Genomic DNA, 122686 nt, shown 5'->3' with positions numbered 1-122686 from the left:
TTTCTTGCTGTCTAAGTGTGGATTCTTTCAGTCTTCCTTCCTCTTAGGCTATATCTACGCTACTGTTTTACTGTGGTGTAATTACCCGTGTCCCAGTCCTGGTGCTGAGGCCACACCTTCACTTCCCTTAGCCTTAGTGACATACAGCAGTGTTAATTAAACTGTGTTCTGCACAACACTGGTGTTTTGTGAACAACATGCCGGTGTGCTGGAAACGTTTGGAAAAATACACTGATGATGTGTATTTTCTGTTAAAATCAGATACGACGTTACATCTTAATTGTTATGATACTTGATTAAATTACTTCATTCTTCATTTTGTTTTTGCTGCATATGTTGCTGGCTGTTTGAAGAGAATTTTCATAGGCGTTCTGTGGTCTCTCAAAGTCTGAGACACTGATGTAGAGGAGTTCTAACAGTCACTCCTTGTTAACATGGATTAGCATTTCCTAATCTTCCTCCACTAGGCTTTTCTTATAGGCCCCTGAAACTCTTCAGTAACCATGCCTTTATTGGCTTGCCACAGGTAGAGCCTTGCAAGTCAGCAGGTTTCGCCCAATTATATACAATTCAGAGTACCTTTCAATAGATCACGGCCTCCAGTCTCATCAATTTTCTATCTCTTTCCCTTTTGGAGGCCATGTGTCTCATCTGTCACTCAGGCCAGGTACGCAAAAGGATGTAAATGCCTTAAGTATCTCAGTAGTTAATTGTGTGGGGACCTAAACACTACCTAAATTCTGGTTGAACTGCCTATGTTTCTGCCTCGGGGAATGAGCGCTGGTGCCTCATACCAGACAGCCAGATGTTTATGTCCTGGTGTAATCCACAAAGCAGGGGAGGATAAACCTTCGTCTGTAAGATTCACTTCAGTAGGCATGCTCAGGCCACGTAGCAGTTTAGGGCCCATTCCAACTCTGGGAAGAGGTGTTTGTCAGCCCAGTAGTTAGTTTACTCCTGTAGGCTTATATAGCTCCAGGTTCAATTTCCCATGCTACCTGATTGGTCAGGAATGGGGGGAAAGGAGGATTTCAACAGGCATCTCAAACCTCTCTAGAAAGCATGCAAAAATTTGGGCTGTTCTGATGTAGGACTTCCTCATTCATTTTTGTTCAAATTGTCCACTCTGGGAATAATTTGTATTTTCCTGTTGGATCTGTCCTAGAGATTTAGTAAAGAGTAGGTTAAACAAATCTGTCATGGATGATACAGATGGGGCTTGGTTCTGGTGTGATTGCAGGGGCCTGGACTTAATGACCTTTTCAGGTCCTTTCCTGTTTTAGTTCTAGATGTTTCCTGGAAATACTTGTCTATGGCCCAATTACTAGAGTAAATGACTGGTGGTTAGGTCACTCAGCTGAGCCACCCTAGGTTTATTTACACAGTGGAATGAATGGTTGAACTGAACAACATGAAGCCAGAGTACTTCATTGTCCAGTGGCTAGGGTACTTGGTTAGGAAGTAGAAGATCAAAATTCTAATCCCTTCTCTATAATGCACAGAGGGGAGGAGACTGAACATGAGATTGAAGGAGGGGTAGGTACTTAATTCCCATAAAGGGGCCTGGTTCTGAATATCAGGTGGAAGAAGGTTCCCTATAGCCAAGACTTATGCTCCTAAATACCTTTGAGTGGTGGGTTTTCTGATATACCATTCCCCTTGGCACATCCTAGTGCTTGCTTAGGCAGCTCCTTGCTCAACAAGCTGAATTCCATTCTTGGCGGCCTGGCTGTCCCCATACATTGTGTAAAGTGCATGTGTACTAGAGATGAGATTGGTGCCAGGATGCTAAGTTCTAGCTAAGTGCAAGAATCTTTCATAATAGTTCCCCTTTTGTGGCTCCAGTGTTCAGTTTGTCTTAATACAACTTCTATCCATTCCCTCCCCACTCAATTTAAGTTGCTAAGCCCCAGTAGAACTGCTTTTTCCCCCCAGCTCTAAAAGGAGTGTAGTCTTCTGCCCACTTATAGCCAGAAATAGACCCAAAAACCACCTTGTTTCCAAACTTTCCACTGGGCTAATTCAATGTCTCACAATTCATTGAACTGCAACCCCCTTCTGACACAAAGCTCATTATATGACCATGGGAGCTAAGGAACATGTCAAGCCATGTGCCCCAGAAGTGAGGGGCGGGGAGGCCAGGCCATATCCAAAGACTTCAAACCTGAGAGAAGGTGGAGGGCTGTAATCTGACTCCTCCCGAAGGCCTGGAACCCAATAACTCTAATGCTGGGCCTGGCAAGCCCATTAAAATGTGGTTGTGATCACTGTGGGGTACTAACCTGCTGAGCTAACCCACACCAGCTCCAATTTCCCCTAACCTATGGAAAATTTGAATGAAGAGCCAAATGCTAAGTCTTAAGATGAGTTCCACAGTGAGGCTGTGTCTACACTCACCCAAAACTTCGAAATAGCCATATTCAGTGCCTCATTAGAATGCCGGCAGCCACGGCACTTTGAAATTGACACGGCTTGCAGTGGCGCGGCTTGTCCTGGCGGGGTTTCTTTTCAAAAGGATCCCGGCAACTTCGAAATCCCCCTATCCCTATCAGCAGTTTTGGGTGAGTGTAGATATAGCCTGAATGTCCTTCATTTGAACACTCATGCTTAAGAACTCTTGGCTTGGACTGTCACGCTTGTGGAAAGAAGTAAAGCAGGAGATATAAGTCCAGGCTTTGTTAGGTTCTACTCAAACAAAAACCTGTTTGACCATTGGGCAAGTGACTCCTTCTGTTTCACTCCTTCCTCAGCTGTAGATGGGTGTGTTGTAAAACAGCACCTTACCTTTGATTGCAACATAACCATGAGTTATGGTTCAGAAGTGCTGGAGACTCATAGCTTCCTTTGAAACCACAGTTCAGCCTTCTATTGAAGTGGAAGTATAGGTTTAAGTACTCAAAATTGAAGTAAGCCAAACTTTTAGGCTGGGATTTTCAATTGTAGCCCTGGGTTAACAGAAACTAAACATAAATCAACTGTTTTGTTTGCAGAGAAGAGAGGCTGGGAGTTAAGTGTTGACCACCTCAGGTGTGTCTTTGTGAATTACTAGTGCAAAATGTTCAAATGCCCTACTAGTATCACAAGAGTTTACTAAATTGATAATGGAAATGATTTGACAACTTGACTTTCAAGGGCCATGAATAGTCAGAGGGCAAGAGCTTGTTACCTAACAACTAAAATAGTCTAAAGTGCTACAGGGCTGCTTGCTTTTTTTTTTTTTTTTTTTTTTTTTTAAAAGGGCTATGAAATCAGTAAGGTTTGTAACATGGTCCCTGCCTTTAGATACTGTTTCTGTAAGCCAACGTAACATGAAGGCAATTTCTAATCTCTTACAAATAACTTCCTCTGCCTCTCCAAGTGTTGGTTTCTAGTGTATTTCCCTGAGGATGATTAATAAGTAGTACGTAGCTAGGAGGAAAGTGCACGGAAGATGACGGCAATATGGAACAGAGAACTGCTCTGAATGAGGATGCTTATTTCAGAATCACAGGGCGAAGGTGGGGAAATTTTTTGGGTTGTGGGGGGCTGTGAACTCACAGCAAACTACATGCAAGAAGCAAAACACCCCCAAACATGTTGTGGCCTGCACCTCACTGGTGCAACTCTAGGTACCAGGGATCCACTGGCACTCCACCCCTGTAGCTTCACACAGGGCCAGATTAACTTTTCTGGGTGTCTGGGCCTAGTAGATATTGTGGGGGCCCCCCTGGCTCTGGGGTGGGGCCCAATATGAGGGTTTCAGTGTCTAGGGAGGGCTGCTAGGGAGCAGGGTGGAGGTGCAGGAGCAGAAAAATTGTGGGAGGGGTCAGGGAAAGGGGGGCACTTATCAGGGGGAGCACATGGTTCTTGCCCACTTCCATTCTCAGTGGCTGTGACACACTACCAATGTGAGCAAAGTCTGCAGGCCCCTGTGCTAGCTTCCCTGAACTGCCTTTCCCCCTGGCAGCAGAGGAGGGGAGAAAAGGCAGTACACAGAACCCCCTCCACCAGGCAGAGCCAGCCATGCAGGGGCTTTAGCACTGGCTCTCTGCTGCTTCCCCCACTGCAGCTGGGGGAATGGGTGGGAGGCAGGAGCAGAGCCTTATAGGCCAGATCAAGGGCGGCTGCTGTCTGGATCCAGCCCATGGAGCCTAGATTCCCCACCCCCAACACTAGAGCATAATAGGCATGTACTGAACTGCACGGGGCTGCCTCAGGTGTATTAGGGACAGTGTGAAACCCAGCAGTACTTGATATGCGTGCTCGTGTAGAATGGGCACACGTCCCACTAGCTGATAGAGTACAGTGCACTGAGGCCCACTGTGAGATTCTCTGGATAGAGCTGGCCTGTTCCATTCTTTCTGATATGGCAACATATAATCTTGGCAACTTCAAGAAGAGCTTCTTCTTTGGTCTTTCAGGGCCTACAGACAGCAGTGTGAAGCTGCCAGTCCTCATCCAATGCATGTTGTTTAGAAGAGAATGTTGGCAAATGGCTGGGTGAGTTGAGGTGGAAGCAAGAAACCCCATCTGGTAGCCACTGGCGTGGAAGCAAGGAGAAACTTCATTCTTAAGAAACATGCTGTAAGGGAGATTTTCCAACATGGCTCCCAGTTCACCAAGTCCTCTTTCAGAGGTGATAGGCACCAGGAGAATGACTTTCATGGAAATGAGGAGGAGGAGCTGGAGGCCAGGGGTTCAAAGGGCAAGTTCATTAATGACACAATGTATACATTGGCAGATCTCTAATTGTGGGTCAGGACTCCACAGCAGGTCACAAACCCATTTGCCTAGGGTCTCCAGGGCTACTGTTTGGCTTCAGTCCTAAGCCACAGCAAGTCTAAGCAGGAGCCCCATAGCCCTGAACTGAAGCCTTCAGGGCTTAGTTAGCCTGACCTGAGGCTGTGAGTTTGAGGCTTCCATCCTCCTTTCCAGGGTCATGTAACTTTTGTTGTCAGAAGGTAGGTATGAGGCAATAAAGTTTGAGAAACTCTAACCTAGACTGAGCTCTCACTCAGGAGCAACAAGTTGACTGGGCAGATATTTATGTACAAGGCCCTTCCAGAACTGGACTGTCAAAGGGTAAGTAAAAACCAAATGTCCCTCCACAGGAGGGAGGGAGGAAGGAGAGCACCAATAGCCACAATGTGTATCCTGATGCGACAGCAAGTTCAGACGTCTCCAGCTACAGGAATAGTCCAAGCACACAAGGAAGTCCACATTAGGACCAAGAAATGAACCACCCATTTAGCTTGGTAGGATCACCTTAGAGAGTCCTGCTCAGGGCCAGAAAGCACATCTTCCTGATAAACTTAGTCATGCCAGTGGAGCTGTCCATCCCCAAAACAAGCTGTTGAGTGGAGAGTCTGTGTGGTGGGTGTCCGTCTGCTCTTGCCTTGGGAGAGCAGTTCTGGAAACATCAGCAGTGGGAGATTTTTCCAACTTGGAGAGAAGTCAGTGAGCACCACATCAACCACTTCAGCAATACACTTGAGGTTGGTGTGAGACGCAGAGAAATTCCTCACTGGAGTTCTCCATTGCTCAATACTATCCACAATTACAGCCTCAGAGAGTTTCCATTCCTCCGGTAAATTGGTTTTATTCTACATAGAAGTTTTACAAACAGACAGCTCCATTTCTTCTCTAGCATTGAAAGAGGTATGTGTCTGTTTTACTGGGAGCAGGGCAATTACTTAAAGTGTGTTAGATACTTAAATCCTACTTTTGATAATAAGTGGTTGCAAGTGATAAAGTTACTAATCTAAAATAAAACCTGCCTGCTAATCCTAATATGGATTAGGAAATTGTTACAAACCATTATTTCTCACCTTCATCCTTATTTCAGGTAGAGGTCTGAACCTGATGTGGGCCCAGCAGTCTCTCCTCTCTTCTAATGGGGAACAGAGGGAGAATTCTTGGTTTGCAAGTCTGTGTGTCCTTTTGCAAGGGGGAGCAGTCTGTGAAGCCAGGTGAAGGCTGTCCTTGTTTGCTTCCCATCCCCTTAAATAGAATTTCCTCAGGACAGGAACTCTATTCAACACTACCTGCCTCTGGGTACAAAATTCAAGATGGATTCCAGCACCACCTGACATGGCCACCTGCCCTTGTAGGATCAATTACAATCCAGGCTTACAGGAAAAAAGACAGCTTCACAGAACATTGCTTTGAGCATCAGGCCACTCAGTTCCTTAAGTGCCACTAATGGGTTTCACTCAAAGACCTAGATTAATAAGCAGGCTTACACTTTATATTGCTAATTTCACATACAAGAAAGATGCATGCACACAAATAGAACACACACATTCAGGGGATTACAAGCTTTTGAAAAAGAAGCGACTTGCCCTGTTTTGCATAAAACATTCATGTTTGATTATTCAAACATATTTCAATAAATATATGGCGTTCAGTGTCACATCTGCGTGGAAATCATATTTTTACATTCTCCACCTTCAAAGAGCCTCAAAACAGACTTTTTTCTTTTGGAATAGGGAGCTGACCTCAGAGATGACACAGACCAAGGCAAATGGTCAACAGCAGAGGCTCCATACTAACATTGTAACTCAGACCAGTTTGGTATGCTTGTCAATAATTCTCTCAGATCATACAGAGCTGCTCTGTCAGGGTAGTACTTAACATGTTATTACATCAACTGAGAGACAGGAGCAAGATCCCAGACCTTATGCCCAGAATTACTAATGCTGTGGAACTGACGTATTTTTTTCATCAGATAAGAACCTCAACAGTCTATCTCCCAGGCAGAGCTGTCCCATTCACAGAAAAGACCAGGGCAACTTGGGTGGTCCAGGGCAGCCAGGGTCTAGGGGGCTGGCCCTAGCCTGCCCGGCTCCTAATGTAGCTTAGGAGAAACCCAGACAGTGGCAGGGCAAGGGGCAGGAACTTAGCGTAATGGGAGCAGAACAGGGGCAGGAAGAAGTGGGACATGGAACCAAGGGGCGGTGTCCTGGGTCCCACACACCCCCTAGGCACTGTTCTGCTCACAGGCCTCTTCAGCAGGAACTTTCTTCAGGACTACAGATGGGAGCACAATGCTTCTGTATTTCATAGCACCTGCCAGACTTGAGGTCTCTCAACAGCAAACCTCTTTGCTGCTCTAATCAATTCAAGGTGTTGCCTTTTCTGTTCCAAGGGAGGAAATGCCCCAACACCACAATGGACACACATCCTACTGTCAGTGATGGGGAAATTTTGTGGTCTGATGGCCACATCTGGGTATTGAAATTATACAGAGGACCATGAATGACAACGTTACCAGCTCAGGAGGAGTGGGAATCTACAGGGGAGTTCCAGTCAGTAACTCCCAAGCAGCAGTAACAAGCACCACCACAGGTGGATGCTCTCAAATGTGGCCCCTCAGTGGTTTTGAGGTTCCATCTCCAGGGCTGGGCCATAGGAAGGTTGATAAGCCAAATGGGAGGACTGCTAACTTAGTATTCTAGACCTACCATGAACTGGAGGAAGACAGACCATAGTGAGGTGTACAGGCCTGTGGTGCCTGGGCTCCACCAATTGCGGGGCTGGGGTTCTCGTATGGTCCCACCTGCCTGCCTCATCTCAGAGACCTGACCTGCATCCTGCCCTTCCTGCAACAAGCAGCTCTGCTACAAGTGCTGCAGCCTGGCTTCAGGGAACAGCACCAGCAGAGTCTTCACCCCCTCCACCCCACAGCAAGGCAACTATCTGCGGGAGGGACCACGAAAAATTACACAAACCTGCCACCTCTGTCTGTGGCACTCAAAGATAGGAACCTGGACCTATATGTCCTGAACATCAAGGGCAGTATAACAATGGTATCAGAGCGTCAGCCGTGGCACCTGGTACCTCTGCACTAGCTGCAGCAACAATGGCATGCTAAGTCCCACTGGGAAGGGCTGGTCTGTTGCCATCTGGGAACCCTGGATAGAAGCAGGGCTGGTGTATGACAGACTGCTACACACTGACAGGGATCCCATGTAGGTGAATCAAAATTGGTGTTGGGCTTGTGATCTTGAGTCTGGAACACTTGCAGCCAGCGGATCTGCAATGGCCGGTGACCTATGCCATGCACTGCACGAGCGGTGCCAAAGCAGGGTGGAGCAGGAGCTGTGCCCATACATACCCACAGTGTGAGGAATAAGGGACCGGCAACAGAGGGGGGTTTAAGTCTGCAAAACCAGCACCAAACTCTTGCAAGTCTGTGGTAATGAGCTTTGGGAGTATGTAAATGGCAAGCCATTGGCAATCCCAAGCAGCTCACTGTGCATAGCTCTGCACTGTGTAGACACAGCCGGTGAGTTTAAGAAAAATTTAACACTGGAGAATTTGAAGGAAATACAGATGACACCAAGTTGTTCAGGACAGTCAAAACCAAAACAGATTGTGAAGAACTACAAAAAGATCTCAGCAAACTGAGTGATTGGGCAGCAAAATGGCAAATGAAATTTAATGTGGGTAAGTGTCAGGTAATGCATGTTGGAAAAAATAACCCAAATTACACGTACTACATGATGGGGTCAAATTTAGCTACGACAGATCAGGAAAGGGATCTTGGAGTTATAGTGGATAGTTCTCTGAAGACATCCACGCAGTGTGCAGCGGCAGGTAGTAAAGCAAATAGGATGTTAGGAATTATTAAAAAAGGGATAGATAATAAGACAAAAGATATCATACTTCCCCTATATAAAACTATGGTACGCCCACATCTTGAGTACTGCGTGCAGATGTGGTCTCCTCACCTCAAAAAAGATATATTGGCATTAGAAAAGGTTCAGAAAAGGGCGACTAAGATGATTAGGGGCTTGGAACGGGTCCCATATGGGGAAAGGCTAGAGAGACTGGGACTTTTCAGTTTGGAAAAGAGGCGATTGAGGGGCGATATGATAGAGGTATATAAAATCATGAATGGTGTGGAGAAAGTGAATATAGAAAAATTATTTACCTTTTCCCATAATACAAGAACTAGGGGACACCAAATGAAATTGATGGGTAGTAGGTTCAAAACTAATAAAAGGAAATTTTTCTTCACACAGCGCACAGTCAACCTGTGGAACTCCTTGCCTGAGGAGGCTGTGAAGGCCAGGACTCTATTAGGGTTTAAAAAAGAGCTTGATAAATTTTTGCAGGTTAGGTCCATAAAGAAAGGTTACTCACCGTAGTAACGGTGGTTCTTCGAGATGTGTCCCCGTGGGTGCTCCACATTAGGTGTCGGGCTCGCCCGGCGCCGCAGATCGGATCTTCCAAGCAGTTTCTGCCGGACCGCGCATGCGCCGGTGCGCGCCACTCCCCCGCGCGCTCCCGGCCACGAGCGCGATCCGGTCCCCGCCAGTTCCTTGACCAACCGCCTCGGATGCTCCTGCAAAACACTAAACAGAGATCCGGAGCTGGGAGGATGGGCGGGTAGTGGAGCACCCACGGGGACACATCTCGAAGAACCACCGTTACTACGGTGAGTAACCTTTCTTTCTTCTTCGAGTGTCCCCGTGGGTGCTCCACATTAGGTGACTACCCAGCAGTAACCCAAGATAGGAGGTGGGTAATCGGATTATGTGCAGCTTGTCCCCGAGAGGACCACTGTCGAAGACGGGTATCCTCTTGGAATACCCTGTGAAGGGCGTAATGTTTGGCGAAGGTGTCACAGGATGACCAGGTCGCCACTCTGCAAATGTCTTTTAGCGCAACGCCCTTGAAAAAGGGCTGTTGATGCTGCCACCGCCCTAGTGGAATGAGCCCTGGGCATGGCCATGAAAGGAGTCTTTTTGAGTTTGTAGCACATTTTTATGCAAGATACGATGTGCTTCGAGATTCTCTGCGAAGAGAGACATTCTCCTTTTGATTTGGGAGCGATAGAGACTAGGAGTCTATCCGTTCTCTGGAAGGACTTGGTCCTGTCTATATAGAAAGCTAGCGCCTCCTCACGTCCAGGTGGTGTAGGCGCGCCTCTTTGTTAGAGTTATGAGGCTTTGGATAAAACGAGGGTAAATAATAGGTTCGTTAGTATGAAACTCAGAAAGAAACTTTAGGAACAAAGGCTGGATGCAGCCGTATGGTTACCACCTCCTTGGAAAAAACAGCGCAGGGTGGCATTGCCATAACTGCCGCAAGGTCGCTCACCCTGCGAACTGACGTGATTGCGAGAAGAAAGATCGTCTTTATCATAAGGAGGCAGAGGGAAACCGTGGCCAAAGGCTCGAACGGTGGTCCCCTTTTCGCATTAAGCACCAGGTCCAAGTTCCACGAAAGTGGAAGCGGTTTCCGAGGGGGGTATAGGTTTACCAGCCCTTTAAGGAACCTGACAACCATGGGATGGGCGAACACCATGTGCCCTGTCTCTCCGTGTCTGAATGCCAAAAAGGCGGCAAGGTGGACCTTAACAAGGATAGCGAGAGTCCTCCTCTCTTGAGGTCCAGTAAATACTCTAATATCACAGCCATAGGCACTGAAAAGGGGGGCTAGCTGTTTGGTAGAACACCACGCCGTAAAGCGAGTCCACTTCTGCTTGTAGGTCTTCCTGGTGGAAGTCCTCCTGCTACTTTCTAGGGCATGCTGCACTTCCTCCGTACATGTGCTCTCTAGGGAGCTGAGCCATGGATCAACCACGTTTGTAGTCGCAGGCCTTGGGGGTGCGGATGCACTATGGACCCCTGGGCTTGCGTGAGCAGATCCGGCGCCACCGGAAGGGGCATCGGTGGCCAGTCCGACATGCGCAGGAGTAGGGGGAACCATTGCTGTCGATCCCATGTTGGGACTATCGGGATCATTCAGGCTCCTTCCCTCCTGGCTTTCTGCAACACTGTGTGGATGAGCACTGTGGGAGGGAAAGCATAAAGCAGGGGGCCCCTCCATGAGATCGCGAAGGCGTCCCTCAGGGACCCCCATCCCAGTCCTGCCCTGGAGCAGAATAGTGGGCACTTCTTGTTGTGCTGAGTAGCAAACAGGTCTATCTGGGGAAAAAAACCCATGCATGAAAAAATCGGTTGCAGCAGATCGGGACGGATCTGCCACTCGTGCGTGAGTGCGAAACGCGTGCTAAGCTGGTCTGCCTTCACATTGTGAGCGCCTGGGAAGTACGAGGCTTTCAAGGTTATATTGTTGGCGATGCAGCAGTTTCACGACCGGACTGCTTCTGCACATAAGGCACGGGACCGAGCTCCTCCTTGCCGATTTATATAAAACATGGTGGAGGTATTGTCTATACTGATCCCGACTACATTGCCTTTTATATGGTCTCGAAAGTGTCTGCAGGCGTTGAACACTGCTCTGAGCTCCAGTATATTTGTGTGCAGTGACTGCTCCGTGGAGGACCACAGCCCTTGCGTCACCTCTTCGCCCATGTGTGCTCCCCACCCTATGAGGGAGGCGTCTGTAGTAAGAAAAAACCAGTATGTGTGGTTGGTGGAAGGGTACCCCTGTTAGCAGGTTTTCGGGGTTTACCCACCATTGCAGGGATTTGCGCACCTCTGTTGTGGGCGACGCCACCCTGTGAACAGTGTGTGCTGCTGGGTTGTATACGCTCGCCAGCCAGTGCTGCATGCTGAGCATGTGTAACCTGGCGTTCTGTTGTACGAACGCCGCTGCTGCCATGTGGCCCAGCAGCTGTAAGCACGTTAGAACCAGCACCGTAGGGCTGAAGGTGAAGACTTGCACGAGGGAGCCGACGGCCCAAAAGGGAGTCTCTGGTAGATACGCCCGCGCTGTAATAGAATTTATGTGTGCCCCTACGAACTCTATGTCCTGCGTGGGGTCTATCTTTGATTTTGTCAGATTGATAACCAGGCCGAGCGAGAGAACGTGCCTGTTGTGACGCATATTATGCGTAGTACCTCCTTCGAGGCCCCTTTGAGTAGGCAGTCATCCGGATACTGGAATATAAATACCCCCTGTCTGTGCAGGTAGGCTGACACCACTGCCAAGGTCTTGGTGAAGACTCTGGGGGCCGAGGAGAGTCCAAACGGTAGGACCTTGTATTGAAAATGTTCTTTGCCTACCATGAGAAACCAGAGGAATCGTAGGTGAGCCGGATGAATAGTTATGTGAAAATACGCGTCTTATAAGTTGAGGGCTGCGAACCAATCTCCATCGTCTAGTGCCGTAAGGATGGAGGCGATTGTGATCATCCGAAAGCGTTGCTTGCGCAGGTACCGGTTGAGGCCTCGAAAATCTAAGATGGACCTCCCGCCTCCTGTCTTTTCCCCGTGAGGAAGTACCTGGAGTAGAACCCTCTCCCTTGCAGTTGCTCCGGCATTCTTTTCACTGCTCCTATGAGCATGAGATGGTCTACCTCCTGCTTGAGCCTCGCCACGTGGGAGGCCTCCTGGAGGTGGGGCCTGGGTGGAGGTCATGGCGGTGGGAGCGACTGGAAGGGGATGGCGTACCCCGTGGCTATGATCTCCAGCACCCATTTGTCTGTGGTGATCCTTCGCCACTGGTTATAGAATGGTCGGAGGCGATGGTGGAATAACCGCTTCGGATGACCTTGCAACGGTAGTGATGGCGCAGCCCTGGATCTGTGTGTCAAACTTGTGGCCTTTGGCCCTGCCCCGAGGACGCACGGCTGTGTTGGGAACGACGCCTGGGAGTTCTGTACTGCTGGTGCTGTTGATGTCGCCCTTGCTCGTAACCCCTGTGGTACTGGGGACGCTGTTGCTGAGTCCGCAACATCCAGGGCGATCTGAACTCCCGTCCTTGAGGCCGCATAGCCTTCTCGCATGATGGCGTTGAGCACTGGTTTCTTGCCCTCTGGAAGCGAGTCCATGAGGGAGGCTAACCTAATGTGGTTATCGAAATTATGGTTCGCTAGATGCGCTGCGTAATTTGCCATTCGCAACAGTAGAGTGGAGGAGGAGTAGACCTTTCTGCCCAACAGCTCTAGCTTTTTGGCATGTTTGTCTGTTCCCCCACATTGCGACTACTCCACCACCAAGGAATTTGGTTGTGGGTGGCTGAACAGGAACTCCGTGCCCTTTGTCGGCACGAAGTTTTTTGTTTTTTTTTTTTGCTCTCTTGTGGACAGGCGGAATAGTCGCAGGAGTCTGCCATATCGTAGTGGCAGACTCCAAAATTGCGTCATTAAGCAGTATTGCTATTTTGGAGGAGTCCGGAGGTCTCAGATTTTTGAGGAGCTTATGGTGTTTCTCTTGCACCTTAGCTGTCTGGATGCCTTGCGTGAAGGCCACCCTCGTAAAACAGCTCTTGGAACTGTTTGAGATTGTCCGGAGGATGGACGTCCCCTGGGGCCGTAGCCTCATCCGGGGAGGAGAGCGAGGAACCACTGGGATACGTCTCTGTGGACCCTTCCGGTTCCTGCTGGTGACGGTACACCCTGTCACTAGAGGTTTGCGAGGGAAAATCTCGGGGTTCCATAACCAGTCCCCCCTGAGATGCTTGAGTCTCTGTCCCCGGTCGCAATTGCCCTCGGGGGTACGAGATCGTTTGTGGGGATCTTTCCCTGGTAGATAGCCGATGGTGTCTATGCCCCGCGTGGTAGGGGCGACCATGGCAATATAGGCACTGTTCTTGGGAAGGTGACCTAGACCACTCCCTTGGTGCATACCCTCTGCGTCTGGGGGAGGGCTGGAGAGAGCGATTTCGCATAATAGTCCAGCGGTTCAAACCCCAGGAAGGGTGAAGGTGTTCCCAGCCAGGGTGAGGCTGGTTGCAAAAAATGGAGAAGGGGGCTCCGGGTAGGCTAGGGGGGGACCCCTGCCTTCTGGTTGGAGTCTGTAACATAAGCGGAGGGCTGTGAGAAAGCAGCTCCACAGCCCTGTCCGGAGAGGGGCTGCAACGCCTCCTCTTGTGTGCAGCCTTCCCCCTCCCTTGAGGAGGTAACTCCGCCCCCTGACTTACAGGGGATCCCGGCCCCGTGCGCACCGAGCTCAGCACCCTTGAGGGCGGTGCCGCAGGTGCGGTGTGCTCCGGTGCCTGCAGGCGACGTGCCTGCGCGCTCTGCACCGCCGGTTCCCCAGGGGTCGGTGCCGCTGCCTGCGGTGCCGCCGGTACCGGCGCTTGTTTAGCCGCCGCCCTGCCTGCGGTGCGGGTCGGCTGGCTGATTATCGGAGGCTGAGCCGCTTCCACGTGGCTTTCCATGCCGCCGCCGATCAGCTGTTGCTGCGGCTGGGGGCTGCTCGCTCCTCCCGTCCCACTCGCTATTGTTGCCGGCAGGGATCGGGCTGGGGAGACTTTCCTCCGTTTTTGGCAGCTTTCCTTTTATGGGCCCCGCAGGGTCCCTCCTGCTGCGGCCGCTCCGGCACGTCTGGCTGGAGGGCCTTATGAAAAAGCAGTTTTAAGCCGCTGCCCTGCCTGCGGTGCGGGGCGGCTGGCTGATCATCGGAGGCTGAGCCGCTTCCACGTGGCTCTCCCTGCCGCCGCCGATCAGCTGTTGCTGCGGCTGGGGGCTGTGCGCTCCTCCCGTCCCGCTCGCTGTTGCTGCCGGCAGGGATCGGGTTGGGGAGACTTTCCTCCGTTTCTGCCTGATGGAGTGAGGGAGGCAGCTTTCCTTTTATGGGCCCCGGAGGGTCCCTCCTGCTGCGGCCGCTCCGGCACGTCTGGCTGGAGGGCCTTATCCAAAGCAGCATTTTAAGCCGCATCTCCCTGTCTCTCCTTAATCGCCTCTGGGCAGGACTCACATTTTTCAAAGCCTGAAGAGGACATTGTTGGTGAGTCTTTCAGTTGTTAAGCGGGTACTTAGCACCTTCCCTGTGCTGTTTTCCCCGTCCGACGGCCTGCCCCAGCAGGAGGGCTGATGGCCCGATGCTCCTGGCCTCCGGTGCTTGTTACTGGGACTGGATTGAAGCTGTCCCGCTTGTAGTTTGTTTGTTGCTTTTTTTTTTTTTTTTTGCAAAAATAACAACCGGCTAACTTGCAGTAGCCTAAGTACTTGAAAAACTTTAAAGCAAAGCAGTTAAAGCCATTGAATACGCTACTTGGCCTTAGCCTAGTTCAGATTCCATCTGCAGCCGACGGCGGTTAAGAGGAACTGGCGGGGACCGGATCGCGCACGTGGCTGGGAGCGCGCGGGGGAGTGGCGCGCACCGGCGCATGCGCGGTCCAGCAGAAACTGCTTGGAAGATCCGATCTGCGGCGCCGGGCGAGCCCGACACCTAATGTGGAGCACCCACGGGGACACTCGAAGAAGAAATGGCTATTAGCCAGGGATAAAGTATGGTGCCCTAGCCTTCAGAACAAGGGCAGGAGATAAATCACTTGATCATTGTCTTCTGTTCTCCTTCTCTGGGGCACCTGGCATTGGTCACCGTCGGCAGATGGGATGCTGGGCTGGATGGACCTTTGGTCTGACCCAGTATGGCCGTTCTTACAAGCCACTTTTAACTCAGAGGAAGACAAATGCATAAATCATGATCAATTTTAAGTGACCTCTAATCCTGACTGAAGGCAAAAGTTGTGGAAGTCAGTAAGTGACAATTTGCAGGACAAACAATTTAAAATCTATATAATGGGGTTAAAATAAAGTTTCACAATGGAAGTTAATTGCAAGGTTAGCTACTTCTGCATCATAACACTCAGTTACATAACAAATATTCCAGAGCATAATGTGAAAAGTTACTTTTTATTCATCAAAAGATAAAAGCAACAAGCACATATTAAAATGAGTATGGTAAAGCCCTTACAAATGGCTTTACACTGAAGCTCTCTCCCAAAAATGGCTGTTGCAACAAACTGTAAACAAAATTAATGAACAGTCTTTTACAGAAATAACACAGGAAATACAAATGAACTAAAAGAAAGCACCAGTTTCTCTTCAACTCTATAACAATTGTGCTTACTGTACTTAAAATAATGTAAAACAAACTACAAAAATGGAATGTTCGAAGTTTAAAATTAGTCCTTAAATTTTGTCCTTAAAAACATTTGTCCTTTTCACATCAAAAACCCATAATGGGTAATGTTTCAGTAGAGGGAGAAATAAGTAAACAATGCACTTTTTTTTTAATCAAAAACAAATTTGGTCACTTAGCTTTGTGCATAGTTTAAGGCATCTGTAGCAATTTGTTACAGTTTTCCCCCAATGTAGCTGTTAATTACACTGTCACATTCTAAAAGAATAAATAAAAAATGTTGCAGTTGAAACCCTTCCCACTCCCTCCCCACATTACCCCAAAACACACACACACACACACACGCATACGCACACACACACGCACGCACGCACAGCCACACTGCAGCGAAAGGGGCATTTGTACCCTTGTTCTGAAGGACACAGTTCCCATCCAATTTGATTTCAGACTGGCAAATACCCTGAGTTGATTATGGTGTTTACAGATATTCTACCTTTTTCTTGCATATGCAGTTCAAATGTACAATAGTGAAAACAACATGCAACATTTTCACTGCAGAATTGCAACACAATTAGGGACAATGTCTTTCCCTCCCCGCCCTTCCCCCCCACCCACTCTGCAAATTCAGAAGCATTTTTAAAAATTGCATTCCCATACAGCACTGGAGTAAAGCTTGGCTGTGCTCTATGATGAATGCTCAGTTCCCAGTGCACAAACAAATAATGGCAAACGGAGGAGTCTTTCTGGCATCCAAATGAAAAAAAGCTGCAGTCTTGCATTTGATCTTTTCTTTTTTAAAAAGAAAACCTAAAGTGAGTGGTTCTCTCACAGCCATGCGTAAAGATAAGTCTAGAACAATAGTTTCAGAGTACATTTGTAAACATCAAGTCTTGCCAGAGGCAGCAGAGGATGGGCACTTCACATTTCCATATTTTAAACAAAGACTGAGTGGAAGGTATGCTTTGACCATGTTTATATAAGACGTGCTGAATCCCGAGAAAATGGACTAGTTCATATCAAGTCTTGGTTTTGAAGATCTGACTTCAAACTGTTTTTAAAAACCCATGTGGCACCATGATGAAACTTCTTGTATTGTTCCTTCAATATTCAGTCACTGCTGTGCTTTGCATATTCAAGGTTCTGAATGAAAGCCAACTGAGGCATATGCATATTGCTCTATGTTCCAATCTTGTAATTAAAAAATGGGGGGTTCAAGTGATCTGTAACAGAAAACTTAGAAACAAATGATGCTGGCATCATTTACACTGAACCTTGAGTGGTCATAACAAGTTTCTCTTCGAACTCCTTTGTGCAGACACCTACAGAGGAGTCAATTTTGTCATGCAGATTCTGAGAGTTCAGGACAATCGAGTTTCCTGAGGTGATACGTCTGACTCCATTTCCTCAAATGCAGGATCAGTGTCATCACCACTGCTTGACTGTTCTCTTTGCAATCCCTTCCAACTAGCTTTATTCAGTCCCAGATGACCAAGCATTGTCTGTGATAACCTGGTATTTGAAAACCGGGCCCACTCTGAAAATAATGGCTCCACTAAGTAGGTCATAAAACCTTTAAAGAAGAAAGGTTTAGTTTAAAAACAGGAAACAGTATGCATTTTTAAGTTAAAACTTTTAAAGAATTTAGGAAGCGATAGAAAAGACTAACAATGCATTAACCATTCTTCTCCAGTTTTCACCCAAATATGATTATTTTCAATATTTCTAACATTATGGGATTTTATTAAAATACAGAAGTGAAATCTATAGATATGATGACAGTCAAAAGAATAGCTTTATATTATATTATATTATAATTAAAAAGTGGCCAATTTCATTTGGTCCCTGTTAGGGCAGTAGAGAAATAAAGGGGAAAAAACTACTGGAGAGGAGAAATAGGAGGAAACCAATCATCAGATTTGAACTAAGTCACATAAACTAGACTAAAAATCTCACACAAACTAGCTCATATACAATAAATGACCCCCACAGACAAGCTGAACTGTATTACATAGGAATGCACACTCAAATTCCCTCAGCATCACTAGAACAGTGAGGTGTACTGCAGTAGGCAAACTTATGTCTCCTTCAAGGCAAAGATCACTTACAGTCTCTACAAATTCAAGGGCTCCCTGTGTTGTGCAACAAATAAGACAGCTTGAAATAGGCAAGTACCCTACATTACACATACACACACACATCAGTATTTTGTCTGTCGGAGATTTTTAAAGATATTCAGGTGCCTAACTACTATCAATTTCAATGTCTGTGAGATGCCTAGCTATGTTTAAAAACATGGTTCTATATATGCAAACAAAAATTGAAGGATAACATTGCCGGAACTGAACTTTTGTATTAACTGAAAAATCAGTTTATTTTAAGCAAATAAAAATTATGGTCAGCTATTCAGCGATCTGACTGGTTATAACTGCAGTAATTTAGTATAATTTGTGAGACCCAAAGCCACAATTTTTTACATTTCCAATTTTATGTGAAATAAAATATTTCAAATTATGTTTGAAGTTAAAATTTATTAATCTGCATAATATAGTAGACCATATTTTTTTATTCAATCTCATTCAATCTGTACAAAAGGAAAACTTTAAAAAAGTTAATGGTACCATCCTTTCACTTCTGCCCCTGGTATAAATCCAGCCCAGGATGGCAGTGATCAAAAATAATCTAACAGCTGTTTATTGGCCTACATGAAATTTCTCAAGGAATAGGTGCGCACATTCCAGAAGGCAACATCAACTTCACTAGAGGCACCAAGGACTGCATGGGTGTGGTGAACAACATATCCTCTAATTCTGAAGTTTGTCATTCCAGGTTAGGATAAAGACACTGGAGAAGTAGCGTGGGAAAAGCTGCACACTGCTGCTGTCCATGCTGTACCTGTTCTATGGATACAGGATTTCAGTCTCCAGGACAATCAGAGCACCTTTCAGGAGTACTAAATTCAAACGAGAAATTTTAACACAAAGAAAAAAATTGTTCCTGATGAAGGAGTGTTGCCAAATGAGTGCCCACGCCCACATCCACACCCACAAAATACAAATAAAGTGCAAAATATATAAGATTTATAGGCAAAAATGGCTTTTCTTCCCCTACAATTTGTTGTTATAGTGAACCACTGAAAGTTTTTAAAATGTTCATCATATTATATATTTGTAGTTACCAATCTGGATGTTGGCAATGGTTTCCGACTGTCGATCACAAAGTGGACTCACACCCAAGTGATACTTTTTTTCAACATCTCCTAAAGAGACAACAATTACTTAGACAAATACATTTTTAAATGTTAGCATTCTGAAGTTGCTAATTCACATTATACACGGCTAAGTCTGTCTTAGGCAACCAGTTAAGGCAGGCAAATCACTTTGAGAGAACAATATCTATGCATTATAAGTGAATGCTTATATTTATAATGCATTCTGTGAAAATATAACTCAAGACCAAATATAATTACGCAAATGTATATATTAATTTAAAATAATCCTTCATTTGAAATATCTTTAATAGTGAAAACACACACTTCAGCTAGGGTCTGAATCAGAAACTTTGGACATACTGAGTTAAAGCACATTCTTCATCAGCTGTTAGAAGCAGCCTCTTTCAAGAATGTAGCTAATAGAAGAAAAAGACTATTTTAAGTCTCCCTTTGTTCTAAACTCATAGCCATCATCTCACAAAGTCACTTTGATACTCAGATATTCATCTTATGATACATTTACACATTCACTAGTACCAGAGTAGATTGTATCTATTATTTTACTTGCCTTGATGGAAGAATTCTTCTGTTACTTTTTCACTCCACTGCTTGCTCAATTCCCAGGTCCGGCATGGATTACAAATATCAGCACACTTCAAAGCCATCTAGTAAATTATATATACTGGGTTACAATACTTTTTTCCTATATGCAAAGACAGGAATACAAAAAAACACCCTACTACAGATTGAACCACTCTAATCTGGCAGCCTCTGGGTCCAGCAACATCCACGGTCTGGCAGGATTTTCGTTAACCGGATGTCCATTTACCACTGGTGGGGCCAAACTTCCTGTGGTGTCATAAAGTTTGTTTACAGTCACCAGTCCTGGCTCTCAGTGTTGTTTGCTGTTACTCAGCTCCAGTTTACCCCTCCATGTCTTCTAAGAGCCCAGGAAGCAGTGGAAGTACTGGTAAAATTACTAGACAATACTGACCTCCTGTGGTTCATCAAAGTCTCTGGTTCAGCACCTGTCAGGTCCCAAGGGTGCCAGATTAGAGAGGTTTAACCTGTAAAGTAGCTACTACTGCATAACACTTCATGCCTTTTTAACTCAGTGCAACAAAGACAACCACTTGAATTTCACTCAATATTATATATCACATCACAGAACAAAACACTATTTGAAGAATTATAAAACGTCATAAACAGATCTAAGTAAAACTGAAGGCAAACTAATTTCTATCCTGGCAAATGTGAAAGAGTTAAATACAAAGTACCTCTCAAGGGCACTGTATGCAGTACATTCAATGTAATGGCATTTAGATAGAAAATAAAAAATACAAAACACAAATTAATTAAATCTACCCCCCCCAAGAAATTAGCTGTTAGAACACTATTTTAAACCCATTTAACATCCCTGCTCCCTATTTTGTAGCTACAATAAGACATTTTAAGGAACTGATTGGTTGCAGAGTTTCAGTGTGAGAGATCTGGGCAGGAAAGAATTAGTATAGTCCAGGTTACTTCCTTTCATTACTTATTTTTGAAAAATAAAGCACAAGGCCTCACTCGGCTCAGTTCGGATAGTTCAAACCTGAGTTCTTACTGTTCATTGACTTTTTATACACATAATGACCAATGTGAAAATCACAGGACTTCTGCACTCTTTAAGATGATCCTCCCTTCATTTTATTGCCCCTCTGTCTCAAAGGGTGTGTCTATACAGCAAAGTTATTTCAGAACAACAGCTGCCATTCCAAAATAACTTTGTGGGCGTCTACACAGCAAAACCACTATGTTGAAATAATTTTGAAATAGCTGATGGCTTATTTTGAATTATGTAAACTTCATTCTATGAGAAATAGTGCCCATTCCAAAATATTTATATATTTAAATAATATATACTTAGGAATAGGGGCTGTATAGACAGGAAAGAGAAGTAACTCTCTTGTGTAGTAATGGTTCTTCGAGATGTGCCCCCGTGGGTGCTCCATAGTAGGTGTCGGGCTCACCCCAGCGCTGCATATCAGAGATTTCCAAGATGTATCTCGTTGGATCACACGTGTAGAAACGCGCTGGCCCTTCGTGTGCTTTTGGTCACGTGCGCAATCCAGTCTGTGCCGTTCCTCTAAACAACTGCCCCAGATGCGGGTGGGGATACCCTGCAGGGGTATCCTTGTAGCTGATGCGATTGTCCAATGTCAGGTGAAGGCGGCCTGAACCAGGGAGTGGGGGGGCCGCAGAAATGGAGACAGTGGCCCAAGGAAAGGCGATGGTGGTGTCAAGGGTCTTCCCAGTATGTATAATTCTGGGGGAGAGCTCCCAGACAGACGGGATGGTATAATGAAGAGGTCTGGGGAGGGGCTTTGGTGCCGTGTCTTCGAACATGCTTTCCCCGGTGCCGATATGGATGGTGCCATGCCCAGTGACGAAGGCTTCGGCGCAGGTATCGGTGCCGCCAGTGCCATAGCCTGTGGTTCTGCATGACCAGAGGTCTTTGGCACCGCAAGTCCCTGTTCCGGGGTCTCCGGTTTCAATGCTCTCGGTACCAGGGTTATTCGTCTTGGTGCGGTAGTCTCTGGCACCTGCTGCTTAGATGCCTGTGGGATCTTCAGTGCTGCATCTTTGGAAGTCTGAGACCCGGGCAATGTCTTTTGTTCCCTGGGCCTAGCATTTCCTTTAGATATAGATGCGTCCCGGCTTTGTGTCTCACTTGTCCTGCTCGTGGATAGTACAGGCAAGGAACAAGTAGAGATGTTTCCTTTCTCTTATGACCCGTGGAGGTCAGAGAAGTCGCCTTTTGCTTTTGAAGTGCTGATGGGCCTTCCAAGGGAGTCAGCTCGGTTGTTTCAAGCTGAAGAGCCTTATCAAATAAAATCACCTTCAGCCTCATTTCTCTGTCCTTCCTTGCTCTAGCAGTGAGTTTAAAGCAATGAGAACACTTTTGAGGCACATAGGCCTCGCCCAGACAGTGAATATATCTGCTGTGGCCATCAGAGGCTTGCATAGCCTCACGGCATGACTCGCACTTCTTGAAGCCTGTCAGAGACTTTTTTTTTTTTTGAATAACTTAATGTAGCTTAACTTGAAGGAGGGTGCTTAACAGGTACAAAGAACAACAAAACAGTCTGTAGATAAGTAACAGAGAAGGAGCCCTGTTAGTCTATATAGTATCAAAACAAAAAAGCAGTGCTACTTGACTGCTTTTTTGTTTTGAGTCTGTAGATAAGTGTTTACCAGGCCTATGCTAAAGATAAGAAAACTCTAGTGGCAGAGCTTTCCCCCCTGCTTTCTTTCTTCTTCTCTCTCTTTTTTTCTTAAAGTAAAAACTATATACAGTAAAAGTTTTAAGGAACAGTTCTTAAAAACTAGCAACTGGTAAAACAAATAAAGGGTTTTATCTTTTCAGATGTTGGAGCCAAAGTGAAGTCCATCTGCAGCCGTTGGTGGTTGAGAGGAACTGGCATGGACTGGATCACGCATGTGACCAAAAGCGCACAAAGGACCAGTGTGTTTCTTCACATGCGCAATCTGACGAGATACAGCTTGGAAATCTCTGATCTGCGGCGCCAGGGTGAGACTGACACCTACTCTGGAGCATGCAGGGGACCACTCGAAGAAGGAATAGGAGCTATTTCAAACTAATCTTTAGTGGTTCCAGGGGCTCTAATCCAAAATATGCTCTATTGTGTGTGGACATTATTTTGAAACAGCTGAGCACTATTTTGATACACATTTCATGTTCGGACATGCTATTTAGAAATAAGTTATTCCAGACAATCTCTTCCGAAATAGCTTATTCTGAAATAACACTGCTGTGTAGACATAGCCAAAGTGATTTAGCCTTCTGTATACCTCCTTCTCATATCAAGATTTCATAACAGCACAACACTATCCCCATGATATACCACGAGACCCCGAACTAACTCTAGAACAGCCTTGACTAGTCTCTTCCGGATTTTCTTAAGAGGAAGGAACAAAATGCTTGCACCTCAATGAAAGATCCCTGTTTGTGGCTGCTGGGATTCATGACAGACTGAAAACTTTTACCTCCATTTCTAATTCCGCCTCCTCTGCTTTTGACTCATTTGCTACTTCCCTCTGCTTCACTGAGTAAGCGCCACTGTAATGTGTGGGCAGAAAGGGCTGGGTTTGCCTTCTACAGAGAGGAGCTTATGGAGCTACAGAAAGACTTGCTGCTACCCTCTCTCATTGTGTAAGCAAGTCTTGTACATACTAAGCACAAATTATGTCAAGTCACTGCTAGCAAAGAGGCAGTACTTCTTCATTTTTGTCTTCAAAATTCTTAGTGGCTCCTGGATCCTCTGTAAGCCTGCGGTAAAAACTCACAAAAAATGGCAACCAGAAAGCAGTTGCCAAGTCTGCCTTCTTGTTTAGAGACAGAAAGTCTAGATTCTGACTGGCTGTCATTCAGAGTGAATGGCAGTGAAAAAGGCACTACCATGGGTGTGCTAAACCATCAAAGGTTTTTAAATTATCCTTGAAAATAAGCTGCTTCCAATACATTGATAGAATGAGGTCAATAACTTTCTGTTCCATCAAAAGAACATTTTCTACTCTGAACATTAACATTTCAGTTAGTTTATTCTTGGCAGCATCTCTGCAGAGAGAGAGACTTGAAGACAATGCATCAAGACAAATACCCTCTTGACCCTAAAGGTGGTCTCTCCAGAAAAAAAGTGATATACAATGGCAAACCAGCATAGGGAAAGAAATGCCATCAACGCTATATCTTTTCTGTAAACAAACATGAGAACTCCATTTCCAGTGCTGTCAACCTAACAGTTTACGAGATCTAAACCAATATAGAACAAACACATCCCCTCTTCACTGGTCACCTATGCCAGCTGAAGACCATTTTCCTTGGGGAGTGGGGGGAAGGAAAAGGAGAATATTTGAAGCAATTTAGTTCTGAAATAGTATGGAACTTTCAAAACAGTCACCTGTAAAATGAAGTGGCGAAGATCTGCCTCCTCTAAACATAGGTCTCCTCTGTCCAAATGGGTTCTAAACAGGGATAGGTACTCATTTTGCCTACTTATGTCTGTGGCAAGAATCAGAGCACCTAACTGGCTTTCCATCAGTTGCCTAAAATTAGTGATATAAAACATCCAAAGGCAAAAAATAAGGAAAAAGAAATCAGAGTATCATAGTCACACACTTAAGATGAATGTAGCAACTTTATATGAATGCATATGTAAATTGCAAGCCATGACTGCTGCAAGTACATTATTTTCAAATATCTATTTCTCTATATCTATTTCGATTTATAGACATACAGATAGATATATAAATAAAAATACTCTGGCATTTTGTAGGTAGCTGTCAGGAAGAGAGAAACTTACTGTAAATATTTTTATGTTACATTATTCTAACTATCCTTAAAGAAGATGAGAAGAGCTACAATTTAAAAATACAGAACATGAGTTACTGTTGGGTCACAGTTACCTTTTTACCAGTAAGTCAATAATATTTTCTTTCTTTCTAGTGAAATGTTTGTGTAATGAACATGCTTCCCTCACAGTGTTCACAATAAATATGAGTTTCAAAGTTGTATGCTGAATAACTAAGTGTTCTTGCAAAACTCATAATACCCCTTAAATCTTAAAATTGGTCTGAATAGTCAGCTAGTATTAATTGCTGTGTAATATTTTAACAGAACATTTGTTTACAAAGTTGTCTTATGCTATTGATAATGCATTGTATATAACATCACAATGTAGACTACTTAAAAAATCCACATACCTATTTTCTGATGACATATGTGCAAATAAACCCGACTCTCTCAACAGCCCTACTGCTGATCTCCAGTGGTGGTTTTCTAATACTGAGGTATTCTACAGACACAAAATTACTTACATTAGTCACTAGGTCATTTCTTTAAAAATTTTTAATACTCTTAAACTACAGTCTATGCCTCTTGAAAAGGCTCATGATTTTGGAACTTTTTCAATAGTTATATTAAGTTAATAGCTTGTATTCCTTGTTTCCACTTATGGGAAAAACATCCTGGATTCAAATCCACTAGTGAGTGAGTTCAGTAGCAATTTCACTGTTAGCATAATTCCTCTATACCAAGAAGTACTGATTAGTATGGTATTGCCGCTTACCTTATATAAAGTTGCTAAGTAATGGTTTGTTTTAATAAGGAAAGGCTGATTAACACCTGGATGATCCAAATCATGTGTGGCAGCTGCAATTAAACTGAGCAGAACATCCCATGGAGTTAGAGATTTGGAAAGCTGTAATAAATGTAACAGTATTATTCCTAGGAACATTCACATGTGAAACAATTGTGATTGGCTTTTGTTTCCCAGGGACTGAATGCTAGCTAAGTTCCCAAAACTGACCGTTCAGCTTTCACACAATGCTTTGAAAGAAGAGCACCGTCACAGGAAGGTGAGTTCAGTGCAGGAGGTGAAAGTACCAGAATAACTTTTTTTTTTCCTTTTTAAGTTTAATAACAATCATGGTATAGGACAAATCCAAGGGTAATTAGCTTACATGAGTTAAAGGCTGAAGATATTCATGTGACCATGTCAATAGCTAGATAAATGCAATAATTATTCAAACATTTATGGTAGCTAGAACTATCCCTCAAATAGTTAGCTACTCCATTACTAATCAGAGTGTATTTCAAAATTACCGTTTAAATTAAAAATCCTTGAAAGAGGTTATTTCTTCAAGTTAGTTGTCCATCTCATCTTCCAAGCCAATCGCAACGCATACATTGTCAGTGAAAGGTCCTGCTATTAGTCAACCTACTTTAATGCAGGCAATATCATTTCAAATAAAGGTGTTTGTTTACTTTGTACTTGAGCAAGCCAAGGAGTCTACATGCCCCAACTAGTGTCTAAACTATTCACTGGGTAACTTCCATCCTGTGTCACAATCCCATTTCTTACCCAATTGGGAAAAATGTGGAAAAGGGAAGGGAGACATATTATGATACCCAAAAAGCTCTCACATTTTCACAGCACTAAAAACAATGAGCTTTCCACAGGGAAAATAAAAAAAGCAATAGTGTAGAGAAGAGATTGGGGGAAAAAGCAGAACAGTGCACATGTGGACAGATTAATGATAACTACCAATGTACTCTGATATAAAGTTATTTAAATTCAAACAATCGTTAGTGGTAGAACATCACTTGAAAATCATGCATTAATAATACTTATTTACAATTATATCAAAAGGAAAAATCTACGACAAACCATCTGACTGCTGGAAGGCCAATAAAAAATTCAGATGCTAGTTTACTCAACAGCTCAAGAATCTGTTATACCATCAGTGACAGTTAACTAAGATTTGTGGTTTGAATTTACCTCAGGAATCGAGGGTTTGGGTAAGGAACAATTTTTATGGGCATGGCAATGAAATTTTTCACAGAACACCCATGATGGCCTGGAAATTTCTGGGATAGGATTTTTTTTTCCATGTTGCTAAATGACAGCTATACTTCCATACTAAACACAATTTGTTCTTTTTACCAGTGACAAACAGCATGAAGGCGAGTGAAAAGCCGTAACAATGTTGACATTATCAAAGATTTTCTTTTGCTCAATGTTTATGACACATGTCCAATATTTCATGACGAGGTATTTCACAGCAGTGATCTGCTAGAAAAATCCTGCCCTTCAAGAAATAACCATGTAATTGTTGAATCAGGAGCTGGCAGTAATGACTCATTAACACCCTCTTCTCTCCATGCTCCACACAATCCTATAGAAGTTGTATGAATACTTCACAGCCCTATTAAGGGTCACCACAAAAAGTCTTCCAGTTTTATTTTGAAAATATGGTCGCCTACAAAACATAACACCTAACTCCTTACTGAAATAAAATTTGTTACCTCTAGAAAACACCTAGCTGCAAATAGCTAGACCTATAACTGCACTTCTTATTTTTTAATTTTCACTGCCCTCATCTCCCCACTTTTGGTAATCACTCATCTGTTGCATCTTGTCTCATATGAGTCCCCAGTCCACCATGGAGATCAATCAACCATAATGCAATGTTACAGACAGCATACAGGAAAACAACTGACAATTTGAAGTATCAGATAGTTTAGCTAATCAGGGTGGGTACTACTTCTTACTATGTGTTCATACAGCACCCTACCATGACTGGGTCCCACCCTTAAATGACAAAAATACAAATAAAATACCTACCTCATGGAGCATTATAAACTTTAATTAATTAATATCTGTAAAAGCTTTGAGATCTTAGACAAGACATTAAGCAAGAGTAATGTTGACCACTGTTATTCTTAAATAATAAACCAAATAAAATTAAGTGTTTAACTAGGTAGCTAGTTTCCAACTGGCTACTGTACATAATACTACTTCTCTAACCTAATCAGCAAGTCACATTTATATTGAAGTTTCTTGTCTAGCGTGACCTATACCAGAGTACCAACAATTCAAGTCATCTTTATTCAGCTCCTTAGATATCACTCTTTCTAACAAATCTCTCCCTTTCATAATGTCCATTCTAAAGAACAGATAACGCTTGTGCATTGCTACAGCCCGCATCTGGCAGAGGAGTTTTGCTCATTAGTATCTAAGGCAAACTAAGCATAAGCGATATATCACCTTTTGAAAGACTGAGTTATTTGAGCCTCTACCACCAGTTTCTAACTCAAAGACATGGATATTTCTCAGTAGTTTAAATGTGTTATGGTTTCACAGAACATTAAGAAAAATACTAACATTTTATTTGTACCTTTACACAGGGCATAAAACAAATTGTCATATCCTACCTTAGGTTCTTTTAAATAACAGTGCATGGCCTGAGTCACATCAGCAGCATGAACTGCATTATGATAAGGGTTTTGACTGTGATAATCTTCTTGAACCATAACTATATAAAGAAAATCATCTGGGTTTAATTCAAATGGTAAGTTCTAAAAAAGCAATATAAATATCACAAACTGACAGTTCTGATAATATGCACATAAAGTCCACATACAGTATTTGTTTAAGAAGAACCATCTTCAGTGCGCACACACACACACAGGTTTTATGTGGTCATACAATATCTTAAGCTCATGCAAGATTTAGCATAAAGTCATCCTGGACTTCAAATTACTCAGCTGTGACCAAAATTTTATGATTTAGAGACTAAGGCTACATTTTAATCAGGGGTATTTTTAGTAAATCATAAACAGGTCACGGGCAGTAAACAAAAATTCACGATCCCTACCCTGTCCATGAGTTTTAATATATACTCGGGTGGAGGTGAAAGAAAAAAAAAAGGGTGGGGGGCAGGGGAAATGAAGCCCAGGTGCTTTGGCAAGGTGGGGCAGGGCTGATGTGGCTCCCTCCCTGGTTCCACATGGCTCCCCAGAAGCTGCAACAAGTTTCTCCCTCAGCTCCTAGAAGACTGAGGCATAGCAAGGGAGCTCCATGTGCTGCCTCCATGGGTACTGAGCCCATGACGGGGAAACACAGAGCCGAGGCCATTGATGGACATGTAGTAGGTAGACTGACAACCCAGAACCCTGAGGGAGAGGCATGAAATCAGCTTAGCATGGCAAAGCGAGGAACAAGAAGGACAACCTGAGATAAATATCCATCAGAAAATCAGCAAGATGATAAATCACTATATAAAACGAGGACTGCTTTTCAATAAGGGCTGGCCTCCATCCTGCCACTGAAGCCTGGAGCTTTGGACTGCATCAAGATAGAATACTGCTCCAGTTGTACTTAGCCTGCTTGGCTGACATGCTAACGTGAGCAAAAGACTGGTAACTATAAATATCAACTGGGAGGACATGTGTTTTGGGGCCAATCTATCTATCTAAGCATATGCTATGTGCTTTTCTACTGCATTCTTAATAAACGTGGCATACTGTGCTTCCTATAAGCATAACAGACCAGGTTTTGGCCAGTCATCAGTGATTGCTAGTAAGAACTGGAGACACATGAATGGACAATGGCCGGAGCAGGAATTTGTGGCTCTACACCACCTTGCTGAGAGATGCTGAGTAGTGCTGATAACTGAGCCACGCAACAGAACGTTCTGCTCATGATGAGTCTCAGTATGAGACACCAGTAACTGGTGGCAATCAGTGAATTGGTGACAGTAAGCCACAATCTATGCATCATGCAGTCCAAACAGCACCAGGCTGTGGAATGAGACCGGGAACTGGAATTCACCAGCATCCATATGAATCCATTGCCTGGGAAGGATGTCACAGTGACCATAACCCATAGAAGATTGAACAGCAGCTAGGGTCCCTGGAATGGCCTTCTGATCTACACTGAGGTGAGATGAAGGATTAGCACTGCTCCTCCTGGTGGGTGTGTGCCTCCACAGGTCTGTGCCAAAACACTGGTGAACTGTGCTCTGACTTGCACTGTCAGAACCCTGAGCCCAGGGACCAGAGCAGATTCCTGAAGACCTGCCTCCCCACCTGAAAGACACATCAGCTCCGCATGGGTGAATGCTAAAGGGCTATTCTCTGGGACAGAGAACAGTGCCACAGAGTAGGGGACGTAAGTATAGGCCCCAAAGCAGGTTCTTCCTTAGACTGGGGAAATTGCTAAAGCCGCTGTGGATAGCACTGTAACTCCTAAATATCCTGGGCTGCCTGCAGTGACCTGCACTTCAACGGGGCTGCTACACAGTGAAGGCCCTCAGTTCCTGATGTTGCAGGCCTGTCTGGGACAGGCTAGACTAGTCTATTTGCACTAGTGCCCCAACTCCCTGACGAAGGAGATGAACTGTCCAATGTAGGCTGTGGCTCTCCTCTGGCCCTTCTCTTTCTCTTATGAGAGGTGGGAGATCTTCCCCCCACACAAGCTTTTAGTCTTCTTGGAGTGAGACAGGAAGGGAGACCAATGCCAGCCGCAAGTCAGTGACAATGGGGTGTTCTGCACCAAAGCTATGGTGCGGGGGGCCACGTCAGATCTTTGCTCTGGTGCCAGAGTTAACATCAACTCCATCAGGAGTACATGAAGATGAGTATTGTGCTCCCTTTTTGTTTTGGGGTTAAACTACTCACAAATATGACACCTAACACTAATGTGTCCTTCTGCCAGACAATACAGATAGCTGGTCTGAGGATCGCTAATAGACATGGGATGCCTAAAGCAGTTACACTGATTAAAGTCTAGGGATCAGGGTACACCCTGCCCCAAGATAAAGTCCTGTTCAGGACCTACTACTATGACTAAACTAATAAGGAATAACTAATAACTATGAACTATAGCTTTTTAAATGAGAAAACACGCCATTAGGCAGAATGACTGACTAGGTTAGAACGTAGCAGCAGAATGTTCCAACTCTGTCAATGGTGGCAAGAAGGAATTAAGGGTTGGGGCGGGTGGGTGCACATCACACCATGGAGGCGCCACTCCAGTAGCTGCCAGAGCCACTCTTATACACATATGCTGAGGGAAGCATTTCCAGAAACGATGCGTGTGGTGAGCGCGCACGCGCGCACACACACACACAATGTTATGGATAACTAGAAGACACATAAATAGTTCTAAACTATTTGTAAAAATGAATAAACCCCCCTCTCTAACTGAATCTTACATAACCAAGGATGACCAAGGAGATGAGACAAATAGGCCAAGAGGGACAAACTGAACAGCCTAAAATGAATACTCCTTTCCCTTTCTAGCTGATCTGTTTGTTTGGACCAGAGGCTCTGAATCCACTTTGGTTGACATCACTTTTTAGGAAAAACTAGTAGGGAACTTGTAAAACAGATACTGCATTTGAACAGATTGGTGAAAAGGTAAAGTCGTCTTCTGCCTGACAAGGAAAAGAGAAATCCTGAATTCCATTTATCCTTTGCTCCTTCAAATTCATAACCACAAAAACGTGCTTTGTATCAAACAGACTGAACCTTCTGAGAAACCTGCCAAAGAGGAGAGCAAAGCTGCTTTTCATGGCTCATCAAGAATTAGCCTTCCCTTCAGATTGAGCTAGAGGTTATAGGGGAAACAGGCAATGCGAGGGATGAGTCTTTGGCTTCATTGCAACAAGTCATGGAAAAAGGCATCCCTTGACATCACTGACAAATAAGTTGTTGCATCGCATGGCGACTTGCATGAAAACAAGGAGCCATACATCATTCCAGGGCCTGTGCCAATGACATTAAAGCCGTGTCTACATGTGCACGCTACTTCGAAGTAGCAGCACTAACTTCGAAATAGCGCCCGTCACGGCTACACGCGTCGGGCGCTATTTCGAAGTTAACTTCGACGTTAGGCGGCAAGACGTCGAAGTCGCTATCCTCATCAGGAGATGGGGATAGCGCCCTACTTCGACGTTCAACGTCGAAGTAGGGACCGTGTAGTCATTGCGCGTCCTGCAACTTCGAAATAGCGGGGTCCGCCATGGTGGCCATCAGCTGAGGGATTGAGAGACGCTTTCTCTCCAGCCCCTGCGGGGCTCTATGGTCACCGTGGACAGCAGCCCGTAGCCCACGGCTTCTGGCTGCTGCTGCGGCAGCTGGGGATCCATGCTGCAGGCACAGGGTCTGCAACCAGTTGTCGGCTCTGTGTATCTTGTGTTGTTTAGTGCAACTGTGTCTGGGAGGGGCCCTTTAAGGGAGCAGCTTGCTGTTGAGTCCACCCTGTGACCCTGTCTGCAGCTGTGCCTGGCACCCTTATTTCGATGTGTGCTACTTTGGCGTGTAGACGTTCCCTCGCAGCGCCTATTTCGATGTGGTGCTGCGCAACGTTGAAGATGAACATCGACGTTGCCAGCCCTGGAGGACGTGTAGATGTTACTCATCGAAATAGCCTATTTCGATGTCGCCACATCGAAATAGGCTACTTCGATGTAGGGTTCACGTGTAGACGTAGCCTAAGACACACAAATTTAAGTCCATAAACGGCACTGCTTTCCCACTGTCAAATAAAAGTAACATTAATTTACACTTTTCTCCAAGGATACACACACCAACATCTCCTCATGAATGTCTAACACATTCCTGTACAGCTTTAAGAAAATAGCTTCAATTCACGTCAGTGGAACACAAGCAGATCCTATTCTCTACTACCAACTAACTGCAAACCAGTATTACTGAACTGGTAATGACTCCAGGTTTGATAAAGACAAACCATATTCTTTTTCAGAAACCAAGGTTAAAACCAACACTGTATTTCAAAAATCTCCTCATTATTTCCTCTTCACTCATTTGTCTTGTGAAATTCAGGCTTCAGAAGTCCTGGCATAGAACTGTGATGCATCACAAAATTCACACACTCTTGGGCAAAAATCAAATTTTTCTGCCAAAATTAATTTCACTGTTTTTGGTGGATTTTTTCTCCTTCACCTCATTAACTAATTCTATTAAAATTAAACTGTTTTCAAAATGTTTAAGTGCACATAGTACAACAAGACTACCACTATAAAAACCAGCTACAAATTAGTGATGTTCAAACTTTCTTGCTAAACTATAAGCAGCATTTCAAAAAGTATCTTTTAATATACAGGTAAGAAGTAATGTTCACGTTAACAAAAGGCCATAATATTTACCTAAAAATCTACGAAGTTTCATCGTATCTAAGTGGAAGTGCTCTATCAGTCCATGAAGATTAAACAGGTGGAAAGTTAAGGTGACTAAACTGTTTCCTAAAAATAAAATATAAATATTACTTTTAAAAAGGTGAAACTAGTATTTCAATCATAAGCAAAAAACTACTTTTGTATTTAAAAGTTATACCAACAAAGTGAAACATAAGAATTCTGTAATCATTAATTCAACTAGCATATTAATAATTTCTCCTGGTGATTTTTGATACATCCACTATCAGCAATGAACTTTTCAATGAGAAGTCTCACTCAATATTTTTGTTTAAAAAAGTCCATTTTCAGTGGCACTGTGCCTTTAAAATCAATTAACATGCAATTCATCTAAATAGGTTTATTGCTTCAAAAAGGAACACAGATAATTAGGCCAAATGCCCCAATTTGGGCACCTTAACATTTAGTTATTCCGCAAAAGTACTACCCACTAAAACCAGAAACCAAAGAAAATACAAATGTCCAATTTGCTGTAAAATTTTCACTACTACAAATGCTACAATACTAAGCTCATTTGTTTACTAGAAGTTGAAATATTCTATATTATATATTTGTTTCTCAATTTTTTTTTTAAGTGGGAATAAGGAAAGACTTGCAAATTACACACACACAAACACTACTGAACCCTAAATCAGTTTTGGCATATGTACTTTGACACTTGTCTTTAACAAACAGCTACTCAGTGCTTTACTGAGAAGCACAACATTTCCCACCCAGTATAGCTTATTGTCATGCTTTACCACGTGCATGAATGTCAATTTGATGCCATTTCCTCAAAAAGCTATTATTGTTAACACAAGGACAAGATATTCTTTAGACGTTATTCCTATTTATTGAGAAGTACTCTGCTATATTAAATTTGTATGGGAAAAAAATCACAGAAAGATTATGTGCAGCATTCTCCTGACAGAGCTTCAAAGACCTGGACTGCCCATCTAAAACATTTTCCAAGATGACAGAATGGGAATGCACCACATACCGGGTGGATGATAATCAATTATTTTTAAATCATATTGTACTTTATTAAATATACTTTTCATTTTTAAAATAAACTTATGTAGCACTGAACTTTAAATCTGACAATCTGTGAGGCCTAAATATAAATGATTTTAATATCCTATAAAATGTAATAAGTAATATATTTAAGCAGTAAATTTTTGCTGCCAAAAAGTTTAAAGAAAATAAGAACAACAAAATGGTGAAAACACATGGAAAAAGACAGATACTCTTCATAACTGTTCTTTGAGAAGTGTTCCTCATGTCCATTCCATTTGGTGTGTATGCTTACCACATGCACCAGTGCCAGAAGTTTTTTCTCAGCAGTATCCACAGGGGTTGGCTCTGACATATGCTGCTTATAAGGGGCACCGCTGGCTCCCTCCTCCCTCAGTTACTTTTCGCTGGAACTGTGAGGGAAAGGAGGGCAGCTCGTGGAACAGATATGAGCGACATCTCAAAGAACAGTTACAACAGGTCTTTTCTTCAAGCGCTTGCTGATGTCCATTGCACTGTAAGTGGCTCCATTGCAGTATCATCATAGGTGGGCAGGAGTTTGTGGACATGTGAATTGCAACACAGCAACATCTGACTTGGTGTGTTATGGCATAATGCATTGTAAATGTGTGTACCAAAGACAACGTCACAGACATTCAGATAGCCTGGAGAAGGACATGCACCAAGGCGGCAAACAAAGACAGTTGAGCCCTAGTTGAGCGAGCTCTCACTGTTGGTGGGGGCACAGCCAGCATCATCCTGTAACATGTATGGATGAAGGCGGTTATCCAATTTGAAATCCTCTGAAAGGACACCAGAAGGCCTTTTACCCTGTCAGCTGTCATGATAAAGAGTTGAGACAAGCTACAGGAGGGCACGGTGCACTCCTGATAGAAAGCCAGGGTGCACCTGACACCTAGCGCATGCAGCGACCTTCTGTCGCTGGTTGTGTGAGGTTTTGGGCAGAGCACTACAATGAAGATATCCTGATGGATGTGCAATTGTGACAGCATCTTTCCTCAGGCAGGTGGGAGGGGCTGCAGCTGGACCTTGTTCTTGTAGCCTCCAAAACGAGGCCTGAAGCCCAGGGATCAAGGCATGTCCTGTCTTTAGGCTAAGTCCCACAGGTGACTATTTCTAATGTAATGCACTATGGAAATTAATAAACTATACACACATTCTAACTGTCAGAGAGGCAGCACAAACCAGTGACTCTAGGCCTGGAACCAGCCCCTGCAACAGTTCTCGCTGCCAACTGTGCTCACATATCTACACCAGTGACATCATCACAGGACCGAACACCAACCATACCATCAGGGGCTCCTTTACCTGCACATCTACTAATATAATATGTGCCATCATGTGCCAGCAATGCCCCACTGCTATTTACATTGGCCAAACTGGACAGTCTCTCCATAAAAGAATAAATGGACATAAATCAGACACCAGGAACGGTAATGTACAGAAGCCTGTGAGTGGACACTTAAATCTCCCACTGAGTGTCCAGGGAGATTGAAGGGTGACAGTCCTGAAATGAAGAAATTCTAAAAATCAAACGGAGAGCGAAATCTCTGAGCTACAATTTATTTGCAAATTTGATTCCATTAACCAAGGATTAAACAGACTGGGAGTGGTTCACAGCTTACAGAAACAGCTTCTCTGCCCTGGGTGTTAATATTGCCCCATTAGACTCTGACAAAGGCTCACATCTCCCTGTCTGAGCTAACTTGTTTTTTCCTCTTTTGTTAAGTACTATTGATACTGGGCCATTTCCACCTTGCTGAATAGACCTTGTCAACTCTGGCCCTCCCTATTACTGGGACCCCACTCTTTAAACACCCCTCTGAAACCACCACCCCCACTCATGCATCTGATGAAGTGGGTCTTTGCCCACGAAAGCTTATGCTCCAAAATATCTGTTAGTATACAAGGTGCCACAAGACTTTACCTTCTAAGAAGTATATAAAGAGAATCACAACTAGACACAGGTGATAAGGAAAGCTTACTGAGGCAAGGAGACATTCCAGCACTGTCACTGGAACTTAGGAAGGGGGAAGTTGGGGGTCACGCCTTATAATAGTGGATATGCCACTCCAAAGGGCACCACAACCAGTCCCCTACAGATACCAGTGAGAGAAAGACTTCTGGCATCAATGTATGTGGCAAGCACACACTGCAATGGAATGGACATAAGCAAGCACTTAAAGAATCAGAATTTAAATCGACATGTTAAACCAGCTTTGCACAGCAGTAGCCATGCTCTGTAGGAGCAGAGAGAATATTTGCATTTCAGGTTACTCAACTCAGTTCAATAACTAGTTTATTTGAAGTTCAGAAACTAACTGGTGGTCAATAAAGCCCAAAAACTTGTTTTCCTCTTTTAATCTGTAAGCAAGAACTAGATGTGTAAAGATATCATTTAGATTAAGGGCATGACGACTACAAACAATTTCAATTCACTAACTACAGATCAAATTTCCTATAAAATACAAAAACATTTTGATAAACTTACTTTTTCCTAATTTATTCAGCCCACTTACGATTATTTTTATTAATTCAATAAAACTATTCTAAAATGCTGTTCTGTGCCTTTTAATTGATTTCTTATTTCCATCCAAATGCAGCTTAACACAAAAACACAAGTAGAAAAGTTAAGCGTCTATTAAATATCACTTGCCATGTTTTGATATAATAAAATGTAAAAATTAAGACTGAATATGCTAGGCTTCACAAATGGTTAGATAAATGTTTGTAAAATATGACCTATCCTCCTGATTGGTATAATTGGGTACAAATTTTGCCAATGTAAAAAAAATAACTAAAGAGTATGTGTCTTCTGAAAAAACTGGGATATAATTCACTATTTAAATCAAGGTTTTCAGCACTTGCTATTGTAAGTGATTATTAAAAATTCATTTATTTCAGTTACTTCAAGTAGACAAGCCTTTACTGCACCCCTAAGTGTTATGCGACCAGGATGGACTGATTTAAATTGAAATAATTTAAAGTCACTAAATCAATCCATCCCATCCATATAAGACACAGAGGAAGCAGTTAGGGCTCATCTACTCAAAAAAGTTGCACTGCTATAATCGGACTTGCTTATTTAGTGTAATCTGTTCCTAACTGATTTAATCAAAGATGAAGCAAGCCATTCTTATACCAGAAAAAGAGTGCCACATTGTTTACATCTACATAGGAGCGTAGCTATGTCTGTGTAGCTATGCTGACAGTACCTCCTAGTTTACCAACTAGCTTATACATGAAACACTACAGTGGCACAGCTTCAGCCGGGATGCCATAGTGCCTCAATGTAGACACTACGGCAGGCATCCTAACTCAAACACAATATCATTTTGCCAACTATTCCTTCACCACAAAATTCCGCCAATTCCTTTCCAATATTTTAAAAATTCCTTCCTTCCTTTCCATTTGTATGACAACATATTGAGCTATACTCCAGCATAGGGGGTCTGCAACTGGCAGCTCCACAGCTGCATGCATCTCTTCAAGGACTTTTTGGTGGCTCCCAACGCTATAATTGTAAAGTAAAAAAAAAAAAAAAAAAAAACCTCCTGATTATTTTCAATAAACTATGAATGTCTAAAAGGCAGTAATGAACAACTCATATCTAAATAGCAAAAAAAATGTGATCTCGAAACATTGGATAATTCCCCCTTTAATATGTGCAGGACCTTGTGGGACTTGATAGCAACATGATCAGACCACATATAGACTAAAAAAGTCTTGATTTGGAAAAGGAAGTTTGAGGCATTCATGATGTGAAGGGCAACACTCATTTGAAGAAAGAAAACTGAAATTCAACGTGAATTAAAATTGACATAATTCAAGTGGGGGTGGAATGGCTTCAGCAAAGAGGAAAATGGAAGATGAAAACAGAGAATTTCAAACAGAACGGACCCAATCCATCACATCTATATATTAAGTTTGACTGGGCTCCCATTATATCTCATTTGCAAGGAGAAATTCACCAACAACAAAAAATGCACCCTCAAAAGCTTTTTCTCAAAAAACACACTATTTGTGCTAAACAGTATCTAGCTGGAGATGCCAGGAAAAAGGCTGTGAAGGATGTGCTCTGCAAAGTAAAGCAAGAACACATTTGCTAAATGGGTGAAATCATTAAGTAGGATAGCTGTGGCTAGTTCTGTGGCAATTCAAGAGACTGTGAAATGAAGAAAGCCATTCACAGATGGTGAATATATAATAGTGTGCTTCCTCAAAGTATCAAAACAGCTATACAGTGATTTCAAAAACAAAAATTAAATTGTTCAGAATCTACCATCCTCCAGACAGACAGAGAAGGTTCAGGAATGAAAGTCAGGAAGATAGTTATACAAACACACACATGTAAAGTGTGAAAAAATAGAATATGTAAAAAGTTGGTGACTGTCCCGCAGTAAACATGTATCGCATTACAAATGATTGTGTGCATGCTGTTCTTAAACCAGGGGTTACAGAAAGTATGGTTTGACGAAATTTATTAACGACCATCTCGTATCTACCTGCATTGCAGCTCTTGAAATAGAGGGATTTTTTTTTTTAAACAGAATTCCAACAATGGCTGTTTTGAAAAAAAAAAGGCTTTCAAACTAAAAGTGCCAACTGTCCAAAAATCTTTTTTAGTCACACCACTAGGATAATCAGTTTATACTTTTTAAAGTATAATCAAGCAGTAAGATTCCTCAGGAAAATTCAAAACAAAAAGCAGTCAAGTAGCACTTTAAAGACTAGCAAAATAGTTTATTGGGTGAGCTTTCGTGGGACAGACCCACTTCTTCAGACCATAGCCAGACCAGAACAGACTCAATATTTAAAGACACAGAGAACCAAAAGCAGTAAGCAAGGAGGACAAATCAGAAAAAGATAATCAAGGTGAGCAAATTAGAGAGTGGAGGGGTGCACACGTGACTAGATCCATTGTTTACAGTCAAGCTCTTAGGTATAATCGCATTTGCTCTGATCCAACTGACAGAGACCAAAAACTACAAGAACTTTACCATATATTCATAAACCTGAATTACTCACCAGGAGAAGTAAAAAAACAAATCGACATGGCCAGACACATACCCAGAAACCAGCTACTCCAAGATCGGCCCAAAAAAGCCAAGAACAGAACACCACTGGTCATCACTTACAGCCCCCAACTCAGACCACTGCAACGAATTATTAAAGACCTACAACCTATTCTTAATCAGGATGCTACACTCCAGAAGGCCCTGGGTGACATGCCTGTTCTCTCCTACAGACAACCTCCCAACCTCATGAGGATGCTCACTAACAGCCACAGTCTATACCCCAGGAACACCAGTCCTGGAACCTTTCCCTGCAACAAAGCCCGCTGCCAGCTTTGTCCACATATCTTCTCTGGAAATACCATCACTGGACCTAACCAGGTTACTCACAGAATCACGGGCACTTTCTCATGCTCCTCTACTAACATCATATATGCCATCATGTGTCAACAATGCCCAGATGCTTTGTATATTGGACAGACTTCTAACTCCCTCAGACAAAGGGTCAACGGGCACAAAACAGACATTAAAACACTCCAGATCCACAAACCAGTTAGTCAACATTTTAATGGAATGGGCCATTCTGTCAATGACCTCAAGGTATGTGTGTTACTGAAAAGAAATTATCGCTCCTTTGTAGAAAGAGAAGTGGACGAATTGACATTCATATTCAAATTCGGAACATTAACACATGGTTTAAATCGGGATGTGAACTTTGAGTCACTATAGGGGCTCGTCTGCATATTTAACTCAATCTAATTCTTGATCTTCCCCCCCACCCCTCCACTCTCTGATTTGCTCACCTTGATTATCTTTTTCTGATTTGTCCTCCTTGCTTACTGCTTTTGGTTCTGTGTGTCTTAAATATTGAGTCTGTTCTGGTCTGGCTATGGTCTGAAGAAGTGGGTCTGTCCCACAAAAGCTCACCTAATAAACTATTTTGCTAGTCTTTAAAGTGCTACTTGACTGCTTTTTGTTTTGATAGTGTATAGACTAGCACGGCTTACTCTCTGTTACTATTCAGGAAAATTCAGGACAAGTGGACAGTTTCTGGTAGGAAAAAACCTAACAGTACAACATACTTACATGTTTACAGTAACAGATGTGAACTTACCATTCGTCAGCCTATCAAAAAGAAAGATATCAAAATTCCATTTTCCAACTTTCTCCAGCATACACTGAAAGGAAACAAGAACATTTTAACATTTTCACCCAGAATGTTATTAGCATTAAATTATAGCCCACAAAAAAATTATTGCTTTCTGAGCCAGCTGTTGATTAATATCTATTACTAAACCAGATAAAAGGTTTACAACTTGTAAACTACATTCCAGTAGCAAAGTTTTTTCAGCTAATACTGCTAAAAACTGTTTAAGACTTGAAAGTGTTACAAGTAGTATCACTATAACTGAAGTAGTAGGTATCTTTTTGACAGAACAGTCAGCTTTGCTCTTTCCCCTTTTGGTCTAACAAGAAATAGAATCATAGAACACCAGAACTGGAAGGGACCCCAAGAGGCCATAGAGGCCAGTCCCCTGCCCTCATGGCAGGGCTAAGTATCATAAGACCATCCCTGAGAGGCGTCTGTCACATGCTCCTAAATATTTCCAGTGATGGCGATTCCACAACCTCCCAAGACCATTTATTGCACTGTTTAACCACTCTGACAGTTAGGAAGTTTTTCTATTGCTCAACCTAAACCTCCCTTGCTGCAGTTTAAGCTCACTGCTTCTTGTCCTATCCTCAGAAGCCAAGGAAAAGTTTTCTCCTTCCTCGCTACACTCAACTGCTATCATGTCCGCTCTAAGTATTCTCTTCTCTAAACTAAGCAAGCCCAATTCTTTCAGTCGTCCCTCATAGCTCATGTTCTCTAGACCTTTAACCATTCTTTTTGCTATTCTCTGGATCTTCGCATTTCAAGAAAGATGTGGAGAAACTGGAGATGCCCAGAACTGGACACAATACTCCAACTGAGGCCTAATCAGCATAGAATAGAGTGGAAGAATTACTTCTCATATCATGCTCACAACACTCCTGTTAACGCATCCCAGAATCATGTTTGCATTTTTAACAACAGTGTCACACTGTTAAGTCATATTTAGCTTGTGGTCCACTATGACCCCTAGATCCCTTTCTGCAGTACTGTTCCCTAGACTGTATGTGTGAAAATGATTGTTCCTTCCTAAGTGGAGTACCTTGAACTTGTCCTTATTAAACTTCACCCTATTTACCTCAGACCACTTCTCCAGTTTGTCCGGATCGTTTTGATTACGACCCTATCCTCCAAAGCAGTTGCAACCTCTCCCAGCTTGGTATCAGCTACAAACTAAATAAGCATACTCTCTATGACAATATCCAAATTGTTGATGAAGATATTGAATAGAAACGGTACTAAAACAGACCCCTGAAGAAATCCATTTGGTATACCCTTCTAGCATGACTGTAAACCATTAGTAACTACTCTGGGTACGGCTATCCAGCCAGTTATGCACCCACCTTATAGTAGCCCCATCTAAGTTGTATTTGCCTAGTTTATTGATAAGAAAATCATGGGAGACTGTACCAAATGCCTTACTAAAGTTAGTATTACCATGTCCACCGCTTCTCCCTTATCCACAAGGCTTGTTGCCTTATCAGAGAAACCTATCAGATTGGTTTGGCATGATTTGCTCTTTATAAATCCAAGCTGGCTATTACCTATCACCTTATTTTCATCCAGAAGTTAATCTTATTAGTCTGTAATTTCCTGCATTTTTCTTATTTCCTTTTTTATAGATGGGCACTATATATGCCCTTTTCCAATCTTCTGGACTCCCTCTCAACTTGCATGACTTCTCAAAAATGATAGCTAAAAACTTAATACCTCCTCTGCAAGTTCCTTGAGTATTCTAGGATGCATTTCATCAGGTCTGTGGAGACCTGCAGATCTGTAACTTTTCTAAGTAATTTTTAACTTGTTCTTATTTTATGTTCTAAACCTACCTCCTTCCCACTAGCATTCACTATGTTAGGTACCACATCATCAGACTTCTTGGCGAAGACCGCAACAAAGAAGTCATTAAGCACCTCTGCCATTTCCAAGTTCCTTGATATTGTTTCTCTCTCCTCACTAAGCACTGGGTCTACCCTGTCCTTGGTCTTCCTCTTGCTTCTAATATATTTATAGAATGTCATCTTGTTACCATTTATGTTTCTAGCTAGTTTAAGCTCATTTTGTGCCTTTGCCTTTCTAATTTTGCCCTGGCTTATCTGTATTGATTGCTTGTATTCATTCTTTGTAATTGGGCCTAGTTTCCACCTTTTACACCACTCCTTTTTTATTTTGAGATCATGCAAGATCTCCTGCTTAAGTCAAGGAAGTCTTTTGCCATACTTTCTATCTTTCTCACACAGCGGGATAGCTTGCTTTTGGGCCCTTAATAATGTCCCTTTGAAAAACTGCCAGATCTCTTCAGCTGTTTTTCCTCTTAGCCTGGATTCCCATGGCACCTTACCTACCAACTCTGAGTTTAACAAAATCTGACTTACTGAAATCCATCGTCTCTATTTTGTTATTTTCCCTTCTTACATTCTTTAGAATTATGAACTCGAAAATTTCATGGTTTCTTTTTTCCAGGCTACCTTCCACTTTCAAATTCTCAACCAGTTCCTCCCTTTGTTAATACCAAATCTTTAATAGCTTCCCCCCAGAAACTTTTTCAACTTTCTGAAATAAAAAATTGTCTTCAGTGCAGTCAAATAACTCACTGGATAGTCTGTGCCATGCTATGTTAATTTCCCAACATACGTCTGGATAGTTGAAGTCCTGCATCACTGCTAAATCCTGCACTTTGGATAATTCTGTTAGTTGTTTAGAAAAAGTCTCATCCACCTCTTCTACCTGGGAAGGTGGTCTGTACTAGACACCTTACATATCACCATTTTTACCACCCTTTAACTTAACCCAGAGACTCTCAATGCATCTGTCTCCTGAGCCCATTTCCTCAGTCCAGGTGTATACATTTTTAATATATAAAGCAACTCCTCCTTCCTGTTTACCCCACCTATCCTTCCTGAGTGAGCTGCACCCTTCTCTACCAATATTCCAATTGTGTGTATTATCTCACCAAGTCTCTGTGATACCAACTATGTCAAAGTTGTCTTCATTAGGACTTAGAGTTCTTTCTGATTATTACCCATACTTTTTGCATTTGTATATGGGTATCCAATATATTGATTTGATTTTGAAAAATATTTTAAGAGTGTTCACAAGACTAATAGTTCAGTACATACCTGAGCCAATTTTTTTAATCCAGAGATTTTCTGTCTCTCCCTAAACATAACTGGAGTGAATTCTAAAATGAATTCTGAGAGAACTCATTTCATCCCCATCATATGAAGCAGCAGCTTTTATCTGGAAGTCACTGAGATGTTTCGCTGCACAATGAATTGGTATGACTGCTCCATTTGTTTAAGATGATTATGTTAAATAAACTCTACTGGTGCTTAAAAGGGTCTGACAAAAAGGAGCAATATAAAGAGAAGTTACTCACCGTAGTAACGGTGGTTCTTCGAGATGTGTCCCCGTGGGTGCTCCACAATAGGTGACGGGCTCGCTCGGCGCCGCAGATCGGATCCTCCAAGCAGTTTCTGCCGGACCGCGCATGCGCCGGCGCGCACCGCCCCCCCGTGCGCCCCCGGCCACGTGCGCGATCCGGTCCCCGCCAGTTCCTCGACCAACCGCCTCGGGTGCCCCTGCAAAACACTAACAGAGATCCGCAGCGGGGAGGATGGGCGGGTAGTGGAGCACCCACGGGGACACATCTCGAAGAACCACCGTTACTACGGTGAGTAACTTCTCTTTCTTCTTCGAGTGTCCCCGTGGGTGCTCCACAATAGGTGACTACCCAGCAGTAACCCAAGATAGGAGGTGGGTAATCGGATTATGTGCAGCTTGTCCCCGAGAGGACCGCTGCAGAGAGACGGGTATCCTCTTGGAATACCCTGTGAAGGGCGTAATGTTTGGCGAAGGTGTCGTAGGATGACCAGGTCGCCGCTCTGCAAATGTCTTTTAACGCAACGCCCTTGAAAAAGGCTGTTGATGCCGCCACCGCCCTGGTGGAATGAGCCCTGGGAGTGGCCGATAAAGGAGTCTTTCTGAGCTCGTAGCACATTTTTATGCAGGATACAATGTGCTTTGAGATTCTCTGCGAGGAGAGACCCTCTCCTTTCGATTTGGGAGCGAGGGAGACTAGGAGTCTATCCGTTTTCCGGAAGGACTTGGTCCTGTCTACATAGAAGGCTAGCGCCCTCCTCACGTCCAGGAGGTGTAGGCGCGCCTCTTCGTTGGAGTTATGAGGTTTTGGATAAAACGAGGGTAGAACAATAGGTTCGTTGATGTGAAACTCGGAAGAGACTTTGGGGACAAAGGCTGGATGCAGCCGTATGGTTACCGCCTCCTTGGAAAAAACAGTGCAGGGTGGCGTTGCCATGACTGCCGCGAGCTCGCTCACCCTACGAGCTGACGTAATTGCGAGAAGAAAGGTTGTCTTAATTGTAAGGAGGCGGAGGGGAACCGTGGCCAAGGGCTCGAACGGTGGTCCCATCAGTGTGGTAAGCACCAGGTCCAAGTTCCACGAAGGTGGAATCGGTTTCCGAGGGGGGTAGAGGTTTATCAACCCTTTGAGGAACCTGGTAACCATAGGGTGGGTGAACACCGTGTGCCCTTCCTCCTCATGTCTGAACGCCGAGATGGCGGCAAGGTGGACCTTTAACGAGGATAGCGAAAGTCCTTCTCTCTTGAGGTCCAGTAAATTCTCTAGAATTGTAGGTATAGGCACCGAAAGGGGGGCCAGCTGCTTTGTAGAACACCAAGCCGTGAAGCGAGTCCATTTTTGTTTGTAGGTCTTCCTAGTGGAAGTCCTCCTGCTACTTTCTAGGACATGTTGTACTGCCACTGTGCATGTGCTCTCTAGGGAGCTGAGCCATGGATTAACCACGCTTGCAGTCGCAGGCTGTGGGGGTGCGGATGTACTATGGACCCCTGGGCTTGCGTGAGCAGATCCGGCGCCACCGGAAGAGGCATCGGTGGACGGTCCGACATGCGCAGGAGTAGGGGGAACCATTGTTGGCGATCCCACGTTGGGACTATCAGGATCATCCGGGCCCTTTCCCTCCTGGCTTTTTGCAAAACTTTGTGGATCAGCACTGTGGGAGGAAACGCATAAAGCAGGGGGCCCCCCCACGGGATCGCGAACGCGTCCCCCAGGGACCCCCATCCCAGTCCTGCCCTGGAGCAGAATCGTGGGCACTGCTTGTTGTGCTGAGTGGCAAACAGATCTATTTGGGGAAAACCCCATGCGTGGAAAATCGGCCGTAGCAGATCGGGACGGATCTGCCACTCGTGTGTGAGCGCAAAACGCCTGCTCAGCTGGTCTGCCTTCACGTTGTGCGCACCCGGCAAGTATGAGGCTTTCAAGATTATATCGTGGGCGATGCACCAGTTCCATAAGCGGATTGCTTCTGCGCATAAGGCACGGGATCGAGCTCCTCCTTGCCTGTTTATATAAAACATGTTGGAGGTATTGTCTGTACTGATCCCGACGACTTTGCCTTGTATGTGGTCTCGAAAGTGTTTGCAGGCATTGAACACTGCTCTGAGCTCCAGTACGTTGATGTGTAGTGACTGTTCCGTGGGTGACCACAGTCCTTGAGTCACCTCTTCGCCCATGTGCGCTCCCCACCCTATGAGGGAGGCATTTGTAGTGAGAAAAACCGATATTTGCGGCTGGTGGAAGGGTACCCCTGTTAGCAAGTTCCTGGGGTTTACCCACCATTGCAGGGATTTGCGCACCCCGGCTGTGGGCGACACCACCCTGTGAACGGTGTGTACTGCCGGTTTGTATACACTCGCCAGCCAGTGCTGCATGCTGCGCATGTGTAACCTGGCGTTCTGCACTACAAACGTCGCCGCTGCCATGTGGCCCAGCAGCTGCAGGCACGTCAAGACCGGCACCGTAGGGCTGAAGGTGATGACTTGCACGAGGGAACCGATGGCTCGAAAGCGAGCCTCTGGTAGGTATACTCTCGTTGCAACCGAGTTTATGCGAGCCCCTATGAACTCTATGTCCTGTGTGGGGTCTATTTGTGATTTTGCCAGATTGATAACCAGGCCAAGTGAGGAGAACGTGTTTGCTGTGACGCGTATCATGCGCAGAACCTCCCCTTTCGAGGCCCCTTTGAGCAGGCAGTCGTCCAGATACGGGAAAATAAATACCCCCTGTCTGTGCAGGTAGGCTGACACCACTGCCAAGGTCTTGGTGAAGACCCTGGGGGCTGAGGAGAGGCCAAACGGTAGGACCTTGTATTGGAAGTGTTCATTGCCTACCATGAACCGGAGGAATCGCCGGTGAGCCGGATGGATGGTTATGTGGAAGTACGCGTCTTGTAAATCGAGGGCTGCGAACCAGTCTCCATTGTCCAGAGCTGTAAGGATGGAGGCGATCGTGGTCATCCGAAAACGTTGCTTGCGCAGGTACCTGTTGAGGCCGCGAAGGTCTAAGATGGGCCTCCAGCCTCCTGTCTTTTTCTCCGTGAGGAAATACCTGGAGTAGAACCCTTTCCCGTGCAGTTGCTCCGGCACTCTTTCCACCGCCCCTATGAGCATGAGATGGTCCACCTCCTGCCTGAGCCTCGCTACCTGGGAGGCCTCCTGGAGGTGGGGCTTGGGTGGAGGTCGTGACGGTGGGAGCGACTGGAAGGGGATGGCGTACCCCGTGGCTATGATCTCCAGCACCCATTTGTCTGTGGTGATCCTTTGCCACTGGTCGTAGAATGGTCGGAGGCGATGGTGAAACAGCTGCTTCGGATGACCTTGTGCGATGGTAGTGATGGCGCAGCCCTGGATCTGTATGTCAAACTGGTGGCCTTTGGCCCCGCCCCGAGGAGGCGCGGCTCTGTTGTGAGCGTCGCCTGGGAGTTCTGTACTGCTGGTGTTGTTGATGTCGCCCTTGCTCGTAACCCCTGTGATACTGGGGGCGCTGTTGCTGGTACTGGTACCGCCTTTGCTGAGGGTAGTACCTTTTCTTTGTGTATGGAGGGGTGTAAATTCCCAGGGTCCTGAGTGTGGCTCTTGAATCTTTACTGGAATGAAGGACCGAGTCAGTTGATTCAGCAAACAGCTTCTGCGAGTCGAAGGGAAGGTCAACTATCTTCGCCTGCAGATCCCTCGGTATACCCGAGGTCTGGAGCCGGGACTCCCTTCGCATCACCACTGCGGTTGCTGTGGAACGTGCTGCCGTGTCCGCAACGTCCAAAGCAATCTGAACTCCCATCCTCGCAGCCGCGTAGCCTTCTTGCACTATGGCCTTGAGGACCGGCTTTTTGTCCTCTGGAAGCGAGTCCATGAGGGAAGTTAACCTGGAATAGTTGTCAAAATTATGGTTCGCTAAGTGCGCTGCGTAATTTGCCATTCGCAACGTTAAAGTGGAGGAGGAGTAGACCTTTCTGCCGAACAGCTCTAGCTTCTTGGCATCTTTGTCCGTTCCCCCTGTTTTAAATTGAGATGTTTTTGATCTTTGTTGCGAGGACTCCACCACCAGGGAGTTTGGCTGTGGGTGGCTAAACAGGAACTCCATGCCCTTAGCCGGCACGAAGTATTTCTTATCTGCTCTCTTTTGGACAGGCGGAATAGTTGCAGGGGTCTGCCATATTGTAGTGGCGGACTCTAAGATCGCTTCATCAAGCGGTATTGCTACTCTGGAAGAGGCCGGAGATCTCAAATTTTTGAGGAGCTTATGGTGTTTCTCTTGCACCTCTGCTGTCTGGATGCCTTGCGTGAAGGCCACCCTCTTAAACAGCTCTTGAAACTGTTTGAGATCGTCCGTAGGATGGACGTCCCCCAGGGCCGTAGCCTCGTCCGGGGAAGAGAGTGAGGAACCGCTGGGGTACATCTCTCTGGACCCTTCCGGTTCCTGCTGGTGATGGTACACCCTCTCGCTAGAGGTTTGCGAGGGAAAATCTCGGGGTTCCATGACCAGTCCCCCTTGAGATGCTTGAGTCTCTGTCCCCGGTCGCGATTGCCCTCGGGGGTACGAGATAGTTTGTGGGGATCTTTCCCTAGTAGATTGCCGATGGTGTGTATGCCCCGCGTGGTAGGGGCGACCATGGCAGTATAGGCACTGTTCTTGGGAGGGTGACCTAGACCACTCCCTTGGTGTGTACCCTCTGCGTCTGGGGGAGGGAGATCGTCGAGACACTGGAGAGAGCGACTTTGCATAATAGTCCAGTGGTTCAAACCCCAGGAAGGGTGAAGGTGGTGCCAGCCATGGCGAGGCTGGTTGTAAAAATGGAGAAGGGGGCTCCGGGTAGGCTAGGGGGGACCCCTGCCTTCTGGTTGGAGTCTGCAACGTAAGCAGAGGGCTGTGAGAAAGCAGCTCCACAGCCCTGTCCGGAGAGGGGCTGCAATGCCTCCTCTTGTGTGCAGCCTTCCCCCTCCCTGGAGGAGGTGACTCCGCCCCCTGACGCGCGGGGGATCCCGGCCCCATCGGCACCGTGCTAGGCACGCTCGAAGGCGGTGCCGCACGTGCGGTGTCCTTCTGCGCCTGCAGGCTATGTGCCTGCGCGCTCTGCACCGCCGGTTCCGTCGGGGTCGGTGCCGCTGCCTGCGGTGCCGCCGGTACCGGCGCTTGTTTAGCCGCCGCCCTGCCTGCGGTGCGGGGCGGCTGGCTGATCATCGGAGGCTGAGCCGTTTCCACGTGGCTCTCCGTGCCGCCGCTGATCAGCTGTTGCTGCGGCTGGGGGCTGCGTGCTCTTCCCGTCCCGCTCACTGTTGCTGCTGGCAGGGATCGGGCTGGAGAGACTTTCCTCCGTTTCTGCGCTGATGGAGTGAGGGAGGCAGCTTTCCTTTTAAGGGCCCCGGAGGGTCCCTCCTGCTGCGGCCGCTCTGGCACGTCTGGCTGGAGGGCCTTATCAAGAAGCAGCATTTTAATGCGCATCTCCCTGTCTCTCCGTGCTCTGGTTGTTAATTTAGCACAGAAGGCGCATTTCTGTGCCACATGGGACTCCCCCAGGCACCTTATGCATAGACTGTGCCCATCGGACACTGGCATCGCCTCTCGGCAGGACTCACATTTTTTAAAGCCTGAAGAGGACATTGTTGGTGAGTCTTTGAGTTTTTTTAAGTGGGTACTTAGCACCTTCTTTGTGCTGTTTTCCCCGTCCGATGGCCTGCCTCAGCAGGAGGGCTGATGGCTGTAGCTCCTGGCCTCCGGCGCTTGTTACTGGGACTGGTTGAAGCTGTCCCGCTCGTAGTTTGTTTGTTGTTGTTTGTTCTTTTTTTTTTTTTTTTGCAAAATAACAACCGGCTAACTCGTAGTAGCCTAAGTATCTGAAAACTTTGAAAGAAAAACAGATAAAGTCGTTGAATACGCTATTTGGCCTTAGCCTAGTCGGATTCCGTCTGCAGCCGACGGTGGTTAAGAGGAACTGGCGGGGACCGGATCGCGCACGTGGCCGGGGGCGCGCGGGGGGGCGGCGCGCGCCGGCGCGTGCGCGGTCCGGCAGAAACTGCTTGGAGGATCTGATCTGCGGCGCCGGGCGAGCCCGTCACCTATTGTGGAGTACCCACGGGGACACTCGAAGAAGAACAGAACTTATTCCAGTATGTCCAGACTTGAGTAAACAATGTTGTGCTGAATATATTATTAGTGGTATAATAATTACCCATAGAGGCAAAAGCAAAAAACAAAGTAGCAGAGAGAACAAAAATCTAAGATATTTTGTTAGAACTGAGCATGGCCATAATAAGTCAGCCCAGAGGTCCATCTAGCAAAGCATTCCGCTTTCCAATAATGGTCAATATCAGGTGCCCCAGAGCAGCTAATCATCCAGTGATCTATCCCCAGGTTACCCATTACCAATTTCTGGCAAACAAAGGCTAGGGATATCATCTTTGCCTATTCTAACTAACAGCCATTGATGGTCCTTATCCCCCATGAACTAACTTTGAAAAACACAAAACACAAAAAACAAAAAGCCTTTTTGAACTAGTGTTTAAATCTTTATCACGGGTAACATTTTACTTTTAACTTCAGAAAAAAGGTCCAGATGAACACACCAAATTAAGGATAAAAGAATATATAACAAAGACTTCCAATCAACTCATTAGATTAAGAGGCTGTGTACATAATAGATATGCTTTATATGCAGACGTACATCTAGTTTGTATCTGTCTGGAACACGATACCTGACAAAAGACATGATTAAGTTTAGCCACCTCCTTTTTCCTTCATTTTGGTTTTGGTTTTTACAGGCTAAACTGCATAATCCTGATGGAAAACAACTACTTTTTTTTTTTTGGTGGAGGGGAGCACAGTACAAACTCAATATAATCTCACGTTAATTTGCATATATCTTTTTATGTACCCTTACAATACGGTCAATATTTGTGCTGTTATAAAGCATTTAATTTTTTTCAAATAAAAATTAGGAATTATTTTTAAAAAACATACCTTTGCTTGTCCATTATAATCATCATCTAAAATATTTGAGGAATTTGGAACAGTAATACCACGGAAGAAACGAGACGATCTCAAGTACCGCTGGAAACTAAGCAATCTTCGGATATTTCTTGCAGACACAGACACTTCAATTTCAGAATTTGCTAGAAAACACAAGAAAATTAAGCCCTATTAAAATAATTTAGAGAAAAACCTGTGCAAAAATATGTAATTCCTTTATTTTACCTGCATTCAGTACTAAATAAAGGAACAATTTGTCCAGAATAGCTATAACTCCATGACTAAGTAGTTCCTCAGCACTGATTCAGAACAAATATTTCCTATTCAAGCTAACGGTAAAGAGAAATAAATCCATAAACTGTACTCTGGTCATATTTCTTTTAACTAAAATAAAATGTTTTCTAATGAACACTGAAGAATAACCACGTTCCACAAACACTGTCAGGTTAGACAGCTGACTTACTGAAAATGGACTACCACAAAACAGTGTTACAAATGAGTTTCCCCAAAATAACAATTATAAATATGTAATAACTGCCACTGCCCATTTAAAGGTACTTACACACTAGGAAATGAAGTACATCAACAGTGGTGTGTGTAGTGGGATATGATTTAAATGACATTATATGAAGAAGCCAAAAATAGTATACAAAGGAAACAATACCTAGAGACTTACCCTATAATTAGGAATAGGGATGTAAAATCACAGTTAATTGGTTAACAGGATAGTACTGCTTTTTTGTTTTCTACTGTTTAACTGGTTAACCACTAATGGGGGATGTGGTGCACAGGGGACTAGGATTGCTCTGGATGGACTGGAGCATCCCTGCCCATCGAACTGACACAGGTGGGGTGGGGGACACTCAGCCCCAGTACCCAGCATGCCATGGGCAGGGGTTGCTCCAGCCCAGCCAGAGCAGCCCCTGTCTGTGGCGGGGGGGCCTTTGCTCCAGCCTGACTGGGCTGGAGCAGTGTCCCCCACCCATGCTGGAGTACCCCCCATCTGCAACGGCCTAGCAGGGCTGGAGCAACCCCCTGCCTGCACCAGGCAAGGTCTGCTCCAGCCCTGACTGGTTAACCAGAACCAGTCAGACTCATCCATTTAGGACAAGGCTTACTGGTTAACCTATCAACATCCCTAATCAGGATCTGTGTTTTTCAAAAGCACTTGTTATTTAAGTGCTTTTGAGAAATGTTACCAAGAACAACTCATTTTTCCTCCCTACACACCCAAATTTCTACCTATTCCTATGGGTCTGTCCCACGAAAGCTCGTCACCTAATACTTTGTTTTGTTTGTCTTTAAAGTGCTACTGGACTGCTTTTTTGTTTTGATAATATATAGACTAGCACATCTATCTCTCTGTTACTATTACTGTGAGGGTCTCAGTGAAAATATGAGCATAGTACCTGATCAGAACACAATGGAACCTATATAGAGACAAATCTTAGCTTGTTTTCAGAAAACAATCCAAAATTCATCCCAAGCATTAGACTCCACAGTTATTAGAAGATAACTTTTAAAGTAACACCACTATTTATTCTTAAACCCAGTTATACTGTATAATATATCGGGGGTCCACATCTGTCTACAGTACAAGTGGGGTGTCGTGGCTTATTTCAGGAACTTCAGGATCAAAATCAAGGTCTCTAAAATTATTTATATATTTTCATCCTGTAACTGTAAAAGGTCAAATTCTGCCTTTGGTTTCTTTTCTACAATAATTTCAGAAACTGTTGATATAACGTGGTTGAATATTTGTTTTTTACAATCAAATATTCTAAAAATATTTCATAAATGAAGATAAAAATGGACCCTTAAAAGGTCAATTTTATTAATTTACTAAAGGCAAGGCAACTATCAAGATCATACACACTCTTGTTTTGTTTTTAATCAAACATATTATGGAAAATTTGAAACCTAATGCATGATCTTTTAAATATTTTAACAAACAGTATAAAGAATTTCAAATTACAGATAAACTACACATTTCTCAAATCAAAATATGATCTCAGTAAAACATGTTTTTCAATCTTATACCCTTGGCTTCCTTCTTTAAAAAGTAATTTGTCTCTTTAGACAGATTTATCGGAGAATCAAACCTTTTCACCTCTTAAAGTTGTCATGATACAGAGTGAGCAGACCAACAGATATTCAGAAACTAACATTCTTTTTATCTTACATTCTAGAACAGATTTTAAAGACATGCTGTGGGGAAAAACCCACAACTGAGCTATACGGTTTCTTTTGATTATGAAGGCCTTAAAGGTGATGCATGTTGATCTTTTATTTTCTTTTTTTTAAATTAAAGTCTAAGAATATGGGAAGTACCACACTGATTCACACCAGCTGTCTACCAAGTACAGTACCATGCTTTACTGTACCAGATGTTTCAGAGGAAAGTGCAACAAACCTCTAGATAGGTAGATGATTTCCTAATTGGACACAGGGAAGTTTCTTCATTACCATCTAAGTTTTAAAGTGCACTAATTTTATATTTCAGTGGTCTACTTCGAATAAGGAGAAACCCACAGCTTTTGTATAACATCTCCCTTCTCCAACTAACTGCCCAACGTCTTTCCTGTTTTCATCTTATCAATCCATTTATACCTGCTATATATTAAAAAAATTTTAAAAAAACCACACGCCAACAATCATGATAGCACACAAAACTGAAGGTTTATGGACATCCAGCATTGCATTAAGTCTGGCCAATCTATGGTTCTTTGAGCATTAAATGCAGCTCCTCCTCAGAGCCATGTACTGAAAGTGCTGTCCACTGCTCTGTGCACACGCCCTAGTACTTGGCGGAAGAAGTGCATGGTGGTGGCGGTAGCTCTGGTAAGTCACTAGCATCAAATTAAAGCAGGGTGGGGTGCCTGGTTCTGGGGGAGGGCATTGAGTTAGAGTGGAGGGGGGACCCTGGAGGTGCACTGAGAACATGTGGGGCTGGCAGTGCCTGGCTCTGGGGAAGGGAAGGGGGACTGGGTTACAGCGGGGAGGCTGCGGGTGCCTGGCTCTAGGGAAGGGGGAGGGCACTGAGCCATGTATGATATATATATCTAGATAAAAGTAAATATATCGTATGTGGCTCTTTGTCCCTAACTGGCATTAAGAAACTGACTGAACCTCAAACTGGCAATCTTCTGCTATGGTAAAATTGTCATACTGACTAGTTCATGAATTCCTCAAAGCTGCTTCTTGCACATGGACATGGAAACATTTTGCCTGGGTATATACTTGCCCCCAACTTTGAAGGGGACATGTTAATCAGGGCCACAGGAGATTACTAATGAAGTGCTGTGGTGAATATGAAGCACTTCATTAGGCTAATTTTCCCTTGCGGCAACTTTGAAGCTTCAAACTTTGAAGTGCTGGCATGCATGTAGCCGCGGGCCTGCACTACTTCGAAGTCCCTTTACTCCTCAGCATTTTCAGGAGTAAACTAAACTTTGTACTTCGAAGGGGGGGGCTTGTCTACCAATAATGGCGGAGGAGATTTAATCCTTGGGCACTGAAGTTGCTCCAGAAGATGGGCTATAGGAGGAGTAAAGGGACTTTGAAGTAGTGTGGGTACTTCAAAGTGCCCATGGCTATACACTGCCGGCACTTCGAACTTTGACGCTTCGAAGTTGCCACAGGGGAATATTAGCCTAATGAAGTGCTGCGTATTCACAGCACTTCATTAGTAATCTCCCATGGCCTTGATTAACATGCCTTCTTCAAAGCTGGGGGCAAGTGCAGACAAGCCCTTTGGAGAGCTATCACAGAACCCTGAACTAAACTTTTTTTTTTCCTGGTAATCTATATTTAGGCTCCAGGATCTCCCTAAGTCACTACATACAGCCACTATACAACCTGCTGCTCAGGAGTCACTAGAAGATTGCCTAGATGTCCAACATCTTTGTATCTAGAAGGCATCAGTGGGTTCTGTCACCACCTATCAATATTTTAAATAATCAAATCTCCTGTCACCATATTTTGTGTGTCTCAGACCTGTAGCTCATCTTCTGGAGCAACTTCAGTGCCCAAGGAATAAACCTCCTCTACTTGCAAGATAACTGCTTTTACTAGAATGTGATATACACAGAATAACCTTCTTAAAAGTACTAAAATTCAAATACAAAACCCAGGAATTTCAGGCTAGTTCTTGGTAAAAGAACATATACTATGCACCAAGAAGCTGATGTAACAGATCTCTTATGGTAATATAAACATTATTCCTGACCAACACACATAGTTCTGGCGATAGAAATTACACTCCACAAGCAAGTATGGCTATCTGTAAGAGAAATTAGATACTACCTACCCGTTAAAATCCATCTAATTTGATCAATTTAAAGTAGTACAGTATGAATGAGTCTTTGGAGGTATGTCTACACTGCACTGTAAACACAAGGCTATGGGACCATGGTCTGGGGATTCTGTTGGCAAGCCTGTGTTTAACATCCCCACTGAACTGTAAATCCATGTTTACAACTGTTTGGACCCAGGTCTCCCATGAGTGCTAATATATGCATACTACACTATGCAGACACTGATGAAAACGTGTGGCCTGACATGCATCCACATCACAAATTGTTGGGGTTTGGACCCAAGTCTCAGAAAAACAGGATCTGACACACACTGCTGACACGGTCCTAGGACCTGTAGTCCTATTATATTTGCTGCCCCAAATTGGGCTGATTTGTTTATGACAAGAATGGAGAACTGGACTCAAAGGCTGGGTCTATATGGAGCCACCTTCCTGGCAGCTCCATGCTAATGAGCAGTCTCACAATTGCAAATGGCTGCTTATTAGCATACTCCCGCAACTCATTAGCATAAACACAAGAGATCTCGCTCTCAGCAGACGGGGGTGCCGGCAGTAAAGGGGCCTTGTGAACATGTCTCTGCTGGGAAAACCATCCCCTGTCACCACAGCATAACAGCCCCATAAACATATAGTGTGCAAAACAAGGTTCTTGGCCTCTCTGCTGTACCCTGAGCAGGAAAAAAGCCTTGTCAAGCTCTGAAATGCCATTAAGCAGATTCCCTCCCCCAAGATCCTGGATCTCCTGATAGCTCTTCCATGCTGGGGCTCTTTTGCAACCCTGTGAAATCATGGCTAGTAGATGTGCTGCTGAAGTGTGCTCCTGAGGTCTGCTCACCATGCTGGCCAGAAAGGAAAGGAAAGGAAATGAATTAATTTCCAGGCTGATGATCCCTGCTTATTGTCACCTACTTTCTGCTCACTTGGAAAGCAGCTTAGGTGAAGTGATGACCAGAAATGACACACTGGAGGCATTCTAGAATACTTTCAGAGGCTAATAAAATCCCTTTTAATAACACTGTCATCTGCACTAGCATAATGTTGACTTTGAAAAACTGATTTTGGTGTTACTCCCGGTGAAATTGGGTTTACAAGAGTCCACATTACAGCCTCTTAAAATTGACCTATTCAGCCCTGCGGTGAAGACTGATGCTTTACAAAATTGACCTAAGATACTTAAGTTTGATTTTATCCCCTAGTATAGACCAGGCCTTAAATGTGGATGTGAAACCAAAAGGAGGAATTCACAGAAGGGAGTTACACAAGACTCCCAGAAGACAAGGAACAGGAGTTTAAAGAGCATCGTTTTATATGTGGTAAGTGGGGGAACTGTAAAAGCCTGAAAGGCCAGAGGAGGATACAGCATTAAAAGCAGTGAATGAGAGATCTGGATCTTTGAATGGAACGAAAAGAATGGGTCTGGGAAATGGGGGTGCTTGGGGGGAGAGGTTATACAATTTGGTACTGGCCTGGATGCATGGACAAGGGACAGGAAAGTGTCAGAAATGGCTCCAGGGTCACGAGCCTTTGTTCCACGTACTGGTGAATTTGTTAGTATAAAATTTTTCTTCCCGTCTACTTAGGTCTCCCCCTCCACAGCTAGTTTTATTAAAGAAGTCTTCTATCCAATATTTGTCCTATTTCAACATTGCTCCCTCTTCATTATTTTCTTTGAGATATTCAATACTTCTTGTACACTTAAGTGCAAATAACATCAATAGGAAAGGGAGAAGACTTCTTTAAAAACAAAAAAAATACTGCTTTGATCACTGATATTTTAGTGTGTACACACAAACACCTCCCTTTTGTTAAACAAAAGTATCTATATTTGATGGTGTGAAAAACTAGAAGAAAGTCAATATTTGGGAATTCTGGACATACATCCACAAATTTATCTTTGTAAGGACATCCAAATATGCTTCTTTTTCTCATGTTAAAATTTCAGGTACTGAAGATGAAGGCGTAAATTAGATAAGATGTCCAGATCATAGCATCTGCACAATCAAAACTTTAATGTATGCAATCTACAATATCCATATCTTCAGTTTCAGCTTTTTTAAACAACATCTTTAAGGGTGAATTTCTTTAAGTTACCTTACTGTATTACTGCATTAGAGAATGTGTTACAAAATGTTTTACACTATGAAATAAATTTTTTAAAAATATTGAACAAGGCTGTCTTTAAAGTAAGAAGCTGGTCCCACAGTTGGAAGTATTGTTTCAGAGGCCTCAGATGTCAAAACACTGACCAGACAAAGAAACCAGAATGATTACCTTCATTTTTGTGTATTATTTACCTTTTGCTCAGGGAGACAAAAACACAGGAACTGAACATCTTTTAAGGCTTCAAGAAATTTTAAAATAAACTTGACATTATAGCTTGCTACTGGTATTGTGCAGCTTCGTGAAACCCAGATGCTTTGGGGAGCTATTTATTTACCCAGGCTCTTATATTGCCACTGTAACAAAATAAAAGATGCTTTTATGGACTGTGGGAAGGAACAAGTTAATGTTATATCTAAAGTTACTTAGTGCTAAAATCAAAATAAAATATTAATAGCCCGGAAGCATATGTAATTCTGTAGTCAAGCTAATGATCGTTAAGGGTGTTGTCAGATGACTCATAAAAATCTATCAAATTACAATTTCAGTGCCATCACCTTCTTTGCCTTCCCAAAAGGGATTTGTTGCCCAAGTTCTTCACTCCAGGCCCTCCAACTGGTGGAAAATTTGATAGTACAATGTTGTTAGAAATGGGCTCAGTTGAGTACGCTTCAAAAGCTTTCAATCCTATAAACACAATGGTACTACTAAACACAACAAACTGAGATCAATTACATAGAGCTATATTAGAGAATATATTTAATTATACTTTGACACAGGCATGTCAACTCACAAAGTTAAATTGTGGTCCTTGACCAACAATACCAACAATCAGTTAATGCTCAGACCATACCTGATTAATTTTTATTAAGTGGTACAGATTATTATGAATGCAAAGAGGGCTTCAAGTTGTTTTGCCAACACTGGCAAAAGAGCAGTTCAGTGGGGCTGATTATCAACTTTGCTCAACATGCCAAGAGTTTTAATGAGGCACTGGATCAGACATCAGCATCCTGCCAGAACTTAGTACACTCCATCTGCAAACAGTATGAGCATAATTTTATAGAACATGCACAAAATACTTTGGGCTTGTAATTATTACAACATCCTTATTTTTACTTTGGTCTTGACCATTTTTAAGGCATCGCTGAGGAGACAGATTACCAACAAGTTGTTGGATCTCTGGGGAATATTACTGTGGAAGAGATGGTTAAAACACAATGTCCAAAAGCACCTTAAATGCTGTAAGAATTGCACCCATAAACTCAATTAAATAAATCTGAAGAGGAAATACATAAGCATCAGCAGAAGGCTGAATATGCTGGGACAAGAGTCAGCTGAGACAGGAGACTCATCTCACTGCAGGTTCCATGGCACGCATTTAGAAAACACTTGGGCTATGTCTATATGTCAGATCTTCCAGAAGAACACAGGCTTCTTCCATAAGATTGGGAGAGCATCTATACATGTGAGGCACTCTTCCGGACAACTCCTCCCTGGTGATAGCCATGGCCTCGGGGCTGAGCAGCTGGGACACGTCCAGCTGGGCATCCCTGGACGTATCTGAGGAACATCAGTCACCACATCACCAGGTTTCCACACTCTCTCAGGATGTGACTCTAGTGGAAGGCTGGGTATCTTATCTTAATGACAGATTATCTCCTCATGCTGAAGATGCTCAAATCCCTGATAGTCACTAATAAGGTCGGAAATACACTGGAGGCATTCACCTGCTGAGTTTACCACTTGAAGACTAAAATTATTACACTTTACCAAAATTATTACATTTACCAATCTCCACCAAGTTACACTGGTGGAGATTTTCCAAGGAACAGACAAATGGAGAACAACTGCCACCAAGATGGGGTGTGTATGTACGCACCTGTTCTGGAAGAGAGCAAATTATCAAGCAATGGAATGGTTGAGAAAATCTGAGACTACCAAGCTCTATCAGATATGCAGAGGTCTTGGAGGAAGGACTGATCACAACAGTTATATGTGAAATGCCACATGCTCTCAAATCAATCTTTCAGCTAATTAAATGCTCATGTGTAAAGACCAGGTGCTCAAACACACTGCAGACATATGAACAGCAGCCTGCCTTGTATCGAGACATGACTGAGGTGTGGATGAGGATCAGTATGACAATGTGTTTCAGCAGTGATGCCCTAGACAGAGACGACAGAGTAATAAAACATTTTCAGTCCTACATATCTAAGTTCAATTCCTTAGTATTACCAAAAATCAATGTATTTTTATGTAAGCAATGCATCCCTGTGTTTAAACATAACAAAAAACATTGATTTTTAAACATTTACTTGAATATGTATCTACATGATCATTCTAGTTTTGTCATGTCTGAGATCATTATGTTCACAGGAGAAAAGGACTTTTGACTAATACCAAATTCAACCTACTTCTGGTGACACTGTACTATCAATATTTCCACCAACTGGAACATCTGGGACCTCCAGAGGGGAAGCAAGTCCTTGCTGCCACATCACGGAGGACGATGCCATTTAAATTATAATTTTATACATTATTATAAATCAAATGACGGCTCCCTTCCCTTCCCTTTGTATTTACTATGTGATGTTCCTAGGCTATAAAAATCATAAAATTAAACACTTAACTCGGAATCTTACAGAGACTTATCAATCAAAAGAGGAACAGCTGCAATTTTGTGGATCAGAAGACATAGTCCTGAGGTGTCACCTTTATATTATTCCAAGACCTTTACTTTATTCCAAGATCTAATAAATAACTTGCAACTTTTACAGTGGGGATCTGCAAAGGAAACCTTACCAAGGAGACTTGGAATGGGGTGAGGGAAGGGTTGGAAGAAATATTGATCTCTTAAATGTATGGTTTATAGTGAAAAGCATACATTGCCCTTAATACACAAACCCCTTCCACCTATACTATAAAATTCAGAAAGAATATAAAAAAAACTTTGATTAATACAAAGAAATTATGTTTGAAAAGAACACACTGTTTCATAGGCAAATTTTAATTTTGCTTAGAAAATGTTTCAAAATAAAGGTAACTTTGCAGTTCTAGAACCAGAATGTAAATATAAGAACTTAGCATTTTTACTCTAATTGACTAGACAGAGTTTTGTTATCAACATAGCCTGATCCAGTCTCAAACATATTAAGAAATTTATCATTACCATCTTAAAAACAAACAGAGTAAAAGATTAAAGTCTCCTTTGCTAGTTAACAATTTCTGGAAACCCAAAATTACCTTTTTGTTTGCACTGGTACACCAAGCACTTTTAAAAATATATTTTATAAGCATTCAATATATAAATATTACGTTGTTCTTTAAGTGACCTGTAAAAAAATTCCAAACAACATTTGCAATATTATTGCAAAAAGATTAAAATATAAAGGATTATCTTAAAGATTTTTTTATAGTCAGATGAGAACAGCTAAAAATTAACCCACTTTTCCCATTCACTTTTGTTTACAGCACAGACACTGAAAGGCTAGAATTTTTTTTTTTAAATTATTACAGAAAATTGTTCTGTCATAAGTGAAGTACAGGTTGAGCCCCTCTAATCCAGAATTCTATCACCCAGCAACATCCACAGTCCAGCACGATTTTAGTTAGCCAGATGACTACTTTTCATGAGTGTGGCGAAGTTTTCTGTGGTCCCATAAAGCTTCTTGCCAGCCACCAGTCCTGGCTCTCAGTGTTCTGTGCTGTTATTTGGCTGTAATTTATCCCTCAATGTCATCTAAGAGCCCAGCAAGCAGTGGAAGTGTTGGTAATGTGCTAGACAATATTGACCTCCCACCATCTGGCAAATTCTCTCGCTCAGCATCAGTCAGGTCCCAGGAGTGCCAGATGAGAGAGGTTTGACCTGTACTAATATGACATACGTGGTTTTCTACAGTTTGAAGTAGAGCAGAAAAAATATTTATTAACCTTGATTTCCTAATTTGACTATTTATATAGTGGTAATGTTGAGAAGTATCAATCAAGGATCACTGTGTTACATACGATCAACATACAAGGATGGTTGACTACCCCAAAAAGCACACAAGTTAAGTATCCAATAAGGGGTAATACGAGAATAAAACAAATAAGGGTTGCACAAGATAACAGATTCATAGCATACGAATTGTAACTCTTCACTGTGAATTACACAAGTTTCCAGTGGGAACTGATTGTTCACCAACACAAAACATGATAGGCACTTAATACATTAACAAAGTTTGTAAAGAAAACAACAACAGATGATCCTATCCTTACAAAAGGGATATTTTCTAAACTCTGGCTCCTTTACCAGTTCAGTTATGCCAACAAGACCATGATAGATATAAAACTGAAGAATTTAAACTATCAGTGCAACAATTCATAAGACCTACTTAGCAATCCTATAACTGTGTATCGTCCCACACATACCTCCATCCAGTAAACAAAGTAAAAGACTAGACAAATACAGTATTCTGAGAACTAAATATCTGGCAGTAACTGTAGCTGAAGTCTGGATTAAAACCATCAGCAAGCACTAGAATGACCAAGAGGGGGACAATCTCAGAGGGATAGCCATGTTAGTCCATACCTTTGCAAAACAAGGCAAGTAGTCCTGTAGCACCTTAAAAGCTAATAATTTTATTTATTAGGTGATGAGCTTTGGTGGGAAAGACTCACTTCAGATTCTGGAGCAGAAATGAGAAATGAGCAAAATATAAAAAGAAAGGAGGGAAGGGGAAGAAAGGAAGAAAAGGGAAAGAAAACAGAGGAGGAGGGAGTCACTTGTCATCAAGAGGATCTCAGGGAAGAGTAAGTAAAGTGGAATGTCTGCCATCCCTGTGCATATCAAAAGGAGGGGCAATTGTCCTTGTAATGCAGAAGATAACTGAGATCCCTGTGGAGTCCCTAGTTAAAGGCATCAAACTTGTAAATGAATTCCAATTGAGAACTCCAATGTACACTATGACAGAAGATTGACCTGCTCAGGGCCAATGTTCTGGGTTTGATTTCACACCAGTGTAAAACTGAGCTCTCAAGAGTCATAGTCAAACCCTGTACTCCTCGCAAGAGGCAACAGGTAAGGAAGGTCAAAGGGAAAAAACTCTCCCATTGACCTTCCCCTGTTAAGACAGACAATTAACCAAGTGTAGATACGCAATTTTAGCTATGCCAATTGCATAGTTAAAAATCAACTTATCTGCCACTGACTTCTATGTCTAGTGTACAGACAGCCTCAGATGTCTCCTTTGTAATCTGGTGTTAAAATTTCATTACAGTAATAAACATACCTTAAAGTCTTTTATAGTGTGTCCTGTGAGATTAAAATACTCACAGGTTTATGTGTATTCAAATTCCTAACATCTAATTTGCGTCCATTCATCTGTTGGCACAGGGACTGTCCAGTTTGTCCAACGTACATGGCACAGAGGCACTGAGGGCACATGATGGCATATATCACAGTGAAAGTACAGGCATATGAGCATCGATGACATGGCTGACGCGGTCAGGTTCATCTTATATTATATCAAGAGAGGGATGTCCAGTATGTCAATAGCTGAAGCCTCTCTCCTCTATAGCCAGAGGGCATAGCTGCTTTAGTTAAACAAAAGACAACCCAAGATGGCCAGGCCCTCTGACCTCATAAGCTCTTCAATTCTTTTCCTGAGGCACTGGACAATGGTTTGGAAGGCTCCCTCGTCTTTTCTTGGCAGAAGTTCTCAAAAAAGTTTCTAAATGTCCTGGAACTATTTGTCCTAGGAAAGTAGAATTACAGAGCCCTAAAGACAATACAAGTCCTTCTCTTTTGCCCATCTGAGGTTCACATCCTGGTTGACAGGGAAGGATGACAATCTTAATAACAGCATAAAAAGACAGTTTCCTGTGCTGTAACTGGTGTTCTTAGATATGTGTTGCTCATGTCCATTCCAAGTGGCATGTGCCTGGGCTGGAAGCTTTTTGCCCTAGCCAGTAGCCATAGGATCAGGCGTGGCACCAAAATGGTGACCAATATATTCGCCACCAGACCCCAACCCCCTCAGTTCCTTCTTGCCAGCTGCTCCGACAGTGGGGAAGGTGAGGGTTTTGGAATGGACATGGGCAACACATCCTGAAGAACACATTACAGAACAGGTAATTGTCTTTTCTTTGAGTGATTGCTCATGTCCATTCCAAGTTGGGTGAACACAATCTAATGCCGCAGAGGTGGGGTCGAAGCCTGGAGTGGACTGCATGACTGCACTGGCCACTGAATCGATTTTCCATGCGTGCTGCATCAAAGCGTAATGTGCTGTAAATGTATGAATTGAGGGCCAGGAGGCTGCCCTACAGATGTCCTGGATACGCACTTGCGCCAAATACGCCACAGAGGATGCCTATGCTTTCATGGAGTATGCTCTAATCAGTGGCGGAGGAACCCCCGTGATCTAATAACGCTCAGGGTGAGTCCACACTAGCCGGTTACTTCAAAGTAGCCAGCACAACGTTGAAATAGCACCTGTCGCGTCTACACATGCTGTGTGCTATTTCAACGTTGAAATCGACATTAGGCGGTGAGATGTCAAAATCGCTATTCCCATCCGAAGATGGGAATAGTACCCTACTTCGACACTGAACGTCGAAGTAGGGTGGTGCGTAGATGATCCACATCCCACTACTTCAAAATAGAAAGGTCCTCCATGGCGGCCATCAGCTGAGGGGTTGAGACGCTCTGTCCAGCCCCTGTGGGGATTTATGGTCCCCACGCGCAGCAGCCTTTAAAGCACCATGGACCTGGCTTCCTGTGGCAGGAAGCTGAGAGCATGCAGGCAGCAGCACACGCACGTGCTAGCCCTGCACACCCTCTACAGGCCCCAACCCATCCACCCACCACCCATGGCATCGAGCCAGCCCCCTGAGCTCCCCCAAGAGGGGGGCCAAAAAGAGGCGGGGGCCCCTCCTGGTCAGAGGCTGAGCTCTGAGACCTGCTGGGGCTCTGGGGTGAAGAGGAGGTGCTCCACGTGATGGGGAGCAAGCGGCAGAACGCAAAAGCGTTCACCCGACTGGCCGAGGGCCTGGCTGCCCAGGGTCACCCTGCCTGCACACCAGATCACGTCCAGAGTAAGGTGAAGGAGTTGCGGCAGGGGTACGCCTGGGCCCAGGACTTGGCCAGCTGGTATGGGGCCACCCCCACCGCTTGACCCTATTACAGGGAGCTCAGGGCCATCCTGGGCCCCCAGGATACCACCTCCCTCTGGCCACCATTGACACCACGGCCGACGAGCCCCAGTAAGCCTCGGAGCTGGAGTCCGGCCAAGAGGCCAGCCCCGCACCCTGGGGCCCACCCAAGGAGCCCCCCCTCGGGCCAGTGGAGGAGGTGTCCAGCAGTGAGGGAGGGGCTCCTCATCGACCTCCCCTCCCGGAGCACCAGCCAGGCGTCTGCCCACCGGGCTTCCCCCGACCGCAGCAATAGACAGTCAGGTATTACCCCACAGGGCACACACCCATGGGCCATGGGGCGGGGCACCAGACACAACCAGGAGCCTCACACACTCCCAGTGGACCCCAACCTGCAACCGCCCAGCCACAGCACAGTCCCAGGATGGTGGCACAGCCATCAGTGCCCGTCAGCACCCACACCCATGGACAGCACTGTGCCTTAACCCCGGGGACAGGGGGACAATGCTATGGGGACAGCCAACAGGGACATCACACCCACCGACGGGGATGGAGACCCAGCACCCAAGAGGGGGAGGGGGCAACGGGCCACGGGCCAGGGCACAGTACTAACAGCCTTCCCCTCCCTCTCTCCCTCTCTGCAGCTGCACCATCTGATGCCCCCGGCAGCCAGGCACCCTCCGTTGTCCCCGACAGCCCGCTGGAGGTCAGCCACCGCCAGCGCCCGGAGACACCCCCAAGGCCAGCGGGACGGTCCCGCCACTGCCGGATCCTGGGGATGGCCCCTGTGGATCCCCAGCTCCTGGCAGCTCTCTGGCAGCAGATGGAAGTGGCGGAGGAGAGACTCCACTTTGATAAGGAGGAGTCCACCTGGCGCTGGACAGCGTGGGAGGACTTCATGGGGGTCTTCTGGGACATAGCCGGGTTGATCTGGGAGGCCGTCGCCTGGCTACCACCCCCCGCTGTCCCCCAGGCCACCCTCCCGCCGCTTAACCCGATGCCCCCCCGCCGTGCCGCCTGCAAGCTCCTCTGGACCAGAGCCCACTGGGGCTGAAGACAGCCAGTGGAGGCATCCTGGCCATACTTGCCGGTCCTCCCAGCCAGGGACCATGGCCACGGGGAAGGGGAGTCGCAAGTCATACCCGCCGGGGGATGCACCCCTCTACCCTCACCCCGGACTGATGGGCCAATGGCCAAGCCGTCCACCGGGCCCCCATGTATATAGTTGTCCCCCTTTGCATATTGGTTGCAGTTTCTGTTGTGCACAAAACAAAAGTAGTTTTCAAAACAAAAAGGTTTTATTTTCCAAATAACTGGAAGCATGTGCTTGTTGGGGGGGGGGGGGGGCGGCGCGTGGGTGTTGGGGGCGGTGTGTGGGCAATGCGGGGTGGGGGGGGGGGGGGGGGAGTCCTCCAGGGAAGGCCAGGGAGGTGCTCACGGGTCTCCTTGATTGATGTGGGCCAGCAGGGCCTCCTGGACCCATACCCCCTCACCGTGGGCCTGGCAGCTGGGTGCGGCAGCCAGCTGGGGGAAGCCCGTGCCAGCGTCAACCGCCCACCCCTGAACGAAAGCCTCCCCCTTGCTCTCAACAATGTTGTGGAGCATGCAGCACGTGCCCCCAACCTGGGGGATGTTCTGGAGGCTGACGTCCAGTCGGGCAAGGAGGCACCGCCAGCGGCCCTTCAGATGGCCGAAGGTCCTTTCCAACACCTGGCGGGCGTGGTTCAGGTGGGCATTGAACCGCTCCTGGCTGGCGTTGAGGTGGCCGGTGTACGGGTGCATGAGCCAGGGCTGGAGGGGGTAGGCTGCATCCGCCACAAGGCGGAGTGGCATGGTGGTGTCCCCGAGGGATCTCCCTCTGGCAGTTGTAGGTCCCCGCCTCCAGCCGGCGGCACAGGCCAGAGTTCCTAAAAACACGGGCATCGTGTGTGCAGCCGGACCAGCCCATGTACACGTTCTGGAAGCAGCCCCGACCATCTACCATAGCCTGCAGGACCACGGAGCGGTAGCCCCTGCAGTTTATGTATCTTCTTCGCCGTGGTCCGGGGCACGAATGGGAATGTGGGTCCCGTCCAGGGCCCCGAAGCAGTTCGGGAACCCCCTGGTGGCAAATCGAGCAACGTCTGCGTCCAGGTCCCCGAGTCAGATGACCCTCTGGAGCAGCATGGCATTGAGCGCACGGACCACTTGTGGGGAAGGAACACAGGCACCTATGAGGGTGTGCAGGGTGCCCCAGGGCCCTCCCGGGCACCTCCCCAGGTACCCCCCCGCACAGCCCCTCACTCCCCGGCGCCCATCCCTCTCCAGCCCCACACCCGGCTCTCAATGGGTGCGTGCCCGGGCCTCCTTACCTCCATGACAATGGCCCCGACTGTGGCCCTTCCCAATCCAAACTGGTGTACCACGGAGCGGTAGCTATCAGAAATGGCCAGCTTCCAGACAGCTACTGGGAGCCTCCTCTTGACGGGGAGGGCACGCCGCATCTGGGTGTCCTGGTGTCTCAGTGCGGGTGTGAGCCACTGGCAGAGCTCGAGAAAGGTCTGCCGGTGCATGTGGAAGTTCCACAGCCACATGTTGTCATCCCACTCCCGCATGACCAGTGGCTCCCACTACTCGGAGCTGCTGGGGTAGCTCTAGAGGCGCGGAAGCAGCTGGTGGGGGAGAAGGAGGGGAGCCCGGTGGTCAGGGGCGTCCCTGTCTGCCCCCGGGGAGGGCTCCTCTGGCAGGAACCACTGGGTGGCCTGCCGGGCAGCACATAGCAGGGTGCTTGCCCCCTGGGATGACTACCTGGAGGGCCGCCTCTTCCCGCTGCTGCTGCTGGGGGTCCATATTTGCTGAGACTTGGTTTGAGAGAGTGTGGAGAGTACCCTGAGGACCTCGTACTGCGCAGGCCAGCTATGTCTGGCAGGGGCCCTTTAAAGGAGCAGCTTGCTGTTGACCCGGAAGGGCTAGTGGAGCCTGTGACCCAGTCCGTGGGCTTTCCTGGCCCCTTATTTTGACGGGGAGCACTTGTGTGTGTGGAAGCTCCACGTTTCCTTCCGGGGTGGCTCCTTTTGACATTCCCCGTCACTACTTCAACGTTCAATGTCGACAGCACCAGCCCTGGAGAACGTGTAGACGATAAGTGTCGAAGTAGCCTATTTCGATGTTCTTACGTCGAAACAGGCAACTTCGACGTAGTGTGCTACTGTAGACGTAGCCTCATTGATGCACATCACTATCCAGGAGGAAATCCACTGGGAGGATATCGGAAGACCCTTCACCCTATCAGCAACTGCCACAAAGAGTTGCTTCGTTCTTCTAAATGGCCTAGTCCTATCCATATAAAAGGCCAGTGCCTTCTAATGTCCAAGGTATGTAAACATTGCTCCCGTAGGGAGGCATGGAGCTTTGGGTAAAATACCGGTAGGGAAATGTCTTGGCTAACATGAAATGTGGAGACCACCTTACATGAAAACACAGGGTGAGGCCTCAGCCTAACCTTATCCTTGTGAAACACCGTGTACAAGGCAACCACTGAAAGTGCCCTTAACTCAGAAACCCTCCTGGCTAAGGTGATTTTCACCAAAAACACTGTATTAAAACTCAAACAGCAGAGAGCAGGTAGCCAGGGGTTCAAAGGGGGCTCCCATAAGCTTGGCTAACACCAAACTGAGATCCCATGGGGGCAGTGGTGCCCAAACCTGGGGCTTGATTTTTTCTAAACCTTTCAGAACTCTTGACTACGGGGTCTGAGAACACAGAATACGTTCCATGACCCAGGTGAAACACCGAGGCTGCGTCTACACGTGCACGCTACTTCGAAGTAGCGGCAGTAACTTCGAAATAGTGCCCGTCGCGGCTACACGTGTTGGGCGCTATTTCGAAGTTGAAATCGACGTTAGGCGGCGAGACGTCGAAGTCGCTAACCCCATGAGGGGATGGGAATAGCGCCCTACTTCGACGTTCAACATCGAAGTAGGGACGTGTAGACGATCCGCGTCCCGCAACATCGAAATAGCGGGGTCCTCCATGGCGGCCATCAGCTGGGGGGTTGAGAGATACTCTCTCTCCAGCCCTTGCGGGGCTCTGTGGTCACCGTGGGCAGCAGCCCTTAGCCCAGGGCTTCTGGCTGCTGCTGCTGCAGCTGGGGGTCCGTGCTGCATATACAGGGTCTGCAACTAGTTGTTGGCTCTGTGTATCTTGCACTGTTTAATGAAAGTGTGTCTGGGAGGGGCCCTTTAAGGGAGCGACTTGCTGTTGAGTCCGCCCCATGACCCTGTCTGCAGCTGTGCCTGGCTCCCTTATTTCGATGTGTGCTACTTTGGCGTGTAGACGTTCCCTTGCTGCGCCTATTTCGATGTTGGGCTGAGCAACGTCGAAGTTGAACATCGACGTTGCCAGCCCTGGAGGACGTGTAGACGTTATTCATCGAAATAGGCTATTTCGATGTCGCTACTTCGAAATTAGCTATTTCGATGTAGCGTGCACGTGTAGACGTAGCCCGAGATAGCAGCTAAGTGCACCCAAACCAAGGAGAGGGAGAAGCCCTCCTGTACCAGACCCAATAGGTAATCTAAAACCAATGGGATGGGAACTTGCGAGGGAGATAGCCCTCTGTGAGACACCCACACTGCAAACCTTTTCCACTCAGCCAAATAAGTCACCCTCATGGAGGTTATTCTACTATTTAACAATACTTCCTTTGTGGGAACTGAACCGGTGAGCTCCCGGCCTCTCAGCCACAGAGCAACCACGCTGTGATGTGGAGTGACTAGAGACTGGGATGTTAGTCTCCCCTCTTGCTGCATCAACAGGTCCGGACGGAACAGCATCGCCATTGGCTTGTCAATCGACAAGTGCAGGAGGGTTGAGTACCACTGCTGACGGGCCCATGCCGGTGCCACCAAGATGATCAATGCCCCATACGAGTAAATCTTGAGGATCCTGTGAACTAGCAGGATCAGCAGGAACGCATACATCAGCCTGCCTGGCCAGGGGACACTGAAGGCGTCTGCCCAGCACCCTGGGCTCTGATTGCAGTAGGAGCAAAACGTCCCACATTTTGCATTGAGGTGGGAGGTGAACAGGACACCTGGGGATACCCCCACTTCCAGAAAATAGAACAAGTGAGCTCTGATCTGTAAAAGACCTTCTGAGTTGGTCAACCAGTGAACTGTGTACACCTTGCAGGTAAAGAGCATGCAGCATGATGCTGTGTTGTATGCAGAAGTCCCAGAGTATCCTGGCCTCATGACACAGAGAAGAGGAGCATGCACCCCCGTTTCTTGATATAGTACATTGACGTCGTGTTGTCGGTACTGACTGACATGCAATGTCCTGCCAGACTAGCCTTCAAAGTCATACATGCTAGTCTGATGGCCCAGAGCTCCCTTCCATTTATGTGGAGCCAAAGATGTGACAGTCCAAAGAACCTGGGTTCATAGCTGACCTAGGTACGCTCCCCACCCCCAGTCTCTTACAGGGTGATACGCTGATGACAGCCATAGCTGTAGAGGGTGCATCCTTAACCTGGAGTCCTGTACCATGAAGGTGCACGCTGCCATTTGGCCCAGCAAACGCAGGGAGCTCCTGGCCGTGGTGGTAGGAACTGCCAGGATCTCTCGATGATGGGCCCCCATGAACCTGAACCTTCCTTCCAGCAGGAACACCCTGGCACACCTGGCATCCATTCATGCCCCCACAAACTCTATTGATTGACATGGGACCAATACTGACTTTGCCTCGTTGAACAAGAGACGGAGGTTTACAAAGGTTTGATGGATCAACTTTAAATGCTGAATTACCTGCTCCCTGGGATGACCCTTGACTAGCCAGTTGTCCAGGTACAGGAACAGCTGCACCCCTTTTCTGCGCAGGTATGCTGCTACCACCCCCATGCATTTGGAGAAGACCCTTGGGGCCGCAAACAGACCAAAAAGCAGCCCTGTGAACTGATAATGGTTCCCAGATGCTGTGAACCTGAGAAGCCTCCTGCGACGAGGGTAAATTGAAATATGGAAACATGCCTCCTGTAAGTCAACAGCCTCGAACCACGCCCCTCCCCCACTCCAGCATCGAGAGTATGAGACCTAGGGATATCATATGAAATTTTCTCTTTTTCACAAATTTGTTGAGACCTCTTAAATCCAGGATGGGTTTCAAGCACCCCTTTGGTTTGGGAATTAGGAAATACAGGGAATAAAACCCCTGAACCTGCGAAAAAAACTTCTTCTATGGCCCCAGAACCTGGGAGGGATTGTAATTCTTGCCGTAACAGGATCTCGTGAGAAGAGTTCCTAAACAGAGATAGGGAAGGTGCTTGAGGAGAGGTGGGGGTATGAAGAAAACTGGATGGGTATCTCCTCTCTACCGTACGCCTGACCCACTGGTCTGTGGTGATGCTGAACCACGTATGGAAAAAGAGGGATAGGCAGAATGAAAAAAGTGAGGATGCTAGAGAGGGAGAGATCGATCTGACGTTCCCCAGTGCCATCAAAACTGTGGCTTGGGTCCCTGTGGGCCCTTCTGGTGGCCCTGGGGTTGTTGGCCTGAATGGCACCTGCCCGTCCCATTCCACCTTCCAGTACCGTCCCTTTGCAGCTGTGAAAAACTGTCTTCGCTGTGGATGAGTGTTGAAATGCCTGCATTGGTTGGCAGGTGTATGAAGGCTCAGTGTGCGCAGGGTGGCCCTGGAGTCTTTCAGACTATGCAGTCTCTTATCTGTCTTGTCTGAGAACAGGGTAGGACCATTAAAGGGGAGATCCTGGATTGCTTGCTGAACCTCATGTGGCAGGACCAAAACCTGCAACCATGCCCCCCTGTGCATCGCCACACCTGAAGTCATAACCCTCATGGCAGCATCCACAGCATCTAGTGCCGCCTTCAAGGCTGCCCTGGAGACCAGTTTGTTCTCCTCTACCATTGCTGTGAAGTCCTGCTTGGCTTTGGGTGGTACCAGTTCAGAGAATCTAGACAGGGCACTGACTGTGTTGTATGCATACCAGGGCCTACTAGTTAGCAATCCTCAGTTGTAACCAACCAGTGGAGTAAACCTTCCTCCCAGAGAAGTCCAAGTGCTTAGCATCTCTATTTTTTGGGGAGGGACCCTGGAACCCTTGGCGCTGTCTGTGGTTTGCAGCATTCACTACCAGGGATCGGGAGGTGGGTGAGTACACAGATGTTCACTGCCCCAGGATGAAACAAAGTACTGTCTCTCATTCCTACGGCCGTAGGAAGGGTGGAAGCAGAAGTCTGCCAAACTGTTTTAGCCATAATGGCAAGCTGTTTTGATTATAGGCAGAGCCACCCTTGTGGGCCCCACAGAGGACAAAATGTCTGTAACAGGGTCCATCTCATCCTGGACCTCCTCTGCTTGTACCCCCAAGTTTTGGGCCTCTCTCCTGAGCAGCTACTGAAACACCCTACCATTCTCCAATACCAGTGAGGCTGATGAGCCTGCCACCGCCTCACCTGGGAAGAGGAAGAGGACGATACCCCTTGCACCTCCATCTGGACAGGAAGGGCAGCAAGGGCCTATTCCATCAACTGGCCCCCTGGAGAAATTACAGGGTAACCAGGAGGCGCTGAGCGGGGAGCAGGTACTGGTACCAGCTGACCCAAAAAACCACCAATAGGCGGTGCCAACATTGCTGATACCACAACCAGCACCTGGGACAGCACCAGTGCCGGGGCTGGTGCTTGCCCCACCAGCATCGGAGGCACAATGACCGACTGCAGCTGTGGCGTGGGGGTCCAGTCCCACTGCGACAGTGATGACAACAGTGTCAATGAGATCCAACAGTGGTAGTTCTATAGCGCTCGCCGTTTCCTGCTGATGCTCTGGTGGTGGGGTGTACAGCGACGCCAATGGTGCCAAGCGCGAGATCGGTGGGGCTCCCAGAATCCCTGACATTATGCCCACACTGACCTGCGCTTCGTAAAATGCCCAAGGGGTCCATGTCTCCTGTGAAGCCAACGGCCAACCCATATCATCCAAACAACGACTACGGTGCCTGCAATGCCTACGGCAAGACCTTCTCGAGCTCCCACTGCACTTGGAGCTCGAAAATAACAAGTCTGACTCCAACACCGATTCAGAAGCAGATGACCATGGTGGGGCCACCAGGGTCAGTGCCAATGTCAAGTGCACCCATGACCGTGCTGGTACTGAAGCAGAGGGCACCTGGAACTGGCCCATAGTTACTCCCGGATGGGTTGGCACCAAGTACGGTGTTGGTGCCAGCATTGACGTGAGCATGGGAGGTTGGCGCTGGTGTGCCATCCAAGGGCCCCGACTGCTCAGTCTCAATGCTATCGTGCCAGTCCTCTACTGAGGGGGAGGGACCCAGCACCGTCATTGGAAGGAGGCCTTGAGGTGCTCGAAATGCCTGTGGTGTTGAGGGCAAGTCCAGCGCCTTTGGGTTCCCGCTCTGCACCGTGCACATCTCCTGGCCTTTGACCAGACGCGCCAGAGCCTTGGACTTATGGCCACCATGCTTGGACATTGGTGACCTATGACTCTCATGCCTCCTCTTCTTCTCTGGAACCGGAGACTGGCTCCTACAGCACAGAGATGGTGACACTGCCTGTGCCTGCCCCCGGTGCCAAGAGTCCGTGGACAGCACCATGGTAGATGATGCCAGTGCACTTTGTACTGAGGAGGCACCACTGTCTGCTCCTGCTGGGGACTTCTGAGATGTAAGAGCTGCCTCCATTAGCAGGACTTTAAGGCGTTGTGCCCTATCTTTTAAAGTTCTGGGCTTAAAGGCCTTACAAACTGAGCAGCCGTCATACAAGTGACCTTCCTCCAAGCAAATCAAACAAGAAGAATGGGAATCGCTGTTGGGCATACGTCTGCCACACTTTGAACAAATCTTAACACCTAGGGAGGCAGGCACTCGCCAGCGTTGAGGCGCCAAGGGGGGAGGACATCCTCACCTCGGCTATCAGCGAAGAGACTAAGACTAACTGATAAACTCAAACTATTCACACTATAAGTAGCTAGTAGCCTTTTTAATGAAAGAGGAGAAAGCAAGAGCTCCAACAACCAGCAGCGAAGGAAGGAGGGGAGGGGGAAAGAAATCGGGCGGTGCATATAGTGGTCACCATATTGGCGCCACTCTAGGGGGCACTGCACCTATCCTATGGCTACTGGCTACTGCACAAAGCTTCCGGCGGCTGGGCATGCACACGCACACACCCAACTTGGAATGGACATGAGCAATCACTCAAAGAAGAACTTGTAATTATGAAACACCAGCTAAGGAGTAGGGAGTGAGCAAAGCCAGGCTCACGGTCAAAGTGAGGGCCAGCTGGAAAAAAGCTTTCCGTGTAAACCAGCAACAGAGAAGTGACCTCAGTTTCCAAAGCAATGAAATTAAGTGATACTGTGAGTATACTTTCAATCAGAAGAGCCAGTTTAATTACACTCCTCTCTCGTTTAACAAGTACTATACTAATAAGTGCTCACTAAAACAAGGAACATACATACCTACCTTTATTCGCTATCTGAGTGAACTTCCCCTGCTTATATGAGTGGGATGCCTGGCCAGGGGGCAGGGAGACCTGCAGTCCCACAGCTGGAGCCTTCTCCCTCCCTTCCCTCAGACATGCAGCTGTCTGACAGCCCTTAGGCTGGGGAAAGGGAGGGGGAAGGCTCTTAGCCTTGTTCCCTCCCCTGCAATGGCGGGAACGTGAAACTGACCTGTCAGGAGCTGATCAGTTTCCCGGCCCCGCAAGCCATGGGGAAACTGGAACCAGCCTGCCCCTGGTTCCAAGCTCCTGCCACTCTGGAAGCCAGGAAACTGACCAGCCCTGGTGGTTCCTGGGTCCTCTCCCTTTGCAGAAAAATTCAGGTCATGCAGGGGTTGCAGGAATAACTCTTGGGTAACTCAAGGGTTTACTGTATTAGACCCCCACCCTGCAGATCTCACCATCGGATAGATTTTAACCTGCCCCCCAGCAGCTCCAAACCACCCCCAGCCTTAAACCCTCCCAGCAGCCCCAAATTGCCCCCAGCATTAGACTCTCCCTGCAGCCCCAAACTGCCCCACAGCCTTACAACCCCCCATGCAGCTCCAAACTTCCCCCAGTCTCAGACCCCCCTTTCATCCCTCAACAGCCCCAGCCTGCGACACTCCTCCTCCTGCAGCCTCTTCACTGGGGCTGCTAGGCTGGGTGGCTTCCCCAGCCCTCCTGCTCCCAACAATTAACTCAAGTGTTAAGGTTTCAGCACCTAGGCATAAAGTAATTGCTATCCCTAATGACAGAGACAGCTGCTGGAGATGACAACTTTCAAAATCAATAGATATCTGCCTGAAGCAGCAGTGTTAAGAAACCGCAAATGGCTTCTTTAACAGCCACACGCAGTTGGGAACTGCCCAGCTAGCGACATTTAACAAATCCAATGGGACCCATGTTTGGGTCCCAACCCATAGGTTGGGAATCCCTGCTCTAAATCCCTGCTCTACATACATACACTACAGCCTATTTCTGGTGCCAAACTATTCAAATACATCAGAAAAGTACCTAAGCTCAACTGGTTTATGTCAAGTTACAAGCACTTGGAACAAATTTGAGACTTTTACATGTATTTTAATGGGAATTTAGGGTCGCTCTTATGAGTTTTCATCTACGAGCAGAAATTTGGGAACCAATTGTGCTCGTATAGCAAGGGATGAGTGTAGTCTTAATGAAAGACCCACATAATTCTAGGTCTTGTACTAAAAAGTCTAAGTAGTATAAGCTCTGCTGAAGTGAGTGTGCACACCTTGGGGATACCAGGCAGTGCTTGGACAGAAGACGACTATTCCAAAACAGGTTCCTAGGAAGATACCCAGCAAAGGCAGCAGAAAATCTGACACCAGAAGAATCTCAAAAAAAAAAAATTGTTCTAAAAAAGATCTCAGGGTAGAAGCTGTCAATTAACTATCTCAAGAATGGTATATTAATTCGGTAGAGAAAATGTTCAAAACTTAGAAAACTGATTAGTTTTGTGACATGGATGATTCCATCCTCATGCTCCATGGAGCAAGAGTCAAGAAATCTTCCCTTAAAAGAGGGTAAGTGAACATTACCTTGTTTATTTTAAATTTTCATTTTTCAATTCTGCATCACTGTATGTGACATAACTTCAGACTCTCTCTTTAAACAAGAGACAGATATCTAGAATGTCTATTGAATGTGAGATTTTACTCTTCTGCACTCTTTCAGTAATCCTGTTGGGAAAATATTAGCATAATCTTTGGTCACTCAGAAGTCTTCCTGTGTGACCTCACTGATTGTGGAATTTACCCTAACTCCTTAATGAGGCACCTACATGCAAGTTTAATTATTCCTAAAAAGTTTGGTATATTCATGCTTTCATTTTCTCCAATAGAGAGAGATTACAAGGCTCTCTCATCTGTATTTGGTGCACCTAATCTCATCTCTGAGAACAGAAGATATTAATTGGACCATGTTGTACAAAGGCATGCATGTTTGTATCAGTTTTCCCTCTCACTTACTTCTATAAAATTTAAAAAGTCTTCAAGGCTCCTAGTGACATCACACATTGATATAAGCTAAGAGTTTAGAAAAGGTAAGTCATGTTTACAAATGAAAGCACTCAAGTTGGGTTTAGATTAGTTACTGTTTATTGGCCATTGCTTATCTGGATTTACAGCTCAGCAGGTGGACCAAAAAGGATTCTGCTTCACCATCAGGGCTGGAGACAGATCTTACATTTGCACAAACTCCAGAGTCCATCATTAAACCATTGAGCCTTCATCATCCTGAACCTGAAAGATGCCTTGAGCAGTCCAGTCAAAGAGAAGTAGATATATTACAGCACCACCTCCGTCAGATTTGGTGAAATACTGATCAAATACCAAAGATGATAACCTTATTTTACTGCTGCCACCTCCTCCCTCATGTTCCATTTTCCTTTACCACCTTGTTTCTACTCTTTACCCATCTTCTTTTTGTGTCTTCTCTGAAGAAATCATGATCCCAGGAATTACAGGCCAGTAAGTTTTACCCTAGTACCAAGTCAAGATGGATGAAATAATAAGCAAGTTATACAACAGGATTATGTTCTGGTATACACAAACCACAGCAGAATCTCTATCACAAAACTGTGCCACTCAAATTGCTAGAATTCTTTTTTTTTTTTTTTTGACAGGTTCAAAGCACAGATGAAAGAACAAACTGATAACTTTGTAAAAGAACTGTTTCAAGGTCCGAACAAAACTCTTCACAAAAGGCTATCAAGGAAACACAAGTTATCAAAGGTCACAAGCAAGTACTGTCACAGAGCAAACTGGCCAAGAGAAAAACACAAAGCAGCAATAAAAGGTCACCACAGCAGATGAATAGTGGGAGGAGCTAAAGGTGTGAATTAGAATCAATATAATTATTTAATATATTAATGATAATGGCATATTTAAAGTTGACAAAATGTAGGTTAGTTAATGCCAGAGATGAGGAACTACAGAGAGGCCTAATGAAGCCAGTTGAATTGGTAACTCAAACTGAAAGGTGAAATTCAATTTGAGCATACATAAACTTGAAATAAACTGGGTCATACACACTGCTGAGTTCAAAAGTGATTAGCCATTCACAAAAAAGACCGGAATGTCACTGTGGGTAGTTCAACATGCAGAAATGGTGAAAAAAGGAAACTAAGTATTTAGATGAATAAAGAATGATATGGAAAACAATTACGAAACTACTGTAATGCCTATACATAAATGTATGTTATGCCCTAACCTAAATACCATCTTTGCTTCTCGTTCTGCTGTATCCTCTTTTTGGAAAACTATGGCAATACTTATCTTCCACGTATACGAGTATTTTCCAAATCAAAATCTCTCCTCAGACTCAGAGGTAGTCTTTACAGAGAAGATTAGCTCGTTTTGAATGGGATATGAACCCAAGTTCACCTTTGCCCCTGAAATTTCAATTCAAATATGGTGATTTAGGGTCATAAAAGGAAACTTTTCAGGAATGTCCTTAAAGGCACCTTGTGACAACAGCTTGAGAGAGAGTGCAGCCTGCTTTAAACATTTTTACTATAAAAGAATGGACTAAAAGGACTCTCTCCAAATTTGGCCAACGTAAAAAAATAAATAAATAAATAAAAACGAGTTTGCCTGCTCCTCTTGTATAGCAGTTTTTATTCAATTGCGGAAATTTTTGAGGGTCTGTCATGTGACACTAAATACACTTATTCTTCCTAAAAAATCCTCCTGAAATCACCAGTGAAAGAAATTCAGAGGACTGAAGAAGGGTCTAAAACTAGTCTCTCCCAGAGACTGAATTTGTAGTAAGGTACACAACACCTTCGCTTAAAAAGGCTCAGATCTTGAACAGGGCTGCAGAGAGGAAAGAAGGATTTACTTTTAATTGATACATGGCAGGATTACAAGTGAAGAAAAACTGGGCTGAAAGGAACCCATTCATTTGCAGGAGAAGCAGAGGGAAAAAATGTTCCATGGGGTAAAGGCCTGGAACAAGGTACAGCTCTCCAATTTGACCTCGCTCTAGATTCCTAGGAAGGGCTGGGGAATTGCGAGCATACAAAGCTCTTGGCAGCAGGATCAAGTGAAAAACTGTAGCCAAGGTATTTCTTACTACCAAGTTTAATGCTTCTAAAAATTGGATTTTTAGCCAAAAAATCCCTTTGCCTAATGGACAAAAATTAGATTGATGATACAGCAAGGAGCACAATGTATTAATCTAGAAACTAATGCCAGACGGGTTGTTTTTTTAAAACTGTACTCCTTTTGTATAAATTTATCTATAAGCACATGAAGAACATCAATGACTTGCATTCAGAAAGATATTTTAAAAATTAAAATTACCAAATTCAGTATGATTTCTGTAGCATCTCTTTTTGCTGAACATGGGAGAACTACTAATTTTTAAAAGGAATGCTTTTACATAAGTGATTTTTTGTGACAAAGTCAGAATTCCCTGCCACTGCAGATTTCAGTATTTCACTCTTCAAACTTTGTTTTCTCACTTGTTTTGTGTAACTTAAATAACTAGTTTTAAGGGTTTTAGACTGCCCATTGGACCTACTTTAAAAAACAAGTTTGTGCAATGGAGGGAATAACTGGAATATGTTTTGTTTTCTTTTGTTTTTGAGGGCGTGTGTGTTCCTGTCACTATCATTTAAGGCATGGGTGTCCAACCTTTTGGCTTGCCTGGGCTGCACTGAACGAAGAGGAATTGTCTTGGGCCGCATATAAAATATAATATAGTTAATGTATATAAATCACATAATAATGTTAGAAGTTTACGATCTTGTGGGACCGCATTACTAGCTGTCCAGGGCTGCATGTGGCCTGCGGGTTGGACACGGCTGATTTAAGGTATTTGAACAGTCAAATTTTAACTAGAGTCAGAAGATTTTTTTTCCATTTTTCTCCCACTGCACTTACACATATTCACAGATAATGCTATCTGTGATGCCAACAGATGTTGTACAAAAAGACATTTAATTGTTTTATATTTGTATATTTAATTTATTAGTGATATTTTAAAATATAATTTTAAATTAACTGGTTTACTGGGTGTACATTTAATGGTGAACAAAAATCAGTAATGCCTATTGCTTATATAGCTGTTTTCATCAGTACATCTCACAGTGCTTCATAATCTTTCAATGTATTTTCCTCAGAATAGCCCTATGAGATGATTCCATCACCCACATTTTACTCACTGAAAACTGAAACAGAGGGGCATCTAAATGGCTTACCAAGATCACAGAGAAAGCCCACAGCAGAGCACAAAATTGAATCCACATCGTCCATATCCTATATAACTGCCCTAACCAATGGATTATCCTGCAAATACCCAAGCTTTTAGACCATAATGCTGTCAATCAGTGTATAAATGCACAAGAAAAAAATAAAAACAATTAATATTGTAAAATTAGTCAGAATTTGACTTTTAAAAAAAACTGGATTTGCTAACACTTTTTCCATTAAACAAAATTGTTTAAGCTCACTATTTTCTTCTGCAGCTTTAAGTTTTATTTTAGATTTGATTGCCTCCCACCTACGTTTTTCAGTGTTATGTGTCTGTTCTAAATCAGAGACTTTCAAAATATTCAGGGACACTGATCTGTAGTAGGTTTCATTTCAATTCTCATCCTGTGTGTAAGGACTCTTCTTCTCTTCCAGTCTCTTCCAAGCACATAATAAGTGCATCCATTTCTGGATACAAGATGATACCTCAGCTTCATTCAAAAACCCCTGTTTAATCTTGATGTAGTCATAAGTTTAAACTATACTTTTCAGAATAAAAAAGTAGTCCTAATTCTTCTTCACTACTTTTAGAATAACAAGGACGAAGAGTTGGGAAGATTAAGAATAGTTTCTTGCCATTTAAGCAGCTTACTGCATTAAGTTTTTAGAGGCCCGGAAACTGGAGTTAATGGAAGCCTTCAGGTATTTGCCATTTATCTGTTTTTAAATACTTACAGTGAAAAATACGGAAATCAATGTATGGATGAGAACCTCTTCTTTCTGTTTCAAATCCTGCCCGACTTCTTACTCGCACATCTCCTAGAAATAGGGTCAAGAGTGAAATAAAAGAGTGGAAGAGCAGCAGAGGTAAAATGCAATTGAACATAGCTGCAAGGGATTAAAAAGTCATATACTTAATGAAGTAGGATTATTTATACAATAAGCCTACTCAATGCTTTTTATTTTAGAGCTGATATTTTAAAACAAAGTTTGAAGATTTGTTAAACACGCAACCGCATGCTTTGTCAACTTCTTTCCTGCCAAAGCCTGCGTGGCAAGCATTCAGATTAAATTAAAAACATTTGACTACATCATTACAATAAAAACATATCTTAAAGGTGACAGGAAACAAGAATATTAAAAGTTGATTTGTCCCTCAATTAACACATGAAGCAGAAATATTTGTAAAGCTCAAAAGATTCAGCTTCGAGAAATTGTAGCTTTTATCAAATTAACTAGTTACTATCTGTTCTCACATGAAATAACAGAACATTTCCCCGCTAGTGTTTACATACTTGTGCTCAGCAGCTTTAACATTACACTAGACACTATTAAAACACCAAATTTCACTATTAAGCTTTTACCACTTAAGTATGTTTCTCAGTATTTGCTAGTACAACTGAAACTAACACTACACTACATTTCTAAACATTAGTTGATTTCTGTATTTGTGTTTTACCAGTTGAAACCTGATCAGTGTAAATTACTAATTCATTCATTCAGACAAGAGAATTGATCCAAATTAAAAAACCCCTCTTACAAATAGATTTACATCAGAACATTCTCAGAATTGCTGGTTCTATAAACAATATACTGAATATATAACTCTCCTCTCCCCGAAGAAAGCAGTTTTCATGTAAGTGATAATTAGGGATTAATAGGGATGACAAGGACTGTATTTTAAAAATTTACAAAAGAAAAACCTATAGCTATTTAAATTGCAGTAACTGCTGCGATTTCCACTGTGTTGAAATTGTTTCCTCTCTGTCTCCTTCACCAATTAATTTATTCATAGTACTAACTCAAGTGCCTTATTAAAGCCAAGTAGCAAATCACTTTACTAAGGACAGAACTGTAGCTGGAGATATAAAAACTATTTAAAAGTTTTCATCTTACAACAGTTTGTATGATGGATAATTTTATAGAAATGTTGTACATTTAAACACCACTGTTTGGCAACACACATAATAATACATTTTATATAAGTAGTATCTTGAGGGGTATAATGTGGGACTACTACAAAGATGAAAACACCCAAGTACTCTCTATATATTACAATAAAGTATTTATATATGCACACAGTCTTTGGGGGGTATTAAATGTTTTCAATTATTCTTTCCTTGTATATGTTTATAAGAGTCTGAAAATCTTTTATTAAACTGCTAGTAAAAAGTTTCAGCAAAAAGGAAAGCTAGTATCAGACACCAACGATAGAGTAATCCTCACCTTTCAGGCTAACAAAGACAATGTCAAGTTGTAACACCTTCCAAGATGTTCTGCTAAACAGAGTAGCTCATTCCGCTTCTGAGAAGATACAGAGACAGCATTGCAGAAACCTTTTGCTAAGCACAAGAACTGGTGATTCATTAGATAAGTAATGGGACCTTAGGAAATATTTTCTTTAACAAGGGTTAAGGAAAGAAAAACTTTAGAGAGAAGTCAAAAGATGGAGAAAATGGAGGGAGCTTGGAACTGTGCACTGATATTTTCAAATGAAATTGGCAAATGCAACAGTGTCGTCCCTCCATCCCTACCTTCCATTCTTTGCAGACCTCAGATGCCACACTTGGGTCACATCATCAGGTAACAAATAACAGTCCATGAAGGAAAGGTAAAGCAAAGGAAAACAGTAGAGGACTAGGAGAGAACCACCATCTGAAGACTTCCTTGGGAGTTTCCTGTTAATAATAAACTGATGGGTATCACTCCTTTGAGAAACTTAGCTGATTTTTTTTTCCTATTCTGTGTTGAGTTCCCACTTGCCAGGGTCTTCAAGAGTTTGACAACTAAGCCAGTTTCAATTGCCTGCATTTCTCCCACACATTATAAAGCCATGGCCTTTGAATGGAAGAAAATTTTAAAGACTTTATACCTGAGGAGATCACTTTTAATTTCCCTCTGAAGATTTCAGTGATCCACAGGTTCCATTGTTGCATTCTACCAAAAGGGACTAGATATATAGGGAGGAATAGTTTAACTATTAAGCTGATTACCAAGGTTAATAGATTACAGCAAAGGAAACTTGCCTGCTGACCATCTCCCCCGACTGAATCTATGCAACATACTTCTTCAGCCAGAAAGATCCACAATGCCAAATATGTTGATAGCAAAGCACTCTTCAAGTGGTTTGTTTGAGAGCAATTTGTCTGGCAATTTCATCAAGTGAAATACTGCAACAGGTTAACAAACAGAGCATGATTTCTGACCAAAATAATGAAACATACTTGATGGGATAGGTAGCATAAAGACTGGAGATGCCTAGGGCCAACAATGAAATACAGGTAACTGTACTGAGACAGGAGAAAGTAGAAAGATATGCTTTTATATTTACAATACAAAGTAGAAATTTCCCAAATAAACAGAGCGGAAACTGTGGAAAAGAGATATTTTCACTGAGCAGCTGAAAAAGTAAAGTACCCATCAAAACTTCCTGTCTTTTTATACATTAAAATACCTAAAGCATTTGCCTCAAATATTGAAAAAAAAAAAAAAAAGTGATGCAACAACCCCTAGAAGTTCTGAACTGTAGTTCAAAAGAAAAAGACCATCTCCTAGCTGAACTGAAAGGAAGGAAGGGAGGACATTTTTATGAATAGAGTTGAGCGTAGAGGAACTCTGGAAACCAACAAACTGTATAACTTACAAAGGCCATCTGTCTGTAACACTTCAGTACCATTCTTGGAAGAAATACCAATGCTTGCCTTTTACAGGCAGTCCTCTTGGGATAATAAGCTTTCATGATCATGTCATAAACCACATTTTAGGGGAAGGAGACTCTGCTCCCAAGACACAGAAAACTAAAAGTTGATGAACACCCATTGGTCTGGTGCGATAAATGGGTTGTAGCCATTTCCACTAGGATGAATGGAATGTGTTTAGCATTCTGCACAATTTACACTTTCTTTAAATCCGAAGCATCTTTTCAGAGCAGCTTTAATGACAACTAACTGAGTCACTGTGAATCTTTAAGACCCTGACAAATGTCCAGTATCAGAGCCAAATAATTCTTCTGGAAGTAAAGCAAGGTCACACCTCCAATACTGCAACTGAAATTCTTTTATCCCTTTATTTCATTCTCTTCATCTGTTCTGTATTGGCTTTAGCCTTTTAAAAAAGTTTCATCAAGGAGATATCTGAACTATGGTAACAATTACCACAGAATCCTTTCAGTCTGTTACAAAGCCATCACAATCTTCTTTCAAGTAACATTATATTTGTTTATTGGCTAAATTTTTGGAAGTAGCTACCCAGACTACAAGAACAATATTTATTAACTGAGAAATTAAATCATTCCCTTCAGGGAGATTAGCTTAAACATCTTCTCTGCCGTCCTATTTTTTTTTTCTAAAATACTTGACAAACCCCACTAAAACTACTCTTCAGAATAAGTAAACACAGATCTCTAATGACTGCTGAATGTTAGCCCGTTATCACCAATGCACGCATTTTAAATTGCCCTTTTTTTAAATCCACCAATTCAAAGAGGACTAAAAAGAAAGCTCAGCCTTTACAAAAGGAGAAAAAAAGGAGATAGCTTGGCTGAATTCTCAATTTAGTACGTATGTATGAAATAAACCTTCTTAGCTATTTTGTTGGCTCAGTATGCTAAATTCTGTTTTTTCTCCTAAAATGGTTGGACAGCTTGGATGATTTACAATCTCCAAAAGAAGTCAAGGAACAAGTAAAGGGAGAAAGTAGCTTGAAAAAGACAGCAGGTTTCACTGGAAGCCCTGTCAGTTTCAGTAAAAACAAAACGGAGCCCAATGGCACCTTAAAGATAAAGAAGTTTATTATGGTAAAAGAATTCGTAAGTTGAAATTCACTTCATCAGATGCAAACAGCTATAGGTAGAGCCCTTCATATTTGCAGATATTCACTTAACCATGGATGGTGTAGCAGATAACCATGCAGAGCTCTCCCCCACCCACACCTCCACCCAGCCACCAGGTGAGGGAGGTGGGGTGCCAGGGCAGGCCCCTGAATCGCTAGGAGGGAAGGGATGCAACAAGCTCCTAAATCTTCCTGCACAATAGGCTGAGTGCCAACCCTTCCTGGCCCTCCTCCCTTCCCCACCTGCTGAGTACAAACCTGTGGGAGCGCAGGTCCTGGGTCCTACTTGGGGACATGTGCTGCCTGTCCCACATGCTGTTCTGTCCTGCTGGCTAGTGCAACTGGGGAGAATGGGTGGGAGAGGCAACTCATTTCCAGGAAAGAATAGGTCCCAACAAAGCAGCAAGCTGCCTTGCGATGAGTGGGGAGGGGCTAGCTCTGTGGGGTTCAGGTTGATGCTGTCCCTGGTCCTCCTTTCCCACCTCCCCTCTCAAGATGGTCAGCCTGTTTCCATGCTGCCTCCCTGCTTTCATGCTGCCCACCTCTTCCCTGCACGACCCTGCCCTCTCCTCACTCAACTGTGCTCCCTCCTCCAGCCCCTCCAGATCAGATGAGTTGAACCCGGTAGATGAGGATCAGATATGGAACTACATTTTTGTATCCACATAGGGCTCTACCAACCAGATCTCTATCAAGCATTCTTTAAACTACAATACCCACCTGGGGAAGTGAAGAAATAGACTGGCAAGCCATGGCTGCACTAGCCCTCGCCTTTTGAAAGGACCCCCTGATTTCAAAATCCCCTTCTTCCCAAAACCAAATGGGAAGAAGGGGCTTTTGAAGACCCCTTTCAAAAGGCCCCTGTCTAAACAGGCAGTGTGCATTTCGAAAGCGGCATTTTCAAAATGTGTGCAGCTGCCATTATGCTAATGAGGCGCTGCATATTCATGACATTCATGATATTCATCTGCCAAAGTGGCTCATTACCATGCCCCTTCTGAAAGGTGCAGGCTAGTGTAGCCATGGCCACAGTCACGCACATACCCAGAAATCATTCACCAAAAGACAGACCCAAAAATAGAAATCTGAAAGAGGCTGGTGAAAGAACAGGAAAGGAAGGAAGGGAGTGATTTCTCGGCTAACTAGCTGAAACTGCACAGAGGAGAACTTCCAGAGGAACGCCCCACTTTAGGGAAAGAGGAACAGACTGAGAAATTAAATGGAAAATGAAGAAGAGCCTGAAATATCAGAAGCAAGAAAAAGGGAATGGGGGATTACTGTTGCTGAGGGGAGGGTTGCTAATTTTCTACCTTCGCTGGCTTTCTTCCTCCCACCATACCGATGATCTAAGCCAGCAAGATTGAAAGCTCCCTGGAAAGGAAAGTAGTCCAGATCCATTTGAGAAGTGAATTATCAACAAATGCAGACAGTTTGGAGTAGGCCACTCAGTGCCCCATAAGTTCCACATGCTGTATTGGCCAATGCACCTCAAAATGGATCTCTAAGTAAACAGAAAAGAAAAGCCAAACCAAAGTAAGAACATTAGAAAATCAAGAAAATCTACAGGAGCACAAAGAGGAACAGTCCCTAAGGTCTGATTCGGGACTACAAATTGCTTTAGGAGCATGCCAGAGAGGCTCAATATATATTTTTTGCATGGAGAAGGAGCAGCTCATCTCAAACTGACGATATTCAGTTATGCTGTTAATGATTGAGTCAGTTAAGGTTTTCCCATTATATAAACTAGGGATTTTCAATATTTTCTGATTCCTCAAGTCCCTGCCCCTGAACCTGCCTATAAAAACTTCACAGCCCACCCATGCCATAGCAATTATTTTTCTGCATATCCAAGGCTGATGTTAGGGGATAGCAAACACAATAATTGCCTGGGGCCCCTCAAAACTAAGTATCTTGGAGTTTGGCTTCATTCCTGGGTAGCTTGGCGGGGCCTGGGTCCTACTGAGAGTGTCTAATGCCAGCCCTACTCTCAGGTTTATTTTGGCAGACCCTCTGAAACCCACTCATTCCTGCCTCAGAATCATTAATTTAGGTATCCATAAGGTCATGTTTTAGGTAAGATTTGAAAATATTACTGTACCACAGTAATTTCACGGCACTTGGGGTCACCTTAGCCTCTGTAAACTTTCGGGAAAACAATTTCACAATCATTACAGTCAAACAAAGCCAGTAGGATAAGTTCTAGGCAGTAAGTTAATTTTATAAATATTTTAGCACCCCCCCAGAAATTATGTAATTCAGTCACATTTAATTGTTCTATGTGGCTCATCTGGAACATCAACTGATTAATCACATTAAAAGTAAAGGAATTACTATTTTTTTACATCTGTTAATATGGAGTTACACTTGAGCAAATCAATTCTGTGATTGTATACTAAATTGCATGACCAACATTACAAAAGTATGCAGAAGTTTGTCTGACAATTTGTTTTCCTGTACAGAAGCCACTGTATTACCTTTTTCTTATCAATTAAAAATTTTGAGTTTTAACTGAATCACAGCTAGAATTTAAATTTGTAATTATTCCACAGAAGTTTAATGTAACTTGAATGGGTCTCTCCAAGGTCTGCTCGTAAAACAACATGAACGAAAAACAGTTACTACTTTGTACAAAAAAAAATAAGCTTAACATAATAAGTGTGATACTCTAGAACATGCCAATGAATTCTAAATGTGTACAACATTGAAATTAAAATTAAGAATACAATATTGTTTTCATAGATCTAATTCTGTTCCAGTTCTGGCCTTTCAAAAACTAAACAAAATGTGATGGGAAATAAGATGTTGTCTTCATATAGGTTATGCAGTATAACACAATTATACAACATTCAAATAGCAGTAATAAATCAGATTTTGTGTTCCAAAACTGTACTTTGGTACATCACCACACCACTTTTCTCCTCTCGTTACAATATGGGTTTAATGAAACTCTATATTTTGTAGCCCCGAAACCAGTAAGAAAGCCAGAAGTCAAATCCTTATCCCTGCTACAGCAAAAGAATCTATGTTACCTCAATATTCTTGCAGGCTTCGCTATTTTCATTAGGACTTCTTTAAATCATCAATTTAATGACAATTTGTACTATTAAAACAAAAAAACTAAACACATTTGATTCTTACAAGCATGATTAAATAAACAGGCACTTAGAACACTAAAATTTCTTTTATGACCTTGGCTGGGATCACAAGGGGCTTTCCCCCCGCCAACTTCAAAGGGCACGTGGTAATCCAGGCCATGGGAGATTACTAATTAAGTGCTGCAGCAAACTTCAAAGTGACAGCGCGCATGTAGCCGAGGGCACTTTGAAGTGCCCGCGCTACTTCAAAATCCCTTTACTCCTCAAAAATTTGCCGCTTTGAAGTGGCCATGGGGGAAAGTTAGCCTAATGAAGTGCTGCATATTCACAGCAGCACTTCACTAGTAATCTCACATGGCTCTGATTACCATGCCCCCTTCAAAGTTGGGGGCAAATGTAGACACAGACAAGGAGAGCTACCGCACATGTGCAAGCCAATGGACACAGTTGCCAGAAATTCCAGACATAGGCACATGAATATTCCACATATGGGACACACATCATAATCAACTCTCACAGAAGAATCATGGTACCAAATAAATAAAATAAATAAAAATAAAATCCTCAGGATTTGTAAGCCATTTTTATTACTTTTTTGGTCTGGTACCTGACTTCTGAATTCTTGGGGAGAATTACCCCTTTGTATATGAGCACTTCAGAAAAGACATGCTGAAATGCACCATCAGAGATTTCCTCTTTCTTTTACTCCTGTTTGATATTTCAATATCAAGGACATTTCAATATCATCTGTTTCCCATGATGCCAATCTCAGCTCCCTACTCAGTACCTTATACCCTGCAGGCCCCCCTAGCAGGCACTAATCCCAGCCTTACTGTACCTTTACTAGGCACTGCCCACTCAGCTCACAGCCCTTTATGCAAGCTTCTGCTCCCCTAACAGGTTGCTGGTCCTGCCCTTTTCCTTACTCCTGGATTCCACTGTCACCCAGCTTGAAGGGAACGAAGTCAAGCTGGAGCTGACTCCCAGAAGGCTGAGTATGAAGGAAGACACTTCTGGGATATTTTCACCACTCCATCCCTTCACCTTCTCACAGGGCTGAAGGACCAGAAGCAATGCTCCAAGCAAGCAACCTCACTCAGCACTTCCAAAGTTCTGTGAGCTGCTCTTTACACCCAAGCCAAATCAGCGCATGCAGGAGAGCTGAGAATTTAATTCAAATCACTATTTTAAGATTGAGACTTGACAGTTTCTATAATGAATTTAACAAGTATCAGACAAGAATATTGTTACATGCAAATATTTATAAACTATTCAGTTTTTAATTATAAATAAAAATGACATGTTCTTTTTACAAGGGCTATAATGTTCTAGAGGTTAAATCTCTCTAATGTGGCATCCTTGGGACCTGGCCAGTGCTGGGCAAGAAAATTTGCTGGACCACAGGAGGCCAATCTTGTCTAACAGCATTGCCAATAATTTCGCTCTTAGAAGACTTTTAGGGGAAAATTAGGGCTACGTAACAGCACAGAACACTGAGAACCAGGACTGGTGACTGTAAACAAACTTTATTGGACCACAGGAAGCTTGGTCATCCAGCTAACTAAAATCATGCTGGATTACAGATGTTGCCAGGCAAGAGAGTTCTGGGTTAGAGAGGTTCAACCTATACTATATGTATAATGAATCAGGGACAACAGAAAGTGCTGCAGTGCAAATACAGACTCTACATAATATGATTTTAAAATGAATATACAAGTGTAATTGCCGTCCATTAAATCTATTTTTTTTTAATTTAATTGATGGACACCCAACATAACACAAAGCAAACCTGGAAGATTTTTCTCCTGATAATTTTTTTCCTTAAATCCAAAACTAATGAGAAAACACTGACTTTAGTATCTTAAAACATTTTGTGACGGTAACCATGGTTTCCTCACTATACATATACATAATTACAGCACTTGGCACAATGGGGTCTCAATCCCAAATACTGTATTTGGCTTTAATAAATTTTTGCAGCAGCTAGTAAAATAGCAAAGGAAGGTGACTAAAATAATGGCAGCAAAAAGGGACAAACAAAAGTTTTTAAATATTTATAAGCTATGTTACAGTTCACCACAACCATTTTAAAGCAGTCACAAAAATATACCAGTGCTGCAATACAGAAGTTGCCATGCTTACCTAGCATACGAATGTACAATGCAGTTTGATCAGAGCTGTCATAGGAAATTGCTCCTCGTCTCTGTGGGGTAAAAAAAAAGACAAACATCAGTCTATTTTATGGATGTTAATTAGTCTGAACCTTCTATTTCAGCTGTTTTGAAGAGCCATGGTCAACTCAACCTTTTAAAAACGACTAATTCAAAACAAAAACATTTCCATTTCCTGGTTTTCCATCTGTCTTGTAACTAGAGACAAACAAATGATTTTAAAGTTCAATCGCAATTATGGAAAGTTTAAAAAAAAATCATTTTGAGCCAGACAGAGAAAGTACGAATATTTCAGCAAATCAAAGAAAAAAAAATGGGGGTACGGGGAGTACGGTGCCTGGCTGTAGGTTGGGGGGCAGGTGGCGAATGAGTCTCTCTCTTTTGGACACCACTGAGCTATACAAAATGCAACCATAAAATCCACCTACCTCATGGGCATCTGTAAACTTGTCTAGCTCTTAATATCCTTTCGCTCCTCCTTACCTTGAACATCAAATTTAAAATGTTTGGCATAACTCCTAGTGCCTGCCTACTTCTCTACTCTACTTGTTTTACTCCTCCCATTGTCCCTTTCATGTGTTTTCCCAATTCTTATCTCTGGGCCTTCTTTGTGTTGCAATCCTACCTTCCTAGTACTGCCATCTCTCACCATTTCTGGTTTTCAAAAGAGTTCTCACGAATTTCTGACTTTTGTTCAACCATATAAAGTCTTCCTTCATCCGTAATGCTTACAACCTCTCTTCACTGTCAGTGTAACTAAAGCCTCAGTTTGCCTTCCCCTTTTAACTTTTGCAGATAAAAGTGAGGCTGCCCCAGCACTGTCACCATTCACTGTAGTCTGACTGTCCTCAGCAAAAAATTTTACCTACATGAGAGCTGGCAGCAATCATAATATGTGGATGGGATCAGGGTAAGATGACAAGCAGCACAACCAAGGCAACGCAGTGCTAGGAAACCGGGGTGCAGCAGACAGAGGAATGGGGCTGAGGTTTTTTGTTTGATTGAAGATTTTTTGCTCATGATGGGCATGACTCTCAATTTTTAATCTCTTGTGGTTGCCACTACTGCTAACCTGCCTGTTTCAGTAGGCGTAAAAAGGAACAGAGTGGCAGCTCCCAGCCTAGCAGATTGGAGGGACTAGCCTGACACAAACAAAGTTCATAAGTGAATGAGCACAGAGACTGTTTTTGTATCCGACTGTTGCCTCCACTAAGTACACTCCCATGCAAATAGAACTACGTAGTTCATAAATAAATCTAATGCTGACTAAGGATATTTCAGACAGCAAGTAGCAGTTTTAAAACTAAAATTAAAATATTTTGAGCTTCAGGATGAATTAGAAAATAATACTAATTTAGCTAACTGGATCTTTGCTCTGAAACTGAGTTAGGACCACCTCTTTGGAAAGCCTTCCCAACATTGTATCTTACACAAAGAACACAAAGAAATATTAACTATATAAAAGTTTAAGGACGTTATTTAACGCTAATCATTTGCAGCAAAGCCCTGAGAGGAAATTCAGGGATCTCCTGATGACCCCTGAGTTCCTTTTCAAATTTAAACAAGTGTATATTAGTGAGGGGAAAAAAAATCTGGACATAATGCAATCTTCTGAAGAAAGAGACACTATCTGCTATGAAGGGTTCTAGAATGAAAATTCATAGGCAAAACAGAATTATCCCTCTCAATTCTTTCTGCCTCAGTAGGTATTCAGTGCGGGGTGTAAACAAGCAGTAAATCATCCCTAGTGAGGCATGGAGGATTCAGTTCAATCATGTAAAATTTAAAAGGAATTTAAGTTACTGGGCACGCTTTTCCATAATACCCTTCTACTAGCAAGGGTAAGGAGGATCACGCTATAGTCTTTGAGAACATGAACAGAAAGCCCCACAATATTGCAGATTTCAGAGGACATGTGTTCTTTCCACCCACAAAGTCACTGCTCTTTTCTCAGAGCGCACCTGAAGCAACTATACGTAACTTTACTCTCTGAATACACTCTGTTCACATCTAACTTGTGCATTTTCCTCCCTTTGGGTATTTGGATTCATCCAGGACAATATTACCACTTTATATTATATGAAGATAGTGAGACTGGAGAATGATCATGTTTGACAGCTCATGTAACTGAGGTTACAACATGGCAAACTCTGACATGTAATCAGACAGGGAAGTGATAAGTAAACAAAATACTTTCAGTGAGAAGAGGAAGCCACCAACCAACTACGAAGTTGAAAGGTGGTTTTAGTAGGACATAGTACACAAAGGCCTTTCAAGCTCACTTCAGAGGTAAGGGGCCCATGGCCTTACTTCTGAGTATCTCTTTCTCACACGGTATCTTTTTTGATTTTCCAAGAACAGCTGGATACAAATCAGTGCACATACTTCTAACATGGCTTGTGATGGCTTTGACAAGTTATATGATCTAAAACATGGTTTCCCAAACTGAGGGACGTGCCCCCCTGGGGGAGCATGAAGAAATTCCAGGGGGGGCATGAGGCAACCCAGTGCCCCGCCCCGGAGTCATTCCCCTCACCTCAAGAAAGATCCAGCCTTTGCTTCCAGCTCTCAGCCCCGGCCATTTCATGTGGGTGACCCGGCACAGCCGCTCTAAAAAGTGGGCAGTCGTCAAAGGCCCACGTGGAGCTAACTGCCTCCTGCAAAGATGAGTGAGTGTGGATTGCAGGGGGAGGAGGAGGATGGGGTTAGATGGGGGACTGGCAGTGCCTGGCTTTGGGAAAGGGAAGGGCTCAGGCAGGCAGCCAGCCTGTGGCTCAGGCAGCTGGCCCCAGAAGTGCCGGGGCTCAGGCAGGTAGCTTGGGCAGCTGGCCCCAGGAGCGCAGGGAAGGGGTGGCTGGCCCCAGGCTGGTGGATGGGCAATGTGGGGGCTTGAGCGTCTAGCCCTGGCAATGCAGGAATTGGGTGGGCAGCTAGGGCAGTTGGCCCCGGCAGTGCAGAGGCTCAGGAGGCTGGCCTGCAGCTCAGGTGGGCAGCCTCTGTAGCGCGGGCCTTAAGTAGCTGGCCAGATTGGGCTGCATCAGGCACGCACAAGGTGGGGCCTGTGCCACTAGCCAGTCTGTCTCCTAGGATTTCCCAACTCACAAAGAAAATGCAGCATCATCTTTCACATTAAATTCATTTGTTTCTGATGTTAAATTAGCTATTTATTAAATTTTTGAGCCAAGAAAAACTATTTGTGCTTATTTTTAATGGTAAGTAACATTTTTATGCCAAGATTTTGTGTTTAACAAAAAATTAAATTAGTAATTTAAAATAAAGGGGGGGATGGATGATGGTAAAAAAGAGGTGGGGGGGCACGAGGATTTCTCAAAAATCAAAAGGGTGGAGGTGTGATGCTGAAAAATTTGGGAACCACAGACCTAAAGCATTCGCTTGGTGTTCAGGGTGTTTTGCTAAGCCACCTGAAAATTATTTTCCTTCTTAAGTTAGAACTCTGATGAATAAAGTGAAAGCTTCCACTCAGCATCGAAAAGGGCTAATCCTGTACGTCAAGCATGTCAAACATGGAGCCCGCAGGCTGCATGCTGTCCGATCATATTTTTTTTGTGGCCCGCTTGGCAACAGGAGGCTTCGCAGCGCTGCACTGTGTGTGACGCATGGGTGGCAAGACCTGCTTGGTTCTGACCTGCACTCAGCGGTAGCACAGCACTTCACAGTGGAGACCAGCCATTGGGTGCAGCAGTGCCCAGCGCTGAGGGCGGCACAGGAGGGGACATGACCCCCTACCCTGGACTATCACCCTACATACAGCACCACCCTACACCATCACTGCACAGGGCAGAGCTGGAGCTGGAGCAGGGAGTGGGCATAGGGTCCACCAGCACTTCACCACAGCAGAGAACAGTGTGCACCCAGGCTGGCTGCAGCTCACTGGGCAGCCAGATGGGGTGAACACTGTGGCTGGGCGCTAGGGGCAGCGGTGCAGCCTCCTGTGCCTAGGGCAGCGCACAGGGCACCCGAGTGGACAAGGCAGCGGTACCCTGAGCCAGCACTGAGCTGAGCCCCTGGCCCACGAGCACCATGCGCCTACTGCTGCTCGCCAACACTGTCCGTCTGCAAGGACCTCATCTCCAGCCAGGTACAGTGGCCAGCCTGCAGGGAGTCTCAACAGGACTGGTGTCTTGGGCTCACCTGGGTACTCATCCACTGACTGTCTAGCCACCACTTAGCCCTTCATCCTCACCCATCCCCGCAACCCACCTCCCCCAGCCATGTCTCCCCACCCAGATACCTTCCACGGCCAGTGCCCAGCTTTTCATTTTCACCCATCACTCTCCCCACCAGCTATGTCGGCCCACAACTCCTCTCCAGTTCTACCATCCTGTGCCCAGCCCTTCGTCCTCACCCACTGCCCCTAGCCATGTCCCCTGAAGCCCCCAGTCCTCTGTCCCCAGCCAGCACCCAGCCCTTTATTCTCCTTCCCTCCCTCCCAAACCCCACCCAGCCCCAAGCGCCTCACAGCTGGTGCTCTTCACAGGGTGATGGTGCAGAGTGGTGGGTCACAGCCCTTCCCTGTGCTGCACCTGAGCACTGGGCACTACTGCACGTCAGAACCAAGCAGGTCCTGACACCCACACGTCACAGCACAACACTGACATGTCCCTCTGAAGCTCAATCTGCTCCCCAGCCAATGCTTAGTCCTTCATCACCATCTCTCCCTCCTCCAGCCATGCCCCGCCTCCCCACTCCACCTCCCATCTCATTGTCAGTGCCGTCATTCACAGATCAGGACAAGGACAAGCCACAGAGTGCTAAGAGCCCACCCCATGGCCAGCACAAATAAGGTGTTAACACAGACAACTAGCCCTTGCTTTTTCCCCAGATGCATGGCTGCGGGCGGGGGGAGTACCTGCATGTGAAGTGAGGTGGTGGACTCTTTAGCTGGGTTGATGTTTATGTGAGTGACATGCAGTGTGTGCTTTTGTGTGTTTGTACAGTAGGTTTTAATTTGAAATTTTCACACTATTATATTTTATTCTTATGCTACCATCATATTTGCTTCTCAATGCTGAATAAGAAAAACTTATTTAATTTTATTTATTCCCATATGAAATCACAATATGTATTATATTAATTTTATATCAATAAATATACATATATTTTTTGCAATCACATGAATAACTGCACACTGGTCAGTTCCCTGGCTCCCCCAATTTACACAATATTTGACTTACACAGGATTGCACAAAAACACAACCTCTGTGTAAATCAGGGGTCTACAGTACTTATGACTGAGAATGCTGAACAAATTGAATTTGGCAGCACATCTGACAGTAGATATGTAATAAATAATGAATGTTCTCATTACAGCTTTCAAGAGAAGGTCTCTGAATTCAAGCTCTCTCACATTCAAGGATTCCATAAGCCATTTAAAATAATTAAACTCAATTGCTCAGTATTGAACTTACCGTGACTGATGCAGGGCTAGGTAATAATCCAAGAATACCGAGACAGTAAAAATACAGGCTGAACCTCTCTCGTCCTGCACCCTTAGGTCCTGATTGGTGCCAGATGAGATGGGAGGCCAATACTATCAAGCAGCATTACTGACACTTGCACTGTTCACTAAAGGTAAGTTACAGAACACAGAACCAGGACAGGTGGCTGTAAACAAACTTTATAAAAATCGCAGGAAACTTGGCCTCATCCATGACAAATTGTTGCCCAGCTAATTAAAATCATGCCGGATTACAGATGTTGCCAGATGACAGAGTAACAGATTAGAAAGGTTCAACCTGTATTGTACACCCACTTGTTACCTGGTCAGTGAGAGAAATTATATAACAGGACTTTTTACTGTGAAAATATCATTGTCTTAATAGGGAGGTTACTGGTAAGACAACCAGGAAAGCAACACATCGGATACAGAGAAGCAAACCCGACAAACACTTGGTGGGCAATAGGTAATGACATTCTCTTAGGCTCCAGGAGCACAGTGACAGAGATTTTTGCAGGGACAGATGCACAGAGAGAAGAGGTCTGATGAGCTACAAAAGTTAAAAATCCTTCTCTCAGAAAAGACAACAAAGTCAATTGTTCCAGGTGACAAAGAGGTCCTGCAGAAATATCTGAGAGGAATGGTGGCCTTCCCTGGCTCCCAAGGAATGGTAAACTTTAGGAAAATACTATATACTTCATTGTTTTAAGATCAGTTTTCTCTAATGCGTTTCATCTAAACAAATAACTGTTTTAAGAAGGGTGCTTGTCATTGCAGCCAAGTGAAAAAACTGCAGTATCTGAGCCTAACACACTTGCTGAGATAATCCAATGACAGAGGACTGCTGCCCAGAACACAACCAGAGAGAGGGTAGAATTACATGATCTTCCCAATCCTCACCCCAAAAGGTCTTGAGACCCAAGATCTGAGAATGATGTACCCCATTTGACCAGGACAGATTGAACAAGCTGTTAAGATCAGTAACTGACATTTACAAGTACTAATTTCAAAACAGAAGAAAAAGTGAGGTGTCACTCTCATTGCTCAGGTAGTCTACAACTGGTATTGCTCAAGCTCAGTCAAATAAATACAACAAACATGAAAATTGAACACTGAAACCCATTCAGCTAGTAGAAAAGATTTATCAGCTGTTCGCAACCCTCAAACTTTGGCAACAGTGTATCCTACAAAGTATGTGCAATAATTATTGCCACAGTGTAGTGGCAGAAAAAAAAATTATTCCCCCCCTCTTTATACAGTGTGGGTTTCACCACAAAGACAGCTGTATCATTTCATTATAATCAAAAGCACAGAAATACATAGTTGACTTTAAATTTAAGTTTAGATAAAGTCCTGGATTTTCCAGAATTATGCTGGGAAATCTATTAAATACCATAAAAGTAGACAACCAAGAACCATCTTGACCCTCTGCTGCAATTTGGGAGTCAGCAATTACAGCAAAATATTTACCTGTAAACCAAGCATATTTAATATGGAAACTAACACAAACATGTTATATAAAGATGGAATTTAGGATACACACTCTAAGACAAACTGAAAACTTCCTGTCATGAATGAGAGTCATGAAAGGGTTAAGCAATTTCAACCAAGCAAGTTGGGATGGCAGGTTAGGCCTTCGAAGGAGCAAGAGCCAATGGAATGCAGCTGAAGAGATTCAACCCTGAATGTCACACTGACAGGCTCCTTTTGTGCGAGACACACATAGGGCTGAGAGAGAGGGATGAGAGAAGGACATGAGTTCCCTGGGAAAAACTCTCCCAAGATCACCAAAACCATGTAAGTAAAGAAAAGATGTTTTAAAAAGTTTTTTTTTCCAATTCTGAGTTAAGCTGATACCTTATTTAGAGCTCAAAATTAATGATTTATCTAAACAGCATACTTTTTTTTTTATTAAAGTTTGGTTTTTGTTTTTTAAAGTATGTGACCTGTAGAGTGACAAATTTAGCTGTGCTGGTATTTTTGTCTCATCTACCCTGACTTTCATACATACATACATATGCTAGTCCACTCATGCCCTCCATCTCTACACATTCTGACTCTCCTATGCTGATTCCCAACACCCACCCAAAGCAGTTTTCCACACCTCACTCCTACATTGCTCAGTTGTGGTCACGACTTTGACAAGTTACATTTTGCAGCTCACAGAATACAAAGAATTAAATAAAATCAGTAGAGAGGAGTTATATAACAGAGAATAAAAAAACGGTGCATAGAAAAATTAAAAAGAGTTACAGGGTAGAAAAGTGATGAACATGTGACTTCTTTAGTCAAACATAAGTTGTTTTTCAAAACAAGAAAAAAAGTTAGTGTCATACATGGCTGCCCCCTGTTGGGGAAAAAATACGATTGGAAATGCAGGAAGAGGATGAAAAAAGAGAAAGAAGGCATTATCATAGCCCGAACACCTTTTATGTAATAAAGAAGCAGCACACAATTCCACTGGAAAACATCATCATGGAGAAGGAAAGAAAACTGGTTGTTAAGAGGACTTAAATGACACTGAATGGTAAGTTTTAACTGAGTTTAAGGAGCTGGGGGACTTTTCAGTAACTTTTGACATAACGTGCATTTGAGAATTCTGGTATGTATTTAACCTTTGGTTTCACTTTGAGAAAATGAGTAATGGAGAGCTGTGAAAGGCTGCACCAAAGATGGGACAAGAAACAGAATGTTTGTGTTGGCCTTTTAGTACTTCATGACATTTCACAAAAGAAGGCTACGTTAAAAGACTCTTCTGATTGTAAATTCAAATACTCAGAAGCTCTAAAATGTCAGAATTAAGATTGCCCATCCAACCTTAATTCAGCCTCTTTGTGTGCTTGCATTTCAAGTCATAATTAAGAAATTCAGTGCTATGACAATCTTTAATTACGTTAAGGTCTCAGAGTATGCAAGGGTTCCGTTCCATGCACCCTCGTGTAAATCTGGGTTTCGCGCAAGTTGGGGTCTGGCTTTTTCCCTGGCAGAACAAGTGTTCTGCAGCTGGGGAAGCAGTTGAAAGGTAAGTCCTGGGGTGTGGGGGCAGCTGGGGAGGGTTAAGCCTGGTGGTGGGGCTCGGGCTATGGGAGGTGGGAGGGTGAGCTAAGCCTGGGGTGGATTCGGGCTGCAGGGGGGTGAGGGTTGAAGTTGAGCACAGGTGGTGACCTGGGCTGTGGAGGGTGGGGAGCTGAGCCGGAACCAGAGCTGTGCCCGGGTGATGAGACAGCGGCGGGGGGTGGGGTTGCACCAGAGCCACACAGGGCGGGTGGGCAGGAGGCCAGCTTATGAGCTGGCGGGGGTGTCACACCAGAGCCGTGCAGGGCAGGGAGAGGGCAGGCGGACAGGTGGGCAGCTTGTGAGCCAGCAGGCGGGTCCCGCTGGAGCTGTGTGGGGCGGGCAGGAGGGTGGGCAGCTTGTGAGCCAGCAGTGCAGGGGCTGCACCGGAGCTGCATGGGGCAGGACAGCTTGTGAGGCAGCAAGGAGGTTGTGCCAGAGCCCCGTGGGGCAGCGGGAGCGGCTTGAACCAGAGCTGCTTGCAGGTGGTTTAAACAGGGCTGAGGGGTTAGGATCAGGGTCAGACATGTAGGAGCCGGGTCGCGCACTCTGAGTTCGCGTACTCTGAGAACTCACTGTACATTATCACAATTTTTCACAGAATCCTCTCTTTATTCAAGTATCAGAGGTGTAGCCGTGTTAGTTTGTATCTGCAAAAATGAGGAGGATAACAGATTTTTCAAAGCATAAGCATGGAGTGGAAATTCCAGAAACAGGTATAAATATATAGGCACATTTCCCAGAATCAGTCTTCTGCAGCAGCAGGGCACTGACTGCCTTCCCCACCTGGATCACCACAGCAGATCTGCCCACCCCGAATTGACCTCCCACTGACTAGTAGCTGTCTTGCATTGCCAGCTTCCACACGGCAGTTGCCACTTGCCACTTGCCTATGAACTGTCAAAGCAGGTCTCATTCTGGTATTGCTGCACTTCAGGGCAGGAGGGACAGCAAATCACAAAGTTCCATGGAAGTGTCCTTGCACCTATGGAAGTTCTGCAGCTATTGCTGGACATCCCAGACCACCAAAACAACACGGTTCCACCAGTATGTGTTGGTTTCATGTCCCCAGAACCAGCATTCCCACTGCAAGCAATGCCTCCAGAGCAGCCATCAGCTGTGCATTTCTGTTCTCCAGCTCTTCGATATCATCCAAATCATCCACATCCATCTCACTCTCCCACTGGCTTTGTCTAATTAACTACTGCATGACACTTTGGGAAGTGGCTATAACACACTGTGCAATGATACTAAGCTGTTCAGGATCCATGCTAGTAGATGAGCCAGAAGCAGACTTTGGGAAAATGCTGTGAAGAATGGTGCGAAATTCCTTGGACTTACTGCCTGTTTTCCAATGGCAAAATGAACTGGGGGCATTGCACTCTGGGATGACGACACCGCACACCCATAAGCACCTGTGGCCCATTTTTAACCATGAGACACTAGCACAAAAACCCAAAAAACAGGACAACAGGCACTGTGGGATAGGTACCCACACTGCATTGCTGACGCAGTTAAATAGAGGTAAGACAATGGAAACATGCTATGTCAACTTTCTGGACATTTGCAGACACTCATCTTCAACTTTATAAATGTTAGTGATAAAAAGCTGACTTCAATAAATTCAACTTTATTTTGTCATGTAGATGTAGCCTTAGTCACCCTGCCACCTCTCTCCCCTGCCACTCCACAGACGGGACAGCGGAAGTTTTCCTTCCCTTAGCCACCTGGGGAAGGGAAGGAAGTGGTCCAGGCATAGTGAAGCAGCTTACACTTTCCTCCCTGTAGCTCGATAACATGTGGTTCCCTGAATCACCACTTGGCTGGAACAGTGAAAATTTCCCTTCCCCAACCAGCCTAAGAATGGTAGTGGCGGCGGCCAAGCCATGGAGGAGCAGCTTTTACTGCCATACAGTAGCTTAATGCTCCTTCTCCTGCTTTCTCTATGTTGCAAAAAGAGATATTAGTCTCTTCAGACTAACAAATATTGATGAGGAACCTATGCTGAATGTAGGCACAAGTCAAATCGTCATGCTGCACTACTTTGTGGCGTCATGACACCAAATTACTTACTGGTAACAGGCCCAACAAGGAAAACAACAGAACACCATCGGCCATCACACACAGTCCCCAGCTAAACCCTCTCCAGTGCATGATCATGATCTACAACCAATGCTGGACAACGGTTCTTCACTCCACAGTCCTTGGGAGGCAGGTCAGTCTTTGCCTACAGAGAGCCTGACAACCTGACACAAATTCTCACCATCAACTATAGACTACACCACAGTAACTCTAACCCAGGAACCAATCCCTGCAACAAGCCTCAGTGCCAACTCTGCTCACATATCTACACCAGCAACACCATCACAGGACCTAATCACATCAACCACACTATCAGGGGATCATTCATCTGCACATCTACTAATATAATATACACCATCATGTGCCAGCAATGCCCCTCTGCAATTTACACTGGCAAAACTGGACAGTCTCTAGGTAAAAGAATAAATGGACACAAAATCGGGAATGGCAATATACAAAAACCTGTAGGAGTACACTTCAATCTCCCTGGACACTCAGTGACAGATTTAAAAGTACCAGAGGGTTAGCAGAGTTAGTCTGTTTCTTCAAAAACAATCAGAAGTCCTTTGGCACCTTAGAGAGTAACCAATATTTTAGAGCATTAGCTTTCGTAGGCAAAGACCTGCTTTGTCAGATGCACGAGTTGGGGTTCCAGAGGAACTGCCAGAGAAATTTACAGGCTCAGGAAAAGGAGGGTGTCTCAGTCAAGAGGAGAGCCAGAGCTGACAAGGTCAGTTCAGTCACGAAGTCAGTTCAGTCAGCTGCCCATTACCAGCAGCTAATATGGAGGTGTGACCATCGAGAGGAGAAATTGCTGTTGATTTAAAAGCAGCCATCTTGCAATAAAAAACTTCAAAAACAGTCTCCAAAAAGAAACTGCAGAGCTGCAGTTCATTTGCAAATATGACACCATCAACCAAGGACTCAGAGAGCAGGAGTAGCTGGCCAATTACGAAAGCAGTTTCTCTCCTCTTGATGTTCACACCTCCACATTAGTTGCTGATAACGGGCCACATCCTCTGTGACTGAATTTACCTCATCAACTCTGGCTCTCCCTCCTTCTCATCAGCCTATAAACTCAGATCTTCCTCTGGAACCCCACTCATGCATCTGATGAAGCGGGTCTTTGCCCACTAAAACTTATGCTCCAAAATATCTGTTAGTCTCTAAGGTGCCACGGGTTGTCTTGTTTTTTAAGATACAGAATAATTCAGCTACCCCTCTGATAATAGGCATCACTATGGTGGTCTGTGGCCATGATCTTCCAAATAAGTGGCATGTATTATGAAATATAAAATAATAAAATGACTCTTAGGGCAACTTGTAACTATTTCTCTTTCAGCAGCTTTCTGTGTTAAATAAATGAGTGATATGATTCTAAACCTAATTAGTTAACTAAACCATCCATAAGGATTAGCTAAGCTAAACTTTTTTTTCTACATAGCAGTTTGTGAATTTGCTCATTAAATCATATTTATAGTACAAGGCATACAGAGAGTCTTGAAGAATGATGCACTGCAAAGTTACTAACCAGTCAATCCACTCAGCCACATCAACATCTTCACCCATGTAATTTTATCCCAATAAGAAGTTTTCCTTATGATGTTTCATGCTTGCAACTAGGTGCTGCATCATTTTTTTTGCACTGTCAACACGTGATATTTTTTCTTTTTCTACTGAGAGAATGAATTTCTTCAAAATATTCCTAGATAGGGTCTCATTTACACAGAGAATCCATGACAGTTTTTCGGTGGCTAAAGCATGGTGAAATACAGAAAGCTCAGTGGGCGCTAAACAACAGTCTTCCCTTTTCCTTTCCAGTCCACTCCAGTGTTCTTTCCTATGCTGCCTCTGTTCTTTCTTACATATTATACGTCTTTAGGACAACATCTTAACCAACTTCTCTGTTGTGCTTGGCCAAGGTCCACCTCCACGTAAACACACAAAAGAATCCTATCTAGTTTGTGTCTTTCTTTGCAAAAATGTTTTTAAGTATTCTGAGAAACCGAAACTGAAAGCCCAGAACTAGAGCTAATAGTTAGGCTGGACAGACTGGAGCCATTAATTCATTTTTATGAGACTATAAAACTATATTTAGCATATTTGTGATGAGATCTAATTGTAACTATTTTTCAATAAGATTTAGTATTTTGATTAAAAAAATCTGATTTTCATTAAAAAAAAAAAAGACTGTTTAATTTACTTTTATCCACCCTCTCTAGTAACATAGTTCTGTGGACTACCTGGCCCCCTTTCTGACTCTATAGGAGCTTATGCAGGGAGAACCTATTTCAGGCTCTGTTCCCTTTAAACTAAATAGCTAAAGAGCCAGGTAAAAGTCTCTTCCTCTTCACTACAGCGAAGGAGAGACATGAATCTGCTTAGTTATCGTATCCTCTCCTCTCCCTGACCTCATCCCCATAAGATATATAGCCATATTTTCAAAGGTGGATGAGTGTGTGTGTGTCACGCTCAGAAGTGGGAGGGGATTTAATCCTGAAGTCACTTTAAGATTGCAAAAGAGACATCGATATGCTCTTGCAAAAGGAAGCAGCAACCACAAAAGCAATTTTTGGACGAGATATGAACCAAAATGTTTGTCTGCATGTTTCCTGCAGTTAATACTGACCACATTCTATCATGCAAGTATAGTATAGTATGAGAAGCATGTACCTGAAATGGTAACTCCGTACACTTTAGTAATTAATTTTTTGATACAAAATATTTTTGTCTTTAGCATGGAGATCTGTTGGGTTACTCTGGATGCTTAGTTACATTGCAGTTACTATGGGATACGCAGAACAATACTGAAATCTTCACATTCTTGGTCTGACAAAATAACTACACTTCTAAATTCTGCTATAAAGATTTTGGTGCATAATTCTGGAATGGAATTTGAGAAGTTTAAGTTCAATTTGCCGGCTCTCTTCCAGACTTCCTGTATAATCTTGCACAATCCAGTCAAACCCTGCCTAGACTACAAGCTTCTCATTCTTAACAATGGGTACAAATGTAGGGGTATTTATCTTATGTTCACTACAGGTGCAGATCACGGACAAAGAGTATTCAGCATTTCAAAAACAAAGACTAAATCCTACAAGCCCTTACTCTCTTTGGCTGCGTCTACACTACAAAACAAAACTGAATTTAAAAGAGTTAGCTTGATATTAAAACATCACCACCATCACTGTAAATACCATTACAGTGATTCGTTGAGCCCTCATACTGATAACAAAATGCCCATATTACGGGATGGGTATAGCATTTTCAAATTTAAAATTTCAAATAAATGCTACTGTGGAAGCACCATGTCTTTAATTCAAATTTATTAGCTTCCAGAAGTGTCACATATGTATCCCACAAAACTACATGGTGACCCTCCATGTGTGGCCGCTTCCTTCTCCAGTGCTCTCCATCCAGGTGCACAGGAAGAAGGTCAAACAAAGCCTGCAAATTTTTGATTGAATCAGAATCTGAATTTGAATTCAGCAGTGCCCAGCCCTGCAAATATAAAAGTGCACCCATAATGAAAAAGTTTCTTTGCCCATTGTACTGCATTGGTAGCCATTGTACCACATCAGTAGCAATTGCATCGGTCACCATTTCCTGCAATCATGAGCACTCAGGGTAGTGATCTCCCTAGTACTTCACAGGCTTGTGAGAGAACCCCAACGTGGACCCTCCCAGAGATTCTGGATCTTCCTGTAATTTGGAGAGATCAATTGGTGGTGACTTCAGAGAGAGACTTCAGCCGGCCAAGAGGAACATGATAATCTATGAGCAGATGTCGCATGAGATGACCACCAGAGGTTTACTCCCAGGACTCTATGCAATGCTGGGTGAAAGGTGAAAAAACTCCAGCAGGCCTATCAAAAAGTCTGAGAAGCCAAACAGCAGTCAGAAGCAGCTCCACAGACCTGTTGCTATTATGAACAGCTGCACATGCTTATGGGGAGCGACCCCATCACTGAGCTTTGTAACTGAAGGCAAAATTGCACAACAGCTAGTGTGGATGCCAAAACAATGTGTGCTATGAGCTGAAGCATTTGGGGATACCTGCTTGCACTGGAGAAAATGCTGCAGGAAACAGCATGATCTCCGGTTCATTTTCGTGTGGTTAGGTGGGTGCTCTGAATTCTGAGACAGTGCTTTGCATTCTGGGATTCAAATATGAAACACGCACAAGCAACTGGGGCTAAGGCACTGTGGGATAGGTACCCACAATGCACTGCTATGCAGTGGAACTTGGATAAGGCAATGGGGATGCGGAAACAACGTGAGTCGAATTTCAAGAAGTTTTCTGGACACTGAAATAAGAATTCATAAGAATGAGGTTAAAAATTGAATTTGTCAAAAATCAAATTTATCTCATAGTGTAGATGCAGCCTTTGTGACTCAAGGTGCATCTGTAAAATAGGGATAATAAACTCCTGCCTGACAGGTTGTTGAGAAGATAAATTCATTAATGCCTCAGGAATTCAGACACTACAATAATGATCTCTATTAGTATTTAAAATTGTAATTTCATAGTATCAGAATTTTCTAAGAGTTTTTGTAATACAGAACAACTAAGTTAAGTAAGTGTTGCTCATTTACTACCCATGATACTTCCCATTTTACAAGCCACACTGGCATACATAAAGACTCGGGGAGAGCAAACTAAACAGATACGATGGATTTCATCTAGTCCAGAACATGTTAGAATCATTTACCATAAAAACCATTACATACATTGCAATAGTACCCAGAAACCAACTTATTGAGGTAGGTACTGCACAAACAAACAGGCAGTCCCTGTCCAGCTAATCTTATAATTGAAGTATAAGACAAGAGACAGCATGCCAATACAAAACAAGGCACAAGGAAACAGGAAGAGAATGGTGGTCAGCACGGTGGACAGCAGTCAACATACCAAGCTCCTAATCATTTCTTAAAGCCCTGACAAGCTCCCTCTGCTGGAAACTTTCCTGATCACTTAGTGGATCCAAGTGCTGGATCCCTGAATCAGAACAAGTATCAGAGAGGTAGCCGAGTTAATCTGTATCTTCAAAAACAACAAGAAGTCCTGTGGCACCTTACAGACTAACAGATTTTTGGAGCATAAGCTTTTGTAGGCAAAGACCCGCTTCATCTGAAAGCTTATGAACTAACAGTATTTTGGAGCATAAGGTGCCACAGGACTTCTTGTTGTTTCTCAATCAGAACAGAATCACTTGACCCTAGTTTGGGGTCCCTACGCACAAGTCCAGGGTACAGATTGTCTATGTAGTACCATCTTAAAGTTTAGGACACATGGCCCGTCACCCAGGCCTCTGGATCCCGTGCTGAAAACTGGTTTAGTCTAAATATCTCAGACAGCATGTGATGTTTTACATGCTACACCTTGTCGTTGCACAGGACTCATACACGGCACTGTTCTTTAACAGTGTATGAGAAATACACAGATCTACACAAGAATAATAAACTCTACACACATTTCACTTCTGCAGTTTCCTCAGTGGTTTTTGGGCTTTGGTCAGTGTCATCTGGAGCCATCCAAGTAGCTTCTTTTGAAGTGCATAGCTTCAATTCAAACAAAGCCTTCTCTCCAGTTGGCCTCTTCTAATCTCAGTTAGTACATTCCCCTTCCCTGTGTCTCATCTGCAAGTTTATGCATCCCCTTTTACACCAGGTTTCTTTGTTCTTTCTTTGGTATTTTTCAGTGTTCCAATCCTCCCTGCATATCAATGTAGCCAGACTGATTTCCTAGCTCAAGCACCCTCCTTAACCTAACTACTGTGTTGTCAAGAGTGTAGTCAAAGTTGACAACTCTCCATTGTCCCTAGTCTGGGGAAGACATAGCCCTTACCAGCCCATGGTGGATTCAACATTTACATAGGAGTCACACAGAAATTATCCTAGATGAACCATAAATCAAATTATATTAATTATATTCCCTCATCACTGTAGCAGTGTCATTTTTGGAAGCGGAGGTGTTATTCACATTTGAAAGGCATCGCAGCAAAAGAAAGTTTTAAATAGGGATGTGAAGGAAAAAAATGAAGTGGCTTTGCAGATGTCTGTTGGGAGCTTCTCGCATACCTGATGGGAAGCCTAAAAGAACAAAGGAGCCTGTTTGAGAGATACAAGTCTTGTCAAAATTCACCCAATTTCCTCAACAGACTTAATATTTTACTGTACTGACCTTTTGAATGTTTATTACCAAACATGCCTATTTTTTCCTTGATTTCATTTTTCTGAACTGTGATTTGAAAAGACTATGCTACTGCATAATAGATGAGGCTGTTTTGTTTTTGTTAAAATAAAAGTCATTTTTAAATCAGTGATATAAATGGTGAGTAAGAACACACCAAACCTGTAAAATCTAGCATAAGGAACAGGAATGTTCAATCTTTTACCTCAATTAGAAATGTGACTAATTCCAGTTAATCTGGGCAATTTTGAATATTCAAGACAAACATCACATTGAAATGAGTTAAATTTTGTTCACTACTGCAGCATTTCCCAATTTTATTTGGCCACGGAACCCTTTTCAACTCAAAAGAATTTTGTGGCACCCCATTCCCAGGCTCTACCCTCCTCAGCCCCCAAACCCACCCCCCCATCCCAGGCTTAACCCCTCTCAGCCCCAAACCAGTCCATGGCACTAACCTATCCATGGCACTGGCTGGGGAGCCTACACTAGGCAGCCTCGTGCGCCTAGCAGAAGGAAGGCTGATATAGAGGTGTTCCACTGGCAGGGGTGAGCCAAGCCACATCCACCGGAGGGTGTGGCCACTCAGGTAGTGGAGCGAGTGAGGGGCTCTCTGTGGCTGCCTTCCCTGCTGCTGCTGAAATAATGGAACTAAATTCAGTTGGTTTAACGGTCGGATCCCTCCCACTGCCCTGCCGACCATTATACCAATTAAATTTAGTTCTACTGTTTCAACAGCAGCAGAGAAGAGAGCCATAGAGGAATTTTCTCCCAGAATCCTAATTTTCACTTTGCAGAAACCCAGGGTCCACAGAACACCATTTGGGAAACACTGGTCTAATGAAATGTGAAATAAGAGAATCCCAGCCAACATGATGTACTAGAATCACAAACTACTCTGGAGGGTCCTGCCTAGAAGAGGGTCCCCTTCATTAAGTCATGACAGACAGACAGATGCACCAAAATGAAAGGATGCCTTCTGCAAATGCACCCTGCGTGCATTGGTGGATCCAGACAATTTATGTAGGAGCAACTACACTCACTGACACCCTCTTCCCTTCCCCACCCCCACCCTCTGCTAAAGCCGCTCCTGCAATTCAAGCAGGTCACTTGTTCTATATTTACACAGTGCATAGCATTACAGGGCATTCAAGTTGGAGTTTTTGGCTGTTACTGCAGTATAAATAAATTTTAAAATATTCTCAATATCTACCGCTTGGAAGTGCCAACTCCATTCATGACAAAACACTTATTGCTAAGATTACAGGAAAAGCAATCCTGATGGAAGAATGATGATTGAAAAAAAATATTTTTCCATATAATAAGAACTGTGCATTCCTTCAAGTTTCACGCATAACAGATACAATTGACTTTATATTGAACAATGAGTTACTTTGTTTCCTGAAAACTATTCTCACTGGCTACAGTTACGCTATAGCCATCTGTCCACAGAAGTTACTGTCAGAAGAGATCTCCTGACAAAACTTCTGTCAACAGAGTACAGTCATATACAAAAGCAAACTGGAAGAGTGCTGGGCTCTGTCAACAGAGCAGCTGGACTCCCTTGCTGCTCTCTCGACAAGATAGGCACCCAGAAGCACAGCAGACAGGGCTGCCCTTTGTTCTGGATGCCCTGTCTGTTGAGAGAAGGCCCTCCCAGATTGCCCACGCACCCCTTCTGTCGACAGAATCTTTCGACAGCAACATTACGCGTCAGGGCTTCGAGGCAGAACACTGCTGGCGAAAGCACTGAGTGTTGTCACTGTAGCCACTTTGTTTGATTCCCCATAATTCTTAATGTGGGTATTCCTTTCATCTCATCACCAACACTATTCCCACACCAAAATATCTGCATTGGCTATCAAACAAAAAGAAACTAGCAACCCTATTTTCCACAATCACGTGGATATAAACTAGAGTTAAGTATTGATAAAGGGATAGGAAAGCAGATTTCAGTTTTCTTTTCATGTATGAAGAGAAGCAAGAAGCGACCATGTTTTCAGTAAGACACTGAGCAAAAAGGATCATTAAGCCAGTGGTTTTCAACTGGTGTGCCACAACACACTGCTGCATTGTGAAATTTTGTTAATTTCCCCTCGTGACAACTCAGTCACCACAAGAGGGAATGCTGACCCCACAGGTGCCCATTAGCACTGAGAAGCAGCCAAAATGCTTGTTTCCCCACCATTATGGGCTGGCAGGGGATGGGAGGCTCCCTTGTGTGGCAAGCAGGAAGGGAGAGAGGGCAGGAGCCTGTTGAGGCTGGGAACAAGGTTTAAATGCTGCCTCCCAGCTCCAACAGTCAGGCAAGGAAGGGAGCCTGCTCTCCACCCTGACACTTCCAGGAGTAATCAAGTAACCACTGAAATTTTCAGCACTCACTCAACATTCCATGTGATTCTTATTTAGCGTGTTGTATGCACTACCATGTTGCAAATGTCTCGAGTAAGACTGTAACTACAGTAAATGTAAGTAAATGTGTGACATTAATGAGCACTCAATTCAGCTGAAAAAAAAGGATGCTCTGTGTAATTGTCTCAGTGAAGTGTACAGTATTACTGAAAAGGCTAGGAAACGTTGCAGTAAGCTACAGGGCTGTTACTTGACTTACACACTAAACTCAACAAAATCAATCATTTAGTTGCACTGTTTAACACAATACAAATTGACATTTATTAAATATTTTGAATGTTCTGTATTTTCAAAGATACTGATTTCTACTACAACACAAAATACATCGCACAGAGAGCTCATTTTATATTTTGATTACAAATATTTGCACTGTAAAAATTTACAAAATAGTATGAGGTGAATTGAACTATACAAGTGCAATAGCACAATCTCTATCATGAAAGTGCAATTTAAAAATGTGGATTTTTTTTGTTACATAAATGCACTCAAAAACAATTTAAAACTTTCCCACATGTAAATCCACTCAGTCTCACTTACTGTTCAGTCAAGCATTAAGACAAACAAATCTGTTTACAGGAGATAATGTTACCTACTTTTTATTTACAGTGTCACCTGAAATTGAGAATAGGTGTTTGCATGGCACTTTTCTAGCTAGCACTGTAAGTTATTTATGTGCCAGATGGGCACACAAATGTTTAGCCTCTTCAAGCTCTGGCCAATATGGCAGAGGACATACATCTATGCTGAGGACATTCATGAAGTTAAGTTTGTGACTGAACTCCTTGGGAGAGTATTGTATGTCTCTTGTTCTGTTGTATCCACATTATGCCATGTATTTAATGTTATAGCAGTCCCAGATGACCCAACACATGTTAATTTTAAGAACATTTTCACAGCAGATTTGACAAAACACAAAAGGGTACCCACGTGAGATTTTTAAAAACAGTTACAGTACTCAACCTCAGTTTCAAAAATCAGAAGTACTGTAAAAAAAGAAAATCTGACTACTGCATTCCACTGCTCCCATGAACCGGGGGCAGAAAGCCCTGGCCACTGGGCGCTGCAGAGGAAGGTATGTGCAGATTGTCAACATCAGCAAAATGTCTCATGGCCTGTAGTCAGATTGCCCTGATGGGCCGCATGTGGCCTTTAACTGAAGATTGCCCATTTCTCTGAATTTTTACACCATTTTATTTTTGAATTAGGGAACATAAGAACAGCCATACTGGGTCAGGCCATAGGTCCATCAATCCAGTATCCTGTCTTCTGACAGGTGCCCCAGAAGGAATGAACAGAACCGGTAATCAAGTGATCAATTCCCTGTTGCCTGTTTCCAGCCTCTTACAACAGAGGCTAGGGACATCATCCATACCCATCCTGGCTAATAGCCATTGATGGACCTATCCCCCATGAATTTATCTAGTTCTTTTTTAAACTCTGCTATAGTCTTGGTCTTCACAACATTCTCTGGCAAGGAGTTCCACAGGTCAGCTGTGCATTGTGTGAAAAAATATTTCCCATTGTTTGTCTTAAACCTGCTACCTATTAATTTCATTTGATGACCCCTAGTTCTTGTGTTGTGAAGAGTAAATAATTCCTTATTTATTTTCTCCACACCAGTCATGATTTTATAGACCTCTACCATATCCACCCTTAATCATCTTTTTTCCAAGCTAAAAAGTCCCAGTCCTGTTTATCTGTCCTCACATGGTAGATGTTCCATACCTTAATCATTTTTGCTGCCATTTTCTGAACCTTTTCCAATTCCAATATATCTTTTTTTGAGATGGGGGCAACCACACTGGTACACAGTATTCCAGATGTGGACGTACCTTGGATTTACATAAAAGTAATGTGACATTTTCTGTCTTATCTATTCCTTTCTTAATGTTTCCCAACATTTTGTTAGCTTTTTTGACTGTCACTACACATTGAGTGGATGTTTTCAGAGAGCTATCGACAATGACTCCAAGATCTCTTTCTTGAATAGAAACAGCTAAGTCAGACCATGTTATTTTATATGTATAGTTGGGATTATATTTTCCAAAGTGCATTACTTTGCATTTATCAACACTGAATTTGATCTGCCATTTTGTTGCCAAATCACCCAATTTTATTAAGATCCTTTTATAGCTCTTCACAGTCTGCTTGGGACTTAACTGTTTGGAGTAGTTTTGTGTCATCTGCAAATTTTTCCACCTCACTGTTTATCCCTTTTTCCAGATAATTTATAAATATGCTGAATATGACTGGGCCCAGTACAGACACCTGGGGGACACCACTGTTTACCTCTCCATTCTGAAAACTGACCATTTATTCCTACCCCTTTGTTTCCAATCTATTATCCAGTTACCAATCCAAGAGAGGACCTTCCCTCTTAATCCCTCATCCCTAAACAGATGAGGTTTACTAGTTACAGTTGATTGATAACAGCAGAAGCACCTCTCCCCACCCTGCCCCACGACGGACAGGGGTTGCTCCCGCCTCATGAAGCCACTGCAGGTGGGGAGATGCTCCAGCATGGCTACAACAGCCCCTGTTCATGGTGGCCTCACGGTAGACGACCTCTGTGGAGACCACTCCAGCCCTGCCAGGCTGGGGCAGCCACCCCACCATGCACAGTGGCTGCTCCAGCCAAGGTGGAGCACTTCTACCCATGCTGTGCCAGGCGCCAGGGCTAGGGCACTTCTGCCTGCGGTGCACCTAGGGCCGCCATGAACAGAAGCTGTTCCAACCAGGCTGGGAACCCCTATCCATGGCAATCCCAAGCCAGGCCGTTGTGGATGGGGGCTGCTCCAGCTGTGCTAGTGTGCCCCGACCCATGGCAGCGATGTGGGCAGGAACACTCCAGCCTGGTGGAAACGGCCCCAATCCCCAGTGTGCTGCAGGTGGGGGCACTCCAGCCCAGCTGGAGCAGCCTCTGTCTGTGGTAGGGAGACCAATCCAGATAAGCTGGGCTGGAGCTGACTCCCGAGCCCCCATACCCATTTAAATTGGTTAACCAATTAAACCTAGCATTTAACAAGCTAACTCATTAAATGGGATTTTACATCCCCATTCTGAATGCTTGGACTTGTTTCATTTTGTACATAAATTCTATAATTGTACATTCAACTTTCAGGATAAAGAAACTGTAATACAGCACTTGTATTAGATAAATTGAAAAATATTATTTTCTTTATTGTCTACAATGCATGGATTTGTAATCAAAAATATAAAATGTGAACTGTACATGTTTTTGTATTGTAGTAGAAATCAATATAAAAAACGTAAAAAAATTTTTCTTACATTTATTTTTCAGTAACACAACACAAACATACTGATTGAAATGTTAAATGGAACCTTCAGAAGTTAGCTACTAAAACACATTTACCTTTTCTATTACAAGTCCACTCTGAAGTCTGAATAAAACATAAAAGTTTGTTTACCAGAGTTTGCAGGAAATGTTACCCAACACACTGACAGAAACAAAAAGAGCAGTAGAAAGAAAAACCTATTTTTTCATACCACCTGTACTGAATATATTTATAAACAGACCCTCTTCAGCATTTTGGTTTTTTTACTGATGGTTATTCATCTTGTGATTTCCTTAATATGCACAGGGAAGATGCTACCAGAATCAAAGAGCCAAAGGAGGTCTTGCTGGCAGTAAGATCATCAAGGCTTGACTCTCACAGATTGAAAAAAAAAGAAGCGCTTACTGTTACAGCAGTGTACTCTGACCATGCACCAGTTAACATAATATTACAAGAAATGTAAACCTCACAGAAAGCTTTTGGCTTTTTGAAGGAATCAAAACTTCAGAACTGTGCATACCTAGTCTGAAAATAACTAAAAGGACCAAAAGGACCGCTGATTCTGGAAAGCCATTTATATAAGAATTTACTGCATGCTCTGAAGTCAATTAGGAAAAGATAATGTTGGGGCAGCTAGAAACAGTAAAGACAAAACATAACTAATATTTTTCTTTTCACCAGCATAGGTATTTGAACTGATAACATAGGCTATCAGTAGCTTATTAACTTACCAGGAAAATAGTTTAAGGTTTAATAATAATAGAGTACAAGGCTTCTGTGTTTTGCTGCACATTTGTAATGCCAGCAAGTCAATAAAATTCAGTGTTGTGCCTTGTTTTGGTTGGCAGGATTTTCTCTAAATGCTAGCAGACAATGCTGCAAGAAGCAACGCAGGCAGCTGCAAACACACGAAGTCCCCATACCAAGGAAGGGATGGATACAAAGTGCCTATAAGACGACAGGACAAATCTTGGTGCACGTCGATGACTGACTAAACCGGTTTGTGGGAGAGACTAAATCTTGCGAGACAAAGGGTGTGAGTGAATGGTGTAGCGCAGTGACCTCCCAAGCCGGCCAGGGAGCAAAGGGAGGGCGCAGCTCAATGGTGGGAGCCCGGACTCTGGGGGAGGACAGCAGAAGACATTAAGGCGGGGGTAATTCCATGACTGACTGACTGACCCTGGCTGGCACTTAGCCGGCTCTGAGAGGGCGGCGGGCTCCTTACCTGTGACAGCTGCCTGGGGTTGGGGCAACCGAAGAGCGCGGAGCTGGAGCTGAAGCTGATGGCCCCCCTGCGGCTGAGGACATGCTGCGGGACCGGCCTGTCCAGGGGCAGCACCGGCAGCTGGTAACATACTTCCATTGAAGAGCCTCTGCGCTCCGAGCTGCGCCAGGGCACCGGCTGCCGCACCCGCCTGCACCGGGAATCGCAGCAGCGCAACGCGGGGGAGGGGCGGCGAGCGGGCCGGAGGGGGGGTAAAAGCAGCAACTGCGCCACGGAGGGGCCCGGTTCCGCCTCGCTCCCCTACACCCCCAGGTGTCGGGTCCGGCCGGGCCCCGGGCTCCCTCCTCCGCCGCCCTCAGGAGTCGCGTCCGGGCCGGCTGGCTCCTGCCCGAGCCCGCAGGGGTCCCTGGGCCGCCGCAGGGGGCGGGGACAGCGGCGCCGGCAGCTGAGCACCCTCAGGGAAAGAGGCGGCGAGTCCCGAGCTAAGCCCCGCAACACAGCCGTTGCCTCCCGCTGTCAGCCCCGCGTCCGGGCGCCGCTCATGGAAGTGGGCGCCGGTGGGGCCGCTTTAGGTGAGACACACTCGCCGCGGCTATTGTCCGGCGCGCGCGCTCCGGGCGCTTGGGGAGCTCACGGGAAGGAGACTCGCTGAGGCGGACCCTCCCCGCCCCCCGCGCTGAGAACAGCCCAGAGCGCAGTAGCCCCGAACGGAGGCGGCACAAGTCGGACGGACTCGCGTGTGCGTGTGTGTACGCGACACACGAGCCCGCCGGCCCCACGCAGGTACGTCATCACGTAACGGGGAGGCAGGGGAATGTTTGGGGGGGGGGAGGTCGTCTCTCGTGTGCGCACGCGCGATATTTTGGCGCCTTGGACGCCTGTCCTTTTGCGAGGCAGAGTTGCTCGCGCGGCGCGTGCGCAGGGTCTGTGCCGCGCGCACGGTCCGTGCTGCTCCCCTGTAGGCGAGGGAGAGGGGTGAGGGTGTTCCCCACGCCTGGTAGCGGCCTTTCCCACCTCCCCTCAGGGCACTTCTCGCTGTGTGCGGCCGAGGCTGGGTTCGGCGCTCACTGACCTGAGCCCGCTCCGGACCCGGGGTGTAGGACAGCAAAGGGCGAGCCCGGCTAGGGAGTGGGCCGCGTGACCGGCTCCCTCTGCGAAGCGGCCTGCAAGATTGTCACAGCCTTGAGGGTCTCTCGGGGTAGAGTAGTTAGAATGGGCGGGGTGTGGCGGCTGAATTGGAGCAGCTCGGTGACTGGATGCGGAGGGAGCGCTGCGCTCGGGCAGTCAGCACACGCGTCGCTTCATGTGGCATTGCTCTAAGTGTGTGTGTGTCAGTTTAGTAATACCAGTAGGGGAAAAAACTATGCAGAGAGAAACCAGTGTAATCTTGCAATCCTGCACCTTGGCGACAGCTGGAGAGCAGTATCAGAGAGGCAGCTGAGTTAGCCTGTATCTGCAAAAACAACAAGTCCTCTGGCACCTTATAGCTTAACCGATATTTTGGAGCATAACCTTTCATGGGCAAATACCCGCTTTGTCAGATGAATCTGATGAAGCAGGTCTTTGCCCATGAAAACTTACGTTCCAAAACATCTGTTAGTCTATAAGGTGCCACAGGATTTATTGCTGTAGTTGGAGAGAAGTAATCCACGAGGGGGTGGTACAAGTTAAGAAGTCCCAGCACAGTGGAGAGGAGGAGAGCAAGAGCAGAAAAAAGCAAAAACTGCCCCAGCGACAGCAACTAATAGTCACCCATGCTGTGATAAGATCTGTGGCTCCAGAATCAGGCTGATCAGCCATCAATGGACTCTCAACATGACATGACGATGTCTGTCTTGTTATCAAGTGACTACCAAGAGAAGAGCCTCACAGGTCACAAACAACCATAATGAGGCACAGGTGGTCCTCAGACCACTGGTTGCCCACCACTGCTGTAGGAGCTACTGGATTGTCAGGCAAACAGTGGTCCTAGAAGAGCCTCAGATTCACACAGCTGCTCCCAAATACCACTGTTGTGCATACCCTTCCTTGTGTTGGATAATACATTTAATGCTTAATTGAATTACATCTATCCAGAACATTTCTATTGTTATTTCTGTTAGCAATGATAATAGGTAGTACTGCACTGTTGCAGTTGCCATAGCTACAACAATAGCTGTGAGGGGTATGACGCCCAGTGCATTTGACATTCAGCGTAAAGTGAAGACGTTTTCAAGAAAAGCATAAATGCTGCTTTAACAACCAGCCTCCAAAAGGTTTTCTGTATTTATGATAAACTGGAAAAGAAGCCCTAATTAAGGTATATCGACCTTCGTTACATAAATAACTTAGCTGAAATTGTGTATCTTAATTTGACCATCACCTGCAAAAACCTGGCCTTATATTGCTGTACTGGATTTACCCAAAAGAAGTCTTTCTCAAATCTGATTTCTTTTTTTTTCCATATAATGTCTCCCCTGAGCGGATAATCCTGCCACCTCCCTTCACGGAGTGGCAGTGAGGCCCCTAGGAAAGGGCGAAGAGGGTATGCTGTGGGGGAACAGCTGGAAAAGGGGCAGCCCCCAGAGCAATACTCCACCAGATGGCCCACAGACCATGGAGGGCAGCTAAAAAGGGGACATCCCACCAAAGCCTGGACCCACCCAGACAACCTACAGACCATGTTGAGGAGCAGCTGGAAGGGTCAGCACCCCCAAACCTGCCCCCCCCAACTGTCTTCAGGCCATGGGGGTTCCACTTGGAGGGTGGTTACCTCCTTGGACTCTGGCTCCCCCACAAGCCTGTAGGCTATGCAGGGGATGTCAGCTGGCGAGGAGTGGCATCTCCCAGAGCCTGACCCCCCCAGACAGCCTGCACACTGGGGGCCCACTGCACACTGCCCCCCATGGGATTACCCACTGCAGCCTGTGGCTGCAGAGCCCACACTGCAGGGCCCCACTAGAGCATGGGGCCAGAGCCCCCAGTCTCAGGGCCCCTAACACAGTGCAGGCCATGGCTGGAGCCCCTCTTGCAGGACCCCTGCTGGATTACAGGGCTGGAGCGCCCCCCACAGAGCCATGGCTGGAGTCAACCCGTCTGGGGCCTCTGCTGCAGTGGGGCCAGAGCTCCTTCCTCATGGCATCCCCACCAGAGAATTAAGCTGGAGCGACCCCTGCACATGGCCAGAGTCAACCCCCCGCATGGGATCATGGCCAGAGCCCCCTCTAGAGTGTGGGGCCAGCCCAAGGCCCTGCCACAGGGCTTCCACCCCACTGCAACAAAGATTGAAACAAGGTGTGTAAGGGATTGGCGGGGTGGAGGAGTGGTGAGACAGGGACATACCTTTCCACTTCCTGGAAACATCTGCAACTGGAGGGATTCTGACTGTACCTCCCCCAGTTTACCCTTCTAAACTCTTCACTACTCTTTGCCTATCTCTAGGCTCTGTCCTCACATCTCCATCTTGCTGAAGTGATTTGGCTGCCTTGTCTCTCCATGAGTCACTGTAATCTGTTCCGTCAAGACAAGTGCCGAATGACCTGCTCAGTTGTAGGCTGCTGTGAGTGTCACACATATCTAGTCAATGGGTCAATGCTCCCCGGGAGCCCTTGGCTACATCTACATGTGAAGCCTACATTGAAGTAGCCTATTTCGATGTGGCGACATCGAAATAGGCTATTTCGATGAATAGCGTCTACACGTCCTCCAGGGCCGGCAACATCGATGTTCAACTTCGACGTTGCGCAGCCCAACATCGAAATAGGCGCAGCGAGGGAACGTCTACACGCCCAAGTAGCACACATCGAAATAGGGATGCCAGGCACAGCTGCAGACAGGGTCACCGGGCGGACTAGCGCTTCCGGGGCAACAGCTAGCCGCTCCCTTAAAGGGCCCCTCCCAGACACACTCAGCCTGCACAGCACGCAGTCTGAGGAGCCATAGGCACACAGACCCCGGGCGCCGCAGTCATGGACCCCCAGCAGCAGCAGCAGCTAGAGGTCCACCCAGCCCTCCCGGCAGGAGCAGGGCTTGCCCTGCTCCGTGCCATGCGGGAGGCAGCTGAGCACCTCCTTGCCCCAGGGGAGGAGATGCCCCCAGGGCAGCAGGGCTCAATCCCTACCCCTGCAGCACCCCGCCCCACCCCCCGCCTCACACGCCGGCGGCTGTGGAGCTACCCCACCAGCACCGACTGGTGGGAGCGGCTGGTGCTTGGGGAGTGGGACGACGACCACTGGCTCAGGAACTTCAGGATGACCCGGCAGACATTCCTGGAGCTGTGCCAGTGGCTCACCCCCGCACTCAGGCACCAGGACACTACCATGCAGCATGCCCTCACAGTGCAGAAACGGGTCGGCATCGCTGTCTGGAAGCTGGCCACTCCAGACAGCTACCGATCCGTGGGCCAGCAGTTTGGTGTCGGAAAGGCCACCGTCGGGGCTGTCTTCATGGAGGTAAGCGAACCCACGGGGGGAGGGCAGGGCAGGGGAGGGGAGGCCAGGGCAGGGGGGCCAGAGCAGGGCAGGGCAGGGCAGGGAGGCCAGGGCAGGGCAGGGCAGGGCCACACACACCCTGCTCAGCCCTCATTGGTGCTGTCCCATGTGCTTTCTCTGCAGGTTGTGCATGCCATCAACGCCATGCTCCTGCACAGGCTCGTGAGGCTGGGGGACCCAGATGCCACCATCGCCGCCTTTGCCACCCTGAGCTTCCCCAACTGCTTCAGGGCTCTGGATGGGACTCACATCCCCATCCGTGCCCCGCATCACAGTGGAGGACAATACCTCAATCGAAAGGGCTACCATTCTGTCGTCCTCCAGGCCTTGGTGGACAGCCGGGGACGTTTCCAGGACATTTACGTGGGCTGGCCTGGCAGCACCCACGACGCCCGGGTTTTCCGGAACTCGGGCCTGTGCCGCCGGCTGGAGGCGGGGACCTACATCCCCCAGCGGGAGATCCCTCTGGGGGACACCACCATGCCCTTCTGCGTCATCGCAGATGCGGCCTACCCCCTCCGGCCGTGGCTCATGCACCCCTACACGGGCCATCTCTCCGCTAGCCAGGAGCGCTTCAACGAGCGCCTGAACCACGCGTGCCAGGTGGTGGAGCGCTCATTTGGCCGCCTGAAGGGACGCTGGAGATGTCTCCTGACCCGCCTGGATGCGGGCCCCAACAACATCCCCCAGATTGTGGGTGCCTGCTGCGCCCTGCACAATTTGGTCGAGAGCAAGGGGGAGACATTTTTCCAGGGCTGGGCTGCGGAGGCCGCCAGGGCACACGTCCAGCCACCTGCTGCCCCCAGTCGGCAGGTGGACCCCGAGGGGACCCGGGTCCGGGAGGCCTTGCGGGCCCACTTCGATGAACAGGCCACGGGGTGAACTCTGCCCAGGCCCCCTACTGCCCGACCCTTCCTCCCCCACACCATGGAGCACCCCACCGCCCCCCCCACCACTTGTCCTGGACAAATGACGGCACGCACTTGTGGCTGAACGTAAATTTTTTTTTTTCTTTCCGAAACTTTTTTTTTTTGGATGTAAATAAATATGTGAAGCACAAACAGAAAACTATGTACAAACGTTCAACAAAAGCAATGTGTACAAAAATAAAACAATACAAAGAAACAACTGTCTGACATAATAAAAAGAAAACCAGGGAGGATAAAGGGGAGAACTATGTACATGGGGGGGACGGGGCAAACGGGGGGCCGAAAAAAACAGGGTCCAACTATATACAAGGGCGGGGGCCACGTCCCGGGCCCCTCGCCCCTATAGCCCGGCACTGGGCGTGGCCGGCCGGGAGCCCCGCCGCGCTCGCAGCCTGGTCCGTGGCTGGGTGGGAGCGGGCTGGACCGGAAGGTATGGTGGCCGGCGAGTGTCAGGTGGCTCCAGGGGTCCCTCGGCGCTCCGGCCCTCGCCGGTGGGTGGCGGGGCGACGGCGGACGGGCCGGCGATGGGCGGAGCAGCTGGTGGTGGGGCTGCAGGAGCAGGCAGGGCGGGCGATGTTTCGGCCGGCGCGGCATGGGGGGCCAGGTAGTCCACCAGGCGGTTAAATGTGTCCATGTAGGCCCCCCATGCCTCCTGGCGCCAGGCCAGCGCCCGCTCCTGCAGCTGGAGGTGCTGCTCCGCGACCTCCAGCTGCCGACGGTGGATGGCCAGCAGCTGGGGGTCCGTCGCCGTCAGCGGTTGGAGGCGCGGGGTCTGCCATCTAGCCCGCCGTGGGGCCGGTCGGTCCTCGGCCGAGGGGCTGCCCTGGAGCGATGGTCCCGGAGGGCTCTCCGGGACGACTGATGCCTCGCCGGCGCTCTCTTCCGGTCCTTCTGATGGTGCAGGTGCAGGACACAGGAGAGGAGGGGGGAAGAAGAATGGAGACAGGCATTAATGTGGGCCCGGAGCTGTGGCCTTTGTCACCCCAGCCCTGTGCTGCAGGTTCCCCATCCCCGTCCCCGGGAGATGCTGCTGTGATGGATGGGGTTCAGGGGTCCCCCTGCCCTGCACCCCATCCCCTGGTGGGAGCGACTCTCACTTCACCCCGCAGGGTCTGAGAGCAGGAGAGGTTTCTTAGGCCACAGATGCCCAGTTTCTGCCAGGAGTGACAGCACCAGCTGTCGGAAGAGACAGTCCTTCCAACCCGTCGTGGGGAGAAGACCCCAAGGGGTGCCCCTCGGGGATGCAGCTTTCCCCCTCCTCAGGCTGGCTGCCTACCAGCTCTCCCTTCCCCTAGGCTCTACCTGTGGCCCCCACCCTCGCCCCCCAATTCCAAGCCAGCTCGTCTCCTCCCTCCTGTTTGTTCAGGGCAGAGGTGTCACCTGCCAGCTGTAGCCCCAGGATCCTCCTTTGGCCCTGGGAGCTATTCGGCTCTTGTTGCTCATATGTAGCCTGAGTCTCCCTTTGGCACTCCCCCCACTCCATCAGATGCTGCTGCTGCGGGGTGTCCCACCCCCTCCTCCCGGGGGCCCCTCGAGGTTCCGCTCCCCCCTGGCCCGGGGATGGGGCATGGCACTGTCATGCGGGGTGGGGGGGGGCAAGGGCTGATGGCTGCACTGCTGTGAGGGCCATGGCCCTGGTGTCCTTGGGGCCATGGCCATGTGCGCATGTGGGGGGCCCTGCACACATATCTCTTACCCCCGCCCCTCAAGCCCAGGGGTGTCCACCAGAGAGGGGTACCTGTCGGTCCGCTCCCATGGTCCGGAGATCCCCGGGGGGCGGAGGCCCTGCTGCTGCTCCGGGATGGCAGGAGGAGGATCTGCAGGCTGGATTCTGCAGAGGAGGAGCCCCCCTCTTCCTCCTCCTCCTCCTCCTGCCGCGATGTCCGGGGGGTGGCCTCCGGGGGGGGCCCCCGGGGTGCGGGGCTTGCCTCCGGGGCGGACTCCGTCTGCAGGGCCTGCTGGGGCTCGTCAGCCGAGGTGTCAAGGGTGGCCAGAGGGGAGGAGGTGTGCCGGGAGCCCAGAATGTCCCTGAGCTCCCTGTAAAAGGGGCAAGTGACGGGGGCGGCCCCAGATCGGCTGGCCACATCCCGGGCCCAGGAGTAACCCTGCCGCAGCTCCTTGACCTTACTCCTGACGTGGTCAGGAGTGCGGGCAGGGTGACCCCGGGCAGCCAGGCCCTCGGCCAGCTGAGCGAACGCATCCGCGTTCCGCCTCTTGCTCCCCATTACCTGGAGCACCTCCTCCTCGCTCCAGAGCCCCAGCAGGTCCCGCAGCTTGGCCTCCGTCCAGGAGGGGCCCCGCTGCCGCTTCCCAGACTGGCTGCCCCTCTGGCTGGGCTGTGAGCCCTGGCTCCCCTTGGGGGGGGTCCCCTGGGGGCGCTGGGGGGGCTGCCGGGCAGCCATCGCAGCTGGCTGGGTCGCTGAGGGAGGTGCAGGCTGGCCGCGTGTGCAGGCTGCAGCCTGCACATTCCCTCAGCTTCCTGCAGAGGCAGGGAGTGGGAGGGGACCTTTAAGGGGCCGCTCCACGCGGCCACCAGTGAGCTGAGGGGCTGGAGAGAGCGTCTCTCAACCCCCCAGCTGATGGCCGCCATGGAGGACCCGGCAATTTCGACGTTGCGGGACGCGGATCGTCTATACGGTCCCTACTTCGACGTTGAACGTCGAAGTAGGGCGCTATTCCGATCCCCTCATGAGGTTAGTGACTTCAACGTCTCGCCGCCTAACGTCGAAGTTAACTTCGAAATAGCGCCCGACGCGTGTAGCCGCGACGGGCGCTATTTCGAAGTTAGTGCCGCTACTTCGAAGTAGCGTGCACGTGTAGACACAACTCTTGAGTCCAGGGTTACCCCAGATTTTTTCTGATTGGACCAGCCCTTCTCCAGATTAGGTTAGCATGGGGTCCATCTCATAGAGTGGAAGGGTCCCCTAGGAAAGTAAGCACCCCCCTGCTCCCATGATAGATTCTGGAAACAGAGTGGGTTAAATCTGGGATGGCCAAGGTAGTATAAGGAGTTCTGAATGACAGTGGCAAGTTGTGATGATACTGCATTTTTAAAATAATTATGAAACCATTTCTGTGATTACTGTACCAGATTTGCACCAAATCTTGTGCCAGGTGGACCAAGTGAGATGTCTAATGAAAGCTGGTAATGCACTGAATCCATTTTTGCTACTTGTATATATGTGCCATGTTTGCATGAGAAGTTATAGATATTGGCTCTATATCTGTATTAGAAATGTTTTAGTGCTGAGGTTTACAGTTGGAGGTGCGATCACATCCCCAGTCAGGTGACATGCGCGGAATGAAAGAAAAGAGATGCAGGCATGAATTCCACATTTTATGAAAATACACTGGGACATGCTGGCTAACCCAAAGACCAATGGCAGACTCTGCAGCATGTAATATCACAGCCTGTATCAATAGCTTTAATTGATGTATTTCACGTACAAATTTAACAATTTTATGTATTTAATGTACAACTTTAACAATTTTTCTCTTTTCTCCCCTATTCTTTCTTTCTTTCTTTCTTAATAAATCTTTAGATTTTAGATTCTAAAGGATTGGTACAGTGTGCTGTTTTGGGTAAGATTTCAGTATATATTGGTCTGGGAATGTGGCTGGAAGAATCTGTGTGGATTTGGTGAAATAGGCTTTCATAGCCTCTTACCTGAATAAGGAGGGTTGCAGGTTTGGGCACTAGGAACAGCTGGAGAATCTATGGGTTTGCTTGTGTAGCTTCTGGCTGGCCAGTGGGGCTGGCAGAGGTATTTTGTGGCTGGTTTGGTTTGCCTTATTGAGAAGGAAATTCCAGCTTGGGCTGTAAGTGACCCGGTTTTAAGCAATTTGCCCAGGATTGATTCTCTCAGCTGTGCCCAGACCCCTCATAATATTACACAAGTGCCTCCTGCCATCTGTGCGTATAGATGCGGAGGAAGCCTGGGCTAGCAGCAGCTCTGCACCCCTGGCTGCCAGGACTCCCCGCCCGCGGCAGGCAGTGACTCCCTGCCTGAGGTCATCAGCAGCTCTGCACCTTTGGCCACCGGGGTCCCAGCCCAGGGGCAGCAGCGGCTCTGCCCCCAGCCAGTGGGTCTGCCTGGCAGACTAGATGAGTCACCAGCCCTTAGCAATCTTTGTGGCTGGGGCTCTCTGGGTCAGCAACATCTTTGGTTCTGCAACACCGTGGATGGTGCCAGACCAGAGAATCTGGGATAAGACAGGTTGAACTTGTATTAAAATCCTGGATATTTTTAGATATTAAAAAACCTGGATGGACAGAGATTTGAAGACCAAAACAATAAAGCCCTGCGTCTTTATTTATGTATTAATGAATCTATTGTAAGTAGGACTATTAGTGACTTTAAAAAGTATAATCAGCACTGGGGCCATACGTAGAGGTCAAAAGGTCAAATTTTGGCAGTCTGCCTTGGAAAGGTTGCTAACCCCTGCTCAAAGTGCTGCCCCTCCCTGAGCAGTGCTGCGCCAGTGGGGAGAGCCAGCTGGGGCCTAGGGTCAGCCCACAGAGCACTGCTCCTCCTCACCAACAAGCTTCACAGTGGGGCATCCACTACCACAAGCAAAGACTTCTTGGAGTAGGTGCAGGCCTGCAGAGCAGCAGCAAGCTGGGGGCAGCCTGCAGAGTGCTGCCCCTCCAACAGGCTGCAGGGGCAGCTGGAGACTAGGGCCAGCCCACAGCACTCCCTCCCCCACCTGACAAGCATGCAGCCTTGGATTCCTCCCTCCCAGGAGGAGTCCCTGGCCAAGGAGTGCAGCCCTGGCCCCTTCAGGAGGAGCCACTGAATAGGGTGCACTGTCCTAGCCCCCTGGTAGGAGCTGCTGCTGGAGCAATGTTACCCTCACCACCACAAGTGGTCTTTGTAACCCCCACACCTACCAGCCCACTGTCCTGAGACACCGGCCCTACCTTCTGCACCTCCCACCTGCCTTGACTTCTGCATGCCCCACTCCTTACTTTGAGCCCCTTTGCCTGGTGTCCTCACATAATTCCCAACCCTCTGCCCCAAGCCACCTACACTCTGGCCCTCCTCACCCCAGACCCTCACTTCAGCCTTCATTTTTCTTCATTTTTGAAAAATATTATCATGGGAAAAACAGCATGTCTATTTTTCATCTATTTTCAA

The 122686-nt window shown here is 45.4% G+C and overlaps 1 protein-coding gene across 2 annotated transcripts; it reads right to left on the bottom strand.

Annotated features, from left to right (window-relative positions):
- Positions 1-15525: 15525 nt before the first annotated feature.
- Positions 15526-112914, bottom strand: PDE7A (phosphodiesterase 7A). 2 transcript variants are annotated; one of them, XM_074987129.1, is made up of 13 exons: positions 112151-112914; positions 88402-88462; positions 79070-79153; positions 50060-50211; positions 39685-39748; positions 32494-32589; positions 27755-27855; positions 25107-25238; positions 24742-24833; positions 23940-24084; positions 19544-19640; positions 18943-19023; positions 15526-17337 (listed from the first exon to the last, which is right to left on the bottom strand). In XM_074987129.1, the coding sequence occupies exons 1-13, from the start codon at positions 112286-112288 to the stop codon at positions 17126-17128; spliced, it is 1455 nt and encodes a 484-aa protein (XP_074843230.1). In that variant the 5' UTR covers positions 112289-112914; the 3' UTR covers positions 15526-17125. The 2 variants fall into 2 exon arrangements, with proteins under 2 accessions (XP_074843230.1, XP_074843231.1); XM_074987130.1 differs by lacking the exon at positions 79070-79153.
- Positions 112915-122686: the final 9772 nt, after the last annotated feature.

This window comes from Carettochelys insculpta, chromosome 2 (assembly GCF_033958435.1).
Source record: "Carettochelys insculpta isolate YL-2023 chromosome 2, ASM3395843v1, whole genome shotgun sequence".
Taxonomy (NCBI): domain Eukaryota; kingdom Metazoa; phylum Chordata; order Testudines; family Carettochelyidae; genus Carettochelys; species Carettochelys insculpta.
Note: the sequence above shows the minus strand (reverse complement) of the source record. Positions and strands in the feature narration are given on the sequence as shown.

Coding starts and splice junctions, on each gene's coding strand:
- PDE7A (XM_074987129.1), bottom strand. CDS start 112,288: ATGGAAGTATGTTACCAGCTGCCGGTGCTGCCCCTGGACAGGCCGGTC. Junction 27,856..32,493: donor GAAACTTCGTAGATTTTTAG/GTAAATATTATG, acceptor TTCTTTATATAG/TTATGGTTCAAGAAGATTAT. Junction 24,834..25,106: donor ACTTAGCAACTTTATATAAG/GTAAGCGGCAAT, acceptor TTGTGTCTGTAG/AATACCTCAGTATTAGAAAA.